Source organism: Balaenoptera acutorostrata, chromosome 4 (genome assembly GCF_949987535.1).
Source record: "Balaenoptera acutorostrata chromosome 4, mBalAcu1.1, whole genome shotgun sequence".
Taxonomy (NCBI): Eukaryota; Metazoa; Chordata; class Mammalia; order Artiodactyla; family Balaenopteridae; genus Balaenoptera; species Balaenoptera acutorostrata.
The window spans coordinates 18,475,128-18,619,306 of NC_080067.1; positions in this window are offsets into that span (position 1 = coordinate 18,475,128).

The window sequence follows — 144,179 nt, forward strand, 5'->3', positions numbered from 1 at the left end:
GGGCCTTAGTTACAGACGGTTTCAGGGCCTGAATTAGGCCTCGCATCAGAGACTTTGTTAGGTACAGTGTAAGGGACTGAGTTAGGAGTAGTGTCAGGGCCTTGCTTAGGGACAGTGTCAGGGTCTGATTTAGGTGTACTGTCTGAGACCTAGTTAGGGACAGTGCTAGGGCCTGAGTTAGGATTAGTGTCAAGGCCTTATTTAGGACCAGTTTCAGGGCCTTAGTTTGGACTAGCATCAGAGCCATTGTTAGGAATCGTATGAGGGCCTGAGTTAGGCATACTATCAGGGCCTTAGTTAAGGACAGTTTTAGGGCCTGAGTTAGGATTAGTGTCAAGGCCTTATTTAGGACCCATTTTAGGGCTTTAGTTTGGACTAGCAACAAAGCCTTTGTTAGGTATCATGTCGGGGCCTCAGTTAGGTGTAGTGTCAGGGCCATTGTTAGGGACAGTATCAGGGCCTGACTTAGGAGAAGTTCAGGGCCTTAGCCAGGGAAAGTGTCAGGGCCTTAGTTAGGGACATTATCAGGGCCTGAATTAGCAGTAGTGTCAAAAGTCCTTAGTGAGGAGAGTAAGGAGTAAGTCAGGACTCAGGCCCTGACACTGTTCTTAAATAAGGCCCTGACATTCCCTGTAACACAGGTCCTGATCTGATTCCTATCATAGGCGCTGATGTTATTTACTTAACTAAGGCCCTGACACTGGTCCTAACTAAAGCTGTGACACTACTCTTAACTCAGGCCCTGACACTGTCCCTAACAAAGCCTCTGACACTACTCCTAAATCAGGCACTGACACTGTCCCTAACTAAGGCCCTGACATACACCTAACTCAGGGCCTGACACTGTCTCTAACTAAGGCCCTGATATGACTCCAAACTCAGCACTGACACTGTCACTAACTAAGGCCCTGACACTATTCATAGCTCACGCCCTAACACAACTCCTAAATCATGCCCTGACAATGTCCCTAACTAAGACCCTGACACTATTCCTAACTCAGGCGCTGACACAATACTTAAGGAAGGCCCTGACATTACTCCTAACTCAGGCCCTGAAAAGGTCCCTAACTAAGGCCGACACAACTCCTAACCCAGGCACTAACACTGTCCCTAAATAAGGCCCTGAAACTAATCCTAACTGAGGCGCTGATACAATACCTAACGAAGGCACTGATGCTACTCCTAACTAAGGCCCTGACACTACTCCTATCTCAAGCAATGACACCGTCCCTAACTTACGCCCTGACTCTACTCCTGAATCAGGCACTGACACTGGCCCTAACTTAGGCCCTGACACTACTCCTAACTAAGCAACTGATACTGTCCCTAACTAAGGCCCGGACACTACTCCTTACTCAGGCACTGACAATGTCACTAACTAAGGCCGTGACACTACTCCCAAAATAGGCACTGAGACTGTCCCGAAATATGCCCTGACAGTACTCCGAACTCAGGCACTGACACTGTCCTTAACTAAGGCCCTGATACTACTTCCACCTCAGGCACTGACACTCTCCCTAAGTAAGCCCTGACATTACTCCCAATTCCGGCATTGACACTTTCGCTAACTAAGGCCCTGAAACTACTCACAACTCAGGCCCTTACACTGTTCCTAACTACCAGTCTCAGACTACTCCTAACTCAGGCCCTGGCACTGTCCGTCACTCAGACACTGACGCTGTCCCTTAACTAAGGGTCTGACACTACTCCCAACTCAGACAGTGACACTCTCCCAAATTAAGGCCTTGACACTACTCTTAACTCAGGCCCTGACACAGTCCATAATAAAGACCCTGAAACTAATCCCAACTCAGGCCCTGGCACTGTCCGTAACTAAGGGCCTGACACTACTCCCATCTCAGCAACTGACACCATCCCTAACTATGGCCCTGACACTACTCCCAACTCAGGCACTGGCGCTGTCTCTAACTAAGGCACTGGCACTACTCCCAACACCAGCACTGACACCCTCCCTAATTAAGGTCCTGACACTACTCCCAACTCAGCCACTGACACTGTTCCTAACTAAGGCCCTGACAATACTCCTAACTCAGCCACTGACACTACCGTAAATAAGGCCCTGACTCCACTCCTAACTCAGGCACTGTCACTGTCACTAAATAAGGCCATTACACTTCTCTTACCTCAACAACTGACACTCTCCGTAACTAAGGCTTTGACACAATACTTAACTCATGCCCTGACACTGTCCTTAACTAAGACCCTGAGAGTACTCCCAACTCAGTCCCTGACACTGTTCCTAACTACGGCCCAGAGACTACTGCCAATTCAGGCCCTGACACTGTCCCTAACTAAGGCACTGATATTACTCCCACCTCAGGCCCTGACACTGTCCCTAACTAAGACCCTGACACTACTCCCAACTCAGCCACTGACACTGTCCCTAAGGCCCTGACACTACCTCCAACTCAGGCACTGACACTATCCCTAACTACAGCCCTGACAGTACTCCCAACTCAGGCACTGACACTGTCCCTAACTAAGGCCCTGACATTACTCTCAACTCAGGCACTAACACTCTCCCTAAATAAGGCCCTGAAACTATTCCTAACTGAGGCGCTGATACAATACCTAACGAAGGCACTGATGCTACTCCTAACTAAGGCCCTGACACTACTCCTATCTCAAGCAATGACACTGTCCCTAACTTAGGCCCTGACTCTACTCCTGACTCAGGCACTGACACTGTCCCTAACTAAGGCCCTGACATTACTCCCAACTTAGGCACTGTCACTGTCCCTAACTAAGGCCTTGACACAACTCCCAAATCAGGCACTGACACTGTCCCTAACTAAGGCCCTGACTCTACTCCCATCTCAGCCACTGACACTGTCCCTAAGACCCTGACACTACCTCCAACTCAGGCACTGACACTATCCCTAACTACAGCCCTGACACTTCTCCTAACTCAGGCACTGACACTGTCCCTTACTAATATCCTGACACAACTCCCAACTCAGGCACTGACATTGTTCCTAACATAGGCCCTGACACTAATCCCAACATAGGCCCTGAGACTGTCCCAGAATACGCCCTGACAGTACTCCCAACTCAGGCAATGACACTGTCCCTAACTAAGGCCCTGACACTACTTCCAAACTAGGCACTGACATTGTCCCTAACTAAGGCCCTGACAATACTCTCAACTCAGGCACTAACACTGTCCCTAACTAAGGACTTGACACTCCTCTTAACTCAGGCCCTGGCACAGTCCCTAACAAAGGCCTGCCACTACCCCCAACTCTGGCACTGAGAGTGTCCCTAACTACGGCCATCACACTACTCCTAACTCAGGCACTGACGCTGTCCCTAAGTAAGGCCCTGACACTACTCCCAACGCAGGCACTGACGCTGTCCCTAACTAAGGCTCTGACACTACTCCCAACACAGGCATTGACACTGTCCCTAACTAAGGCCCTCACACTACTACTTACTTAGGCACTGACACGCTACCTAACTAAGGCCCTGAGACTACTTCTACCTCAGACCCTGACACTGTCCCTAACGAAGGGCCTGATACTACTCCCAACACAGGCACTGACACTCTCCCTAACTAAGGCCTTGACACTACTTTTAACTCATGCCCTGATGCTGTCCCCAAAAAAGACCCTGAGACTATTCCCAACTCAGGCACTGACACTCTCCCTAACTAAGACCCTGACACTACTCCCATCTCAGCCACTGACACTGTCCCTAATGCCCTGACACTACTTCCAACTCAGGCACTGACACTGTCCCTAACTAGGCCCTGACACTACTCCCAACTCAGGCACTGACACTGTCCCTTACTAATATCCTGACACAACTCCCAACTCAGGCACTGACATTGTTCCTAACATAGGCCCTGACACTAATCCCAACATAGGCCCTGAGACTGTCCCAGAATACGCCCTGACAGTACTCCCAACTCAGGCAATGACACTGTCCCTAACTAAGGCCCTGACACTACTTCCAAACTAGGCACTGACATTGTCCCTAACTAAGGCCCTGACAATACTCTCAACTCAGGCACTAACACTGTCCCTAACTAAGGACTTGACACTCCTCTTAACTCAGGCCCTGGCACAGTCCCTAACAAAGGCCTGCCACTACCCCCAACTCTGGCACTGAGAGTGTCCCTAACTACGGCCATCACACTACTCCTAACTCAGGCACTGACGCTGTCCCTAAGTAAGGCCCTGACACTACTCCCAACGCAGGCACTGACGCTGTCCCTAACTAAGGCCCTGACACTACTCCCAACGCAGGCACTGACGCTGTCCCTAACTAAGGCCCTCACACTACTACTTACTTAGGCACTGACACGCTACCTAACTAAGGCCCTGAGACTACTTCTACCTCAGACCCTGACACTGTCCCTAACGAAGGGCCTGATACTACTCCCAACACAGGCACTGACACTCTCCCTAACTAAGGCCTTGACACTACTTTTAACTCATGCCCTGATGCTGTCCCCAAAAAAGACCCTGAGACTATTCCCAACTCAGGCACTGACACTCTCCCTAACTAAGACCCTGACACTACTCCCATCTCAGCCACTGACACTGTCCCTAATGCCCTGACACTACTTCCAACTCAGGCACTGACACTGTCCCTAACTAGGCCCTGACACTACTCCCAACTCAGGCACTGACACTGTCCCTAACTAAGGCCCTGACAGAACTCCCAACTCCGGCACTGACACTTTCTCTAACTAAGGCCCTGAAACTACTCACAACTCAGGCCCTGACACTGTTCCTAACTACCGGTCTCAGACTACTCCTAACTTAGGCCCTGACACTATTCCTAACACAGTCACTGACACTGTCCCTAACTAAGGTCCTGAGACTATTCCTAACTCAGACCCTGACACTGTCCATAACTTAGGCCATGTCACTACTCCCAACTCAGGCACTGACGCTGTTCCTAACTAAGGGTCTGACACTACTCCAAACTGAGACACTGACACGCTTCCAAATTAAGGCCTTGACACTACTCTTAACTCAGGCCCTGACACTGTCCATAATAAAGACCCTGACAAAAATCCCAACTTAGGCACCGACAATGTCCGCAACTAAGGCCCTGACACTATTCCCATCTCAGCCACTGACACTGTCCCTAACTATGGCCCTGACACTACTCCCAATGCAAGCACTGGTGCTGTCCCTAACTAAGGCACTGGCACTACTCCCAACTCGCCCTGGCGCTGTCCCTAACTAAGGCTCTGACACTACTCCCAATTCAGGCAATGACAGTGTCCCTAACTGAGGCAATGATACTACTCCCAACTCAAGCACTAAGGCTCTGGATCATTGTGATGACACGCGCCATTGAGCACTGTGATGAAAAGGGCCATGGAACATTTTGATGACAGTGGTCATATGGCATTTTGAATGACAGGGGCCATGAAGCATTGTGATGACAAGAGTCATGGAGACTTGTGATGACAGGGGGCATGGAGCTTTGTGATTTCACAGGCATGGAGCATTTTAGACAAGGGTCATGGAGACTTGTGATGAAAGGGGTCATGGAGACTTGTGATGATAAGGGCATGGAGCATTGTGATGACAATGGCATGTAGCATTGCGATGACCAAGGTCATGGAGCATTGTGATGACAGGGGTTATGGAGCATTGTGATGACAAGGGCGTAGAGCATTGTGATGACAGTGGTCATGGAACATTGTGACGATAAGGGCATCGAGCCGAGTTAGGGACAGTCTAGCGGCCTTGGGACTAAATTCAGTGCCTGAATTAGGCACAGCATAAGGTCTTTAGTTAGCATAAGAGGTAGGACATTAGCTCGGGACAGGGTTAGGGTAAAGGCTTGGAATCGTGTCAGGAAATGACCTAAGGATAGTGTGAAGACCTTTGTTACCGAGACTCTCAGGGACTTATTCAGAAGCAGTGTTAGGGCTTCAGGTAGGGACAGCATCAGGGCCTGACTTAGGGAGAGCGACAGGGCCTGAGTGAGGCCTAATGTCAGGCCCTTAGCTGGGGACACTGTCAGGGAATGACTTAGGAGCAGCATCAGTGCCTTTGTTGGATCAGCTTTAGGCTCCTAGGTAAAGACACGACCGGAGCCCTAGTTAGTCACAGCGTCAAGGCCTCAGTTAGGGAAAGCTTCAGGGTCTGAGTTACAGACAGCCTCAGGTCTTCACTTAAAGACAGTGACAGGGCTTTCTTCGGGACAGTGTCAGGACCTTGGTTAGAAATGAGTCAGGATATTAGCTCAGGAGAGTGTCAGGATTTTAGGTATTGCTGGCAGCAGGGCCTATATTAAGGACAGATTCTGGGCCTTTGTTAGATTCAGTGTCATGGCCTTAGTTAGGAGTAGTCAGGGCCTTAGTTAGGGAGAGCATTAGGGTTTCAGTTCGCATAAGATGCAGGAGATTATCTCGGGACAGAGTCAGGTTCCAGGCCAGAGATAGTGAAAGGAAATGACCAAGGGATAACGAGAAGACCTTAGTTATTGAGAGCATCAGGGCCTTAGTTAGCAGCAGCGTGAGCGCCTTAATCAGGACCAGTGCCAGGGCTTGATGTATGGACAGCATCAGAGCCTAACTAAGGTACAGCAACAGGGCCTAAGTGAGGCCTATCTTTAGGGCCTGAGTAAGGGACAGTATCCGGGCATGACTTAGGAGCAGCATAAAGGCCTCTGTAGGATCAGCATTAGGGTCTTCGTTAAAGCTATTATCAGGGCCTCCGTTAGGGATAGCCTCAAGGCCTCACTTAGGGACAGCGTCAGGGCTTACTTTGGGAAAGTTTCAGGACCTTGGTAAGACATGGGTCAGGCTATTAGCTCAGGATAATATCAGGTGTTCAGATATTGACGGCAGCAGGGCCTTAGTTAGAGGCAGTGTCAGGGCTTAAGTTAGGACTAGCATCAGAGCCTTTGTTAGGTACAGTGTCAGTGACTGAGTTAGGTGTAGTGTCAGAGCCTTAGTTAGGGACAGTGTCAGGGCCTGCATTAGGACGAGCCTCCAGGCCTCAGTTAGGGACAGGTTCACGGCCTCGGACCTAAATTCAGGGCCTCATTTAGGGACAGAATCAGGGATTTAGCTAACAGAAGGGGATCTACAGCTAAAAGCAACCTGAACACCACCACAAACAGATGCAGAAGTGAACCATGCACGCTCCTATGAAGGAAGATTCCACAGCAGTTGAGTACATTTTGTTTAAAGTTAGTAACACTATAAAAATTATGTTTTGAAGAAAACTCTATTCAGAAGATGAATGAATCTCGTTCTAAAGAATCTCTTTAGCTAATCTCGACATTAGCTAAAGAGCAGGTTAGGTTAAGGTCTAGGGAGAGTGTCAGGAAATGACCTAGGGATAGTGTCAAGACCTTAGTTACTTAGCACATCAGGACCTAATTTAGGAGCAGTGAGTGTCAGGGCTTCGGGTAGGAACAGCGTCAGAGCCTGACTTAGGGAGTGGGACAGGGCCTGAGTGAGGCCTAGCGTCAGGGCCTTAGCTAGAGACAGTGTCAGGGCATGACTTAGGAGCAGCCTAAGAGCCACGGTAGGATCAACCTCAGGGGCTATGTTAAAGATATTCTCAGGGCCTCTGTTAGGGACAGCCTCAAGGCCTCACTTCGAGACAGCATCAGGGCTTCCTTAGGGACAGTTTCAGGACCTTGGTAAGAGATGGGTCAAGAAATTAGCTCAGGATAGTGTCAGGACTTTAGATATTGACGGCCGCAGGGCCTTAGTTAGGGACAGTGTCAGGCCCAGAATTAGGACGAACATCGAGGCCTTAGGTACGGACAGGGTCACAGCCTCGAGAGTAATTTTAGGCCCTTAGTTAAGGACAGCAGCAGGGCTGTAGTTAGCATAAGAGGCACGACATTTGCTAGGGACAGGCTCCGGTTATGGTCTAGGGATAGTGTCAGGAAAGGACCTAAGCATAGTGTCAAAACCTTAGTTACGGAGAGTATCAGATCCTTATTTAGAACCAGTGTCAGGGCTTCAGGTAGGGACAGCATCAGAGCCTGACTTAGGGAGAGCGACAGGGCCTGAGTGAGGCCTAGCGTCAGGCCCTTAGCTGAGGACACTGTCAGGGCATGACTTAGGAACAGAATCAGCGCCTCTGTTGGATCAGCCTTAGCGTCTTTGTTACAGATATGATCAGGGCCTGACTTAGTCACAGCTTCAAGGCCTCACTTAGGGAAAGCTTCAGGGCCTGAGTTAGGGACAGCCTCAGTTCTTAACATAGGGACAGCGACAGGGCTTTCTTAGGGACAGTGTCAGGACCTTGGTTAGAAATATGTCAGGATATCAACTCAGGCTAGTGTCCAGTTTTTAGTTATTGCTGACAGCAGGGCCTATATTAGGGGCAAATTCTGAGCCTTACTTCGAGACAGCGTCAGGGCCTGAGTTACGACTAGCATCAGAGCCCTTGTAAAGTACAGTGTCAGGGACTGAGTTAGGTGTAGTGTCAGGGCTTTAGTTAGGGACAGTGTCAGCGCCTCAGTTAGGATGAGCCTCCAACGTCAGTTAGGTACAGGTTGACGGCCTCGGGACTAATTTCAGGCTCTTAGTTCGAGACAGCATCAGGGATTTAGTTAGCCTAAGAGGCTCGACAATAGCTAAAGACAAGTTTAGGTTAAGATCTAGGGATAGTGTCAGGAAATGACCTAGGGGTAGTGTCAAGACCATAGCTAATTAGAGCATCAGTGCCTAATTTAGGCCCAGTGTCAGGGCTTCAGGTAGGGACAGAGTCTTAGCCTGACTTAGGGAGAGCGACAGGGCCTGAGTGATGCCTAGAGTCAGGGCCTTAGCTACGGACAGCGTCAGGGCATGACATAGGATCAACTTAAGGGTCTCTGTAAGATCAGCATTAGAGTTTAGTTCAAGACATTATCAGGACCTCTGTGAGGGACAGCCTCAGGGCCTCACTTAGGGACAGTGTCAGGGCTAACTTTGGGAGAGTTTCAGGACCTTGGTAAGACATGGGTCAGGATATTAGCTCAGGATAATGTCAGGACTTTAGATATTGATGGCAGCAGCGCCTACGTTAGGAAAAGTTTCAAGGCGTTAGTTAGGAGTAGCGGGCCTCTGATAGGTCCAGTGTCAGATCCTCAGTTAGCAATAGTGTTAGGGCCTTAGTTAGGGACAGTGTCAGGGCCGGATGTAGGGCGAGCATCTAGGCCTTCGTTCGGGACAGTTTCATGGTCTTGGGACTAAATTCAGTGCCTGAGGTAGGCACAGCCTAAGGGCTTCAGTTAGCATAAGAGGCAGGACATTAGCTAGTGACCCTGTCAGTTTAACATCTAGGGATAGTGTCAGGAAATGACCTAAGGAGAGTGTGAAGACCTTTGTTACGGAGACTCTCAGGGCCTTATTCAGAAGCAGTGTTAGGGCTTCAGGTAGGGACAGCATCAGAGCCTGACTTAGGGAGAGCGTTAGGGTCTGAGTGAGGCCTAGCATCAGACACTTAGTGGGGGACACTATCGGGGCATGACTTCGGAGCAGCATCAGGGCCTCTGTTGGATCAGCCTTAGGGTCTTAGTTAAAGACATGATCAGGGTCTGAGTTAGTCACAGCATCAAGGCCTGAGTTAGTTAGGGAAAGCTTCAGGGCCTCACTTAGGGACAGCGTCAGGGCTTACTTTGGGACAGTTTCAGGACCTTGGTAAGACATGGGACAGGTTTATAGCTCCGGATAATGTCAGGACTTTCGATGTTGATGGCAGCAGCCCTTAGTTAGAGACAGTGTCAGGCCCTGAGTTATGACTAGCATCAGAGCCTTTGTTAGATACAATGTACGGGACTGAATTAGGAGTAGAGTCAGGGCCTTAGTTAGTGACAGTGTCAGGGCCTGACTTAGGGAGAGCGACAGGGCCTGAGTGAGGCTTAGCATCAGGCCCTTAGCTGGGCACACTGTCAGGGCATGACTTTGGAGCAGCATCAGCGTCTTTGCTGGATCAGCATTAAGGTCTTCGTTAGGTACATGATCAGGACCTGAATTAGTCACAGCTTCAAGGCTTCAGTTAAGGAAAGCTTCAGGGCCTGAGTTAGGGACAGCCTCAGGTCTTCACTTAGGGACAGCGTCAGGGCTTCCTTTGGGACAGTTTCAGGACCTTGGAAAGACATAGGTCAGGATAGTAGCTCAGGATAATGTCAGGACTTTTGATAGTGATGGCAGCAGGGCCTTAGTTACAGACGGTTTCAGGGCCTGAGTTAGGCCTCGCATCAGAGACTTTGTTAGGTACAGTGTAAGGGACTGAGTTAGGAGTAGTGTCAGGGCCTTGCTTAGGGACAGTGTCAGGGTCTGATTTAGGTGTACTGTCTGAGACCTAGTTAGGGACAGTGCTAGGGCCTGAGTTAGGATTAGTGTCAAGGCCTTATTTAGGACCAGTTTCAGGGCCTTAGTTTGGACTAGCATCAGAGCCATTGTTAGGAATCGTATGAGGGCCTGAGTTAGGCATACTATCAGGGCCTTAGTTAAGGACAGTTTTAGGGCCTGAGTTAGGATTAGTGTCAAGGCCTTATTTAGGACCCATTTTAGGGCTTTAGTTTGGACTAGCAACAAAGCCTTTGTTAGGTATCATGTCGGGGCCTCAGTTAGGTGTAGTGTCAGGGCCATTGTTAGGGACAGTATCAGGGCCTGACTTAGGAGAAGTTCAGGGCCTTAGCCAGGGAAAGTGTCAGGGCCTTAGTTAGGGACATTATCAGGGCCTGAATTAGCAGTAGTGTCAAAAGTCCTTAGTGAGGAGAGTAAGGAGTAAGTCAGGACTCAGGCCCTGACACTGTTCTTAAATAAGGCCCTGACATTCCCTGTAACACAGGTCCTGATCTGATTCCTATCATAGGCGCTGATGTTATTTACTTAACTAAGGCCCTGACACTGGTCCTAACTAAAGCTGTGACACTACTCTTAACTCAGGCCCTGACACTGTCCCTAACAAAGCCTCTGACACTACTCCTAAATCAGGCACTGACACTGTCCCTAACTAAGGCCCTGACATACACCTAACTCAGGGCCTGACACTGTCTCTAACTAAGGCCCTGATATGACTCCAAACTCAGCACTGACACTGTCACTAACTAAGGCCCTGACACTATTCATAGCTCACGCCCTAACACAACTCCTAAATCATGCCCTGACAATGTCCCTAACTAAGACCCTGACACTATTCCTAACTCAGGCGCTGACACAATACTTAAGGAAGGCCCTGACATTACTCCTAACTCAGGCCCTGAAAAGGTCCCTAACTAAGGCCGACACAACTCCTAACCCAGGCACTAACACTGTCCCTAAATAAGGCCCTGAAACTAATCCTAACTGAGGCGCTGATACAATACCTAACGAAGGCACTGATGCTACTCCTAACTAAGGCCCTGACACTACTCCTATCTCAAGCAATGACACCGTCCCTAACTTACGCCCTGACTCTACTCCTGAATCAGGCACTGACACTGGCCCTAACTTAGGCCCTGACACTACTCCTAACTAAGCAACTGACACTGTCCCTAACTAAGGCCCGGACACTACTCCTTACTCAGGCACTGACAATGTCACTAACTAAGGCCGTGACACTACTCCCAAAATAGGCACTGAGACTGTCCCGAAATATGCCCTGACAGTACTCCGAACTCAGGCACTGACACTGTCCTTAACTAAGGCCCTGATACTACTTCCACCTCAGGCACTGACACTCTCCCTAAGTAAGCCCTGACATTACTCCCAATTCCGGCATTGACACTTTCGCTAACTAAGGCCCTGAAACTACTCACAACTCAGGCCCTTACACTGTTCCTAACTACCAGTCTCAGACTACTCCTAACTCAGGCCTTGGCACTGTCCGTAACTCAGACACTGACGCTGTCCCTTAACTAAGGGTCTGACACTACTCCCAACTCAGACAGTGACACTCTCCCAAATTAAGGCCTTGACACTACTCTTAACTCAGGCCCTGACACAGTCCATAATAAAGACCCTGAAACTAATCCCAACTCAGGCCCTGGCACTGTCCGTAACTAAGGGCCTGACACTACTCCCATCTCAGCAACTGACACCATCCCTAACTATGGCCCTGACACTACTCCCAACTCAGGCACTGGCGCTGTCTCTAACTAAGGCACTGGCACTACTCCCAACACCAGCACTGACACTCTCCCTAATTAAGGTCCTGACACTACTCCCAACTCAGCCACTGACACTGTTCCTAACTAAGGCCCTGACAATACTCCTAACTCAGCCACTGACACTACCGTAAATAAGGCCCTGACTCCACTCCTAACTCAGGCACTGTCACTGTCACTAAATAAGGCCATTACACTTCTCTTACCTCAACAACTGACACTCTCCGTAACTAAGGCTTTGACACAATACTTAACTCATGCCCTGACACTGTCCTTAACTAAGACCCTGAGAGTACTCCCAACTCAGTCCCTGACACTGTTCCTAACTACGGCCCAGAGACTACTGCCAATTCAGGCCCTGACACTGTCCCTAACTAAGGCACTGATATTACTCCCACCTCAGGCACTGACACTGTCCCTAACTAAGGCCCTGACACTACTCCCAACTCAGCCACTGACACTGTCCCTAAGGCCCTGACACTACCTCCAACTCAGGCACTGACACTATCCCTAACTACAGCCCTGACAGTACTCCCAACTCAGGCACTGACACTGTCTCTAACTAAGGCCCTGACATTACTCTCAACTCAGGCATTAACACTGTCCCTAAATAAGGCCCTGAAACTATTCCTAACTGAGGCGCTGATACAATACCTAACGAAGGCACTGATGCTACTCCTAACTAAGGCCCTGACACTACTCCTATCTCAAGCAATGACACTGTCCCTAACTTAGGCCCTGACTCTACTCCTGACTCAGGCACTGACACTGGCCCTAACTTAGGCCCTGACACTACTCCTAACTAAGCAACTGACACCGTCCATAACAAAGGCCCGGACACTACTCCTTACTCAGGCCCTGACACTGTCCATAATAAAGACCCTGACAAAAATCCCAACTTAGGCACCGACAATGTCCGCAACTAAGGCCCTGACACTATTCCCATCTCAGCCACTGACACTGTCCCTAACTATGGCCCTGACACTACTCCCAATGCAAGCACTGGTGCTGTCCCTAACTAAGGCACTGGCACTACTCCCAACTCGCCCTGGCGCTGTCCCTAACTAAGGCTCTGACACTACTCCCAATTCAGACAATGACAGTGTCCCTAACTGAGGCAATGATACTACTCCCAACTCAAGCACTAAGGCTCTGGATCATTGTGATGACAAGCGCCATGGAGCACTGTGATGACAAGGGCCATGGAACATTTTGATGACAGTGGTCATATGGCATTTTGAATGACAGGGGCCATGAAGCATTGTGATGACAAGAGTCATGGAGACTTGTGATGACAGGGGGCATGGAGCTTTGTGATTTCACAGGCATGGAGCATTTTAGACAAGGGTCATGGAGACTTGTGATGAAAGGGGTCATGGAGACTTGTGATGATAAGGGCATGGAGCATTGTGATGACAATGGCATGTAGCATTGCGATGACCAAGTCATGGAGCATTGTGATGACAGGGGTTATGGAGCATTGTGATGACAAGGGCGTAGAGCATTGTGATGACAGTGGTCATGGAACATTGTGCCGATAAGGGCATCGAGCCGAGTTAGGGACAGTCTAGCGGCCTTGGGACTAAATTCAGTGCCTGAATTAGGCACAGCATAAGGTCTTTAGTTAGCATAAGAGGTAGGACATTAGCTCGGGACAGGGTTAGGGTAAAGGCTTGGAATCGTGTCAGGAAATGACCTAAGGATAGTGTGAAGACCTTTGTTACCGAGACTCTCAGGGACTTATTCAGAAGCAGTGTTAGGGCTTCAGGTAGGGACAGCATCAGGGCCTGACTTAGGGAGAGCGACAGGGCCTGAGTGAGGCCTAATGTCAGGCCCTTAGCTGGGGACACTGTCAGGGAATGACTTAGGAGCAGCATCAGTGCCTTTGTTGGCTCAGCTTTAGGCTCCTAGGTAAAGACATGACCGGAGCCCTAGTTAGTCACAGCGTCAAGGCCTCAGTTAGGGAAAGCTTCAGGGTCTGAGTTACAGACAGCCTCAGGTCTTCACTTAAAGACAGTGACAGGGCTTTCTTCGGGACAGTGTCAGGACCTTGGTTAGAAATGAGTCAGGATATTAGCTCAGGAGAGTGTCAGGATTTTAGGTATTGCTGGCAGCAGGGCCTATTTTAAGGACAGATTCTGGGCCTTTGTTAGATTCAGTGTCATGGCCTTAGTTAGGAGTAGTCAGGGCCTTAGTTAGGGAGAGCATTAGGGTTTCAGTTCGCATAAGATGCAGGAGATTATCTCGGGACAGAGTCAGGTTCCAGGCCAGAGATAGTGAAAGGAAATGACCAAGGGATAACGAGAAGACCTTAGTTATTGAGAGCATCAGGGCCTTAGTTAGCAGCAGCGTGAGCGCCTTAATCAGGACCAGTGCCAGGGCTTGATGTATGGACAGCATCAGAGCCTAACTAAGGTACAGCAACAGGGCCTAAGTGAGGCCTATCTTTAGGGCCTGAGTAAGGGACAGTATCCGGGCATGACTTAGGAGCAGCATAAAGGCCTCTGTAGGATCAGCATTAGGGTCTTCGTTAAAGCTATTATCAGGGCCTCCGTTAGGGATAGCCTCAAGGCCTCACTTAGGGACAGCGTCAGGGCTTACTTTGGGAAAGTTTCAGGACCTTGGTAAGACATGGGTCAGGCTATTAGCTCAGGATAATATCAGGTGTTCAGATATTGACGGCAGCAGGGCCTTAGTTAGAGGCAGTGTCAGGGCCTAAGTTAGGACTAGCATCAGAGCCTTTGTTAGGTACAGTGTCAGTGACTGAGTTAGGTGTAGTGTCAGAGCCTTAGTTAGGGACAGTGTCAGGGCCTGCATTAGGACGAGCCTCCAGGCTTCAGTTAGGGACAGGTTCACGGCCTCGGACCTAAATTCAGGGCCTCATTTAGGGACAGAATCAGGGATTTAGCTAGCAGAAGGGGATCTACAGCTGAAAGCAACCTGAACACCACCACAAACAGATGCAGAAGTGAACCATGCACGCTCCTATGAAGGAAGATTCCACAGCAGTTGAGTACATTTTGTTTAAAGTTAGTAACACTATAAAAATTATGTTTTGAAGAAAACTATATTCAGAAGATGAATGAATCTCGTTCTAAAGAATCTCTTTAGCTAATCTCGACAGTAGCTAAAGAGCAGGTTAGGTTAAGGTCTAGGGAGAGTGTCAGGAAATGACCTAGGGATAGTGTCAAGACCTTAGTTACTTAGCACATCAGGACCTAATTTAGGAGCAGTGAGTGTCAGGGCTTCGGGTAGGAACAGCGTCAGAGCCTGACTTAGGGAGTGGGACAGGGCCTGAGTGAGGCCTAGCGTCAGGGCCTTAGCTAGAGACAGTGTCAGGGCATGACTTAGGAGCAGCCTAAGAGCCACGGTAGGATCAGCCTCAGGGGCTATGTTAAAGATATTCTCAGGGCCTCTGTTAGGGACAGCCTCAAGGCCTCACTTCGAGACAGCATCAGGGCTTCCTTAGGGACAGTTTCAGGACCTTGGTAAGAGATGGGTCAAGAAATTAGCTCAGGATAGTGTCAGGACTGTAGATATTGACGGCCGCAGGGCCTTAGTTAGGGACAGTGTCAGGCCCAGAATTAGGACGAACATCGAGGCCTTAGGTACGGACAGGGTCACAGCCTCGAGGGTAATTTTAGGCCCTTAGTTAAGGACAGCAGCAGGGCTGTAGTTAGCATAAGAGGCATGACATTTGCTAGGGACAGGCTCCGGTTATGGTCTAGGGATAGTGTCAGGAAAGGACCTAAGCATAGTGTCAAAACCTTAGTTACTGAGAGTATCAGATCCTTATTTAGAACCAGTGTCAGGGCTTCAGGTAGGGACAGCATCAGAGCCTGACTTAGGGAGAGCGACAGGGCCTGAGTGAGGCCTAGCGTCAGGCCCTTAGCTGAGGACACTGTCAGGGCATGACTTAGGAACAGAATCAGCGCCTCTGTTGGATCAGCCTTAGCGTCTTTGTTACAGATATGATCAGGGCCTGACTTAGTCACAGCTTCAAGGCCTCACTTAGGGAAAGCTTCAGGGCCTGAGTTAGGGACAGCCTCAGTTCTTAACATAGGGACAGCGGCAGGGCTTTCTTAGGGACAGTGTCAGGACCTTGGTTAGAAATATGTCAGGATATCAACTCAGGCTAGTGTCCAGTTTTTAGTTATTGCTGACAGCAGGGCCTATATTAGGGGCAAATTCTGAGCCTTACTTCGAGACAGCGTCAGGGCCTGAGTTACGACTAGCATCAGAGCCCTTGTAAAGTACAGTGTCAGGGACTGAGTTAGGTGTAGTGTCAGGGCTTTAGTTAGGGACAGTGTCAGCGCCTCAGTTAGGATGAGCCTCCAACCTCAGTTAGGGACAGGTTGACGGCCTCGGGACTAATTTCAGGCTCTTAGTTCGAGACAGCATCAGGGATTTAGTTAGCCTAAGAGGCTCGACAATAGCTAAAGACAAGTTTAGGTTAAGATCTAGGGATAGTGTCAGGAAATGACCTAGGGGTAGTGTCAAGACCATAGCTAATTAGAGCATCAGTGCCTAATTTAGGCCCAGTGTCAGGGCTTCAGGTAGGGACAGAGTCTTAGCCTGACTTAGGGAGAGCGACAGGGCCTGAGTGATGCCTAGAGTCAGGGCCTTAGCTACGGACAGCGTCAGGGCATGACATAGGATCAACTTAAGGGTCTCTGTAAGATCAGCATTAGAGTTTAGTTCAAGACATTATCAGGACCTCTGTGAGGGACAGCCTCAGGGCCTCACTTAGGGACAGTGTCAGGGCTAACTTTGGGAGAGTTTCAGGACCTTGGTAAGACATGGGTCAGGATATTAGCTCAGGATAATGTCAGGACTTTAGATATTGATGGCAGCAGCGCCTACGTTAGGAAAAGTTTCAAGGCGTTAGTTAGGAGTAGCGGGCCTCTGATAGGTCCAGTGTCAGATCCTCAGTTAGCAATAGTGTTAGGGCCTTAGTTAGGGACAGTGTCAGGGCCGGATGTAGGGCGAGCATCTAGGCCTTCGTTCGGGACAGTTTCATGGTCTTGGGACTAAATTCAGTGCCTGAGGTAGGCACAGCCTAAGGGCTTCAGTTAGCATAAGAGGCAGGACATTAGCTAGTGACCCTGTCAGTTTAACATCTAGGGATAGTGTCAGGAAATGACCTAAGGAGAGTGTGAAGACCTTTTTTACCGAGACTCTCAGGGACTTATTCAGAAGCAGTGTTAGGGCTTCAGGTAGGGACAGCATCAGGGCCTGACTTGGGGAGAGCGACAGGGCCTGAGTGAGGCCTAATGTCAGGCCCTTAGCTGGGGACACTGTCAGGGAATGACTTAGGAGCAGCATCAGTGCCTTTGTTGGATCAGCTTTAGGCTCCTTGGTAAAGACATGACCGGAGCCCTAGTTATCACAGCGTCAAGGCCTCAGTTAGGGAAAGCTTCAGGGTCTGAGTTACAGACAGCTTCAGGTCTTCACTTAAAGACAGTGACAGGGCTTTCTTCGGGACAGTGTCAGGACCTTGGTTAGAAATGAGTCAGGATATTAGCTCAGGAGAGTGTCAGGATTTTAGGTATTGCTGGCAGCAGGGCCTATATTAAGGACAGATTCTGGGCCTTTGTTAGATTCAGTGTCATGGCCTTAGTTAGGAGTAGTCAGGGCCTTAGTTAGGGAGAGCATTAGGGTTTCAGTTCGCATAAGATGCAGGAGATTATCTCGGGACAGAGTCAGGTTCCAGGCCAGAGATAGTGAAAGGAAATGACCAAGGGATAACGAGAAGACCTTAGTTATTGAGAGCATCAGGGCCTTAGTTAGCAGCAGCGTGAGCGCCTTAATCAGGACCAGTGCCAGGGCTTGATGTATGGACAGCATCAGAGCCTAACTAAGGTACAGCAACAGGGCCTAAGTGAGGCCTATCTTTAGGGCCTGAGTAAGGGACAGTATCCGGGCATGACTTAGGAGCAGCATAAAGGCCTCTGTAGGATCAGCATTAGGGTCTTCGTTAAAGCTATTATCAGGGCCTCCGTTAGGGATAGCCTCAAGGCCTCACTTAGGGACAGCGTCAGGGCTTACTTTGGGAAAGTTTCAGGACCTTGGTAAGACATGGGTCAGGCTATTAGCTCAGGATAATATCAGGTGTTCAGATATTGACGGCAGCAGGGCCTTAGTTAGAGGCAGTGTCAGGGCCTAAGTTAGGACTAGCATCAGAGCCTTTGTTAGGTACAGTGTCAGTGACTGAGTTAGGTGTAGTGTCAGAGCCTTAGTTAGGGACAGTGTCAGGGCCTGCATTAGGACGAGCCTCCAGGCTTCAGTTAGGGACAGGTTCACGGCCTCGGACCTAAATTCAGGGCCTCATTTAGGGACAGAATCAGGGATTTAGCTAGCAGAAGGGGATCTACAGCTGAAAGCAACCTGAACACCACCACAAACAGATGCAGAAGTGAACCATGCACGCTCCTATGAAGGAAGATTCCACAGCAGTTGAGTACATTTTGTTTAAAGTTAGTAACACTATAAAAATTATGTTTTGAAGAAAACTATATTCAGAAGATGAATGAATCTCGTTCTAAAGAATCTCTTTAGCTAATCTCGACAGTAGCTAAAGAGCAGGTTAGGTTAAGGTCTAGGGAGAGTGTCAGGAAATGACCTAGGGATAGTGTCAAGACCTTAGTTACTTAGCACATCAGGACCTAATTTAGGAGCAGTGAGTGTCAGGGCTTCGGGTAGGAACAGCGTCAGAGCCTGACTTAGGGAGTGGGACAGGGCCTGAGTGAGGCCTAGCGTCAGGGCCTTAGCTAGAGACAGTGTCAGGGCATGACTTAGGAGCAGCCTAAGAGCCACGGTAGGATCAGCCTCAGGGGCTATGTTAAAGATATTCTCAGGGCCTCTGTTAGGGACAGCCTCAAGGCCTCACTTCGAGACAGCATCAGGGCTTCCTTAGGGACAGTTTCAGGACCTTGGTAAGAGATGGGTCAAGAAATTAGCTCAGGATAGTGTCAGGACTGTAGATATTGACGGCCGCAGGGCCTTAGTTAGGGACAGTGTCAGGCCCAGAATTAGGACGAACATCGAGGCCTTAGGTACGGACAGGGTCACAGCCTCGAGGGTAATTTTAGGCCCTTAGTTAAGGACAGCAGCAGGGCTGTAGTTAGCATAAGAGGCATGACATTTGCTAGGGACAGGCTCCGGTTATGGTCTAGGGATAGTGTCAGGAAAGGACCTAAGCATAGTGTCAAAACCTTAGTTACTGAGAGTATCAGATCCTTATTTAGAACCAGTGTCAGGGCTTCAGGTAGGGACAGCATCAGAGCCTGACTTAGGGAGAGCGACAGGGCCTGAGTGAGGCCTAGCGTCAGGCCCTTAGCTGAGGACACTGTCAGGGCATGACTTAGGAACAGAATCAGCGCCTCTGTTGGATCAGCCTTAGCGTCTTTGTTACAGATATGATCAGGGCCTGACTTAGTCACAGCTTCAAGGCCTCACTTAGGGAAAGCTTCAGGGCCTGAGTTAGGGACAGCCTCAGTTCTTAACATAGGGACAGCGGCAGGGCTTTCTTAGGGACAGTGTCAGGACCTTGGTTAGAAATATGTCAGGATATCAACTCAGGCTAGTGTCCAGTTTTTAGTTATTGCTGACAGCAGGGCCTATATTAGGGGCAAATTCTGAGCCTTACTTCGAGACAGCGTCAGGGCCTGAGTTACGACTAGCATCAGAGCCCTTGTAAAGTACAGTGTCAGGGACTGAGTTAGGTGTAGTGTCAGGGCTTTAGTTAGGGACAGTGTCAGCGCCTCAGTTAGGATGAGCCTCCAACCTCAGTTAGGGACAGGTTGACGGCCTCGGGACTAATTTCAGGCTCTTAGTTCGAGACAGCATCAGGGATTTAGTTAGCCTAAGAGGCTCGACAATAGCTAAAGACAAGTTTAGGTTAAGATCTAGGGATAGTGTCAGGAAATGACCTAGGGGTAGTGTCAAGACCATAGCTAATTAGAGCATCAGTGCCTAATTTAGGCCCAGTGTCAGGGCTTCAGGTAGGGACAGAGTCTTAGCCTGACTTAGGGAGAGCGACAGGGCCTGAGTGATGCCTAGAGTCAGGGCCTTAGCTACGGACAGCGTCAGGGCATGACATAGGATCAACTTAAGGGTCTCTGTAAGATCAGCATTAGAGTTTAGTTCAAGACATTATCAGGACCTCTGTGAGGGACAGCCTCAGGGCCTCACTTAGGGACAGTGTCAGGGCTAACTTTGGGAGAGTTTCAGGACCTTGGTAAGACATGGGTCAGGATATTAGCTCAGGATAATGTCAGGACTTTAGATATTGATGGCAGCAGCGCCTACGTTAGGAAAAGTTTCAAGGCGTTAGTTAGGAGTAGCGGGCCTCTGATAGGTCCAGTGTCAGATCCTCAGTTAGCAATAGTGTTAGGGCCTTAGTTAGGGACAGTGTCAGGGCCGGATGTAGGGCGAGCATCTAGGCCTTCGTTCGGGACAGTTTCATGGTCTTGGGACTAAATTCAGTGCCTGAGGTAGGCACAGCCTAAGGGCTTCAGTTAGCATAAGAGGCAGGACATTAGCTAGTGACCCTGTCAGTTTAACATCTAGGGATAGTGTCAGGAAATGACCTAAGGAGAGTGTGAAGACCTTTTTTACCGAGACTCTCAGGGACTTATTCAGAAGCAGTGTTAGGGCTTCAGGTAGGGACAGCATCAGGGCCTGACTTGGGGAGAGCGACAGGGCCTGAGTGAGGCCTAATGTCAGGCCCTTAGCTGGGGACACTGTCAGGGAATGACTTAGGAGCAGCATCAGTGCCTTTGTTGGATCAGCTTTAGGCTCCTTGGTAAAGACATGACCGGAGCCCTAGTTATCACAGCGTCAAGGCCTCAGTTAGGGAAAGCTTCAGGGTCTGAGTTACAGACAGCTTCAGGTCTTCACTTAAAGACAGTGACAGGGCTTTCTTCGGGACAGTGTCAGGACCTTGGTTAGAAATGAGTCAGGATATTAGCTCAGGAGAGTGTCAGGATTTTAGGTATTGCTGGCAGCAGGGCCTATATTAAGGACAGATTCTGGGCCTTTGTTAGATTCAGTGTCATGGCCTTAGTTAGGAGTAGTCAGGGCCTTAGTTAGGGAGAGCATTAGGGTTTCAGTTCGCATAAGATGCAGGAGATTATCTCGGGACAGAGTCAGGTTCCAGGCCAGAGATAGTGAAAGGAAATGACCAAGGGATAACGAGAAGACCTTAGTTATTGAGAGCATCAGGGCCTTAGTTAGCAGCAGCGTGAGCGCCTTAATCAGGACCAGTGCCAGGGCTTGATGTATGGACAGCATCAGAGCCTAACTAAGGTACAGCAACAGGGCCTAAGTGAGGCCTATCTTTAGGGCCTGAGTAAGGGACAGTATCCGGGCATGACTTAGGAGCAGCATAAAGGCCTCTGTAGGATCAGCATTAGGGTCTTCGTTAAAGCTATTATCAGGGCCTCCGTTAGGGATAGCCTCAAGGCCTCACTTAGGGACAGCGTCAGGGCTTACTTTGGGAAAGTTTCAGGACCTTGGTAAGACATGGGTCAGGCTATTAGCTCAGGATAATATCAGGTGTTCAGATATTGACGGCAGCAGGGCCTTAGTTAGAGGCAGTGTCAGGGCCTAAGTTAGGACTAGCATCAGAGCCTTTGTTAGGTACAGTGTCAGTGACTGAGTTAGGTGTAGTGTCAGAGCCTTAGTTAGGGACAGTGTCAGGGCCTGCATTAGGACGAGCCTCCAGGCTTCAGTTAGGGACAGGTTCACGGCCTCGGACCTAAATTCAGGGCCTCATTTAGGGACAGAATCAGGGATTTAGCTAGCAGAAGGGGATCTACAGCTGAAAGCAACCTGAACACCACCACAAACAGATGCAGAAGTGAACCATGCACGCTCCTATGAAGGAAGATTCCACAGCAGTTGAGTACATTTTGTTTAAAGTTAGTAACACTATAAAAATTATGTTTTGAAGAAAACTATATTCAGAAGATGAATGAATCTCGTTCTAAAGAATCTCTTTAGCTAATCTCGACAGTAGCTAAAGAGCAGGTTAGGTTAAGGTCTAGGGAGAGTGTCAGGAAATGACCTAGGGATAGTGTCAAGACCTTAGTTACTTAGCACATCAGGACCTAATTTAGGAGCAGTGAGTGTCAGGGCTTCGGGTAGGAACAGCGTCAGAGCCTGACTTAGGGAGTGGGACAGGGCCTGAGTGAGGCCTAGCGTCAGGGCCTTAGCTAGAGACAGTGTCAGGGCATGACTTAGGAGCAGCCTAAGAGCCACGGTAGGATCAGCCTCAGGGGCTATGTTAAAGATATTCTCAGGGCCTCTGTTAGGGACAGCCTCAAGGCCTCACTTCGAGACAGCATCAGGGCTTCCTTAGGGACAGTTTCAGGACCTTGGTAAGAGATGGGTCAAGAAATTAGCTCAGGATAGTGTCAGGACTGTAGATATTGACGGCCGCAGGGCCTTAGTTAGGGACAGTGTCAGGCCCTGAATTAGGACGAACATCGAGGCCTTAGGTACGGACAGGGTCACAGCCTCGAGAGTAATTTTAGGCCCTTAGTTAAGGACAGCAGCAGGGCTGTAGTTAGCATAAGAGGCACGACATTTGCTAGGGACAGGCTCCGGTTATGGTCTAGGGATAGTGTCAGGAAAGGACCTAAGCATAGTGTCAAAACCTTAGTTACTGAGAGTATCAGATCCTTATTTAGAACCAGTGTCAGGGCTTCAGGTAGGGACAGCATCAGAGCCTGACTTAGGGAGAGCGACAGGGCCTGAGTGAGGCCTAGCGTCAGGCCCTTAGCTGAGGACACTGTCAGGGCATGACTTAGGAACAGAATCAGCGCCTCTGTTGGATCAGCCTTAGCGTCTTTGTTACAGATATGATCAGGGCCTGACTTAGTCACAGCTTCAAGGCCTCACTTAGGGAAAGCTTCAGGGCCTGAGTTAGGGACAGCCTCAGTTCTTAACATAGGGACAGCGGCAGGGCTTTCTTAGGGACAGTGTCAGGACCTTGGTTAGAAATATGTCAGGATATCAACTCAGGCTAGTGTCCAGTTTTTAGTTATTGCTGACAGCAGGGCCTATATTAGGGGCAAATTCTGAGCCTTACTTCGAGACAGCGTCAGGGCCTGAGTTACGACTAGCATCAGAGCCCTTGTAAAGTACAGTGTCAGGGACTGAGTTAGGTGTAGTGTCAGGGCTTTAGTTAGGGACAGTGTCAGCGCCTCAGTTAGGATGAGCCTCCAACCTCAGTTAGGGACAGGTTGACGGCCTCGGGACTAATTTCAGGCTCTTAGTTCGAGACAGCATCAGGGATTTAGTTAGCCTAAGAGGCTCGACAATAGCTAAAGACAAGTTTAGGTTAAGATCTAGGGATAGTGTCAGGAAATGACCTAGGGGTAGTGTCAAGACCATAGCTAATTAGAGCATCAGTGCCTAATTTAGGCCCAGTGTCAGGGCTTCAGGTAGGGACAGAGTCTTAGCCTGACTTAGGGAGAGCGACAGGGCCTGAGTGATGCCTAGAGTCAGGGCCTTAGCTACGGACAGCGTCAGGGCATGACATAGGATCAACTTAAGGGTCTCTGTAAGATCAGCATTAGAGTTTAGTTCAAGACATTATCAGGACCTCTGTGAGGGACAGCCTCAGGGCCTCACTTAGGGACAGTGTCAGGGCTAACTTTGGGAGAGTTTCAGGACCTTGGTAAGACATGGGTCAGGATATTAGCTCAGGATAATGTCAGGACTTTAGATATTGATGGCAGCAGCGCCTACGTTAGGAAAAGTTTCAAGGCGTTAGTTAGGAGTAGCGGGCCTCTGATAGGTCCAGTGTCAGATCCTCAGTTAGCAATAGTGTTAGGGCCTTAGTTAGGGACAGTGTCAGGGCCGGATGTAGGGCGAGCATCTAGGCCTTCGTTCGGGACAGTTTCATGGTCTTGGGACTAAATTCAGTGCCTGAGGTAGGCACAGCCTAAGGGCTTCAGTTAGCATAAGAGGCAGGACATTAGCTAGTGACCCTGTCAGTTTAACATCTAGGGATAGTGTCAGGAAATGACCTAAGGAGAGTGTGAAGACCTTTGTTACGGAGACTCTCAGGGCCTTATTCAGAAGCAGTGTTAGGGCTTCAGGTAGGGACAGCATCAGAGCCTGACTTAGGGAGAGCGTTAGGGTCTGAGTGAGGCCTAGCATCAGACACTTAGTGGGGGACACTATCGGGGCATGACTTCGGAGCAGCATCAGGGCCTCTGTTGGATCAGCCTTAGGGTCTTAGTTAAAGACATGATCAGGGTCTGAGTTAGTCACAGCATCAAGGCCTGAGTTAGTTAGGGAAAGCTTCAGGGCCTCACTTAGGGACAGCGTCAGGGCTTACTTTGGGACAGTTTCAGGACCTTGGTAAGACATGGGACAGGTTTATAGCTCCGGATAATGTCAGGACTTTCGATGTTGATGGCAGCAGCCCTTAGTTAGAGACAGTGTCAGGCCCTGAGTTATGACTAGCATCAGAGCCTTTGTTAGATACAATGTACGGGACTGAATTAGGAGTAGAGTCAGGGCCTTAGTTAGTGACAGTGTCAGGGCCTGACTTAGGGAGAGCGACAGGGCCTGAGTGAGGCTTAGCATCAGGCCCTTAGCTGGGCACACGGTCAGGGCATGACTTTGGAGCAGCATCAGCGTCTTTGCTGGATCAGCATTAAGGTCTTCGTTAGGTACATGATCAGGACCTGAATTAGTCACAGCTTCAAGGCTTCAGTTAAGGAAAGCTTCAGGGCCTGAGTTAGGGACAGCCTCAGGTCTTCACTTAGGGACAGCATCAGGGCTTACTTTGGGACAGTTTCAGGACCTTGGAAAGACATAGGTCAGGATAGTAGCTCAGGATAATGTCAGGACTTTTGATAGTGATGGCAGCAGGGCCTTAGTTACAGACGGTTTCAGGGCCTGAGTTAGGCCTCGCATCAGAGACTTTGTTAGGTACAGTGTAAGGGACTGAGTTAGGAGTAGTGTCAGGGCCTTGCTTAGGGCCAGTGTCAGGGTCTGATTTAGGTGTACTGTCTGAGACCTAGTTAGGGACAGTGCTAGGGCCTGAGTTAGGATTAGTGTCAAGGCCTTATTTAGGACCAGTTTCAGGGCCTTAGTTTGGACTAGCATCAGAGCCATTGTTAGGAATCGTATGAGGGCCTGAGTTAGGCATACTATCAGGGCCTTAGTTAAGGACAGTTTTAGGGCCTGAGTTAGGATTAGTGTCAAGGCCTTATTTAGGACCCATTTTAGGGCTTTAGTTTGGACTAGCAACAAAGCCTTTGTTAGGTATCATGTCGGGGCCTCAGTTAGGTGTAGTGTCAGGGCCATTGTTAGGGACAGTATCAGGGCCTGACTTAGGAGAAGTTCAGGGCCTTAGCCAGGGAAAGTGTCAGGGCCTTAGTTAGGGACATTATCAGGGCCTGAATTAGCAGTAGTGTCAAAAGTCCTTAGTGAGGAGAGTAAGGAGTAAGTCAGGACTCAGGCCCTGACACTGTTCTTAAATAAGGCCCTGACATTCCCTGTAACACAGGTCCTGATCTGATTCCTATCATAGGCGCTGATGTTATTTACTTAACTAAGGCCCTGACACTGGTCCTAACTAAAGCTGTGACACTACTCTTAACTCAGGCCCTGACACTGTCCCTAACAAAGCCTCTGACACTACTCCTAAATCAGGCACTGACACTGTCCCTAACTAAGGCCCTGACATACACCTAACTCAGGGCCTGACACTGTCTCTAACTAAGGCCCTGATATGACTCCAAACTCAGCACTGACACTGTCACTAACTAAGGCCCTGACACTATTCATAGCTCACGCCCTAACACAACTCCTAAATCATGCCCTGACAATGTCCCTAACTAAGACCCTGACACTATTCCTAACTCAGGCGCTGACACAATACTTAAGGAAGGCCCTGACATTACTCCTAACTCAGGCCCTGAAAAGGTCCCTAACTAAGGCCGACACAACTCCTAACCCAGGCACTAACACTGTCCCTAAATAAGGCCCTGAAACTAATCCTAACTGAGGCGCTGATACAATACCTAACGAAGGCACTGATGCTACTCCTAACTAAGGCCCTGACACTACTCCTATCTCAAGCAATGACACCGTCCCTAACTTACGCCCTGACTCTACTCCTGAATCAGGCACTGACACTGGCCCTAACTTAGGCCCTGACACTACTCCTAACTAAGCAACTGATACTGTCCCTAACTAAGGCCCGGACACTACTCCTTACTCAGGTACTGACAATGTCACTAACTAAGGCCGTGACACTACTCCCAAAATAGGCACTGAGACTGTCCCGAAATATGCCCTGACAGTACTCCGAACTCAGGCACTGACACTGTCCTTAACTAAGGCCCTGATACTACTTCCACCTCAGGCACTGACACTCTCCCTAAGTAAGCCCTGACATTACTCCCAATTCCGGCATTGACACTTTCGCTAACTAAGGCCCTGAAACTACTCACAACTCAGGCCCTTACACTGTTCCTAACTACCAGTCTCAGACTACTCCTAACTCAGGCCCTGGCACTGTCCGTAACTCAGACACTGACGCTGTCCCTTAACTAAGGGTCTGACACTACTCCCAACTCAGACAGTGACACTCTCCCAAATTAAGGCCTTGACACTACTCTTAACTCAGGCCCTGACACAGTCCATAATAAAGACCCTGAAACTAATCCCAACTCAGGCCCTGGCACTGTCCGTAACTAAGGGCCTGACACTACTCCCATCTTAGCAACTGACACCATCCCTAACTATGGCCCTGACACTACTCCCAACTCAGGCACTGGCGCTGTCTCTAACTAAGGCACTGGCACTACTCCCAACACCAGCACTGACACTCTCCCTAATTAAGGTCCTGACACTACTCCCAACTCAGCCACTGACACTGTTCCTAACTAAGGCCCTGACAATACTCCTAACTCAGCCACTGACACTACCGTAAATAAGGCCCTGACTCCACTCCTAACTCAGGCACTGTCACTGTCACTAAATAAGGCCATTACACTTCTCTTACCTCAACAACTGACACTCTCCGTAACTAAGGCTTTGACACAATACTTAACTCATGCCCTGACACTGTCCTTAACTAAGACCCTGAGAGTACTCCCAACTCAGTCCCGGACACTGTTCCTAACTACGGCCCAGAGACTACTGCCAATTCAGGCCCTGACACTGTCCCTAACTAAGGCACTGATATTACTCCCACCTCAGGCACTGACACTGTCCCTAACTAAGGCCCTGACACTACTCCCAACTCAGCCACTGACACTGTCCCTAAGGCCCTGACACTACCTCCAACTCAGGCACTGACACTATCCCTAACTACAGCCCTGACAGTACTCCCAACTCAGGCACTGACACTGTCCCTAACTAAGGCCCTGACATTACTCTCAACTCAGGCACTAACACTGTCCCTAAATAAGGCCCTGAAACTATTCCTAACTGAGGCGCTGATACAATACCTAACGAAGGCACTGATGCTACTCCTAACTAAGGCCCTGACACTACTCCTATCTCAAGCAATGACACTGTCCCTAACTTAGGCCCTGACTCTACTCCTGACTCAGGCACTGACACTGGCCCTAACTTAGGCCCTGACACTACTCCTAACTAAGCAACTGACACCATCCATAACTAAGGCCCGGACACTACTCCTTACTCAGGCACTGACACTGTCCCTAACTAAGGCCCTGACATTACTCCCAACTTAGGCACTGCCACTGTCCCTAACTAAGGCTTTGACACAACTCCCCAATCAGGCACTGACACTGTCCCTAACTAAGGCCCTGACTCTACTCCCATCTCAGCCACTGACACTGTCCCTAAGACCCTGACACTACCTCCAACTCAGGCACTGACACTATCCCTAACTACAGCCCTGACACTTCTCCTAACTCAGGCACTGACACTGTCCCTTACTAATATCCTGACACAACTCCCAACTCAGGCACTGACATTGTTCCTAACATAGGCCCTGACACTAATCCCAACATAGGCACTGAGACTGTCCCAGAATACGCCCTGACAGTACTCCCAACTCAGGCAATGACACTGTCCCTAACTAAGTCCCTGACACTACTTCCAAACTAGGCACTGACATTGTCCCTAACTAAGGCCCTGACAATACTCTCAACTCAGGCACTAACAGTGTCCCTAACTAAGGACTTGACACTCCTCTTAACTCAGGCCCTGGCACAGTCCCTAACAAAGGCCTGCCACTACCCCCAACCATGGCACTGAGAGTGTCCCTAACTACGGCCATCACACTACTCCTAACTCAGGCACTGGCGCTGTCCCTAAGTAAGGCCCTGACACTACTCCCAACGCAGGCACTGACGCTGTCGCTAACTAAGGCCCTCACACTACTACTTACTTAGGCACTGACACGCTACCTAACTAAGGCCCTGAGACTACTTCTACCTCAGACCCTGACACTGTCCCTAACGAAGGGCCTGATACTACTCCCAACACAGGCACTGACACTCTCCCTAACTAAGGCCTTGACACTACTTTTAACTCATGCCCTGATGCTGTCCCCAAAAAAGACCCTGAGACTATTCCCAACTCAGGCACTGACACTCTCCCTAACTAAGACCCTGACACTACTCCCATCTCAGCCACTGACACTGTCCCTAATGCCCTGACACTACTTCCAACTCAGGCACTGACACTGTCCCTAACTAGGCCCTGACACTACTCCCAACTCAGGCACTGACACTGTCCCTAACTAAGGCCCTGACAGAACTCCCAACTCCGGCACTGACACTTTCTCTAACTAAGGCCCTGAAACTACTCACAACTCAGGCCCTGACACTGTTCCTAACTACCGGTCTCAGACTACTCCTAACTTAGGCCCTGACACTATTCCTAACACAGTCACTGACACTGTCCCTAACTAAGGTCCTGAGACTATTCCTAACTCAGACCCTGACACTGTCCATAACTTAGGCCATGTCACTACTCCCAACTCAGGCACTGACGCTGTTCCTAACTAAGGGTCTGACACTACTCCAAACTGAGACACTGACACGCTTCCAAATTAAGGCCTTGACACTACTCTTAACTCAGGCCCTGACACTGTCCATAATAAAGACCCTGACAAAAATCCCAACTTAGGCACTGACAATGTCCGCAACTAAGGCCCTGACACTATTCCCATCTCAGCCACTGACACTGTCCCTAACTATGGCCCTGACACTACTCCCAATGCAAGCACTGGTGCTGTCCCTAACTAAGGCACTGGCACTACTCCCAACTTGCCCTGGCGCTGTCCCTAACTAAGGCTCTGACACTACTCCCAATTCAGGCAATGACAGTGTCCCTAACTGAGGCAATGATACTACTCCCAACTCAAGCACTAAGGCTCTGGATCATTGTGATGACAAGCGCCATGGAGCACTGTGATGACAAGGGCCATGGAACATTTTGATGACAGTGGTCATATGGCATTTTGAATGACAGGGGCCATGAAGCATTGTGATGACAAGAGTCATGGAGACTTGTGATGACAGGGGGCATGGAGCTTTGTGATTTCACAGGCATGGAGCCTTTTAGACAAGGGTCATGGAGACTTGTGATGAAAGGGGTCATGGAGACTTGTGATGATAAGGGCATGGAGCATTGTGATGACAATGGCATGTAGCATTGCGATGACCAAGGTCATGGAGCATTGTGATGACAGGGGTTATGGAGCTTTGCGATGACAAGGGCGTAGAGCATTGTGATGAGAGTGGTCATGGAACATTGTGACGATAAGGGCATCGAGCCGAGTTAGGGACAGTCTAGCGGCCTTGGGACTAAATTCAGTGCCTGAATTAGGCACAGCATAAGGTCTTTAGCTAGCATAAGAGGTAGGACATTAGCTCGGGACAGGGTTAGGGTAAAGGCTTGGAATCGTGTCAGGAAATGACCTAAGGATAGTGTGAAGACCTTTGTTACCGAGACTCTCAGGGACTTATTCAGAAGCAGTGTTAGGGCTTCAGGTAGGGACAGCATCAGGGCCTGACTTAGGGAGAGCGACAGGGCCTGAGTGAGGCCTAATGTCAGGCCCTTAGCTGGGGACACTGTCAGGGAATGACTTAGGAGCAGCATCAGTGCCTTTGTTGGATCAGCTTTAGGCTCCTAGGTAAAGACATGACCGGAGCCCTAGTTAGTCACAGCGTCAAGGCCTCAGTTAGGGAAAGCTTCAGGGTCTGAGTTACAGACAGCCTCAGGTCTTCACTTAAAGACAGTGACAGGGCTTTCTTCGGGACAGTGTCAGGACCTTGGTTAGAAATGAGTCAGGATATTAGCTCAGGAGAGTGTCAGGATTTTAGGTATTGCTGGCAGCAGGGCCTATATTAAGGACAGATTCTGGGCCTTTGTTAGATTCAGTGTCATGGCCTTAGTTAGGAGTAGTCAGGGCCTTAGTTAGGGAGAGCATTAGGGTTTCAGTTCGCATAAGATGCAGGAGATTATCTCGGGACAGAGTCAGGTTCCAGGCCAGAGATAGTGAAAGGAAATGACCAAGGGATAACGAGAAGACCTTAGTTATTGAGAGCATCAGGGCCTTAGTTAGCAGCAGCGTGAGCGCCTTAATCAGGACCAGTGCCAGGGCTTGATGTATGGACAGCATCAGAGCCTAACTAAGGTACAGCAACAGGGCCTAAGTGAGGCCTATCTTTAGGGCCTGAGTAAGGGACAGTATCCGGGCATGACTTAGGAGCAGCATAAAGGCCTCTGTAGGATCAGCATTAGGGTCTTCGTTAAAGCTATTATCAGGGCCTCCGTTAGGGATAGCCTCAAGGCCTCACTTAGGGACAGCGTCAGGGCTTACTTTGGGAAAGTTTCAGGACCTTGGTAAGACATGGGTCAGGCTATTAGCTCAGGATAATATCAGGTGTTCAGATATTGACGGCAGCAGGGCCTTAGTTAGAGGCAGTGTCAGGGCCTAAGTTAGGACTAGCATCAGAGCCTTTGTTAGGTACAGTGTCAGTGACTGAGTTAGGTGTAGTGTCAGAGCCTTAGTTAGGGACAGTGTCAGGGCCTGCATTAGGACGAGCCTCCAGGCCTCAGTTAGGGACAGGTTCACGGCCTCGGACCTAAATTCAGGGCCTCATTTAGGGACAGAATCAGGGATTTAGCTAGCATAAGGGGATCTACAGCTGAAAGCAACCTGAACACCACCACAAGCAGATGCAGAAGTGAACCATGCACGCTCCTATGAAGGAAGATTCCACAGCAGTTGAGTACATTTTGTTTAAAGTTAGTAACACTATAAAAATTATGTTTTGAAGAAAACTATATTCAGAAGATGAATGAATCTCGTTCTAAAGAATCTCTTTAGCTAATCTCGACATTAGCTAAAGAGCAGGTTAGGTTAAGGTCTAGGGAGAGTGTCAGGAAATGACCTAGGGATAGTGTCAAGACCTTAGTTACTTAGCACATCAGGACCTAATTTAGGAGCAGTGAGTGTCAGGGCTTCGGGTAGGAACAGCGTCAGAGCCTGACTTAGGGAGTGGGACAGGGCCTGAGTGAGGCCTAGCGTCAGGGCCTTAGCTAGAGACAGTGTCAGGGCATGACTTAGGAGCAGCCTAAGAGCCACGGTAGGATCAACCTCAGGGGCTATGTTAAAGATATTCTCAGGGCCTCTGTTAGGGACAGCCTCAAGGCCTCACTTCGAGACAGCATCAGGGCTTCCTTAGGGACAGTTTCAGGACCTTGGTAAGAGATGGGTCAAGAAATTAGCTCAGGATAGTGTCAGGACTTTAGATATTGACGGCCGCAGGGCCTTAGTTAGGGACAGTGTCAGGCCCAGAATTAGGACGAACATCGAGGCCTTAGGTACGGACAGGGTCACAGCCTCGAGAGTAATTTTAGGCCCTTCGTTAAGGACAGCAGCAGGGCTGTAGTTAGCATAAGAGGCACGACATTTGCTAGGGACAGGCTCCGGTTATGGTCTAGGGATAGTGTCAGGAAAGGACCTAAGCATAGTGTCAAAACCTTAGTTACTGAGAGTATCAGATCCTTATTTAGAACCAGTGTCAGGGCTTCAGGTAGGGACAGCATCAGAGCCTGACTTAGGGAGAGCGACAGGGCCTGAGTGAGGCCTAGCGTCAGGCCCTTAGCTGAGGACACTGTCAGGGCATGACTTAGGAACAGAATCAGCGCCTCTGTTGGATCAGCCTTAGCGTCTTTGTTACAGATATGATCAGGGCCTGACTTAGTCACAGCTTCAAGGCCTCACTTAGGGAAAGCTTCAGGGCCTGAGTTAGGGACAGCCTCAGTTCTTAACATAGGGACAGCGACAGGGCTTTCTTAGGGACAGTGTCAGGACCTTGGTTAGAAATATGTCAGGATATCAACTCAGGCTAGTGTCCAGTTTTTAGTTATTGCTGACAGCAGGGCCTATATTAGGGGCAAATTCTGAGCCTTACTTCGAGACAGCGTCAGGGCCTGAGTTACGACTAGCATCAGAGCCCTTGTAAAGTACAGTGTCAGGGACTGAGTTAGGTGTAGTGTCAGGGCTTTAGTTAGGGACAGTGTCAGCGCCTCAGTTAGGATGAGCCTCCAACCTCAGTTAGGGACAGGTTGACGGCCTCGGGACTAATTTCAGGCTCTTAGTTCGAGACAGCATCAGGGATTTAGTTAGCCTAAGAGGCTCGACAATAGCTAAAGACAAGTTTAGGTTAAGATCTAGGGATAGTGTCAGGAAATGACCTAGGGGTAGTGTCAAGACCATAGCTAATTAGAGCATCAGTGCCTAATTTAGGCCCAGTGTCAGGGCTTCAGGTAGGGACAGAGTCTTAGCCTGACTTAGGGAGAGCGACAGGGCCTGAGTGATGCCTAGAGTCAGGGCCTTAGCTACGGACAGCGTCAGGGCATGACATAGGATCAACTTAAGGGTCTCTGTAAGATCAGCATTAGAGTTTAGTTCAAGACATTATCAGGACCTCTGTGAGGGACAGCCTCAGGGCCTCACTTAGGGACAGTGTCAGGGCTAACTTTGGGAGAGTTTCAGGACCTTGGTAAGACATGGGTCAGGATATTAGCTCAGGATAATGTCAGGACTTTAGATATTGATGGCAGCAGCGCCTACGTTAGGAAAAGTTTCAAGGCGTTAGTTAGGAGTAGCGGGCCTCTGATAGGTCCAGTGTCAGATCCTCAGTTAGCAATAGTGTTAGGGCCTTAGTTAGGGACAGTGTCAGGGCCGGATGTAGGGCGAGCATCTAGGCCTTCGTTCGGGACAGTTTCATGGTCTTGGGACTAAATTCAGTGCCTGAGGTAGGCACAGCCTAAGGGCTTCCGTTAGCATAAGAGGCAGGACATTAGCTAGTGACCCTGTCAGTTTAACATCTAGGGATAGTGTCAGGAAATGACCTAAGGAGAGTGTGAAGACCTTTGTTACGGAGACTCTCAGGGCCTTATTCAGAAGCAGTGTTAGGGTTTCAGGTAGGGACAGCATCAGAGCCTGACTTAGGGAGAGCGTTAGGGTCTGAGTGAGGCCTAGCATCAGACACTTAGTGGGGGACACTATCGGGGCATGACTTAGGAGCAGCATCAGGGCCTCTGTTGGATCAGCCTTAGGGTCTTAGTTAAAGACATGATCAGGGTCTGAGTTAGTCACAGCATCAAGGCCTGAGTTAGTTAGGGAAAGCTTCAGGGCCTCACTTAGGGACAGCGTCAGGGCTTACTTTGGGACAGTTTCAGGACCTTGGTAAGACATGGGACAGGTTTATAGCTCCGGATAATGTCAGGACTTTCGATGTTGATGGCAGCAGCCCTTAGTTAGAGACAGTGTCAGGCCCTGAGTTATGACTAGCATCAGAGCCTTTGTTAGATACAATGTACGGGACTGAATTAGGAGTAGAGTCAGGGCCTTAGTTAGTGACAGTGTCAGGGCCTGACTTAGGGAGAGCGACAGGGCCTGAGTGAGGCTTAGCATCAGGCCCTTAGCTGGGCACACGGTCAGGGCATGACTTTGGAGCAGCATCAGCGTCTTTGCTGGATCAGCATTAAGGTCTTCGTTAGGTACATGATCAGGACCTGAATTAGTCACAGCTTCAAGGCTTCAGTTAAGGAAAGCTTCAGGGCCTGAGTTAGGGACAGCCTCAGGTCTTCACTTAGGGACAGCATCAGGGCTTACTTTGGGACAGTTTCAGGACCTTGGAAAGACATAGGTCAGGATAGTAGCTCAGGATAATGTCAGGACTTTTGATAGTGATGGCAGCAGGGCCTTAGTTACAGACGGTTTCAGGGCCTGAGTTAGGCCTCGCATCAGAGACTTTGTTAGGTACAGTGTAAGGGACTGAGTTAGGAGTAGTGTCAGGGCCTTGCTTAGGGCCAGTGTCAGGGTCTGATTTAGGTGTACTGTCTGAGACCTAGTTAGGGACAGTGCTAGGGCCTGAGTTAGGATTAGTGTCAAGGCCTTATTTAGGACCAGTTTCAGGGCCTTAGTTTGGACTAGCATCAGAGCCATTGTTAGGAATCGTATGAGGGCCTGAGTTAGGCATACTATCAGGGCCTTAGTTAAGGACAGTTTTAGGGCCTGAGTTAGGATTAGTGTCAAGGCCTTATTTAGGACCCATTTTAGGGCTTTAGTTTGGACTAGCAACAAAGCCTTTGTTAGGTATCATGTCGGGGCCTCAGTTAGGTGTAGTGTCAGGGCCATTGTTAGGGACAGTATCAGGGCCTGACTTAGGAGAAGTTCAGGGCCTTAGCCAGGGAAAGTGTCAGGGCCTTAGTTAGGGACATTATCAGGGCCTGAATTAGCAGTAGTGTCAAAAGTCCTTAGTGAGGAGAGTAAGGAGTAAGTCAGGACTCAGGCCCTGACACTGTTCTTAAATAAGGCCCTGACATTCCCTGTAACACAGGTCCTGATCTGATTCCTATCATAGGCGCTGACGTTGGACTTAAATAAGGCTCTGACACTGGTGCTAACTAAAGCTGTGACACTACTCTTAACTCAGGCCCTGACACTGTCCCTAACAAAGCCTCTGACACTACTCCTAAATCAGGCACTGACACTGTCCCTAACTAAGGCCCTGACATACACCTAACTCAGGGCCTGACACTGTCTCTAACTAAGGCCCTGATACGACTCCAAACTCAGCACTGACACTGTCACTAACTAAGGCCCTGACACTATTCATAGCTCACGCCCTAACACAACTCCTAAATCATGCCCTGACAATGTCCCTAACTAAGACCCTGACACTATTCCTAACTCAGGCGCTGACACAATACTTAAGGAAGGCCCTGACATTACTCCTAACTCAGGCCCTGAAAAGGTCCCTAACTAAGGCCGACACAACTCCTAACCCAGGCACTAACACTGTCCCTAAATAAGGCCCTGAAACTAATCCTAACTGAGGCGCTGATACAATACCTAACGAAGGCACTGATGCTACTCCTAACTAAGGCCCTGACACTACTCCTATCTCAAGCAATGACACCGTCCCTAACTTACGCCCTGACTCTACTCCTGAATCAGGCACTGACACTGGCCCTAACTTAGGCCCTGACACTACTCCTAACTAAGCAACTGATACTGTCCCTAACTAAGGCCCGGACACTACTCCTTACTCAGGTACTGACAATGTCACTAACTAAGGCCGTGACACTACTCCCAAAATAGGCACTGAGACTGTCCCGAAATATGCCCTGACAGTACTCCGAACTCAGGCACTGACACTGTCCTTAACTAAGGCCCTGATACTACTTCCACCTCAGGCACTGACACTCTCCCTAAGTAAGCCCTGACATTACTCCCAATTCCGGCATTGACACTTTCGCTAACTAAGGCCCTGAAACTACTCACAACTCAGGCCCTTACACTGTTCCTAACTACCAGTCTCAGACTACTCCTAACTCAGGCCCTGGCACTGTCCGTCACTCAGACACTGACGCTGTCCCTTAACTAAGGGTCTGACACTACTCCCAACTCAGACAGTGACACTCTCCCAAATTAAGGCCTTGACACTACTCTTAACTCAGGCCCTGACACAGTCCATAATAAAGACCCTGAAACTAATCCCAACTCAGGCCCTGGCACTGTCCGTAACTAAGGGCCTGACACTACTCCCATCTCAGCAACTGACACCATCCCTAACTATGGCCCTGACACTACTCCCAACTCAGGCACTGGCGCTGTCTCTAACTAAGGCACTGGCACTACTCCCAACACCAGCACTGACACTCTCCCTAATTAAGGTCCTGACACTACTCCCAACTCAGCCACTGACACTGTTCCTAACTAAGGCCCTGACAATACTCCTAACTCAGCCACTGACACTACCGTAAATAAGGCCCTGACTCCACTCCTAACTCAGGCACTGTCACTGTCACTAAATAAGGCCATTACACTTCTCTTACCTCAACAACTGACACTCTCCGTAACTAAGGCTTTGACACAATACTTAACTCATGCCCTGACACTGTCCTTAACTAAGACCCTGAGAGTACTCCCAACTCAGTCCCTGACACTGTTCCTAACTACGGCCCAGAGACTACTGCCAATTCAGGCCCTGACACTGTCCCTAACTAAGGCACTGATATTACTCCCACCTCAGGCACTGACACTGTCCCTAACTAAGGCCCTGACACTACTCCCAACTCAGCCACTGACACTGTCCCTAAGGCCCTGACACTACCTCCAACTCAGGCACTGACACTATCCCTAACTACAGCCCTGACAGTACTCCCAACTCAGGCACTGACACTGTCCCTAACTAAGGCCCTGACATTACTCTCAACTCAGGCACTAACACTGTCCCTAAATAAGGCCCTGAAACTATTCCTAACTGAGGTGCTGATACAATACCTAACGAAGGCACTGATGCTACTCCTAACTAAGGCCCTGACACTACTCCTATCTCAAGCAATGACACTGTCCCTAACTTAGGCCCTGACTCTACTCCTGACTCAGGCACTGACACTGGCCCTAACTTAGGCCCTGACACTACTCCTAACTAAGCAACTGACACCATCCATAACTAAGGCCCGGACACTACTCCTTACTCAGGCACTGACACTGTCCCTAACTAAGGCCCTGACATTACTCCCAACTTAGGCACTGCCACTGTCCCTAACTAAGGCTTTGACACAACTCCCCAATCAGGCACTGACACTGTCCCTAACTAAGGCCCTGACTCTACTCCCATCTCAGCCACTGACACTGTCCCTAAGACCCTGACACTACCTCCAACTCAGGCACTGACACTATCCCTAACTACAGCCCTGACACTTCTCCTAACTCAGGCACTGACACTGTCCCTTACTAATATCCTGACACAACTCCCAACTCAGGCACTGACATTGTTCCTAACATAGGCCCTGACACTAATCCCAACATAGGCACTGAGACTGTCCCAGAATACGCCCTGACAGTACTCCCAACTCAGGCAATGACACTGTCCCTAACTAAGTCCCTGACACTACTTCCAAACTAGGCACTGACATTGTCCCTAACTAAGGCCCTGACAATACTCTCAACTCAGGCACTAACAGTGTCCCTAACTAAGGACTTGACACTCCTCTTAACTCAGGCCCTGGCACAGTCCCTAACAAAGGCCTGCCACTACCCCCAACCCTGGCACTGAGAGTGTCCCTAACTACGGCCATCACACTACTCCTAACTCAGGCACTGGCGCTGTCCCTAAGTAAGGCCCTGACACTACTCCCAACGCAGGCACTGACGCTGTCGCTAACTAAGGCCCTCACACTACTACTTACTTAGGCACTGACACGCTACCTAACTAAGGCCCTGAGACTACTTCTACCTCAGACCCTGACACTGTCCCTAACGAAGGGCCTGATACTACTCCCAACACAGGCACTGACACTCTCCCTAACTAAGGCCTTGACACTACTTTTAACTCATGCCCTGATGCTGTCCCCAAAAAAGACCCTGAGACTATTCCCAACTCAGGCACTGACACTCTCCCTAACTAAGACCCTGACACTACTCCCATCTCAGCCACTGACACTGTCCCTAATGCCCTGACACTACTTCCAACTCAGGCACTGACACTGTCCCTAACTAGGCCCTGACACTACTCCCAACTCAGGCACTGACACTGTCCCTAACTAAGGCCCTGACAGAACTCCCAACTCCGGCACTGACACTTTCTCTAACTAAGGCCCTGAAACTACTCACAACTCAGGCCCTGACACTGTTCCTAACTACCGGTCTCAGACTACTCCTAACTTAGGCCCTGACACTATTCCTAACACAGTCACTGACACTGTCCCTAACTAAGGTCCTGAGACTATTCCTAACTCAGACCCTGACACTGTCCATAACTTAGGCCATGTCACTACTCCCAACTCAGGCACTGACGCTGTTCCTAACTAAGGGTCTGACACTACTCCAAACTGAGACACTGACACGCTTCCAAATTAAGGCCTTGACACTACTCTTAACTCAGGCCCTGACACTGTCCATAATAAAGACCCTGACAAAAATCCCAACTTAGGCACTGACAATGTCCGCAACTAAGGCCCTGACACTATTCCCATCTCAGCCACTGACACTGTCCCTAACTATGGCCCTGACACTACTCCCAATGCAAGCACTGGTGCTGTCCCTAACTAATGCACTGGCACTACTCCCAACTTGCCCTGGCACTGTCCCTAACTAAGGCTCTGACACTACTCCCAATTCAGGCAATGACAGTGTCCCTAACTGAGGCAATGATACTACTCCCAACTCAAGCACTAAGGCTCTGGATCATTGTGATGACACGCGCCATGGAGCACTGTGATGAAAAGGGCCATGGAACATTTTGATGACAGTGGTCATATGGCATTTTGAATGACAGGGGCCATGAAGCATTGTGATGACAAGAGTCATGGAGACTTGTGATGACAGGGGGCATGGAGCTTTGTGATTTCACAGGCATGGAGCATTTTAGACAAGGGTCATGGAGCCTTGTGATGAAAGGGGTCATGGAGACTTGTGATGATAAGGGCATGGAGCATTGTGATGACAATGGCATGTAGCATTGCGATGACCAAGGTCATGGAGCATTGTGATGACAGGGGTTATGGAGCATTGTGATGACAAGGGCGTAGAGCATTGTGATGACAGTGGTCATGGAACATTGTGCCGATAAGGGCATCGAGCCGAGTTAGGGACAGTCTAGCGGCCTTGGGACTAAATTCAGTGCCTGAATTAGGCACAGCATAAGGTCTTTAGTTAGCATAAGAGGTAGGACATTAGCTCGGGACAGGGTTAGGGTAAAGGCTTGGAATCGTGTCAGGAAATGACCTAAGGATAGTGTGAAGACCTTTGTTACCGAGACTCTCAGGGACTTATTCAGAAGCAGTGTTAGGGCTTCAGGTAGGGACAGCATCAGGGCCTGACTTAGGGAGAGCGACAGGGCCTGAGTGAGGCCTAATGTCAGGCCCTTAGCTGGGGACACTGTCAGGGAATGACTTAGGAGCAGCATCAGTGCCTTTGTTGGATCAGCTTTAGGCTCCTAGGTAAAGACATGACCGGAGCCCTAGTTAGTCACAGCGTCAAGGCCTCAGTTAGGGAAAGCTTCAGGGTCTGAGTTACAGACAGCCTCAGGTCTTCACTTAAAGACAGTGACAGGGCTTTCTTCGGGACAGTGTCAGGACCTTGGTTAGAAATGAGTCAGGATATTAGCTCAGGAGAGTGTCAGGATTTTAGGTATTGCTGGCAGCAGGGCCTATATTAAGGACAGATTCTGCGCCTTTGTTAGATTCAGTGTCATGGCCTTAGTTAGGAGTAGTCAGGGCCTTAGTTAGGGAGAGCATTAGGGTTTCAGTTCGCATAAGATGCAGGAGATTATCTCGGGACAGAGTCAGGTTCCAGGCCAGAGATAGTGAAAGGAAATGACCAAGGGATAACGAGAAGACCTTAGTTATTGAGAGCATCAGGGCCTTAGTTAGCAGCAGCGTGAGCGCCTTAATCAGGACCAGTGCCAGGGCTTGATGTATGGACAGCATCAGAGCCTAACTAAGGTACAGCAACAGGGCCTAAGTGAGGCCTATCTTTAGGGCCTGAGTAAGGGACAGTATCCGGGCATGACTTAGGAGCAGCATAAAGGCCTCTGTAGGATCAGCATTAGGGTCTTCGTTAAAGCTATTATCAGGGCCTCCGTTAGGGATAGCCTCAAGGCCTCACTTAGGGACAGCGTCAGGGCTTACTTTGGGAAAGTTTCAGGACCTTGGTAAGACATGGGTCAGGCTATTAGCTCAGGATAATATCAGGTGTTCAGATATTGACGGCAGCAGGGCCTTAGTTAGAGGCAGTGTCAGGGCCTAAGTTAGGACTAGCATCAGAGCCTTTGTTAGGTACAGTGTCAGTGACTGAGTTAGGTGTAGTGTCAGAGCCTTAGTTAGGGACAGTGTCAGGGCCTGCATTAGGACGAGCCTCCAGGCCTCAGTTAGGGACAGGTTCACGGCCTCGGACCTAAATTCAGGGCCTCATTTAGGGACAGAATCAGGGATTTAGCTAGCATAAGGGGATCTACAGCTGAAAGCAACCTGAACACCACCACAAGCAGATGCAGAAGTGAACCATGCACGCTCCTATGAAGGAAGATTCCACAGCAGTTGAGTACATTTTGTTTAAAGTTAGTAACACTATAAAAATTATGTTTTGAAGAAAACTATATTCAGAAGATGAATGAATCTCGTTCTAAAGAATCTCTTTAGCTAATCTCGACATTAGCTAAAGAGCAGGTTAGGTTAAGGTCTAGGGAGAGTGTCAGGAAATGACCTAGGGATAGTGTCAAGACCTTAGTTACTTAGCACATCAGGACCTAATTTAGGAGCAGTGAGTGTCAGGGCTTCGGGTAGGAACAGCGTCAGAGCCTGACTTAGGGAGTGGGACAGGGCCTGAGTGAGGCCTAGCGTCAGGGCCTTAGCTAGAGACAGTGTCAGGGCATGACTTAGGAGCAGCCTAAGAGCCACGGTAGGATCAACCTCAGGGGCTATGTTAAAGATATTCTCAGGGCCTCTGTTAGGGACAGCCTCAAGGCCTCACTTCGAGACAGCATCAGGGCTTCCTTAGGGACAGTTTCAGGACCTTGGTAAGAGATGGGTCAAGAAATTAGCTCAGGATAGTGTCAGGACTGTAGATATTGACGGCCGCAGGGCCTTAGTTAGGGACAGTGTCAGGCCCTGAATTAGGACGAACATCGAGGCCTTAGGTACGGACAGGGTCACAGCCTCGAGAGTAATTTTAGGCCCTTCGTTAAGGACAGCAGCAGGGCTGTAGTTAGCATAAGAGGCACGACATTTGCTAGGGACAGGCTCCGGTTATGGTCTAGGGATAGTGTCAGGAAAGGACCTAAGCATAGTGTCAAAACCTTAGTTACTGAGAGTATCAGATCCTTATTTAGAACCAGTGTCAGGGCTTCAGGTAGGGACAGCATCAGAGCCTGACTTAGGGAGAGCGACAGGGCCTGAGTGAGGCCTAGCGTCAGGCCCTTAGCTGAGGACACTGTCAGGGCATGACTTAGGAACAGAATCAGCGCCTCTGTTGGATCAGCCTTAGCGTCTTTGTTACAGATATGATCAGGGCCTGACTTAGTCACAGCTTCAAGGCCTCACTTAGGGAAAGCTTCAGGGCCTGAGTTAGGGACAGCCTCAGTTCTTAACATAGGGACAGCGACAGGGCTTTCTTAGGGACAGTGTCAGGACCTTGGTTAGAAATATGTCAGGATATTAACTCAGGCTAGTGTCCAGTTTTTAGTTATTGCTGACAGCAGGGCCTATATTAGGGGCAAATTCTGAGCCTTACTTCGAGACAGCGTCAGGGCCTGAGTTACGACTAGCATCAGAGCCCTTGTAAAGTACAGTGTCAGGGACTGAGTTAGGTGTAGTGTCAGGGCTTTAGTTAGGGACAGTGTCAGCGCCTCAGTTAGGATGAGCCTCCAACCTCAGTCAGGGACAGGTTGACGGCCTCGGGACTAATTTCAGGCTCTTAGTTCGAGACAGCATCAGGGATTTAGTTAGCCTAAGAGGCTCGACAATAGCTAAAGACAAGTTTAGGTTAAGATCTAGGGATAGTGTCAGGAAATGACCTAGGGGTAGTGTCAAGACCATAGCTAATTAGAGCATCAGTGCCTAATTTAGGCCCAGTGTCAGGGCTTCAGGTAGGGACAGAGTCTTAGCCTGACTTAGGGAGAGCGACAGGGCCTGAGTGATGCCTAGAGTCAGGGCCTTAGCTACGGACAGCGTCAGGGCATGACATAGGATCAACTTAAGGGTCTCTGTAAGATCAGCATTAGAGTTTAGTTCAAGACATTATCAGGACCTCTGTGAGGGACAGCCTCAGGGCCTCACTTAGGGACAGTGTCAGGGCTAACTTTGGGAGAGTTTCAGGACCTTGGTAAGACATGGGTCAGGATATTAGCTCAGGATAATGTCAGGACTTTAGATATTGATGGCAGCAGCGCCTACGTTAGGAAAAGTTTCAAGGCGTTAGTTAGGAGTAGCGGGCCTCTGATAGGTCCAGTGTCAGATCCTCAGTTAGCAATAGTGTTAGGGCCTTAGTTAGGGACAGTGTCAGGGCCGGATGTAGGGCGAGCATCTAGGCCTTCGTTCGGGACAGTTTCATGGTCTTGGGACTAAATTCAGTGCCTGAGGTAGGCACAGCCTAAGGGCTTCAGTTAGCATAAGAGGCAGGACATTAGCTAGTGACCCTGTCAGTTTAACATCTAGGGATAGTGTCAGGAAATGACCTAAGGATAGTGTGAAGACCTTTGTTACGGAGACTCTCAGGGCCTTATTCAGAAGCAGTGTTAGGGCTTCAGGTAGGGACAGCATCAGGGCCTGACTTGGGGAGAGCGACAGGGCCTGAGTGAGGCCTAATGTCAGGCCCTTAGCTGGGGACACTGTCAGGGAATGACTTAGGAGCAGCATCAGTGCCTTTGTTGGATCAGCTTTAGGCTCCTTGGTAAAGACATGACCGGAGCCCTAGTTAGTCACAGCGTCAAGGCCTCAGTTAGGGAAAGCTTCAGGGTCTGAGTTACAGACAGCCTCAGGTCTTCACTTAAAGACAGTGACAGGGCTTTCTTCGGGACAGTGTCAGGACCTTGGTTAGAAATGAGTCAGGATATTAGCTCAGGAGAGTGTCAGGATTTTAGGTATTGCTGGCAGCAGGGCCTATATTAAGGACAGATTCTGGGCCTTTGTTAGATTCAGTGTCATGGCCTTAGTTAGGAGTAGTCAGGGCCTTAGTTAGGGAGAGCATTAGGGTTTCAGTTCGCATAAGATGCAGGAGATTATCTCGGGACAGAGTCAGGTTCCAGGCCAGAGATAGTGAAAGGAAATGACCAAGGGATAACGAGAAGACCTTAGTTATTGAGAGCATCAGGGCCTTAGTTAGCAGCAGCGTGAGCGCCTTAATCAGGACCAGTGCCAGGGCTTGATGTATGGACAGCATCAGAGCCTAACTAAGGTACAGCAACAGGGCCTAAGTGAGGCCTATCTTTAGGGCCTGAGTAAGGGACAGTATCCGGGCATGACTTAGGAGCAGCATAAAGGCCTCTGTAGGATCAGCATTAGGGTCTTCGTTAAAGCTATTATCAGGGCCTCCGTTAGGGATAGCCTCAAGGCCTCACTTAGGGACAGCGTCAGGGCTTACTTTGGGAAAGTTTCAGGACCTTGGTAAGACATGGGTCAGGCTATTAGCTCAGGATAATATCAGGTGTTCAGATATTGACGGCAGCAGGGCCTTAGTTAGAGGCAGTGTCAGGGCCTAAGTTAGGACTAGCATCAGAGCCTTTGTTAGGTACAGTGTCAGTGACTGAGTTAGGTGTAGTGTCAGAGCCTTAGTTAGGGACAGTGTCAGGGCCTGCATTAGGACGAGCCTCCAGGCCTCAGTTAGGGACAGGTTCACGGCCTCGGACCTAAATTCAGGGCCTCATTTAGGGACAGAATCAGGGATTTAGCTAGCATAAGGGGATCTACAGCTGAAAGCAACCTGAACACCACCACAAGCAGATGCAGAAGTGAACCATGCACGCTCCTATGAAGGAAGATTCCACAGCAGTTGAGTACATTTTGTTTAAAGTTAGTAACACTATAAAAATTATGTTTTGAAGAAAACTATATTCAGAAGATGAATGAATCTCGTTCTAAAGAATCTCTTTAGCTAATCTCGACATTAGCTAAAGAGCAGGTTAGGTTAAGGTCTAGGGAGAGTGTCAGGAAATGACCTAGGCATAGTGTCAAGACCTTAGTTACTTAGCACATCAGGACCTAATTTAGGAGCAGTGAGTGTCAGGGCTTCGGGTAGGAACAGCGTCAGAGCCTGACTTAGGGAGTGGGACAGGGCCTGAGTGAGGCCTAGCGTCAGGGCCTTAGCTAGAGACAGTGTCAGGGCATGACTTAGGAGCAGCCTAAGAGCCACGGTAGGATCAACCTCAGGGGCTATGTTAAAGATATTCTCAGGGCCTCTGTTAGGGACAGCCTCAAGGCCTCACTTCGAGACAGCATCAGGGCTTCCTTAGGGACAGTTTCAGGACCTTGGTAAGAGATGGGTCAAGAAATTAGCTCAGGATAGTGTCAGGACTTTAGATATTGACGGCCGCAGGGCCTTAGTTAGGGACAGTGTCAGGCCCAGAATTAGGACGAACATCGAGGCCTTAGGTACGGACAGGGTCACAGCCTCGAGAGTAATTTTAGGCCCTTAGTTAAGGACAGCAGCAGGGCTGTAGTTAGCATAAGAGGCACGACATTTGCTAGGGACAGGCTCCGGTTATGGTCTAGGGATAGTGTCAGGAAAGGACCTAAGCATAGTGTCAAAACCTTAGTTACTGAGAGTATCAGATCCTTATTTAGAACCAGTGTCAGGGCTTCAGGTAGGGACAGCATCAGAGCCTGACTTAGGGAGAGCGACAGGGCCTGAGTGAGGCCTAGCATCAGGCCCTTAGCTGAGGACACTGTCAGGGCATGACTTAGGAACAGAATCAGCGCCTCTGTTGGATCAGCCTTAGCGTCTTTGTTAGAGATATGATCAGGGCCTGACTTAGTCACAGCTTCAAGGCCTCACTTAGGGAAAGCTTCAGGGCCTGAGTTAGGGACAGCCTCAGTTCTTAACATAGGGACAGCGACAGGGCTTTCTTAGGGACAGTGTCAGGACCTTGGTTAGAAATATGTCAGGATATCAACTCAGGCTAGTGTCCAGTTTTTAGTTATTGCTGACAGCAGGGCCTATATTAGGGGCAAATTCTGAGCCTTACTTCGAGACAGCGTCAGGGCCTGAGTTACGACTAGCATCAGAGCCCTTGTAAAGTACAGTGTCAGGGACTGAGTTAGGTGTAGTGTCAGGGCTTTAGTTAGGGACAGTGTCAGCGCCTCAGTTAGGATGAGCCTCCAACCTCAGTTAGGGACAGGTTGACGGCCTCGGGACTAATTTCAGGCTCTTAGTTCGAGACAGCATCAGGGATTTAGTTAGCCTAAGAGGCTCGACAATAGCTAAAGACAAGTTTAGGTTAAGATCTAGGGATAGTGTCAGGAAATGACCTAGGGGTAGTGTCAAGACCATAGCTAATTAGAGCATCAGTGCCTAATTTAGGCCCAGTGTCAGGGCTTCAGGTAGGGACAGAGTCTTAGCCTGACTTAGGGAGAGCGACAGGGCCTGAGTGATGCCTAGAGTCAGGGCCTTAGCTACGGACAGCGTCAGGGCATGACATAGGATCAACTTAAGGGTCTCTGTAAGATCAGCATTAGAGTTTAGTTCAAGACATTATCAGGACCTCTGTGAGGGACAGCCTCAGGGCCTCACTTAGGGACAGTGTCAGGGCTAACTTTGGGAGAGTTTCAGGACCTTGGTAAGACATGGGTCAGGATATTAGCTCAGGATAATGTCAGGACTTTAGATATTGATGGCAGCAGCGCCTACGTTAGGAAAAGTTTCAAGGCGTTAGTTAGGAGTAGCGGGCCTCTGATAGGTCCAGTGTCAGATCCTCAGTTAGCAATAGTGTTAGGGCCTTAGTTAGGGACAGTGTCAGGGCCGGATGTAGGGCGAGCATCTAGGCCTTCGTTCGGGACAGTTTCATGGTCTTGGGACTAAATTCAGTGCCTGAGGTAGGCACAGCCTAAGGGCTTCCGTTAGCATAAGAGGCAGGACATTAGCTAGTGACCCTGTCAGTTTAACATCTAGGGATAGTGTCAGGAAATGACCTAAGGAGAGTGTGAAGACCTTTGTTACGGAGACTCTCAGGGCCTTATTCAGAAGCAGTGTTAGGGTTTCAGGTAGGGACAGCATCAGAGCCTGACTTAGGGAGAGCGTTAGGGTCTGAGTGAGGCCTAGCATCAGACACTTAGTGGGGGACACTATCGGGGCATGACTTAGGAGCAGCATCAGGGCCTCTGTTGGATCAGCCTTAGGGTCTTAGTTAAAGACATGATCAGGGTCTGAGTTAGTCACAGCATCAAGGCCTGAGTTAGTTAGGGAAAGCTTCAGGGCCTCACTTAGGGACAGCGTCAGGGCTTACTTTGGGACAGTTTCAGGACCTTGGTAAGACATGGGACAGGTTTATAGCTCCGGATAATGTCAGGACTTTCGATGTTGATGGCAGCAGCCCTTAGTTAGAGACAGTGTCAGGCCCTGAGTTATGACTAGCATCAGAGCCTTTGTTAGATACAATGTACGGGACTGAATTAGGAGTAGAGTCAGGGCCTTAGTTAGTGACAGTGTCAGGGCCTGACTTAGGGAGAGCGACAGGGCCTGAGTGAGGCTTAGCATCAGGCCCTTAGCTGGGCACACGGTCAGGGCATGACTTTGGAGCAGCATCAGCGTCTTTGCTGGATCAGCATTAAGGTCTTCGTTAGGTACATGATCAGGACCTGAATTAGTCACAGCTTCAAGGCTTCAGTTAAGGAAAGCTTCAGGGCCTGAGTTAGGGACAGCCTCAGGTCTTCACTTAGGGACAGCATCAGGGCTTACTTTGGGACAGTTTCAGGACCTTGGAAAGACATAGGTCAGGATAGTAGCTCAGGATAATGTCAGGACTTTTGATAGTGATGGCAGCAGGGCCTTAGTTACAGACGGTTTCAGGGCCTGAGTTAGGCCTCGCATCAGAGACTTTGTTAGGTACAGTGTAAGGGACTGAGTTAGGAGTAGTGTCAGGGCCTTGCTTAGGGCCAGTGTCAGGGTCTGATTTAGGTGTACTGTCTGAGACCTAGTTAGGGACAGTGCTAGGGCCTGAGTTAGGATTAGTGTCAAGGCCTTATTTAGGACCAGTTTCAGGGCCTTAGTTTGGACTAGCATCAGAGCCATTGTTAGGAATCGTATGAGGGCCTGAGTTAGGCATACTATCAGGGCCTTAGTTAAGGACAGTTTTAGGGCCTGAGTTAGGATTAGTGTCAAGGCCTTATTTAGGACCCATTTTAGGGCTTTAGTTTGGACTAGCAACAAAGCCTTTGTTAGGTATCATGTCGGGGCCTCAGTTAGGTGTAGTGTCAGGGCCATTGTTAGGGACAGTATCAGGGCCTGACTTAGGAGAAGTTCAGGGCCTTAGCCAGGGAAAGTGTCAGGGCCTTAGTTAGGGACATTATCAGGGCCTGAATTAGCAGTAGTGTCAAAAGTCCTTAGTGAGGAGAGTAAGGAGTAAGTCAGGACTCAGGCCCTGACACTGTTCTTAAATAAGGCCCTGACATTCCCTGTAACACAGGTCCTGATCTGATTCCTATCATAGGCGCTGACGTTGGACTTAAATAAGGCTCTGACACTGGTCCTAACTAAAGCTGTGACACTACTCTTAACTCAGGCCCTGACACTGTCCCTAACAAAGCCTCTGACACTACTCCTAAATCAGGCACTGACACTGTCCCTAACTAAGGCCCTGACATACACCTAACTCAGGGCCTGACACTGTCTCTAACTAAGGCCCTGATACGACTCCAAACTCAGCACTGACACTGTCACTAACTAAGGCCCTGACACTATTCATAGCTCACGCCCTAACACAACTCCTAAATCATGCCCTGACAATGTCCCTAACTAAGACCCTGACACTATTCCTAACTCAGGCGCTGACACAATACTTAAGGAAGGCCCTGACATTACTCCTAACTCAGGCCCTGAAAAGGTCCCTAACTAAGGCCGACACAACTCCTAACCCAGGCACTAACACTGTCCCTAAATAAGGCCCTGAAACTAATCCTAACTGAGGCGCTGATACAATACCTAACGAAGGCACTGATGCTACTCCTAACTAAGGCCCTGACACTACTCCTATCTCAAGCAATGACACCGTCCCTAACTTACGCCCTGACTCTACTCCTGAATCAGGCACTGACACTGGCCCTAACTTAGGCCCTGACACTACTCCTAACTAAGCAACTGATACTGTCCCTAACTAAGGCCCGGACACTACTCCTTACTCAGGTACTGACAATGTCACTAACTAAGGCCGTGACACTACTCCCAAAATAGGCACTGAGACTGTCCCGAAATATGCCCTGACAGTACTCCGAACTCAGGCACTGACACTGTCCTTAACTAAGGCCCTGATACTACTTCCACCTCAGGCACTGACACTCTCCCTAAGTAAGCCCTGACATTACTCCCAATTCCGGCATTGACACTTTCGCTAACTAAGGCCCTGAAACTACTCACAACTCAGGCCCTTACACTGTTCCTAACTACCAGTCTCAGACTACTCCTAACTCAGGCCCTGGCACTGTCCGTCACTCAGACACTGACGCTGTCCCTTAACTAAGGGTCTGACACTACTCCCAACTCAGACAGTGACACTCTCCCAAATTAAGGCCTTGACACTACTCTTAACTCAGGCCCTGACACAGTCCATAATAAAGACCCTGAAACTAATCCCAACTCAGGCCCTGGCACTGTCCGTAACTAAGGGCCTGACACTACTCCCATCTCAGCAACTGACACCATCCCTAACTATGGCCCTGACACTACTCCCAACTCAGGCACTGGCGCTGTCTCTAACTAAGGCACTGGCACTACTCCCAACACCAGCACTGACACTCTCCCTAATTAAGGTCCTGACACTACTCCCAACTCAGCCACTGACACTGTTCCTAACTAAGGCCCTGACAATACTCCTAACTCAGCCACTGACACTACCGTAAATAAGGCCCTGACTCCACTCCTAACTCAGGCACTGTCACTGTCACTAAATAAGGCCATTACACTTCTCTTACCTCAACAACTGACACTCTCCGTAACTAAGGCTTTGACACAATACTTAACTCATGCCCTGACACTGTCCTTAACTAAGACCCTGAGAGTACTCCCAACTCAGTCCCTGACACTGTTCCTAACTACGGCCCAGAGACTACTGCCAATTCAGGCCCTGACACTGTCCCTAACTAAGGCACTGATATTACTCCCACCTCAGGCACTGACACTGTCCCTAACTAAGGCCCTGACACTACTCCCAACTCAGCCACTGACACTGTCCCTAAGGCCCTGACACTACCTCCAACTCAGGCACTGACACTATCCCTAACTACAGCCCTGACAGTACTCCCAACTCAGGCACTGACACTGTCCCTAACTAAGGCCCTGACATTACTCTCAACTCAGGCACTAACACTGTCCCTAAATAAGGCCCTGAAACTATTCCTAACTGAGGTGCTGATACAATACCTAACGAAGGCACTGATGCTACTCCTAACTAAGGCCCTGACACTACTCCTATCTCAAGCAATGACACTGTCCCTAACTTAGGCCCTGACTCTACTCCTGACTCAGGCACTGACACTGGCCCTAACTTAGGCCCTGACACTACTCCTAACTAAGCAACTGACACCATCCATAACTAAGGCCCGGACACTACTCCTTACTCAGGCACTGACACTGTCCCTAACTAAGGCCCTGACATTACTCCCAACTTAGGCACTGCCACTGTCCCTAACTAAGGCTTTGACACAACTCCCCAATCAGGCACTGACACTGTCCCTAACTAAGGCCCTGACTCTACTCCCATCTCAGCCACTGACACTGTCCCTAAGACCCTGACACTACCTCCAACTCAGGCACTGACACTATCCCTAACTACAGCCCTGACACTTCTCCTAACTCAGGCACTGACACTGTCCCTTACTAATATCCTGACACAACTCCCAACTCAGGCACTGACATTGTTCCTAACATAGGCCCTGACACTAATCCCAACATAGGCACTGAGACTGTCCCAGAATACGCCCTGACAGTACTCCCAACTCAGGCAATGACACTGTCCCTAACTAAGTCCCTGACACTACTTCCAAACTAGGCACTGACATTGTCCCTAACTAAGGCCCTGACAATACTCTCAACTCAGGCACTAACAGTGTCCCTAACTAAGGACTTGACACTCCTCTTAACTCAGGCCCTGGCACAGTCCCTAACAAAGGCCTGCCACTACCCCCAACCCTGGCACTGAGAGTGTCCCTAACTACGGCCATCACACTACTCCTAACTCAGGCACTGGCGCTGTCCCTAAGTAAGGCCCTGACACTACTCCCAACGCAGGCACTGACGCTGTCGCTAACTAAGGCCCTCACACTACTACTTACTTAGGCACTGACACGCTACCTAACTAAGGCCCTGAGACTACTTCTACCTCAGACCCTGACACTGTCCCTAACGAAGGGCCTGATACTACTCCCAACACAGGCACTGACACTCTCCCTAACTAAGGCCTTGACACTACTTTTAACTCATGCCCTGATGCTGTCCCCAAAAAAGACCCTGAGACTATTCCCAACTCAGGCACTGACACTCTCCCTAACTAAGACCCTGACACTACTCCCATCTCAGCCACTGACACTGTCCCTAATGCCCTGACACTACTTCCAACTCAGGCACTGACACTGTCCCTAACTAGGCCCTGACACTACTCCCAACTCAGGCACTGACACTGTCCCTAACTAAGGCCCTGACAGAACTCCCAACTCCGGCACTGACACTTTCTCTAACTAAGGCCCTGAAACTACTCACAACTCAGGCCCTGACACTGTTCCTAACTACCGGTCTCAGACTACTCCTAACTTAGGCCCTGACACTATTCCTAACACAGTCACTGACACTGTCCCTAACTAAGGTCCTGAGACTATTCCTAACTCAGACCCTGACACTGTCCATAACTTAGGCCATGTCACTACTCCCAACTCAGGCACTGACGCTGTTCCTAACTAAGGGTCTGACACTACTCCAAACTGAGACACTGACACGCTTCCAAATTAAGGCCTTGACACTACTCTTAACTCAGGCCCTGACACTGTCCATAATAAAGACCCTGACAAAAATCCCAACTTAGGCACTGACAATGTCCGCAACTAAGGCCCTGACACTATTCCCATCTCAGCCACTGACACTGTCCCTAACTATGGCCCTGACACTACTCCCAATGCAAGCACTGGTGCTGTCCCTAACTAATGCACTGGCACTACTCCCAACTTGCCCTGGCACTGTCCCTAACTAAGGCTCTGACACTACTCCCAATTCAGGCAATGACAGTGTCCCTAACTGAGGCAATGATACTACTCCCAACTCAAGCACTAAGGCTCTGGATCATTGTGATGACACGCGCCATGGAGCACTGTGATGAAAAGGGCCATGGAACATTTTGATGACAGTGGTCATATGGCATTTTGAATGACAGGGGCCATGAAGCATTGTGATGACAAGAGTCATGGAGACTTGTGATGACAGGGGGCATGGAGCTTTGTGATTTCACAGGCATGGAGCATTTTAGACAAGGGTCATGGAGCCTTGTGATGAAAGGGGTCATGGAGACTTGTGATGATAAGGGCATGGAGCATTGTGATGACAATGGCATGTAGCATTGCGATGACCAAGGTCATGGAGCATTGTGATGACAGGGGTTATGGAGCATTGTGATGACAAGGGCGTAGAGCATTGTGATGACAGTGGTCATGGAACATTGTGACGATAAGGGCATCGAGCCGAGTTAGGGACAGTCTAGCGGCCTTGGGACTAAATTCAGTGCCTGAATTAGGCACAGCATAAGGTCTTTAGTTAGCATAAGAGGTAGGACATTAGCTCGGGACAGGGTTAGGGTAAAGGCTTGGAATCGTGTCAGGAAATGACCTAAGGATAGTGTGAAGACCTTTGTTACCGAGACTCTCAGGGACTTATTCAGAAGCAGTGTTAGGGCTTCAGGTAGGGACAGCATCAGGGCCTGACTTAGGGAGAGCGACAGGGCCTGAGTGAGGCCTAATGTCAGGCCCTTAGCTGGGGACACTGTCAGGGAATGACTTAGGAGCAGCATCAGTGCCTTTGTTGGATCAGCTTTAGGCTCCTAGGTAAAGACATGACCGGAGCCCTAGTTAGTCACAGCGTCAAGGCCTCAGTTAGGGAAAGCTTCAGGGTCTGAGTTACAGACAGCCTCAGGTCTTCACTTAAAGACAGTGACAGGGCTTTCTTCGGGACAGTGTCAGGACCTTGGTTAGAAATGAGTCAGGATATTAGCTCAGGAGAGTGTCAGGATTTTAGGTATTGCTGGCAGCAGGGCCTATATTAAGGACAGATTCTGCGCCTTTGTTAGATTCAGTGTCATGGCCTTAGTTAGGAGTAGTCAGGGCCTTAGTTAGGGAGAGCATTAGGGTTTCAGTTCGCATAAGATGCAGGAGATTATCTCGGGACAGAGTCAGGTTCCAGGCCAGAGATAGTGAAAGGAAATGACCAAGGGATAACGAGAAGACCTTAGTTATTGAGAGCATCAGGGCCTTAGTTAGCAGCAGCGTGAGCGCCTTAATCAGGACCAGTGCCAGGGCTTGATGTATGGACAGCATCAGAGCCTAACTAAGGTACAGCAACAGGGCCTAAGTGAGGCCTATCTTTAGGGCCTGAGTAAGGGACAGTATCCGGGCATGACTTAGGAGCAGCATAAAGGCCTCTGTAGGATCAGCATTAGGGTCTTCGTTAAAGCTATTATCAGGGCCTCCGTTAGGGATAGCCTCAAGGCCTCACTTAGGGACAGCGTCAGGGCTTACTTTGGGAAAGTTTCAGGACCTTGGTAAGACATGGGTCAGGCTATTAGCTCAGGATAATATCAGGTGTTCAGATATTGACGGCAGCAGGGCCTTAGTTAGAGGCAGTGTCAGGGCCTAAGTTAGGACTAGCATCAGAGCCTTTGTTAGGTACAGTGTCAGTGACTGAGTTAGGTGTAGTGTCAGAGCCTTAGTTAGGGACAGTGTCAGGGCCTGCATTAGGACGAGCCTCCAGGCCTCAGTTAGGGACAGGTTCACGGCCTCGGACCTAAATTCAGGGCCTCATTTAGGGACAGAATCAGGGATTTAGCTAGCATAAGGGGATCTACAGCTGAAAGCAACCTGAACACCACCACAAGCAGATGCAGAAGTGAACCATGCACGCTCCTATGAAGGAAGATTCCACAGCAGTTGAGTACATTTTGTTTAAAGTTAGTAACACTATAAAAATTATGTTTTGAAGAAAACTATATTCAGAAGATGAATGAATCTCGTTCTAAAGAATCTCTTTAGCTAATCTCGACATTAGCTAAAGAGCAGGTTAGGTTAAGGTCTAGGGAGAGTGTCAGGAAATGACCTAGGGATAGTGTCAAGACCTTAGTTACTTAGCACATCAGGACCTAATTTAGGAGCAGTGAGTGTCAGGGCTTCGGGTAGGAACAGCGTCAGAGCCTGACTTAGGGAGTGGGACAGGGCCTGAGTGAGGCCTAGCGTCAGGGCCTTAGCTAGAGACAGTGTCAGGGCATGACTTAGGAGCAGCCTAAGAGCCACGGTAGGATCAACCTCAGGGGCTATGTTAAAGATATTCTCAGGGCCTCTGTTAGGGACAGCCTCAAGGCCTCACTTCGAGACAGCATCAGGGCTTCCTTAGGGACAGTTTCAGGACCTTGGTAAGAGATGGGTCAAGAAATTAGCTCAGGATAGTGTCAGGACTGTAGATATTGACGGCCGCAGGGCCTTAGTTAGGGACAGTGTCAGGCCCTGAATTAGGACGAACATCGAGGCCTTAGGTACGGACAGGGTCACAGCCTCGAGAGTAATTTTAGGCCCTTCGTTAAGGACAGCAGCAGGGCTGTAGTTAGCATAAGAGGCACGACATTTGCTAGGGACAGGCTCCGGTTATGGTCTAGGGATAGTGTCAGGAAAGGACCTAAGCATAGTGTCAAAACCTTAGTTACTGAGAGTATCAGATCCTTATTTAGAACCAGTGTCAGGGCTTCAGGTAGGGACAGCATCAGAGCCTGACTTAGGGAGAGCGACAGGGCCTGAGTGAGGCCTAGCGTCAGGCCCTTAGCTGAGGACACTGTCAGGGCATGACTTAGGAACAGAATCAGCGCCTCTGTTGGATCAGCCTTAGCGTCTTTGTTACAGATATGATCAGGGCCTGACTTAGTCACAGCTTCAAGGCCTCACTTAGGGAAAGCTTCAGGGCCTGAGTTAGGGACAGCCTCAGTTCTTAACATAGGGACAGCGACAGGGCTTTCTTAGGGACAGTGTCAGGACCTTGGTTAGAAATATGTCAGGATATTAACTCAGGCTAGTGTCCAGTTTTTAGTTATTGCTGACAGCAGGGCCTATATTAGGGGCAAATTCTGAGCCTTACTTCGAGACAGCGTCAGGGCCTGAGTTACGACTAGCATCAGAGCCCTTGTAAAGTACAGTGTCAGGGACTGAGTTAGGTGTAGTGTCAGGGCTTTAGTTAGGGACAGTGTCAGCGCCTCAGTTAGGATGAGCCTCCAACCTCAGTCAGGGACAGGTTGACGGCCTCGGGACTAATTTCAGGCTCTTAGTTCGAGACAGCATCAGGGATTTAGTTAGCCTAAGAGGCTCGACAATAGCTAAAGACAAGTTTAGGTTAAGATCTAGGGATAGTGTCAGGAAATGACCTAGGGGTAGTGTCAAGACCATAGCTAATTAGAGCATCAGTGCCTAATTTAGGCCCAGTGTCAGGGCTTCAGGTAGGGACAGAGTCTTAGCCTGACTTAGGGAGAGCGACAGGGCCTGAGTGATGCCTAGAGTCAGGGCCTTAGCTACGGACAGCGTCAGGGCATGACATAGGATCAACTTAAGGGTCTCTGTAAGATCAGCATTAGAGTTTAGTTCAAGACATTATCAGGACCTCTGTGAGGGACAGCCTCAGGGCCTCACTTAGGGACAGTGTCAGGGCTAACTTTGGGAGAGTTTCAGGACCTTGGTAAGACATGGGTCAGGATATTAGCTCAGGATAATGTCAGGACTTTAGATATTGATGGCAGCAGCGCCTACGTTAGGAAAAGTTTCAAGGCGTTAGTTAGGAGTAGCGGGCCTCTGATAGGTCCAGTGTCAGATCCTCAGTTAGCAATAGTGTTAGGGCCTTAGTTAGGGACAGTGTCAGGGCCGGATGTAGGGCGAGCATCTAGGCCTTCGTTCGGGACAGTTTCATGGTCTTGGGACTAAATTCAGTGCCTGAGGTAGGCACAGCCTAAGGGCTTCAGTTAGCATAAGAGGCAGGACATTAGCTAGTGACCCTGTCAGTTTAACATCTAGGGATAGTGTCAGGAAATGACCTAAGGATAGTGTGAAGACCTTTGTTACGGAGACTCTCAGGGCCTTATTCAGAAGCAGTGTTAGGGCTTCAGGTAGGGACAGCATCAGGGCCTGACTTGGGGAGAGCGACAGGGCCTGAGTGAGGCCTAATGTCAGGCCCTTAGCTGGGGACACTGTCAGGGAATGACTTAGGAGCAGCATCAGTGCCTTTGTTGGATCAGCTTTAGGCTCCTTGGTAAAGACATGACCGGAGCCCTAGTTAGTCACAGCGTCAAGGCCTCAGTTAGGGAAAGCTTCAGGGTCTGAGTTACAGACAGCCTCAGGTCTTCACTTAAAGACAGTGACAGGGCTTTCTTCGGGACAGTGTCAGGACCTTGGTTAGAAATGAGTCAGGATATTAGCTCAGGAGAGTGTCAGGATTTTAGGTATTGCTGGCAGCAGGGCCTATATTAAGGACAGATTCTGGGCCTTTGTTAGATTCAGTGTCATGGCCTTAGTTAGGAGTAGTCAGGGCCTTAGTTAGGGAGAGCATTAGGGTTTCAGTTCGCATAAGATGCAGGAGATTATCTCGGGACAGAGTCAGGTTCCAGGCCAGAGATAGTGAAAGGAAATGACCAAGGGATAACGAGAAGACCTTAGTTATTGAGAGCATCAGGGCCTTAGTTAGCAGCAGCGTGAGCGCCTTAATCAGGACCAGTGCCAGGGCTTGATGTATGGACAGCATCAGAGCCTAACTAAGGTACAGCAACAGGGCCTAAGTGAGGCCTATCTTTAGGGCCTGAGTAAGGGACAGTATCCGGGCATGACTTAGGAGCAGCATAAAGGCCTCTGTAGGATCAGCATTAGGGTCTTCGTTAAAGCTATTATCAGGGCCTCCGTTAGGGATAGCCTCAAGGCCTCACTTAGGGACAGCGTCAGGGCTTACTTTGGGAAAGTTTCAGGACCTTGGTAAGACATGGGTCAGGCTATTAGCTCAGGATAATATCAGGTGTTCAGATATTGACGGCAGCAGGGCCTTAGTTAGAGGCAGTGTCAGGGCCTAAGTTAGGACTAGCATCAGAGCCTTTGTTAGGTACAGTGTCAGTGACTGAGTTAGGTGTAGTGTCAGAGCCTTAGTTAGGGACAGTGTCAGGGCCTGCATTAGGACGAGCCTCCAGGCCTCAGTTAGGGACAGGTTCACGGCCTCGGACCTAAATTCAGGGCCTCATTTAGGGACAGAATCAGGGATTTAGCTAGCAGAAGGGGATCTACAGCTGAAAGCAACCTGAACACCACCACAAGCAGATGCAGAAGTGAACCATGCACGCTCCTATGAAGGAAGATTCCACAGCAGTTGAGTACATTTTGTTTAAAGTTAGTAACACTATAAAAATTATGTTTTGAAGAAAACTATATTCAGAAGATGAATGAATCTCGTTCTAAAGAATCTCTTTAGCTAATCTCGACATTAGCTAAAGAGCAGGTTAGGTTAAGGTCTAGGGAGAGTGTCAGGAAATGACCTAGGGATAGTGTCAAGACCTTAGTTACTTAGCACATCAGGACCTAATTTAGGAGCAGTGAGTGTCAGGGCTTCGGGTAGGAACAGCGTCAGAGCCTGACTTAGGGAGTGGGACAGGGCCTGAGTGAGGCCTAGCGTCAGGGCCTTAGCTAGAGACAGTGTCAGGGCATGACTTAGGAGCAGCCTAAGAGCCACGGTAGGATCAACCTCAGGGGCTATGTTAAAGATATTCTCAGGGCCTCTGTTAGGGACAGCCTCAAGGCCTCACTTCGAGACAGCATCAGGGCTTCCTTAGGGACAGTTTCAGGACCTTGGTAAGAGATGGGTCAAGAAATTAGCTCAGGATAGTGTCAGGACTTTAGATATTGACGGCCGCAGGGCCTTAGTTAGGGACAGTGTCAGGCCCAGAATTAGGACGAACATCGAGGCCTTAGGTACGGACAGGGTCACAGCCTCGAGAGTAATTTTAGGCCCTTAGTTAAGGACAGCAGCAGGGCTGTAGTTAGCATAAGAGGCACGACATTTGCTAGGGACAGGCTCCGGTTATGGTCTAGGGATAGTGTCAGGAAAGGACCTAAGCATAGTGTCAAAACCTTAGTTACTGAGAGTATCAGATCCTTATTTAGAACCAGTGTCAGGGCTTCAGGTAGGGACAGCATCAGAGCCTGACTTAGGGAGAGCGACAGGGCCTGAGTGAGGCCTAGCATCAGGCCCTTAGCTGAGGACACTGTCAGGGCATGACTTAGGAACAGAATCAGCGCCTCTGTTGGATCAGCCTTAGCGTCTTTGTTAGAGATATGATCAGGGCCTGACTTAGTCACAGCTTCAAGGCCTCACTTAGGGAAAGCTTCAGGGCCTGAGTTAGGGACAGCCTCAGTTCTTAACATAGGGACAGCGACAGGGCTTTCTTAGGGACAGTGTCAGGACCTTGGTTAGAAATATGTCAGGATATCAACTCAGGCTAGTGTCCAGTTTTTAGTTATTGCTGACAGCAGGGCCTATATTAGGGGCAAATTCTGAGCCTTACTTCGAGACAGCGTCAGGGCCTGAGTTACGACTAGCATCAGAGCCCTTGTAAAGTACAGTGTCAGGGACTGAGTTAGGTGTAGTGTCAGGGCTTTAGTTAGGGACAGTGTCAGCGCCTCAGTTAGGATGAGCCTCCAACCTCAGTTAGGGACAGGTTGACGGCCTCGGGACTAATTTCAGGCTCTTAGTTCGAGACAGCATCAGGGATTTAGTTAGCCTAAGAGGCTCGACAATAGCTAAAGACAAGTTTAGGTTAAGATCTAGGGATAGTGTCAGGAAATGACCTAGGGGTAGTGTCAAGACCATAGCTAATTAGAGCATCAGTGCCTAATTTAGGCCCAGTGTCAGGGCTTCAGGTAGGGACAGAGTCTTAGCCTGACTTAGGGAGAGCGACAGGGCCTGAGTGATGCCTAGAGTCAGGGCCTTAGCTACGGACAGCGTCAGGGCATGACATAGGATCAACTTAAGGGTCTCTGTAAGATCAGCATTAGAGTTTAGTTCAAGACATTATCAGGACCTCTGTGAGGGACAGCCTCAGGGCCTCACTTAGGGACAGCGTCAGGGCTAACTTTGGGAGAGTTTCAGGACCTTGGTAAGACATGGGTCAGGATATTAGCTCAGGATAATGTCAGGACTTTAGATATTGATGGCAGCAGCGCCTACGTTAGGAAAAGTTTCAAGGCGTTAGTTAGGAGTAGCGGGCCTCTGATAGGTCCAGTGTCAGATCCTCAGTTAGCAATAGTGTTAGGGCCTTAGTTAGGGACAGTGTCAGGGCCGGATGTAGGGCGAGCATCTAGGCCTTCGTTCGGGACAGTTTCATGGTCTTGGGACTAAATTCAGTGCCTGAGGTAGGCACAGCCTAAGGGCTTCAGTTAGCATAAGAGGCAGGACATTAGCTAGTGACCCTGTCAGTTTAACATCTAGGGATAGTGTCAGGAAATGACCTAAGGAGAGTGTGAAGACCTTTGTTACGGAGACTCTCAGGGCCTTATTCAGAAGCAGTGTTAGGGCTTCAGGTAGGGACAGCATCAGGGCCTGACTTGGGGAGAGCGACAGGGCCTGAGTGAGGCCTAATGTCAGGCCCTTAGCTGGGGACACTGTCAGGGAATGACTTAGGAGCAGCATCAGTGCCTTTGTTGGATCAGCTTTAGGCTCCTTGGTAAAGACATGACCGGAGCCCTAGTTAGTCACAGCGTCAAGGCCTCAGTTAGGGAAAGCTTCAGGGTCTGAGTTACAGACAGCTTCAGGTCTTCACTTAAAGACAGTGACAGGGCTTTCTTCGGGACAGTGTCAGGACCTTGGTTAGAAATGAGTCAGGATATTAGCTCAGGAGAGTGTCAGGATTTTAGGTATTGCTGGCAGCAGGGCCTATATTAAGGACAGATTCTGCGCCTTTGTTAGATTCAGTGTCATGGCCTTAGTTAGGAGTAGTCAGGGCCTTAGTTAGGGAGAGCATTAGGGTTTCAGTTCGCATAAGATGCAGGAGATTATCTCGGGACAGAGTCAGGTTCCAGGCCAGAGATAGTGAAAGGAAATGACCAAGGGATAACGAGAAGACCTTAGTTATTGAGAGCATCAGGGCCTTAGTTAGCAGCAGCGTGAGCGCCTTAATCAGGACCAGTGCCAGGGCTTGATGTATGGACAGCATCAGAGCCTAACTAAGGTACAGCAACAGGGCCTAAGTGAGGCCTATTTTTAGGGCCTGAGTAAGGGACAGTATCCGGGCATGACTTAGGAGCAGCATAAAGGCCTCTGTAGGATCAGCATTAGGGTCTTCGTTAAAGCTATTATCAGGGCCTCCGTTAGGGATAGCCTCAAGGCCTCACTTAGGGACAGCGTCAGGGCTTACTTTGGGAAAGTTTCAGGACCTTGGTAAGACATGGGTCAGGCTATTAGCTCAGGATAATATCAGGTGTTCAGATATTGACGGCAGCAGGGCCTTAGTTAGAGGCAGTGTCAGGGCCTAAGTTAGGACTAGCATCAGAGCCTTTGTTAGGTACAGTGTCAGTGACTGAGTTAGGTGTAGTGTCAGAGCCTTAGTTAGGGACAGTGTCAGGGCCTGCATTAGGACGAGCCTCCAGGCCTCAGTTAGGGACAGGTTCACGGCCTCGGACCTAAATTCAGGGCCTCATTTAGGGACAGAATCAGGGATTTAGCTAGCAGAAGGGGATCTACAGCTGAAAGCAACCTGAACACCACCACAAGCAGATGCAGAAGTGAACCATGCACGCTCCTATGAAGGAAGATTCCACAGCAGTTGAGTACATTTTGTTTAAAGTTAGTAACACTATAAAAATTATGTTTTGAAGAAAACTATATTCAGAAGATGAATGAATCTCGTTCTAAAGAATCTCTTTAGCTAATCTCGACATTAGCTAAAGAGCAGGTTAGGTTAAGGTCTAGGGAGAGTGTCAGGAAATGACCTAGGCATAGTGTCAAGACCTTAGTTACTTAGCACATCAGGACCTAATTTAGGAGCAGTGAGTGTCAGGGCTTCGGGTAGGAACAGCGTCAGAGCCTGACTTAGGGAGTGGGACAGGGCCTGAGTGAGGCCTAGCGTCAGGGCCTTAGCTAGAGACAGTGTCAGGGCATGACTTAGGAGCAGCCTAAGAGCCACGGTAGGATCAACCTCAGGGGCTATGTTAAAGATATTCTCAGGGCCTCTGTTAGGGACAGCCTCAAGGCCTCACTTCGAGACAGCATCAGGGCTTCCTTAGGGACAGTTTCAGGACCTTGGTAAGAGATGGGTCAAGAAATTAGCTCAGGATAGTGTCAGGACTTTAGATATTGACGGCCGCAGGGCCTTAGTTAGGGACAGTGTCAGGCCCAGAATTAGGACGAACATCGAGGCCTTAGGTACGGACAGGGTCACAGCCTCGAGAGTAATTTTAGGCCCTTCGTTAAGGACAGCAGCAGGGCTGTAGTTAGCATAAGAGGCACGACATTTGCTAGGGACAGGCTCCGGTTATGGTCTAGGGATAGTGTCAGGAAAGGACCTAAGCATAGTGTCAAAACCTTAGTTACTGAGAGTATCAGATCCTTATTTAGAACCAGTGTCAGGGCTTCAGGTAGGGACAGCATCAGAGCCTGACTTAGGGAGAGCGACAGGGCCTGAGTGAGGCCTAGCGTCAGGCCCTTAGCTGAGGACACTGTCAGGGCATGACTTAGGAACAGAATCAGCGCCTCTGTTGGATCAGCCTTAGCGTCTTTGTTAGAGATATGATCAGGGCCTGACTTAGTCACAGCTTCAAGGCCTCACTTAGGGAAAGCTTCAGGGCCTGAGTTAGGGACAGCCTCAGTTCTTAACATAGGGACAGCGACAGGGCTTTCTTAGGGACAGTGTCAGGACCTTGGTTAGAAATATGTCAGGATATCAACTCAGGCTAGTGTCCAGTTTTTAGTTATTGCTGACAGCAGGGCCTATATTAGGGGCAAATTCTGAGCCTTACTTCGAGACAGCGTCAGGGCCTGAGTTACGACTAGCATCAGAGCCCTTGTAAAGTACAGTGTCAGGGACTGAGTTAGGTGTAGTGTCAGGGCTTTAGTTAGGGACAGTGTCAGCGCCTCAGTTAGGATGAGCCTCCAACCTCAGTTAGGGACAGGTTGACGGCCTCGGGACTAATTTCAGGCTCTTAGTTCGAGACAGCATCAGGGATTTAGTTAGCCTAAGAGGCTCGACAATAGCTAAAGACAAGTTTAGGTTAAGATCTAGGGATAGTGTCAGGAAATGACCTAGGGGTAGTGTCAAGACCATAGCTAATTAGAGCATCAGTGCCTAATTTAGGCCCAGTGTCAGGGCTTCAGGTAGGGACAGAGTCTTAGCCTGACTTAGGGAGAGCGACAGGGCCTGAGTGATGCCTAGAGTCAGGGCCTTAGCTACGGACAGCGTCAGGGCATGACATAGGATCAACTTAAGGGTCTCTGTAAGATCAGCATTAGAGTTTAGTTCAAGACATTATCAGGACCTCTGTGAGGGACAGCCTCAGGGCCTCACTTAGGGACAGTGTCAGGGCTAACTTTGGGAGAGTTTCAGGACCTTGGTAAGACATGGGTCAGGATATTAGCTCAGGATAATGTCAGGACTTTAGATATTGATGGCAGCAGCGCCTACGTTAGGAAAAGTTTCAAGGCGTTAGTTAGGAGTAGCGGGCCTCTGATAGGTCCAGTGTCAGATCCTCAGTTAGCAATAGTGTTAGGGCCTTAGTTAGGGACAGTGTCAGGGCCGGATGTAGGGCGAGCATCTAGGCCTTCGTTCGGGACAGTTTCATGGTCTTGGGACTAAATTCAGTGCCTGAGGTAGGCACAGCCTAAGGGCTTCAGTTAGCATAAGAGGCAGGACATTAGCTAGTGACCCTGTCAGTTTAACATCTAGGGATAGTGTCAGGAAATGACCTAAGGAGAGTGTGAAGACCTTTGTTACGGAGACTCTCAGGGCCTTATTCAGAAGCAGTGTTAGGGTTTCAGGTAGGGACAGCATCAGAGCCTGACTTAGGGAGAGCGTTAGGGTCTGAGTGAGGCCTAGCATCAGACACTTAGTGGGGGACACTATCGGGGCATGACTTAGGAGCAGCATCAGGGCCTCTGTTGGATCAGCCTTAGGGTCTTAGTTAAAGACATGATCAGGGTCTGAGTTAGTCACAGCATCAAGGCCTGAGTTAGTTAGGGAAAGCTTCAGGGCCTCACTTAGGGACAGCGTCAGGGCTTACTTTGGGACAGTTTCAGGACCTTGGTAAGACATGGGACAGGTTTATAGCTCCGGATAATGTCAGGACTTTCGATGTTGATGGCAGCAGCCCTTAGTTAGAGACAGTGTCAGGCCCTGAGTTATGACTAGCATCAGAGCCTTTGTTAGATACAATGTACGGGACTGAATTAGGAGTAGAGTCAGGGCCTTAGTTAGTGACAGTGTCAGGGCCTGACTTAGGGAGAGCGACAGGGCCTGAGTGAGGCTTAGCATCAGGCCCTTAGCTGGGCACACGGTCAGGGCATGACTTTGGAGCAGCATCAGCGTCTTTGCTGGATCAGCATTAAGGTCTTCGTTAGGTACATGATCAGGACCTGAATTAGTCACAGCTTCAAGGCTTCAGTTAAGGAAAGCTTCAGGGCCTGAGTTAGGGACAGCCTCAGGTCTTCACTTAGGGACAGCATCAGGGCTTACTTTGGGACAGTTTCAGGACCTTGGAAAGACATAGGTCAGGATAGTAGCTCAGGATAATGTCAGGACTTTTGATAGTGATGGCAGCAGGGCCTTAGTTACAGACGGTTTCAGGGCCTGAGTTAGGCCTCGCATCAGAGACTTTGTTAGGTACAGTGTAAGGGACTGAGTTAGGAGTAGTGTCAGGGCCTTGCTTAGGGCCAGTGTCAGGGTCTGATTTAGGTGTACTGTCTGAGACCTAGTTAGGGACAGTGCTAGGGCCTGAGTTAGGATTAGTGTCAAGGCCTTATTTAGGACCAGTTTCAGGGCCTTAGTTTGGACTAGCATCAGAGCCATTGTTAGGAATCGTATGAGGGCCTGAGTTAGGCATACTATCAGGGCCTTAGTTAAGGACAGTTTTAGGGCCTGAGTTAGGATTAGTGTCAAGGCCTTATTTAGGACCCATTTTAGGGCTTTAGTTTGGACTAGCAACAAAGCCTTTGTTAGGTATCATGTCGGGGCCTCAGTTAGGTGTAGTGTCAGGGCCATTGTTAGGGACAGTATCAGGGCCTGACTTAGGAGAAGTTCAGGGCCTTAGCCAGGGAAAGTGTCAGGGCCTTAGTTAGGGACATTATCAGGGCCTGAATTAGCAGTAGTGTCAAAAGTCCTTAGTGAGGAGAGTAAGGAGTAAGTCAGGACTCAGGCCCTGACACTGTTCTTAAATAAGGCCCTGACATTCCCTGTAACACAGGTCCTGATCTGATTCCTATCATAGGCGCTGACGTTGGACTTAAATAAGGCTCTGACACTGGTCCTAACTAAAGCTGTGACACTACTCTTAACTCAGGCCCTGACACTGTCCCTAACAAAGCCTCTGACACTACTCCTAAATCAGGCACTGACACTGTCCCTAACTAAGGCCCTGACATACACCTAACTCAGGGCCTGACACTGTCTCTAACTAAGGCCCTGATACGACTCCAAACTCAGCACTGACACTGTCACTAACTAAGGCCCTGACACTATTCATAGCTCACGCCCTAACACAACTCCTAAATCATGCCCTGACAATGTCCCTAACTAAGACCCTGACACTATTCCTAACTCAGGCGCTGACACAATACTTAAGGAAGGCCCTGACATTACTCCTAACTCAGGCCCTGAAAAGGTCCCTAACTAAGGCCGACACAACTCCTAACCCAGGCACTAACACTGTCCCTAAATAAGGCCCTGAAACTAATCCTAACTGAGGCGCTGATACAATACCTAACGAAGGCACTGATGCTACTCCTAACTAAGGCCCTGACACTACTCCTATCTCAAGCAATGACACCGTCCCTAACTTACGCCCTGACTCTACTCCTGAATCAGGCACTGACACTGGCCCTAACTTAGGCCCTGACACTACTCCTAACTAAGCAACTGATACTGTCCCTAACTAAGGCCCGGACACTACTCCTTACTCAGGTACTGACAATGTCACTAACTAAGGCCGTGACACTACTCCCAAAATAGGCACTGAGACTGTCCCGAAATATGCCCTGACAGTACTCCGAACTCAGGCACTGACACTGTCCTTAACTAAGGCCCTGATACTACTTCCACCTCAGGCACTGACACTCTCCCTAAGTAAGCCCTGACATTACTCCCAATTCCGGCATTGACACTTTCGCTAACTAAGGCCCTGAAACTACTCACAACTCAGGCCCTTACACTGTTCCTAACTACCAGTCTCAGACTACTCCTAACTCAGGCCCTGGCACTGTCCGTCACTCAGACACTGACGCTGTCCCTTAACTAAGGGTCTGACACTACTCCCAACTCAGACAGTGACACTCTCCCAAATTAAGGCCTTGACACTACTCTTAACTCAGGCCCTGACACAGTCCATAATAAAGACCCTGAAACTAATCCCAACTCAGGCCCTGGCACTGTCCGTAACTAAGGGCCTGACACTACTCCCATCTCAGCAACTGACACCATCCCTAACTATGGCCCTGACACTACTCCCAACTCAGGCACTGGCGCTGTCTCTAACTAAGGCACTGGCACTACTCCCAACACCAGCACTGACACTCTCCCTAATTAAGGTCCTGACACTACTCCCAACTCAGCCACTGACACTGTTCCTAACTAAGGCCCTGACAATACTCCTAACTCAGCCACTGACACTACCGTAAATAAGGCCCTGACTCCACTCCTAACTCAGGCACTGTCACTGTCACTAAATAAGGCCATTACACTTCTCTTACCTCAACAACTGACACTCTCCGTAACTAAGGCTTTGACACAATACTTAACTCATGCCCTGACACTGTCCTTAACTAAGACCCTGAGAGTACTCCCAACTCAGTCCCTGACACTGTTCCTAACTACGGCCCAGAGACTACTGCCAATTCAGGCCCTGACACTGTCCCTAACTAAGGCACTGATATTACTCCCACCTCAGGCACTGACACTGTCCCTAACTAAGGCCCTGACACTACTCCCAACTCAGCCACTGACACTGTCCCTAAGGCCCTGACACTACCTCCAACTCAGGCACTGACACTATCCCTAACTACAGCCCTGACAGTACTCCCAACTCAGGCACTGACACTGTCCCTAACTAAGGCCCTGACATTACTCTCAACTCAGGCACTAACACTGTCCCTAAATAAGGCCCTGAAACTATTCCTAACTGAGGCGCTGATACAATACCTAACGAAGGCACTGATGCTACTCGTAACTAAGGCCCTGACACTACTCCTATCTCAAGCAATGACACTGTCCCTAACTTAGGCCCTGACTCTACTCCTGACTCAGGCACTGACACTGGCCCTAACTTAGGCCCTGACACTACTCCTAACTAAGCAACTGACACCATCCATAACTAAGGCCCGGACACTACTCCTTACTCAGGCACTGACACTGTCCCTAACTAAGGCCCTGACATTACTCCCAACTTAGGCACTGCCACTGTCCCTAACTAAGGCTTTGACACAACTCCCCAATCAGGCACTGACACTGTCCCTAACTAAGGCCCTGACTCTACTCCCATCTCAGCCACTGACACTGTCCCTAAGACCCTGACACTACCTCCAACTCAGGCACTGACACTATCCCTAACTACAGCCCTGACACTTCTCCTAACTCAGGCACTGACACTGTCCCTTACTAATATCCTGACACAACTCCCAACTAAGGCACTGACATTGTTCCTAACATAGGCCCTGACACTAATCCCAACATAGGCACTGAGACTGTCCCAGAATACGCCCTGACAGTACTCCCAACTCAGGCAATGACACTGTCCCTAACTAAGTCCCTGACACTACTTCCAAACTAGGCACTGACATTGTCCCTAACTAAGGCCCTGACAATACTCTCAACTCAGGCACTAACAGTGTCCCTAACTAAGGACTTGACACTCCTCTTAACTCAGGCCCTGGCACAGTCCCTAACAAAGGCCTGCCACTACCCCCAACCCTGGCACTGAGAGTGTCCCTAACTACGGCCATCACACTACTCCTAACTCAGGCACTGGCGCTGTCCCTAAGTAAGGCCCTGACACTACTCCCAACGCAGGCACTGACGCTGTCGCTAACTAAGGCCCTCACACTACTACTTACTTAGGCACTGACACGCTACCTAACTAAGGCCCTGAGACTACTTCTACCTCAGACCCTGACACTGTCCCTAACGAAGGGCCTGATACTACTCCCAACACAGGCACTGACACTCTCCCTAACTAAGGCCTTGACACTACTTTTAACTCATGCCCTGATGCTGTCCCCAAAAAAGACCCTGAGACTATTCCCAACTCAGCCACTGACACTCTCCCTAACTAAGACCCTGACACTACTCCCATCTCAGCCACTGACACTGTCCCTAATGCCCTGACACTACTTCCAACTCAGGCACTGACACTGTCCCTAACTAGGCCCTGGCACTACTCCCAACTCAGGCACTGACACTGTCCCTAACTAAGGCCCTGACAAAACTCCCAACTCCGGCACTGACACTTTCTCTAACTAAGGCCCTGAAACTACTCACAACTCAGGCCCTGACACTGTTCCTAACTACCGGTCTCAGACTACTCCTAACTTAGGCCCTGACACTATTCCTAACACAGTCACTGACACTGTCCCTAACTAAGGTCCTGAGACTATTCCTAACTCAGACCCTGACACTGTCCATAACTTAGGCCATGTCACTACTCCCAACTCAGGCACTGACGCTGTTCCTAACTAAGGGTCTGACACTACTCCAAACTGAGACACTGACACGCTTCCAAATTAAGGCCTTGACACTACTCTTAACTCAGGCCCTGACACTGTCCATAATAAAGACCCTGACAAAAATCCCAACTTAGGCACTGACAATGTCCGCAACTAAGGCCCTGACACTATTCCCATCTCAGCCACTGACACTGTCCCTAACTATGGCCCTGACACTACTCCCAATGCAAGCACTGGTGCTGTCCCTAACTAAGGCACTGGCACTACTCCCAACTTGCCCTGGCGCTGTCCCTAACTAAGGCTCTGACACTACTCCCAATTCAGGCAATGACAGTGTCCCTAACTGAGGCAATGATACTACTCCCGACTCAAGCACTAAGGCTCTGGATCATTGTGATGACACGCGCCATGGAGCACTGTGATGAAAAGGGCCATGGAACATTTTGATGACAGTGGTCATATGGCATTTTGAATGACAGGGGCCATGAAGCATTGTGATGACAAGAGTCATGGAGACTTGTGATGACAGGGGGCATGGAGCTTTGTGATTTCACAGGCATGGAGCATTTTAGACAAGGGTCATGGAGACTTGTGATGAAAGGGGTCATGGAGACTTGTGATGATAAGGGCATGGAGCATTGTGATGACAATGGCATGTAGCATTGCGATGACCAAGGTCATGGAGCATTGTGATGACAGGGGTTATGGAGCATTGTGATGACAAGGGCGTAGAGCATTGTGATGACAGTGGTCATGGAACATTGTGACGATAAGAGCATCGAGCCGAGTTAGGGACAGTCTAGCGGCCTTGGGACTAAATTCAGTGCCTGAATTAGGCACAGCATAAGGTCTTTAGTTAGCATAAGAGGTAGGACATTAGCTCGGGACAGGGTTAGGGTAAAGGCTTGGAATCGTGTCAGGAAATGACCTAAGGATAGTGTGAAGACCTTTGTTACCGAGACTCTCAGGGACTTATTCAGAAGCAGTGTTAGGGCTTCAGGTAGGGACAGCATCAGGGCCTGACTTAGGGAGAGCGACAGGGCCTGAGTGAGGCCTAATGTCAGGCCCTTAGCTGGGGACACTGTCAGGGAATGACTTAGGAGCAGCATCAGTGCCTTTGTTGGATCAGCTTTAGTCTCCTAGGTAAAGACATGACCGGAGCCCTAGTTAGTCACAGCGTCAAGGCCTCAGTTAGGGAAAGCTTCAGGGTCTGAGTTACAGACAGCCTCAGGTCTTCACTTAAAGACAGTGACAGGGCTTTCTTCGGGACAGTGTCAGGACCTTGGTTAGAAATGAGTCAGGATATTAGCTCAGGAGAGTGTCAGGATTTTAGGTATTGCTGGCAGCAGGGCCTATATTAAGGACAGATTCTGGGCCTTTGTTAGATTCAGTGTCATGGCCTTAGTTAGGAGTAGTCAGGGCCTTAGTTAGGGAGAGCATTAGGGTTTCAGTTCGCATAAGATGCAGGAGATTATCTCGGGACAGAGTCAGGTTCCAGGCCAGAGATAGTGAAAGGAAATGACCAAGGGATAACGAGAAGACCTTAGTTATTGAGAGCATCAGGGCCTTAGTTAGCAGCAGCGTGAGCGCCTTAATCAGGACCAGTGCCAGGGCTTGATGTATGGACAGCATCAGAGCCTAACTAAGGTACAGCAACAGGGCCTAAGTGAGGCCTATCTTTAGGGCCTGAGTAAGGGACAGTATCCGGGCATGATTTAGGAGCAGCATAAAGGCCTCTGTAGGATCAGCATTAGGGTCTTCGTTAAAGCTATTTTCAGGGCCTCCGTTAGGGATAGCCTCAAGGCCTCACTTAGGGACAGCGTCAGGGCTTACTTTGGGAAAGTTTCAGGACCTTGGTAAGACATGGGTCAGGCTATTAGCTCAGGATAATATCAGGTGTTCAGATATTGACGGCAGCAGGGCCTTAGTTAGAGGCAGTGTCAGGGCCTAAGTTAGGACTAGCATCAGAGCCTTTGTTAGGTACAGTGTCAGTGACTGAGTTAGGTGTAGTGTCAGAGCCTTAGTTAGGGACAGTGTCAGGGCCTGCATTAGGACGAGCCTCCAGGCCTCAGTTAGGGACAGGTTCACGGCCTCGGACCTAAATTCAGGGCCTCATTTAGGGACAGAATCAGGGATTTAGCTAGCATAAGGGGATCTACAGCTGAAAGCAACCTGAACACCACCACAAGCAGATGCAGAAGTGAACCATGCACGCTCCTATGAAGGAAGATTCCACAGCAGTTGAGTACATTTTGTTTAAAGTTAGTAACACTATAAAAATTATGTTTTGAAGAAAACTATATTCAGAAGATGAATGAATCTCGTTCTAAAGAATCTCTTTAGCTAATCTCGACATTAGCTAAAGAGCAGGTTAGGTTAAGGTCTAGGGAGAGTGTCAGGAAATGACCTAGGCATAGTGTCAAGACCTTAGTTACTTAGCACATCAGGACCTAATTTAGGAGCAGTGAGTGTCAGGGCTTCGGGTAGGAACAGCGTCAGAGCCTGACTTAGGGAGTGGGACAGGGCCTGAGTGAGGCCTAGCGTCAGGGCCTTAGCTAGAGACAGTGTCAGGGCATGACTTAGGAGCAGCCTAAGAGCCACGGTAGGATCAACCTCAGGGGCTATGTTAAAGATATTCTCAGGGCCTCTGTTAGGGACAGCCTCAAGGCCTCACTTCGAGACAGCATCAGGGCTTCCTTAGGGACAGTTTCAGGACCTTGGTAAGAGATGGGTCAAGAAATTAGCTCAGGATAGTGTCAGGACTTTAGATATTGACGGCCGCAGGGCCTTAGTTAGGGACAGTGTCAGGCCCAGAATTAGGACGAACATCGAGGCCTTAGGTACGGACAGGGTCACAGCCTCGAGAGTAATTTTAGGCCCTTAGTTAAGGACAGCAGCAGGGCTGTAGTTAGCATAAGAGGCACGACATTTGCTAGGGACAGGCTCCGGTTATGGTCTAGGGATAGTGTCAGGAAAGGACCTAAGCATAGTGTCAAAACCTTAGTTACTGAGAGTATCAGATCCTTATTTAGAACCAGTGTCAGGGCTTCAGGTAGGGACAGCATCAGAGCCTGACTTAGGGAGAGCGACAGGGCCTGAGTGAGGCCTAGCGTCAGGCCCTTAGCTGAGGACACTGTCAGGGCATGACTTAGGAACAGAATCAGCGCCTCTGTTGGATCAGCCTTAGCGTCTTTGTTAGAGATATGATCAGGGCCTGACTTAGTCACAGCTTCAAGGCCTCACTTAGGGAAAGCTTCAGGGCCTGAGTTAGGGACAGCCTCAGTTCTTAACATAGGGACAGCGACAGGGCTTTCTTAGGGACAGTGTCAGGACCTTGGTTAGAAATATGTCAGGATATTAACTCAGGCTAGTGTCCAGTTTTTAGTTATTGCTGACAGCAGGGCCTATATTAGGGGCAAATTCTGAGCCTTACTTCGAGACAGCGTCAGGGCCTGAGTTACAACTAGCATCAGAGCCCTTGTAAAGTACAGTGTCAGGGACTGAGTTAGGTGTAGTGTCAGGGCTTTAGTTAGGGACAGTGTCAGCGCCTCAGTTAGGATGAGCCTCCAACCTCAGTTAGGGACAGGTTGACGGCCTCGGGACTAATTTCAGGCTCTTAGTTCGAGACAGCATCAGGGATTTAGTTAGCCTAAGAGGCTCGACAATAGCTAAAGACAAGTTTAGGTTAAGATCTAGGGATAGTGTCAGGAAATGACCTAGGGGTAGTGTCAAGACCATAGCTAATTAGAGCATCAGTGCCTAATTTAGGCCCAGTGTCAGGGCTTCAGGTAGGGACAGAGTCTTAGCCTGACTTAGGGAGAGCGACAGGGCCTGAGTGATGCCTAGAGTCAGGGCCTTAGCTACGGACAGCGTCAGGGCATGACATAGGATCAACTTAAGGGTCTCTGTAAGATCAGCATTAGAGTTTAGTTCAAGACATTATCAGGACCTCTGTGAGGGACAGCCTCAGGGCCTCACTTAGGGACAGTGTCAGGGCTAACTTTGGGAGAGTTTCAGGACCTTGGTAAGACATGGGTCAGGATATTAGCTCAGGATAATGTCAGGACTTTAGATATTGATGGCAGCAGCGCCTACGTTAGGAAAAGTTTCAAGGCGTTAGTTAGGAGTAGCGGGCCTCTGATAGGTCCAGTGTCAGATCCTCAGTTAGCAATAGTGTTAGGGCCTTAGTTAGGGACAGTGTCAGGGCCGGATGTAGGGCGAGCATCTAGGCCTTCGTTCGGGACAGTTTCATGGTCTTGGGACTAAATTCAGTGCCTGAGGTAGGCACAGCCTAAGGGCTTCAGTTAGCATAAGAGGCAGGACATTAGCTAGTGACCCTGTCAGTTTAACATCTAGGGATAGTGTCAGGAAATGACCTAAGGATAGTGTGAAGACCTTTGTTACCGAGACTCTCAGGGACTTATTCAGAAGCAGTGTTAGGGCTTCAGGTAGGGACAGCATCAGGGCCTGACTTAGGGAGAGCGACAGGGCCTGAGTGAGGCCTAATGTCAGGCCCTTAGCTGGGGACACTGTCAGGGAATGACTTAGGAGCAGCATCAGTGCCTTTGTTGGATCAGCTTTAGGCTCCTAGGTAAAGACATGACTGGAGCCCTAGTTAGTCACAGCGTCAAGGCCTCAGTTAGGGAAAGCTTCAGGGTCTGAGTTACAGACAGCCTCAGGTCTTCACTTAAAGACAGTGACAGGGCTTTCTTCGGGACAGTGTCAGGACCTTGGTTAGAAATGAGTCAGGATATTAGCTCAGGAGAGTGTCAGGATTTTAGGTTTTGCTGGCAGCAGGGCCTATATTAAGGACAGATTCTGGGCCTTTGTTAGATTCAGTGTCATGGCCTTAGTTAGGAGTAGTCAGGGCCTTAGTTAGGGAGAGCATTAGGGTTTCAGTTCGCATAAGATGCAGGAGATTATCTCGGGACAGAGTCAGGTTCCAGGCCAGAGATAGTGAAAGGAAATGACCAAGGGATAACGAGAAGACCTTAGTTATTGAGAGCATCAGGGCCTTAGTTAGCAGCAGCGTGAGCGCCTTAATCAGGACCAGTGCCAGGGCTTGATGTATGGACAGCATCAGAGCCTAACTAAGGTACAGCAACAGGGCCTAAGTGAGGCCTATCTTTAGGGCCTGAGTAAGGGACAGTATCCGGGCATGACTTAGGAGCAGCATAAAGGCCTCTGTAGGATCAGCATTAGGGTCTTCGTTAAAGCTATTATCAGGGCCTCCGTTAGGGATAGCCTCAAGGCCTCACTTAGGGACAGCGTCAGGGCTTACTTTGGGAAAGTTTCAGGACCTTGGTAAGACATGGGTCAGGCTATTAGCTCAGGATAATATCAGGTGTTCAGATATTGACGGCAGCAGGGCCTTAGTTAGAGGCAGTGTCAGGGCCTAAGTTAGGACTAGCATCAGAGCCTTTGTTAGGTACAGTGTCAGTGACTGAGTTAGGTGTAGTGTCAGAGCCTTAGTTAGGGACAGTGTCAGGGCCTGCATTAGGACGAGCCTCCAGGCCTCAGTTAGGGACAGGTTCACGGCCTCGGACCTAAATTCAGGGCCTCATTTAGGGACAGAATCAGGGATTTAGCTAGCATAAGGGGATCTACAGCTGAAAGCAACCTGAACACCACCACAAACAGATGCAGAAGTGAACCATGCACGCTCCTATGAAGGAAGATTCCACAGCAGTTGAGTACATTTTGTTTAAGGTTAGTAACACTATAAAAATTATGTTTTGAAGAAAACTATTCAGAAGATGAATGAATCTCGTTCTAAAGAATCTCTTTAGCTAATCTCGACATTAGCTAAAGAGCAGGTTAGGTTAAGGTCTAGGGAGAGTGTCAGGAAATGACCTAGGGATAGTGTCAAGACCTTAGTTACTTAGCACATCAGGACCTAATTTAGGAGCAGTGAGTGTCAGGGCTTCGGGTAGGAACAGCGTCAGAGCCTGACTTAGGGAGTGGGACAGGGCCTGAGTGAGGCCTAGCGTCAGGGCCTTAGCTAGAGACAGTGTCAGGGCATGACTTAGGAGCAGCCTAAGAGCCACGGTAGGATCAGCCTCAGGGGCTATGTTAACGATATTCTCAGGGCCTCTGTTAGGGACAGCCTCAAGGCCTCACTTCGAGACAGCATCAGGGCTTCCTTAGGGACAGTTTCAGGACCTTGGTAAGAGATGGGTCAAGAAATTAGCTCAGGATAGTGTCAGGACTGTAGATATTGACGGCCGCAGGGCCTTAGTTAGGGACAGTGTCAGGCCCAGAATTAGGACGAACATCGAGGCCTTAGGTACGGACAGGGTCACAGCCTCGAGAGTAATTTTAGGCCCTTAGTTAAGGACAGCAGCAGGGCTGTAGTTAGCATAAGAGGCACGACATTTGCTAGGGACAGGCTCCGGTTATGGTCTAGGGATAGTGTCAGGAAAGGACCTAAGCATAGTGTCAAAACCTTAGTTACTGAGAGTATCAGATCCTTATTTAGAACCAGTGTCAGGGCTTCAGGTAGGGACAGCATCAGAGCCTGACTTAGGGAGAGCGACAGGGCCTGAGTGAGGCCTAGCGTCAGGCCCTTAGCTGAGGACACTGTCAGGGCATGACTTAGGAACAGAATCAGCGCCTCTGTTGGATCAGCCTTAGCGTCTTTGTTAGAGATATGATCAGGGCCTGACTTAGTCACAGCTTCAAGGCCTCACTTAGGGAAAGCTTCAGGGCCTGAGTTAGGGACAGCCTCAGTTCTTAACATAGGGACAGCGACAGGGCTTTCTTAGGGACAGTGTCAGGACCTTGGTTAGAAATATGTCAGGATATCAACTCAGGCTAGTGTCCAGTTTTTAGTTATTGCTGACAGCAGGGCCTATATTAGGGGCAAATTCTGAGCCTTACTTCGAGACAGCGTCAGGGCCTGAGTTACGACTAGCATCAGAGCCCTTGTAAAGTACAGTGTCAGGGACTGAGTTAGGTGTAGTGTCAGGGCTTTAGTTAGGGACAGTGTCAGCGCCTCAGTTAGGATGAGCCTCCAACCTCAGTTAGGGACAGGTTGACGGCCTCGGGACTAATTTCAGGCTCTTAGTTCGAGACAGCATCAGGGATTTAGTTAGCCTAAGAGGCTCGACAATAGCTAAAGACAAGTTTAGGTTAAGATCTAGGGATAGTGTCAGGAAATGACCTAGGGGTAGTGTCAAGACCATAGCTAATTAGAGCATCAGTGCCTAATTTAGGCCCAGTGTCAGGGCTTCAGGTAGGGACAGAGTCTTAGCCTGACTTAGGGAGAGCGACAGGGCCTGAGTGATGCCTAGAGTCAGGGCCTTAGCTACGGACAGCGTCAGGGCATGACATAGGATCAACTTAATGGTCTCTGTAAGATCAGCATTAGAGTTTAGTTCAAGACATTATCAGGACCTCTGTGAGGGACAGCCTCAGGGCCTCACTTAGGGACAGTGTCAGGGCTAACTTTGGGAGAGTTTCAGGACCTTGGTAAGACATGGGTCAGGATATTAGCTCAGGATAATGTCAGGACTTTAGATATTGATGGCAGCAGCGCCTACGTTAGGAAAAGTTTCAAGGCGTTAGTTAGGAGTAGCGGGCCTCTGATAGGTCCAGTGTCAGATCCTCAGTTAGCAATAGTGTTAGGGCCTTAGTTAGGGACAGTGTCAGGGCCGGATGTAGGGCGAGCATCTAGGCCTTCGTTCGGGACAGTTTCATGGTCTTGGGACTAAATTCAGTGCCTGAGGTAGGCACAGCCTAAGGGCTTCAGTTAGCATAAGAGGCAGGACATTAGCTAGTGACCCTGTCAGTTTAACATCTAGGGATAGTGTCAGGAAATGACCTAAGGAGAGTGTGAAGACCTTTGTTACGGAGACTCTCAGGGCCTTATTCAGAAGCAGTGTTAGGGCTTCAGGTAGGGACAGCATCAGAGCCTGACTTAGGGAGAGCATTAGGGTCTGAGTGAGGCCTAGCATCAGACACTTAGTGGGGGACACTATCGGGGCATGACTTCGGAGCAGCATCAGGGCCTCTGTTGCATCAGCCTTAGGGTCTTAGTTAAAGACATGATCAGGGTCTGAGTTAGTCACAGCATCAAGGCCTGAGTTAGTTAGGGAAAGCTTCAGGGCCTCACTTAGGGACAGCGTCAGGGCTTACTTTGGGACAGTTTCAGGACCTTGGTAAGACATGGGACAGGTTTATAGCTCCGGATAATGTCAGGACTTTCGATGTTGATGGCAGCAGCCCTTAGTTAGAGACAGTGTCAGGCCCTGAGTTATGACTAGCATCAGAGCCTTTGTTAGATACAATGTACGGGACTGAATTAGGAGTAGAGTCAGGGCCTTAGTTAGTGACAGTGTCAGGGCCTGACTTAGGGAGAGCGACAGGGCCTGAGTGAGGCTTAGCATCAGGCCCTTAGCTGGGCACACGGTCAGGGCATGACTTTGGAGCAGCATCAGCGTCTTTGCTGGATCAGCATTAAGGTCTTCGTTAGGTACATGATCAGGACCTGAATTAGTCACAGCTTCAAGGCTTCAGTTAAGGAAAGCTTCAGGGCCTGAGTTAGGGACAGCCTCCGGTCTTCACTTAGGGACAGCGTCAGGGCTTCCTTTGGGACAGTTTCAGGACCTTGGAAAGACATAGGTCAGGATAGTAGCTCAGGATAATGTCAGGACTTTTGATAGTGATGGCAGCAGGGCCTTAGTTACAGACGGTTTCAGGGCCTGAGTTAGGCCTCGCATCAGAGACTTTGTTAGGTACAGTGTAAGGGACTGAGTTAGGAGTAGTGTCAGGGCCTTGCTTAGGGACAGTGTCAGGGTCTGATTTAGGTGTACTGTCTGAGACCTAGTTAGGGACAGTGCTAGGGCCTGAGTTAGGATTAGTGTCAAGGCCTTATTTAGGACCAGTTTCAGGGCCTTAGTTTGGACTAGCATCAGAGCCATTGTTAGGAATCGTATGAGGGCCTGAGTTAGGCATACTATCAGGGCCTTAGTTAAGGACAGTTTTAGGGCCTGAGTTAGGATTAGTGTCAAGGCCTTATTTAGGACCCATTTTAGGGCTTTAGTTTGGACTAGCAACAAAGCCTTTGTTAGGTATCATGTCGGGGCCTCAGTTAGGTGTAGTGTCAGGGCCATTGTTAGGGACAGTATCAGGGCCTGACTTAGGAGAAGTTCAGGGCCTTAGCCAGGGAAAGTGTCAGGGCCTTAGTTAGGGACATTCTCAGGGCCTGAATTAGCAGTAGTGTCAAAAGTCCTTAGTGAGGAGAGTAAGGAGTAAGTCAGGACTCAGGCCCTGACACTGTTCTTAAATAAGGCCCTGACATTCCCTGTAACACAGGTCCTGATCTGATTCCTATCATAGGCGCTGATGTTATTTACTTAACTAAGGCCCTGACACTGGTCCTAACTAAAGCTGTGACACTACTCTTAACTCAGGCCCTGACACTGTCCCTAACAAAGCCTCTGACACTACTCCTAAATCAGGCACTGACACTGTCCCTAACTAAGGCCCTGACATACACCTAACTCAGGGCCTGACACTGTCTCTAACTAAGGCCCTGATATGACTCCAAACTCAGCACTGACACTGTCACTAACTAAGGCCCTGACACTATTCATAGCTCACGCCCTAACACAACTCGTAAATCATGCCCTGACAATGTCCCTAACTAAGACCCTGACACTATTCCTAACTCAGGCGCTGACACAATACTTAAGGAAGGCCCTGACATTACTCCTAACTCAGGCCCTGAAAAGGTCCCTAACTAAGGCCGACACAACTCCTAACCCAGGCACTAACACTGTCCCTAAATAAGGCCCTGAAACTAATCCTAACTGAGGCGCTGATACAATACCTAACGAAGGCACTGATGCTACTCCTAACTAAGGCCCTGACACTACTCCTATCTCAAGCAATGACACCTGCCCTAAATTACGCCCTGACTCTACTCCTGAATCAGGCACTGACACTGGCCCTAACTTAGGCCCTGACACTACTCCTAACTAAGCAACTGACACTGTCCCTAACTAAGGCCCGGACACTTCTCCTTACTCAGGCACTGACAATGTCACTAACTAAGGCCGTGACACTACTCCCAAAATAGGCACTGAGACTGTCCTGAAATATGCCCTGACAGTACTCCGAACTCAGGCACTGACACTGTCCTTAACTAAGGCCCTGATACTACTTCCACCTCAGGCACTGACACTCTCCCTAAGTAAGCCCTGACATTACTCCCAATTCCGGCATTGACACTTTCGCTAACTAAGGCCCTGAAACTACTCACAACTCAGGCCCTTACACTGTTCCTAACTACCAGTCTCAGACTACTCCTAACTCAGGCCCTGGCACTGTCCGTCACTCAGACACTGACGCTGTCCCTTAACTAAGGGTCTGACACTACTCCCAACTCAGACAGTGACACTCTCCCAAATTAAGGCCTTGACACTACTCTTAACTCAGGCCCTGACACAGTCCATAATAAAGACCCTGAAACTAATCCCAACTCAGGCCCTGGCACTGTCCGTAACTAAGGGCCTGACACTACTCCCATCTCAGCAACTGACACCATCCCTAACTATGGCCCTGACACTACTCCCAACTCAGGCACTGGCGCTGTCTCTAACTAAGGCACTGGCACTACTCCCAACACCAGCACTGACACTCTCCCTAATTAAGGTCCTGACACTACTCCCAACTCAGCCACTGACACTGTTCCTAACTAAGGCCCTGACAATACTCCTAACTCAGCCACTGACACTACCGTAAATAAGGCCCTGACTCCACTCCTAACTCAGGCACTGTCACTGTCACTAAATAAGGCCATTACACTTCTCTTACCTCAACAACTGACACTCTCCGTAACTAAGGCTTTGACACAATACTTAACTCATGCCCTGACACTGTCCTTAACTAAGACCCTGAGAGTACTCCCAACTCAGTCCCTGACACTGTTCCTAACTACGGCCCAGAGACTACTGCCAATTCAGGCCCTGACACTGTCCCTAACTAAGGCACTGATATTACTCCCACCTCAGGCACTGACACTGTCCCTAACTAAGGCCCTGACACTACTCCCAACTCAGCCACTGACACTGTCCCTAAGGCCCTGACACTACCTCCAACTCAGGCACTGACACTATCCCTAACTACAGCCCTGACAGTACTCCCAACTCAGGCACTGACACTGTCCCTAACTAAGGCCCTGACATTACTCTCAACTCAGGCACTAACACTGTCCCTAAATAAGGCCCTGAAACTCTTCCTAACTGAGGCGCTGATACAATACCTAACGAAGGCACTGATGCTACTCCTAACTAAGGCCCTGACACTACTCCTATCTCAAGCAATGACACTGTCCCTAACTTAGGCCCTGACTCTACTCCTGACTCAGGCACTGACACTGGCCCTAACTTAGGCCCTGACACTACTCCTAACTAAGCAACTGACACCGTCCATAACTAAGGCCCGGACACTACTCCTTACTCAGGCACTGACACTGTCCCTAACTAAGGCCCTGACATTACTCCCAACTTAGGCACTGTCACTGTCCCTAACTAAGGCCTTGACACAACTCCCAAATCAGGCACTGACACTGTCCCTAACTAAGGCCCTGACTCTACTCCCATCTCAGCCACTGACACTGTCCCTAAGACCCTGACACTACCTCCAACTCAGGCACTGACACTATCCCTAACTACAGCCCTGACACTTCTCCTAACTCAGGCACTGACACTGTCCCTTACTAATATCCTGACACAACTCCCAACTCAGGCACTGACATTGTTCCTAACATAGGCCCTGACACTAATCCCAACATAGGCCCTGAGACTGTCCCAGAATACGCCCTGACAGTACTCCCAACTCAGGCAATGACACTGTCCCTAACTAAGGCCCTGACACTACTTCCAAACTAGGCACTGACATTGTCCCTAACTAAGGCCCTGACAATACTCTCAACTCAGGCACTAACACTGTCCCTAACTAAGGACTTGACACTCCTCTTAACTCAGGCCCTGGCACAGTCCCTAACAAAGGCCTGCCACTACCCCCAACTCTGGCACTGAGAGTGTCCCTAACTACGGCCATCACACTACTCCTAACTCAGGCACTGACGCTGTCCCTAAGTAAGGCCCTGACACTACTCCCAACGCAGGCACTGACGCTGTCCCTAACTAAGGCCCTGACACTACTCCCAACGCAGGCACTGACGCTGTCCCTAACTAAGGCCCTCACACTACTACTTACTTAGGCACTGACACGCTACCTAACTAAGGCCCTGAGACTACTTCTACCTCAGACCCTGACACTGTCCCTAACGAAGGGCCTGATACTACTCCCAACACAGGCACTGACACTCTCCCTAACTAAGGCCTTGACACTTCTTTTAACTCATGCCCTGATGCTGTCCCCAAAAAAGACCCTGAGACTATTCCCAACTCAGGCACTGACACTCTCCCTAACTAAGACCCTGACACTACTCCCATCTCAGCCACTGACACTGTCCCTAATGCCCTGACACTACTTCCAACTCAGGCACTGACACTGTCCCTAACTAGGCCCTGACACTACTCCCAACTCAGGCACTGACACTGTCCCTAACTAAGGCCCTGACAGAACTCCCAACTCCGGCACTGACACTTTCTCTAACTAAGGCCCTGAAACTACTCACAACTCAGGCCCTGACACTGTTCCTAACTACCGGTCTCAGACTACTCCTAACTTAGGCCCTGACACTATTCCTAACACAGTCACTGACACTGTCCCTAACTAAGGTCCTGAGACTATTCCTAACTCAGACCCTGACACTGTCCATAACTTAGGCCATGTCACTACTCCCAACTCAGGCACTGACGCTGTTCCTAACTAAGGGTCTGACACTACTCCAAACTGAGACACTGACACGCTTCCAAATTAAGGCCTTGACACTACTCTTAACTCAGGCCCTGACACTGTCCATAATAAAGACGCTGACAAAAATCCCAACTTAGGCACTGACAATGTCCGCAACTAAGGCCCTGACACTATTCCCATCTCAGCCACTGACACTGTCCCTAACTATGGCCCTGACACTACTCCCAATGCAAGCACTGGTGCTGTCCCTAACTAAGGCACTGGCACTACTCCCAACTCTCCCTGGCGCTGTCCCTAACTAAGGCTCTGACACTACTTCCAATTCAGGCAATGACAGTGTCCCTAACTGAGGCAATGATACTACTCCCAACTCAAGCACTAAGGCTCTGGATCATTGTGATGACAAGCGCCATGGAGCACTGTGATGACAAGGGCCATGGAACATTTTGATGACAGTGGTCCTATGGCATTTTGAATGACAGGGGCCATGAAGCATTGTGATGACAAGAGTCATGGAGACTTGTGATGACAGGGGGCATGGAGCTTTGTGATTTCACAGGCATGGAGCATTTTAGACAAGGGTCATGGAGACTTGTGATGAAAGGGGTCATGGAGACTTGTGATGATAAGGGCATGGAGCATTGTGATGACAATGGCATGTAGCATTGCGATGACCAAGGTCATGGAGCATTGTGATGACAGGGGTTATGGAGCATTGTGATGACAAGGGCGTAGAGCATTGTGATGACAGTGGTCATGGAACATTGTGACGATAAGGGCATCGAGCCGAGTTAGGGACAGTCTAGCGGCCTTGGGACTAAATTCAGTGCCTGAATTAGGCACAGCATAAGGTCTTTAGTTAGCATAAGAGGTAGGACATTAGCTCGGGACAGGGTTAGGGTAAAGGCTTGGAATCGTGTCAGGAAATGACCTAAGGATAGTGTGAAGACCTTTGTTACCGAGACTCTCAGGGACTTATTCAGAAGCAGTGTTAGGGCTTCAGGTAGGGACAGCATCAGGGCCTGACTTAGGGAGAGCGACAGGGCCTGAGTGAGGCCTAATGTCAGGCCCTTAGCTGGGGACACTGTCAGGGAATGACTTAGGAGCAGCATCAGTGCCTTTGTTGGATCAGCTTTAGGCTCCTAGGTAAAGACATGACCGGAGCCCTAGTTAGTCACAGCGTCAAGGCCTCAGTTAGGGAAAGCTTCAGGGTCTGAGTTACAGACAGCCTCAGGTCTTCACTTAAAGACAGTGACAGGGCTTTCTTCGGGACAGTGTCAGGACCTTGGTTAGAAATGAGTCAGGATATTAGCTCAGGAGAGTGTCAGGATTTTAGGTATTGCTGGCAGCAGGGCCTATATTAAGGACAGATTCTGGGCCTTTGTTAGATTCAGTGTCATGGCCTTAGTTAGGAGTAGTCAGGGCCTTAGTTAGGGAGAGCATTAGGGTTTCAGTTCGCATAAGATGCAGGAGATTATCTCGGGACAGAGTCAGGTTCCAGGCCAGAGATAGTGAAAGGAAATGACCAAGGGATAACGAGAAGACCTTAGTTATTGAGAGCATCAGGGCCTTAGTTAGCAGCAGCGTGAGCGCCTTAATCAGGACCAGTGCCAGGGCTTGATGTATGGACAGCATCAGAGCCTAACTAAGGTACAGCAACAGGGCCTAAGTGAGGCCTATCTTTAGGGCCTGAGTAAGGGACAGTATCCGGGCATGACTTAGGAGCAGCATAAAGGCCTCTGTAGGATCAGCATTAGGGTCTTCGTTAAAGCTATTTTCAGGGCCTCCGTTAGGGATAGCCTCAAGGCCTCACTTAGGGACAGCGTCAGGGCTTACTTTGGGAAAGTTTCAGGACCTTGGTAAGACATGGGTCAGGCTATTAGCTCAGGATAATATCAGGTGTTCAGATATTGACGGCAGCAGGGCCTTAGTTAGAGGCAGTGTCAGGGCCTAAGTTAGGACTAGCATCAGAGCCTTTGTTAGGTACAGTGTCAGTGACTGAGTTAGGTGTAGTGTCAGAGCCTTAGTTAGGGACAGTGTCAGGGCCTGCATTAGGACGAGCCTCCAGGCCTCAGTTAGGGACAGGTTCACGGCCTCGGACCTAAATTCAGGGCCTCATTTAGGGACAGAATCAGGGATTTAGCTAGCATAAGGGGATCTACAGCTGAAAACAACCTGAACACCACCACAAACAGATGCAGAAGTGAACCATGCACGCTCCTATGAAGGAAGATTCCACAGCAGTTGAGTACATTTTGTTTAAAGTTAGGAACACTATAAAAATTATGTTTTGAAGAAAACTATATTCAGAAGATGAATGAATCTCGTTGTAAAGAATCTCTTTAGCTAATCTCGACAGTAGCTAAAGAGCAGGTTAGGTTAAGGTCTAGGGAGAGTGTCAGGAAATGACCTAGGGATAGTGTCAAGACCTTAGTTACTTAGCACATCAGGACCTAATTTAGGAGCAGTGAGTGTCAGGGCTTCGGGTAGGAACAGCGTCAGAGCCTGACTTAGGGAGTGGGACAGGGCCTGAGTGAGGCCTAGCGTCAGGGCCTTAGCTAGAGACAGTGTCAGGGCATGACTTAGGAGCAGCCTAAGAGCCACGGTAGGATCAGCCTCAGGGGCTATGTTAAAGATATTCTCAGGGCCTCTGTTAGGGACAGCCTCAAGGCCTCACTTCGAGACAGCATCAGGGCTTCCTTAGGGACAGTTTCAGGACCTTGGTAAGAGATGGGTCAAGAAATTAGCTCAGGATAGTGTCAGGACTTTAGATATTGACGGCCGCAGGGCCTTAGTTAGGGACAGTGTCAGGCCCAGAATTAGGACGAACATCGAGGCCTTAGGTACGGACAGGGTCACAGCCTCGAGAGTAATTTTAGGCCCTTAGTTAAGGACAGCAGCAGGGCTGTAGTTAGCATAAGAGGCACGACATTTGCTAGGGACAGGCTCCGGTTATGGTCTAGGGATAGTGTCAGGAAAGGACCTAAGCATAGTGTCAAAACCTTAGTTACTGAGAGTATCAGATCCTTATTTAGAACCAGTGTCAGGGCTTCAGGTAGGGACAGCATCAGAGCCTGACTTAGGGAGAGCGACAGGGCCTGAGTGAGGCCTAGCGTCAGGCCCTTAGCTGAGGACACTGTCAGGGCATGACTTAGGAACAGAATCAGCGCCTCTGTTGTATCAGCCTTAGCGTCTTTGTTAGAGATATGATCAGGGCCTGACTTAGTCACAGCTTCAAGGCCTCACTTAGGGAAAGCTTCAGGGCCTGAGTTAGGGACAGCCTCAGTTCTTAACATAGGGACAGCGGCAGGGCTTTCTTAGGGACAGTGTCAGGACCTTGGTTAGAAATATGTCAGGATATCAACTCAGGCTAGTGTCCAGTTTTTAGTTATTGCTGACAGCAGGGCCTATATTAGGGGCAAATTCTGAGCCTTACTTCGAGACAGCGTCAGGGCCTGAGTTACGACTAGCATCAGAGCCCTTGTAAAGTACAGTGTCAGGGACTGAGTTAGGTGTAGTGTCAGGGCTTTAGTTAGGGACAGTGTCAGCGCCTCAGTTAGGATGAGCCTCCAACCTCAGTTAGGGACAGGTTGACGGCCTCGGGACTAATTTCAGGCTCTTAGTTCGAGACAGCATCAGGGATTTAGTTAGCCTAAGAGGCTCGACAATAGCTAAAGACAAGTTTAGGTTAAGATCTAGGGATAGTGTCAGGAAATGACCTAGGGGTAGTGTCAAGACCATAGCTAATTAGAGCATCAGTGCCTAATTTAGGCCCAGTGTCAGGGCTTCAGGTAGGGACAGAGTCTTAGCCTGACTTAGGGAGAGCGACAGGGCCTGAGTGATGCCTAGAGTCAGGGCCTTAGCTACGGACAGCGTCAGGGCATGACATAGGATCAACTTAAGGGTCTCTGTAAGATCAGCATTAGAGTTTAGTTCAAGACATTATCAGGACCTCTGTGAGGGACAGCCTCAGGGCCTCACTTAGGGACAGCGTCAGGGCTAACTTTGGGAGAGTTTCAGGACCTTGGTAAGACATGGGTCAGGATATTAGCTCAGGATAATGTCAGGGCTTTAGATATTGATGGTAGCAGCGCCTACGTTAGGAAAAGTTTCAAGGCGTTAGTTAGGAGTAGCGGGCCTCTGATAGGTCCAGTGTCAGATCCTCAGTTAGCAATAGTGTTAGGGCCTTAGTTAGGGACAGTGTCAGGGCCGGATGTAGGGCGAGCATCTAGGCCTTCGTTCGGGACAGTTTCATGGTCTTGGGACTAAATTCAGTGCCTGAGGTAGGCACAGCCTAAGGGCTTCAGTTAGCATAAGAGGCAGGACATTAGCTAGTGACCCTGTCAGTTTAACATCTAGGGATAGTGTCAGGAAATGACCTAAGGAGAGTGTGAAGACCTTTGTTACGGAGACTCTCAGGGCCTTATTCAGAAGCAGTGTTAGGGCTTCAGGTAGGGACAGCATCAGAGCCTGACTTAGGGAGAGCGTTAGGGTCTGAGTGAGGCCTAGCATCAGACACTTAGTGGGGGACATTATCGGGGCATGACTTCGGAGCAGCATCAGGGCCTCTGTTGGATCAGCCTTAGGGTCTTAGTTAAAGACATGATCAGGGTCTGAGTTAGTCACAGCATCAAGGCCTGAGTTAGTTAGGGAAAGCTTCAGGGCCTCACTTAGGGACAGCGTCAGGGCTTACTTTGGGACAGTTTCAGGACCTTGGTAAGACATGGGACAGGTTTATAGCTCCGGATAATGTCAGGACTTTCGATGTTGATGGCAGCAGCCCTTAGTTAGAGACAGTGTCAGGCCCTGAGTTATGACTAGCATCAGAGCCTTTGTTAGATACAATGTACGGGACTGAATTAGGAGTAGAGTCAGGGCCTTAGTTAGTGACAGTGTCAGGGCCTGACTTAGGGAGAGCGACAGGGTCTGAGTGAGGCTTAGCATCAGGCCCTTAGCTGGGCACACTGTCAGGGCATGAGTTTGGAGCAGCATCAGCGTCTTTGCTGGATCAGCATTAAGGTCTTCGTTAGGTACATGATCAGGGCCTGAATTAGTCACAGCTTCAAGGCTTCAGTTAAGGAAAGCTTCAGGGCCTGAGTTAGGGACAGCCTCAGGTCTTCACTTAGGGACAGCGTCAGGGCTTCCTTTGGGACAGTTTCAGGACCTTGGAAAGACATAGGTCAGGATAGTAGCTCAGGATAATGTCAGGACTTTTGATAGTGATGGCAGCAGGGCCTTAGTTACAGACGGTTTCAGGGCCTGAGTTAGGCCTCGCATCAGAGACTTTGTTAGGTACAGTGTAAGGGACTGAGTTAGGAGTAGTGTCAGGGCCTTGCTTAGGGCCAGTGTCAGGGTCTGATTTAGGTGTACTGTCTGAGACCTAGTTAGGGACAGTGCTAGGGCCTGAGTTAGGATTAGTGTCAAGGCCTTATTTAGGACCAGTTTCAGGGCCTTAGTTTGGACTAGCATCAGAGCCATTGTTAGGAATCGTATGAGGGCCTGAGTTAGGCATACTATCAGGGCCTTAGTTAAGGACAGTTTTAGGGCCTGAGTTAGGATTAGTGTCAAGGCCTTATTTAGGACCCATTTTAGGGCTTTAGTTTGGACTAGCAACAAAGCCTTTGTTAGGTATCATGTCGGGGCCTCAGTTAGGTGTAGTGTCAGGGCCATTGTTAGGGACAGTATCAGGGCCTGACTTAGGAGAAGTTCAGGGCCTTAGCCAGGGAAAGTGTCAGGGCCTTAGTTAGGGACATTCTCAGGGCCTGAATTAGCAGTAGTGTCAAAAGTCCTTAGTGAGGAGAGTAAGGAGTAAGTCAGGACTCAGGCCCTGACACTGTTCTTAAATAAGGCCCTGACATTCCCTGTAACACAGGTCCTGATCTGATTCCTATCATAGGCGCTGATGTTATTTACTTAACTAAGGCCCTGACACTGGTCCTAACTAAAGCTGTGACACTACTCTTAACTCAGGCCCTGACACTGTCCCTAACAAAGCCTCTGACACTACTCCTAAATCAGGCACTGACACTGTCCCTAACTAAGGCCCTGACATACACCTAACTCAGGGCCTGACACTGTCTCTAACTAAGGCCCTGATATGACTCCAAACTCAGCACTGACACTGTCACTAACTAAGGCCCTGACACTATTCATAGCTCACGCCCTAACACAACTCGTAAATCATGCCCTGACAATGTCCCTAACTAAGACCCTGAAACTATTCCTAACTCAGGCGCTGACACAATACTTAAGGAAGGCCCTGACATTACTCCTAACTCAGGCCCTGAAAAGGTCCCTAACTAAGGCCGACACAACTCCTAACCCAGGCACTAACACTGTCCCTAAATAAGGCCCTGAAACTAATCCTAACTGAGGCGCTGATACAATACCTAACGAAGGCACTGATGCTACTCCTAACTAAGGCCCTGACAATACTCCTATCTCAAGCAATGACACCGTCCCTAACTTACGCCCTGACTCTACTCCTGAATCAGGCACTGACACTGGCCCTAACTTAGGCCCTGACACTACTCCTAACAAAGCAACTGACACTGTCCCTAACTAAGGCCCGGACACTACTCCTTACTCAGGCACTGACAATGTCACTAACTAAGGCCGTGACACTACTCCCAAAATAGGCACTGAGACTGTCCCGAAATATGCCCTCACAGTACTCCGAACTCAGGCACTGACACTGTCCCTAACTAAGGCCCTGACACTACTCCCAACTCAGCCACTGACACTGTCCCTAAGGCCCTGACACTACCTCCAACTCAGGCACTGACACTATCCCTAACTACAGCCCTGACAGTACTCCCAACTCAGGCACTGACACTGTCCCTAACTAAGGCCCTGACATTACTCTCAACTCAGGCACTAACACTGTCCCTAAATAAGGCCCTGAAACTATTCCTAACTGAGGCGCTGATACAATACCTAACGAAGGCACTGATGCTACTCCTAACTAAGGCCCTGACACTACTCCTATCTCAAGCAATGACACTGTCCCTAACTTAGGCCCTGACTCTACTCCTGACTCAGGCACTGACACTGGCCCTAACTTAGGCCCTGACACTACTCCTAACTAAGCAACTGACACCGTCCATAACTAAGGCCCGGACACTACTCCTTACTCAGGCACTGACACTGTCCCTAACTAAGGCCCTGACATTACTCCCAACTTAGGCACTGTCACTGTCCCTAACTAAGGCCTTGACACAACTCCCAAATCAGGCACTGACACTGTCCCTAACTAAGGCCCTGACTCTACTCCCATCTCAGCCACTGACACTGTCCCTAAGACCCTGACACTACCTCCAACTCAGGCACTGACACTATCCCTAACTACAGCCCTGACACTTCTCCTAACTCAGGCACTGACACTGTCCCTTACTAATATCCTGACACAACTCCCAACTCAGGCACTGACATTGTTCCTAACATAGGCCCTGACACTAATCCCAACATAGGCCCTGAGACTGTCCCAGAATACGCCCTGACAGTACTCCCAACTCAGGCAATGACACTGTCCCTAACTAAGGCCCTGACACTACTTCCAAACTAGGCACTGACATTGTCCCTAACTAAGGCCCTGACAATACTCTCAACTCAGGCACTAACACTGTCCCTAACTAAGGACTTGACACTCCTCTTAACTCAGGCCCTGGCACAGTCCCTAACAAAGGCCTGCCACTACCCCCAACTCTGGCACTGAGAGTGTCCCTAACTACGGCCATCACACTACTCCTAACTCAGGCACTGACGCTGTCCCTAAGTAAGGCCCTGACACTACTCCCAACGCAGGCACTGACGCTGTCCCTAACTAAGGCCCTGACACTACTCCCAACGCAGGCACTGACGCTGTCCCTAACTAAGGCCCTCACACTACTACTTACTTAGGCACTGACACGCTACCTAACTAAGGCCCTGAGACTACTTCTACCTCAGACCCTGACACTGTCCCTAACGAAGGGCCTGATACTACTCCCAACACAGGCACTGACACTCTCCCTAACTAAGGCCTTGACACTACTTTTAACTCATGCCCTGATGCTGTCCCCAAAAAAGACCCTGAGACTATTCCCAACTCAGGCACTGACACTCTCCCTAACTAAGACCCTGACACTACTCCCATCTCAGCCACTGACACTGTCCCTAATGCCCTGACACTACTTCCAACTCAGGCACTGACACTGTCCCTAACTAGGCCCTGACACTACTCCCAACTCAGGCACTGACACTGTCCCTAACTAAGGCCCTGACAGAACTCCCAACTCCGGCACTGACACTTTCTCTAACTAAGGCCCTGAAACTACTCACAACTCAGGCCCTGACACTGTTCCTAACTACCGGTCTCAGACTACTCCTAACTTAGGCCCTGACACTATTCCTAACACAGTCACTGACACTGTCCCTAACTAAGGTCCTGAGACTATTCCTAACTCAGACCCTGACACTGTCCATAACTTAGGCCATGTCACTACTCCCAACTCAGGCACTGACGCTGTTCCTAACTAAGGGTCTGACACTACTCCAAACTGAGACACTGACACGCTTCCAAATTAAGGCCTTGACACTACTCTTAACTCAGGCCCTGACACTGTCCATAATAAAGACCCTGACAAAAATCCCAACTTAGGCACTGACAATGTCCGCAACTAAGGCCCTGACACTATTCCCATCTCAGCCACTGACACTGTCCCTAACTATGGCCCTGACACTACTCCCAATGCAAGCACTGGTGCTGTCCCTAACTAAGGCACTGGCACTACTCCCAACTCGCCCTGGCGCTGTCCCTAACTAAGGCTCTGACACTACTCCCAATTCAGGCAATGACAGTGTCCCTAACTGAGGCAATGATACTACTCCCAACTCAAGCACTAAGGCTCTGGATCATTGTGATGACAAGCGCCATGGAGCACTGTGATGACAAGGGCCATGGAACATTTTGATGACAGTGGTCATATGGCATTTTGAATGACAGGGGCCATGAAGCATTGTGATGACAAGAGTCATGGAGACTTGTGATGACAGGGGGCATGGAGCTTTGTGATTTCACAGGCATGGAGCATTTTAGACAAGGGTCATGGAGCCTTGTGATGAAAGGGGTCATGGAGACTTGTGATGATAAGGGCATGGAGCATTGTGATGACAATGGCATGTAGCATTGCGATGACCAAGGTCATGGAGCATTGTGATGACAGGGGTTATGGAGCATTGCGATGACAAGGGCGTAGAGCATTGTGATGACAGTGGTCATGGAACATTGTGACGATAAGGGCATCGAGCCGAGTTAGGGACAGTCTAGCGGCCTTGGGACTAAATTCAGTGCCTGAATTAGGCACAGCATAAGGTCTTTAGTTAGCATAAGAGGTAGGACATTAGCTCGGGACAGGGTTAGTGTAAAGGCTTGGAATCGTGCCAGGAAATGACCTAAGGATAGTGTGAAGACCTTTGTTACCGAGACTCTCAGGGACTTATTCAGAAGCAGTGTTAGGGCTTCAGGTAGGGACAGCATCAGGGCCTGACTTAGGGAGAGCGACAGGGCCTGAGTGAGGCCTAATGTCAGGCCCTTAGCTGGGGACACTGTCAGGGAATGACTTAGGAGCAGCATCAGTGCCTTTGTTGGATCAGCTTTAGGCTCCTAGGTAAAGACATGACCGGAGCCCTAGTTAGTCACAGCGTCAAGGCCTCAGTTAGGGAAAGCTTCAGGGTCTGAGTTACAGACAGCCTCAGGTCTTCACTTAAAGACAGTGACAGGGCTTTCTTCGGGACAGTGTCAGGACCTTGGTTAGAAATGAGTCAGGATATTAGCTCAGGAGAGTGTCAGGATTTTAGGTATTGCTGGCAGCAGGGCCTATATTAAGGACAGATTCTGGGCCTTTGTTAGATTCAGTGTCATGGCCTTAGTTAGGAGTAGTCAGGGCCTTAGTTTGGGAGAGCATTAGGGTTTCAGTTCGCATAAGATGCAGGAGATTATCTCGGGACAGAGTCAGGTTCCAGGCCAGAGATAGTGAAAGGAAATGACCAAGGGATAACGAGAAGACCTTAGTTATTGAGAGCATCAGGGCCTTAGTTAGCAGCAGCGTGAGCGCCTTAATCAGGACCAGTGCCAGGGCTTGATGTATGGACAGCATCAGAGCCTAACTAAGGTACAGCAACAGGGCCTAAGTGAGGCCTATCTTTAGGGCCTGAGTAAGGGACAGTATCCGGGCATGACTTAGGAGCAGCATAAAGGCCTCTGTAGGATCAGCATTAGGGTCTTCGTTAAAGCTATTTTCAGGGCCTCCGTTAGGGATAGCCTCAAGGCCTCACTTAGGGACAGCGTCAGGGCTTACTTTGGGAAAGTTTCAGGACCTTGGTAAGACATGGGTCAGGCTATTAGCTCAGGATAATATCAGGTGTTCAGATATTGACGGCAGCTGGGCCTTAGTTAGAGGCAGTGTCAGGGCCTAAGTTAGGACTAGCATCAGAGCCTTTGTTAGGTACAGTGTCAGTGACTGAGTTAGGTGTAGTGTCAGAGCCTTAGTTAGGGACAGTGTCAGGGCCTGCATTAGGACGAGCCTCCAGGCCTCAGTTAGGGACAGGTTCACGGCCTCGGACCTAAATTCAGGGCCTCATTTAGGGACAGAATCAGGGATTTAGCTAGCATAAGGGGATCTACAGCTGAAAGCAACCTGAACACCACCACAAGCAGATGCAGAAGTGAACCATGCACGCTCCTATGAAGGAAGATTCCACAGCAGTTGAGTACATTTTGTTTAAAGTTAGTAACACTATAAAAACTACGTTTTGAAGAAAACTATATTCAGAAGATGAAAGAATCTCGTTCTAAAGAATCTCTTTAGCTAATCTCGACAGTAGTTAAAGAGAAGGTTAGGTTAAGGTCTAGGGAGAGTGTCAGGAAATGACCTAGGGATAGTGTCAAGACCTTAGTTACTTAGCACATCAGGACCTAATTTAGGAGCAGTGAGTGTCAGGGCTTCGGTAGGAACAGCGTCAGAGCCTGACTTAGGGAGTGGGACAGGGCCTGAGTGAGGCCTAGCGTCAGGGCCTTAGCTAGAGACAGTGTCAGGGCATGACTTAGGAGCAGCCTAAGAGCCACGGTAGGATCAGCCTCAGGGGCTACGTTAAATATATTATCAGGGCCTCTGTTAGGGACAGCCTCAAGGCCTCACTTCGAGACAGCATCAGGGCTTCCTTAGGGACAGTTTCAGGACCTTGGTAAGAGATCGGTCAAGAAATTAGCTCAGGATAGTGTCAGGACTTTAGATATTGACGGCCGCAGGGCCTTAGTTAGGGACAGTGTCAGGCCCAGAATTAGGACGAACATCGAGGCCTTAGGTACAGACAGGGTCACAGCCTCGAGAGTAATTTTAGGCCCTTAGTTAAGGACAGCAGCAGGGCTGTAGTTAGCATAAGAGGCACGACATTTGCTAGGGACAGGCTCAGGTTATGGTCTAGGGAGAGTGTCAGGAAAGGACCTAAGCATAGTGTCAAAACCTTAGTTACTGAGAGTATCAGATCCTTATTTAGAACCAGTGTCAGGGCTTCAGGTAGGGACAGCATCAGAGCCTGACTTAGGGAGAGCGACAGGGCCTGAGTGAGGCCTAGCGTCAGGCCCTTAGCTGAGGACACTGTCAGGGCATGACTTAGGAACAGAATCAGCGCCTCTGTTGGATCAGCCTTAGTGTCTTTGTTACAGATATGATCAGGGCCTGACTTAGTCACAGCTTCAAGGCCTCACTTAGGGAAAGCTTCAGGGCCTGAGTTAGGGACAGCCTCAGTTCTTAACATAGGGACAGCGACAGGGCTTTCTTAGGGACAGTGTCAGGACCTTGGTTAGAAATATGTCAGGATATTAACTCAGGCTAGTGTCCAGTTTTTAGTTATTGCTGACAGCAGGGCCTATATTAGGGGCAAATTCTGAGCCTTACTTAGAGCCAGCGTCAGGGCCTGATTTACGACTAGCATCAGAGCCCTTGTATAGTACAGTGTCAGGGACTGAGTTAGGTGTAATGTCAGGGCTTTAGTTAGGGACAGTGTCAGCGCCTCAGTTAGGATGAGCCTCCAACCTCAGTTAGGGACAGGTTGACGGCCTCGGGACTAATTTCAGGCTCTTAGTTCGAGACAGCATCAGGGATTTAGTTAGCATAAGAGGCTCGACAATAGCTAAAGACAAGTTTAGGTTAAGATCTAGGGATAGTGTCAGAAAATGACCTAGGGGTAGTGTCAAGACCATAGCTAATTAGAGCATCAGTGCCTAATTTAGGCCCAGTGTCAGGGCTTCAGGTAGGGACAGAGTCTTAGCCTGACTTAGGGAGAGCGACAGGGCCTGAGTGATGCCTAGAGTCAGGGCCTTAGCTACGGACAGCGTCAGGGCATGACATAGGATCAACTTAAGGGTCTCTGTAAGATCAGCATTAGAGTTTAGTTCAAGACATTATCAGGACCTCTGTGAGGGACAGCCTCAGGGCCTCACTTAGGGACAGTGTCAGGGCTAACTTTGGGAGAGTTTCAGGACCTTGGTAAGACATGGGTCAGGATATTAGCTCAGGATAATGTCAGGACTTTAGATATTGATGGCAGCAGCGCCTACGTTAGGAAAAGTTTCAAGGCGTTAGTTAGGAGTAGCGGGCGTCTGATAGGTCCAGTGTCAGATCCTCAGTTAGCAATAGTGTTAGGGCCTTAGTTAGGGACAGTGTCAGGGCCGGATGTAGGGCGAGCATCTAGGCCTTCGTTCGGGACAGTTTCATGGTCTTGGGACTAAATTCAGTGCCTGAGGTAGGCACAGCCTAAGGGCTTCAGTTAGCATAAGAGGCAGGACATTAGCTAGTGACCCTGTCAGTTTAACATCTAGGGATAGTGTCAGGAAATGACCTAAGGATAGTGTGAAGACCTTTGTTACGGAGACTCTCAGGGCCTTATTCAGAAGCAGTGTTAGGGCTTCAGGTAGGGACAGCATCAGAGCCTGACTTAGGGAGAGCGTTAGGGTCTGAGTGAGGCCTAGGATCAGACACTTAGTGGGGGACACTATCGGGGCATGACTTAGGAGCAGCATCAGGGCCTCTGTTGGATAAGCCTTAGGGTCTTAGTTAAAGACATGATCAGGGTCTGAGTTAGTCACAGCATCAAGGCCTGAGTTAGTTAGGGAAAGCTTCAGGGCCTCACTTAGGGACAGCGTCAGGGCTTACTTTGGGACAGTTTCAGGACCTTGGTAAGACATGGGACAGGTTTTTAGCTCCGGATAATGTCAGGACTTTCGATGTTGATGGCAGCAGCCCTTAGTTAGAGACAGTGTCAGGCCCTGAGTTAAGACTAGCATCAGAGCCTTGGTAGATACAATGTACGGGACTGAATTAGGAGTAGAGTCAGGGCCTTAGTTAGTGACAGTGTCAGGGCCTGACTTAGGGAGAGCGACAGGGCTCTCCTGTCCCTGAGTGAGGCTTAGCATCAGGCCCTTAGCTGGGCACACTTTCAGGGTATGACTTTGGAGCAGCATCAGAGTCTTTGCTGGATCAGCATTAAGGTCTTCGTTAGGTACATGATCAGGGCCTGAATTAGTCACAGCTTCAAGGCTTCAGTTAAGGAAAGCTTCAGGGCCTGAGTTAGGGACAGCCTCAGGTCTTCACTTAGGGACAGCATCAGGGCTTACTTTGGGACAGTTTCAGGACCTTGGAAAGACATAGGTCAGGATATTAGCTCAGGATGATGCCAGGACTTTTGATAGTGATGGCAGCAGGGCCTTAGTTACAGATAGTTTCAGGGCCTGAGTTAGGCCTCGCATCAGAGACTTTGTTAGGTACAGTGTAAGGGACTGAGTTAGGAGTAGTGTCAGGGCCTTGCTTAGGGACAGTGTCAGGGTCTGACTTAGGTGTACTGTCTGAGACCTAGTTAGGGACAGTGCTAGGGCCTGAGTTAGGATGAGTGTCAAGGCCTTATTTAGGACCAATTTCAGGGCCTTAGTTTGGACTAGCATCAGAGCCATTGTTAGGAATCGTATGAGGGCCTGAGTTAGGCATACTATCAGGGCCTTAGTTAGGGACAGTTTTAGGGCCTGAGTTAAGATTAGTGTCAAGGCCTTATTTAGGACCCATTTTAGGGCTTTAGTTTGGACTAGCAACAAAGCCTTTGTTAGGTATCATGTCGGGGCCTCAGTTAGGTGTAGTGTCAGGGCCATTGTTAGGGACAGTATCAGGACCTGGCTTAGGAAAAGTTCAGGGCCTTAGCCAGGGGAAGTGTCAGGGCCTTAGTTAGGGACATTATCAGGGCCTGAATTAGCAGTAGTGTCAAAAGTCCTTAGTGAGGAGAGTAAGGAGTAAGTCAGGACTCAGGCCCTGACACTGTTCTTAAATAAGGCCCTGACATTCCCTGTAACACAGGTCCTGATCTGATTCCTATCATAGGCGCTGATGTTATTTACTTAACTAAAGCCCTGACACTGGTCCTAACTAAAGCTGTGACACTACTCTTAACTCAGGCCCTGACACTGTCCCTAACAAAGCCTCTGACACTACTCCTAAATCAGGCAGTGACACTGTCCCTAACTAAGGCCCTGACATACACCTAACTCAGGGCCTGACACTGTCTCTAACTAAGGCCCTGATATGACTCCAAACTCAGCACTGACACTGTCACTAACTAAGGCCCTGACACTATTCATAGCTCACGCCCTAACACAACTCCTAAATCATGCCCTGACAATGTCCCTAACTAAGACCCTGAAACTATTCCTAACTCAGGCGCTGACACAATACTTAAGGAAGGCCCTGACATTACTCCTAACTCAGGCCCTGAAAAGGTCCCTAACTAAGGCCGACACAACTCCTAACCCAGGCACTAACACTGTCCCTAAATAAGGCCCTGAAACTAATCCTAACTGAGGCGCTGATACAATACCTAACGAAGGCACTGATGCTACTCCTAACTAAGGCCCTGACAATACTCCTATCTCAAGCAATGACACCGTCCCTAACTTACGCCCTGACTCTACTCCTGAATCAGGCACTGACACTGGCCCTAACTTAGGCCCTGACACTACTCCTAACAAAGCAACTGACACTGTCCCTAACTAAGGCCCGGACACTACTCCTTACTCAGGCACTGACAATGTCACTAACTAAGGCCGTGACACTACTCCCAAAATAGGCACTGAGACTGTCCCGAAATATGCCCTCACAGTACTCCGAACTCAGGCACTGACACTGTCCCTAACTAAGGCCCTGACACTACTCCCAACTCAGCCACTGACACTGTCCCTAAGGCCCTGACACTACCTCCAACTCAGGCACTGACACTATCCCTAACTACAGCCCTGACAGTACTCCCAACTCAGGCACTGACACTGTCCCTAACTAAGGCCCTGACATTACTCTCAACTCAGGCACTAACACTGTCCCTAAATAAGGCCCTGAAACTCTTCCTAACTGAGGCGCTGATACAATACCTAACGAAGGCACTGATGCTACTCCTAACTAAGGCCCTGACACTACTCCTATCTCAAGCAATGACACTGTCCCTAACTTAGGCCCTGACTCTACTCCTGACTCAGGCACTGACACTGGCCCTAACTTAGGCCCTGACACTACTCCTAACTAAGCAACTGACACCGTCCATAACTAAGGCCCGGACACTACTCCTTACTCAGGCACTGACACTGTCCCTAACTAAGGCCCTGACATTACTCCCAACTTAGGCACTGCCACTGTCCCTAACTAAGGCCTTGACACAACTCCCAAATCAGGCACTGACACTGTCCCTAACTAAGGCCCTGACTCTACTCCCATCTCAGCCACTGACACTGTCCCTAAGACCCTGACACTACCTCCAACTCAGGCACTGACACTATCCCTAACTACAGCCCTGACACTTCTCCTAACTCAGGCACTGACACTGTCCCTTACTAATATCCTGACACAACTCCCAACTCAGGCACTGACATTGTTCCTAACATAGGCCCTGACACTAATCCCAACATAGGCCCTGAGACTGTCCCAGAATACGCCCTGACAGTACTCCCAACTCAGGCAATGACACTGTCCCTAACTAAGGCCCTGACACTACTTCCAAACTAGGCACTGACATTGTCCCTAACTAAGGCCCTGACAATACTCTCAACTCAGGCACTAACACTGTCCCTAACTAAGGACTTGACACTCCTCTTAACTCAGGCCCTGGCACAGTCCCTAACAAAGGCCTGCCACTACCCCCAACTCTGGCCCTGAGTGTGTCCCTAACTACGGCCATCACACTACTCCTAACTCAGGCACTGACGCTGTCCCTAAGTAAGGCCCTGACACTACTCCCAACGCAGGCACTGACGCTGTCCCTAACTAAGGCCCTGACACTACTCCCAACGCAGGCACTGACGCTGTCCCTAACTAAGGCCCTCACACTACTACTTACTTAGGCACTGACACGCTACCTAACTAAGGCCCTGAGACTACTTCTACCTCAGACCCTGACACTGTCCCTAACGAAGGGCCTGATACTACTCCCAACACAGGCACTGACACTCTCCCTAACTAAGGCCTTGACACTACTTTTAACTCATGCCCTGATGCTGTCCCCAAAAAAGACCCTGAGACTATTCCCAACTCAGGCACTGACACTCTCCCTAACTAAGACCCTGACACTACTCCCATCTCAGCCACTGACACTGTCCCTAATGCCCTGACACTACTTCCAACTCAGGCACTGACACTGTCCCTAACTAGGCCCTGGCACTACTCCCAACTCAGGCACTGACACTGTCCCTAACTAAGGCCCTGACAGAACTCCCAACTCCGGCACTGACACTTTCTCTAACTAAGGCCCTGAAACTACTCACAACTCAGGCCCTGACACTGTTCCTAACTACCGGTCTCAGACTACTCCTAACTTAGGCCCTGACACTATTCCTAACACATTCACTGACACTGTCCCTAACTAAGGTCCTGAGACTATTCCTAACTCAGACCCTGACACTGTCCATAACTTAGGCCATGTCACTACTCCCAACTCAGGCACTGACGCTGTTCCTAACTAAGGGTCTGACACTACTCCAAACTGAGACACTGACACGCTTCCAAATTAAGGCCTTGACACTACTCTTAACTCAGGCCCTGACACTGTCCATAATAAAGACCCTGACAAAAATCCCAACTTAGGCACCGACAATGTCCGCAACTAAGGCCCTGACACTATTCCCATCTCAGCCACTGACACTGTCCCTAACTATGGCCCTGACACTACTCCCAATGCAAGCACTGGTGCTGTCCCTAACTAAGGCACTGGCACTACTCCCAACTCGCCCTGGCGCTGTCCCTAACTAAGGCTCTGACACTACTCCCAATTCAGGCAATGACAGTGTCCCTAACTGAGGCAATGATACTACTCCCAACTCAAGCACTAAGGCTCTGGATCATTGTGATGACAAGCGCCATGGAGCACTGTGATGACAAGGGCCATGGAACATTTTGATGACAGTGGTCATATGGCATTTTGAATGACAGGGGCCATGAAGCATTGTGATGACAAGAGTCATGGAGACTTGTGATGACAGGGGGCATGGAGCTTTGTGATTTCACAGGCATGGAGCATTTTAGACAAGGGTCATGGAGCCTTGTGATGAAAGGGGTCATGGAGACTTGTGATGATAAGGGCATGGAGCATTGTGATGACAATGGCATGTAGCATTGCGATGACCAAGGTCATGGAGCATTGTGATGACAGGGGTTATGGAGCATTGCGATGACAAGGGCGTAGAGCATTGTGATGACAGTGGTCATGGAACATTGTGACGATAAGGGCATCGAGCCGAGTTAGGGACAGTCTAGCGGCCTTGGGACTAAATTCAGTGCCTGAATTAGGCACAGCATAAGGTCTTTAGTTAGCATAAGAGGTAGGACATTAGCTCGGGACAGGGTTAGGGTAAAGGCTTGGAATCGTGCCAGGAAATGACCTAAGGATAGTGTGAAGACCTTTGTTACCGAGACTCTCAGGGACTTATTCAGAAGCAGTGTTAGGGCTTCAGGTAGGGACAGCATCAGGGCCTGACTTAGGGAGAGCGACAGGGCCTGAGTGAGGCCTAATGTCAGGCCCTTAGCTGGGGACACTGTCAGGGAATGACTTAGGAGCAGCATCAGTGCCTTTGTTGGATCAGCTTTAGGCTCCTAGGTAAAGACATGACCGGAGCCCTAGTTAGTCACAGCGTCAAGGCCTCAGTTAGGGAAAGCTTCAGGGTCTGAGTTACAGACAGCCTCAGGTCTTCACTTAAAGACAGTGACAGGGCTTTCTTCGGGACAGTGTCAGGACCTTGGTTAGAAATGAGTCAGGATATTAGCTCAGGAGAGTGTCAGGATTTTAGGTATTGCTGGCAGCAGGGCCTATATTAAGGACAGATTCTGGGCCTTTGTTAGATTCAGTGTCATGGCCTTAGTTAGGAGTAGTCAGGGCCTTAGTTTGGGAGAGCATTAGGGTTTCAGTTCGCATAAGATGCAGGAGATTATCTCGGGACAGAGTCAGGTTCCAGGCCAGAGATAGTGAAAGGAAATGACCAAGGGATAACGAGAAGACCTTAGTTATTGAGAGCATCAGGGCCTTAGTTAGCAGCAGCGTGAGCGCCTTAATCAGGACCAGTGCCAGGGCTTGATGTATGGACAGCATCAGAGCCTAACTAAGGTACAGCAACAGGGCCTAAGTGAGGCCTATCTTTAGGGCCTGAGTAAGGGACAGTATCCGGGCATGACTTAGGAGCAGCATAAAGGCCTCTGTAGGATCAGCATTAGGGTCTTCGTTAAAGCTATTTTCAGGGCCTCCGTTAGGGATAGCCTCAAGGCCTCACTTAGGGACAGCGTCAGGGCTTACTTTGGGAAAGTTTCAGGACCTTGGTAAGACATGGGTCAGGCTATTAGCTCAGGATAATATCAGGTGTTCAGATATTGACGGCAGCTGGGCCTTAGTTAGAGGCAGTGTCAGGGCCTAAGTTAGGACTAGCATCAGAGCCTTTGTTAGGTACAGTGTCAGTGACTGAGTTAGGTGTAGTGTCAGAGCCTTAGTTAGGGACAGTGTCAGGGCCTGCATTAGGACGAGCCTCCAGGCCTCAGTTAGGGACAGGTTCACGGCCTCGGACCTAAATTCAGGGCCTCATTTAGGGACAGAATCAGGGATTTAGCTAGCATAAGGGGATCTACAGCTGAAAGCAACCTGAACACCACCACAAGCAGATGCAGAAGTGAACCATGCACGCTCCTATGAAGGAAGATTCCACAGCAGTTGAGTACATTTTGTTTAAAGTTAGTAACACTATAAAAACTACGTTTTGAAGAAAACTATATTCAGAAGATGAAAGAATCTCGTTCTAAAGAATCTCTTTAGCTAATCTCGACAGTAGTTAAAGAGAAGGTTAGGTTAAGGTCTAGGGAGAGTGTCAGGAAATGACCTAGGGATAGTGTCAAGACCTTAGTTACTTAGCACATCAGGACCTAATTTAGGAGCAGTGAGTGTCAGGGCTTCGGTAGGAACAGCGTCAGAGCCTGACTTAGGGAGTGGGACAGGGCCTGAGTGAGGCCTAGCGTCAGGGCCTTAGCTAGAGACAGTGTCAGGGCATGACTTAGGAGCAGCCTAAGAGCCACGGTAGGATCAGCCTCAGGGGCTACGTTAAATATATTATCAGGGCCTCTGTTAGGGACAGCCTCAAGGCCTCACTTCGAGACAGCATCAGGGCTTCCTTAGGGACAGTTTCAGGACCTTGGTAAGAGATCGGTCAAGAAATTAGCTCAGGATAGTGTCAGGACTTTAGATATTGACGGCCGCAGGGCCTTAGTTAGGGACAGTGTCAGGCCCAGAATTAGGACGAACATCGAGGCCTTAGGTACAGACAGGGTCACAGCCTCGAGAGTAATTTTAGGCCCTTAGTTAAGGACAGCAGCAGGGCTGTAGTTAGCATAAGAGGCACGACATTTGCTAGGGACAGGCTCAGGTTATGGTCTAGGGAGAGTGTCAGGAAAGGACCTAAGCATAGTGTCAAAACCTTAGTTACTGAGAGTATCAGATCCTTATTTAGAACCAGTGTCAGGGCTTCAGGTAGGGACAGCATCAGAGCCTGACTTAGGGAGAGCGACAGGGCCTGAGTGAGGCCTAGCGTCAGGCCCTTAGCTGAGGACACTGTCAGGGCATGACTTAGGAACAGAATCAGCGCCTCTGTTGGATCAGCCTTAGTGTCTTTGTTACAGATATGATCAGGGCCTGACTTAGTCACAGCTTCAAGGCCTCACTTAGGGAAAGCTTCAGGGCCTGAGTTAGGGACAGCCTCAGTTCTTAACATAGGGACAGCGACAGGGCTTTCTTAGGGACAGTGTCAGGACCTTGGTTAGAAATATGTCAGGATATTAACTCAGGCTAGTGTCCAGTTTTTAGTTATTGCTGACAGCAGGGCCTATATTAGGGGCAAATTCTGAGCCTTACTTAGAGCCAGCGTCAGGGCCTGATTTACGACTAGCATCAGAGCCCTTGTATAGTACAGTGTCAGGGACTGAGTTAGGTGTAATGTCAGGGCTTTAGTTAGGGACAGTGTCAGCGCCTCAGTTAGGATGAGCCTCCAACCTCAGTTAGGGACAGGTTGACGGCCTCGGGACTAATTTCAGGCTCTTAGTTCGAGACAGCATCAGGGATTTAGTTAGCATAAGAGGCTCGACAATAGCTAAAGACAAGTTTAGGTTAAGATCTAGGGATAGTGTCAGAAAATGACCTAGGGGTAGTGTCAAGACCATAGCTAATTAGAGCATCAGTGCCTAATTTAGGCCCAGTGTCAGGGCTTCAGGTAGGGACAGAGTCTTAGCCTGACTTAGGGAGAGCGACAGGGCCTGAGTGATGCCTAGAGTCAGGGCCTTAGCTACGGACAGCGTCAGGGCATGACATAGGATCAACTTAAGGGTCTCTGTAAGATCAGCATTAGAGTTTAGTTCAAGACATTATCAGGACCTCTGTGAGGGACAGCCTCAGGGCCTCACTTAGGGACAGTGTCAGGGCTAACTTTGGGAGAGTTTCAGGACCTTGGTAAGACATGGGTCAGGATATTAGCTCAGGATAATGTCAGGACTTTAGATATTGATGGCAGCAGCGCCTACGTTAGGAAAAGTTTCAAGGCGTTAGTTAGGAGTAGCGGGCGTCTGATAGGTCCAGTGTCAGATCCTCAGTTAGCAATAGTGTTAGGGCCTTAGTTAGGGACAGTGTCAGGGCCGGATGTAGGGCGAGCATCTAGGCCTTCGTTCGGGACAGTTTCATGGTCTTGGGACTAAATTCAGTGCCTGAGGTAGGCACAGCCTAAGGGCTTCAGTTAGCATAAGAGGCAGGACATTAGCTAGTGACCCTGTCAGTTTAACATCTAGGGATAGTGTCAGGAAATGACCTAAGGATAGTGTGAAGACCTTTGTTACGGAGACTCTCAGGGCCTTATTCAGAAGCAGTGTTAGGGCTTCAGGTAGGGACAGCATCAGAGCCTGACTTAGGGAGAGCGTTAGGGTCTGAGTGAGGCCTAGGATCAGACACTTAGTGGGGGACACTATCGGGGCATGACTTAGGAGCAGCATCAGGGCCTCTGTTGGATAAGCCTTAGGGTCTTAGTTAAAGACATGATCAGGGTCTGAGTTAGTCACAGCATCAAGGCCTGAGTTAGTTAGGGAAAGCTTCAGGGCCTCACTTAGGGACAGCGTCAGGGCTTACTTTGGGACAGTTTCAGGACCTTGGTAAGACATGGGACAGGTTTTTAGCTCCGGATAATGTCAGGACTTTCGATGTTGATGGCAGCAGCCCTTAGTTAGAGACAGTGTCAGGCCCTGAGTTAAGACTAGCATCAGAGCCTTGGTAGATACAATGTACGGGACTGAATTAGGAGTAGAGTCAGGGCCTTAGTTAGTGACAGTGTCAGGGCCTGACTTAGGGAGAGCGACAGGGCTCTCCTGTCCCTGAGTGAGGCTTAGCATCAGGCCCTTAGCTGGGCACACTTTCAGGGTATGACTTTGGAGCAGCATCAGAGTCTTTGCTGGATCAGCATTAAGGTCTTCGTTAGGTACATGATCAGGGCCTGAATTAGTCACAGCTTCAAGGCTTCAGTTAAGGAAAGCTTCAGGGCCTGAGTTAGGGACAGCCTCAGGTCTTCACTTAGGGACAGCATCAGGGCTTACTTTGGGACAGTTTCAGGACCTTGGAAAGACATAGGTCAGGATATTAGCTCAGGATGATGCCAGGACTTTTGATAGTGATGGCAGCAGGGCCTTAGTTACAGATAGTTTCAGGGCCTGAGTTAGGCCTCGCATCAGAGACTTTGTTAGGTACAGTGTAAGGGACTGAGTTAGGAGTAGTGTCAGGGCCTTGCTTAGGGACAGTGTCAGGGTCTGACTTAGGTGTACTGTCTGAGACCTAGTTAGGGACAGTGCTAGGGCCTGAGTTAGGATGAGTGTCAAGGCCTTATTTAGGACCAATTTCAGGGCCTTAGTTTGGACTAGCATCAGAGCCATTGTTAGGAATCGTATGAGGGCCTGAGTTAGGCATACTATCAGGGCCTTAGTTAGGGACAGTTTTAGGGCCTGAGTTAAGATTAGTGTCAAGGCCTTATTTAGGACCCATTTTAGGGCTTTAGTTTGGACTAGCAACAAAGCCTTTGTTAGGTATCATGTCGGGGCCTCAGTTAGGTGTAGTGTCAGGGCCATTGTTAGGGACAGTATCAGGACCTGGCTTAGGAAAAGTTCAGGGCCTTAGCCAGGGGAAGTGTCAGGGCCTTAGTTAGGGACATTATCAGGGCCTGAATTAGCAGTAGTGTCAAAAGTCCTTAGTGAGGAGAGTAAGGAGTAAGTCAGGACTCAGGCCCTGACACTGTTCTTAAATAAGGCCCTGACATTCCCTGTAACACAGGTCCTGATCTGATTCCTATCATAGGCGCTGATGTTATTTACTTAACTAAAGCCCTGACACTGGTCCTAACTAAAGCTGTGACACTACTCTTAACTCAGGCCCTGACACTGTCCCTAACAAAGCCTCTGACACTACTCCTAAATCAGGCAGTGACACTGTCCCTAACTAAGGCCCTGACATACACCTAACTCAGGGCCTGACACTGTCTCTAACTAAGGCCCTGATATGACTCCAAACTCAGCACTGACACTGTCACTAACTAAGGCCCTGACACTATTCATAGCTCACGCCCTAACACAACTCCTAAATCATGCCCTGACAATGTCCCTAACTAAGACCCTGAAACTATTCCTAACTCAGGCGCTGACACAATACTTAAGGAAGGCCCTGACATTACTCCTAACTCAGGCCCTGAAAAGGTCCCTAACTAAGGCCGACACAACTCCTAACCCAGGCACTAACACTGTCCCTAAATAAGGCCCTGAAACTAATCCTAACTGAGGCGCTGATACAATACCTAACGAAGGCACTGATGCTACTCCTAACTAAGGCCCTGACAATACTCCTATCTCAAGCAATGACACCGTCCCTAACTTACGCCCTGACTCTACTCCTGAATCAGGCACTGACACTGGCCCTAACTTAGGCCCTGACACTACTCCTAACAAAGCAACTGACACTGTCCCTAACTAAGGCCCGGACACTACTCCTTACTCAGGCACTGACAATGTCACTAACTAAGGCCGTGACACTACTCCCAAAATAGGCACTGAGACTGTCCCGAAATATGCCCTCACAGTACTCCGAACTCAGGCACTGACACTGTCCCTAACTAAGGCCCTGACACTACTCCCAACTCAGCCACTGACACTGTCCCTAAGGCCCTGACACTACCTCCAACTCAGGCACTGACACTATCCCTAACTACAGCCCTGACAGTACTCCCAACTCAGGCACTGACACTGTCCCTAACTAAGGCCCTGACATTACTCTCAACTCAGGCACTAACACTGTCCCTAAATAAGGCCCTGAAACTCTTCCTAACTGAGGCGCTGATACAATACCTAACGAAGGCACTGATGCTACTCCTAACTAAGGCCCTGACACTACTCCTATCTCAAGCAATGACACTGTCCCTAACTTAGGCCCTGACTCTACTCCTGACTCAGGCACTGACACTGGCCCTAACTTAGGCCCTGACACTACTCCTAACTAAGCAACTGACACCGTCCATAACTAAGGCCCGGACACTACTCCTTACTCAGGCACTGACACTGTCCCTAACTAAGGCCCTGACATTACTCCCAACTTAGGCACTGCCACTGTCCCTAACTAAGGCCTTGACACAACTCCCAAATCAGGCACTGACACTGTCCCTAACTAAGGCCCTGACTCTACTCCCATCTCAGCCACTGACACTGTCCCTAAGACCCTGACACTACCTCCAACTCAGGCACTGACACTATCCCTAACTACAGCCCTGACACTTCTCCTAACTCAGGCACTGACACTGTCCCTTACTAATATCCTGACACAACTCCCAACTCAGGCACTGACATTGTTCCTAACATAGGCCCTGACACTAATCCCAACATAGGCCCTGAGACTGTCCCAGAATACGCCCTGACAGTACTCCCAACTCAGGCAATGACACTGTCCCTAACTAAGGCCCTGACACTACTTCCAAACTAGGCACTGACATTGTCCCTAACTAAGGCCCTGACAATACTCTCAACTCAGGCACTAACACTGTCCCTAACTAAGGACTTGACACTCCTCTTAACTCAGGCCCTGGCACAGTCCCTAACAAAGGCCTGCCACTACCCCCAACTCTGGCCCTGAGTGTGTCCCTAACTACGGCCATCACACTACTCCTAACTCAGGCACTGACGCTGTCCCTAAGTAAGGCCCTGACACTACTCCCAACGCAGGCACTGACGCTGTCCCTAACTAAGGCCCTGACACTACTCCCAACGCAGGCACTGACGCTGTCCCTAACTAAGGCCCTCACACTACTACTTACTTAGGCACTGACACGCTACCTAACTAAGGCCCTGAGACTACTTCTACCTCAGACCCTGACACTGTCCCTAACGAAGGGCCTGATACTACTCCCAACACAGGCACTGACACTCTCCCTAACTAAGGCCTTGACACTACTTTTAACTCATGCCCTGATGCTGTCCCCAAAAAAGACCCTGAGACTATTCCCAACTCAGGCACTGACACTCTCCCTAACTAAGACCCTGACACTACTCCCATCTCAGCCACTGACACTGTCCCTAATGCCCTGACACTACTTCCAACTCAGGCACTGACACTGTCCCTAACTAGGCCCTGGCACTACTCCCAACTCAGGCACTGACACTGTCCCTAACTAAGGCCCTGACAGAACTCCCAACTCCGGCACTGACACTTTCTCTAACTAAGGCCCTGAAACTACTCACAACTCAGGCCCTGACACTGTTCCTAACTACCGGTCTCAGACTACTCCTAACTTAGGCCCTGACACTATTCCTAACACATTCACTGACACTGTCCCTAACTAAGGTCCTGAGACTATTCCTAACTCAGACCCTGACACTGTCCATAACTTAGGCCATGTCACTACTCCCAACTCAGGCACTGACGCTGTTCCTAACTAAGGGTCTGACACTACTCCAAACTGAGACACTGACACGCTTCCAAATTAAGGCCTTGACACTACTCTTAACTCAGGCCCTGACACTGTCCATAATAAAGACCCTGACAAAAATCCCAACTTAGGCACCGACAATGTCCGCAACTAAGGCCCTGACACTATTCCCATCTCAGCCACTGACACTGTCCCTAACTATGGCCCTGACACTACTCCCAATGCAAGCACTGGTGCTGTCCCTAACTAAGGCACTGGCACTACTCCCAACTCGCCCTGGCGCTGTCCCTAACTAAGGCTCTGACACTACTCCCAATTCAGGCAATGACAGTGTCCCTAACTGAGGCAATGATACTACTCCCAACTCAAGCACTAAGGCTCTGGATCATTGTGATGACAAGCGCCATGGAGCACTGTGATGACAAGGGCCATGGAACATTTTGATGACAGTGGTCATATGGCATTTTGAATGACAGGGGCCATGAAGCATTGTGATGACAAGAGTCATGGAGACTTGTGATGACAGGGGGCATGGAGCTTTGTGATTTCACAGGCATGGAGCATTTTAGACAAGGGTCATGGAGCCTTGTGATGAAAGGGGTCATGGAGACTTGTGATGATAAGGGCATGGAGCATTGTGATGACAATGGCATGTAGCATTGCGATGACCAAGGTCATGGAGCATTGTGATGACAGGGGTTATGGAGCATTGTGATGACAAGGGCGTAGAGCATTGTGATGACAGTGGTCATGGAACATTGTGCCGATAAGGGCATCGAGCCGAGTTAGGGACAGTCTAGCGGCCTTGGGACTAAATTCAGTGCCTGAATTAGGCACAACATAAGGTCTTTAGTTAGCATAAGAGGTAGGACATTAGCTCGGGACAGGGTTAGGGTAAAGGCTTGGAATCGTGTCAGGAAATGACCTAAGGATAGTGTGAAGACCTTTGTTACCGAGACTCTCAGGGACTTATTCAGAAGCAGTGTTAGGGCTTCAGGTAGGGACAGCATCAGGGCCTGACTTAGGGAGAGCGACAGGGCCTGAGTGAGGCCTAATGTCAGGCCCTTAGCTGGGGACACTGTCAGGGAATGACTTAGGAGCAGCATCAGTGCCTTTGTTGGCTCAGCTTTAGGCTCCTAGGTAAAGACATGACCGGAGCCCTAGTTAGTCACAGCGTCAAGGCCTCAGTTAGGGAAAGCTTCAGGGTCTGAGTTACAGACAGCCTCAGGTCTTCACTTAAAGACAGTGACAGGGCTTTCTTCGGGACAGTGTCAGGACCTTGGTTAGAAATGAGTCAGGATATTAGCTCAGGAGAGTGTCAGGATTTTAGGTATTGCTGGCAGCAGGGCCTATTTTAAGGACAGATTCTGGGCCTTTGTTAGATTCAGTGTCATGGCCTTAGTTAGGAGTAGTCAGGGCCTTAGTTAGGGAGAGCATTAGGGTTTCAGTTCGCATAAGATGCAGGAGATTATCTCGGGACAGAGTCAGGTTCCAGGCCAGAGATAGTGAAAGGAAATGACCAAGGGATAACGAGAAGACCTTAGTTATTGAGAGCATCAGGGCCTTAGTTAGCAGCAGCGTGAGCGCCTTAATCAGGACCAGTGCCAGGGCTTGATGTATGGACAGCATCAGAGCCTAACTAAGGTACAGCAACAGGGCCTAAGTGAGGCCTATCTTTAGGGCCTGAGTAAGGGACAGTATCCGGGCATGACTTAGGAGCAGCATAAAGGCCTCTGTAGGATCAGCATTAGGGTCTTCGTTAAAGCTATTATCAGGGCCTCCGTTAGGGATAGCCTCAAGGCCTCACTTAGGGACAGCGTCAGGGCTTACTTTGGGAAAGTTTCAGGACCTTGGTAAGACATGGGTCAGGCTATTAGCTCAGGATAATATCAGGTGTTCAGATATTGACGGCAGCTGGGCCTTAGTTAGAGGCAGTGTCAGGGCCTAAGTTAGGACTAGCATCAGAGCCTTTGTTAGGTACAGTGTCAGTGACTGAGTTAGGTGTAGTGTCAGAGCCTTAGTTAGGGACAGTGTCAGGGCCTGCATTAGGACGAGCCTCCAGGCCTCAGTTAGGGACAGGTTCACGGCCTCGGACCTAAATTCAGGGCCTCATTTAGGGACAGAATCAGGGATTTAGCTAGCATAAGGGGATCTACAGCTGAAAGCAACCTGAACACCACCACAAGCAGATGCAGAAGTGAACCATGCACGCTCCTATGAAGGAAGATTCCACAGCAGTTGAGTACATTTTGTTTAAAGTTAGTAACACTATAAAAATTATGTTTTGAAGAAAACTATATTCAGAAGATGAATGAATCTCGTTCTAAAGAATCTCTTTAGCTAATCTCGACATTAGCTAAAGAGCAGGTTAGGTTAAGGTCTAGGGAGAGTGTCAGGAAATGACCTAGGGATAGTGTCAAGACCTTAGTTACTTAGCACATCAGGACCTAATTTAGGAGCAGTGAGTGTCAGGGCTTCGGGTAGGAACAGCGTCAGAGCCTGACTTAGGGAGTGGGACAGGGCCTGAGTGAGGCCTAGCGTCAGGGCCTTAGCTAGAGACAGTGTCAGGGCATGACTTAGGAGCAGCCTAAGAGCCACGGTAGGATCAACCTCAGGGGCTATGTTAAAGATATTCTCAGGGCCTCTGTTAGGGACAGCCTCAAGGCCTCACTTCGAGACAGCATCAGGGCTTCCTTAGGGACAGTTTCAGGACCTTGGTAAGAGATGGGTCAAGAAATTAGCTCAGGATAGTGTCAGGACTTTAGATATTGACGGCCGCAGGGCCTTAGTTAGGGACAGTGTCAGGCCCAGAATTAGGACGAACATCGAGGCCTTAGGTACGGACAGGGTCACAGCCTCGAGAGTAATTTTAGGCACTTAGTTAAGGACAGCAGCAGGGCTGTAGTTAGCATAAGAGGCACGACATTTGCTAGGGACAGGCTCCGGTTATGGTCTAGGGATAGTGTCAGGAAAGGACCTAAGCATAGTGTCAAAACCTTAGTTACTGAGAGTATCAGATCCTTATTTAGAACCAGTGTCAGGGCTTCAGGTAGGGACAGCATCAGAGCCTGACTTAGGGAGAGCGACAGGGCCTGAGTGAGGCCTAGCGTCAGGCCCTTAGCTGAGGACACTGTCAGGGCATGACTTAGGAACAGAATCAGCGCCTCTGTTCGATCAGCCTTAGCGTCTTTGTTACAGATATGATCAGGGCCTGACTTAGTCACAGCTTCAAGGCCTCACTTAGGGAAAGCTTCAGGGCCTGAGTTAGGGACAGCCTCAGTTCTTAACATAGGGACAGCGACAGGGCTTTCTTAGGGACAGTGTCAGGACCTTGGTTAGAAATATGTCAGGATATTAACTCAGGCTAGTGTCCAGTTTTTAGTTATTGCTGACAGCAGGGCCTATATTAGGGGCAAATTCTGAGCCTTACTTCGAGACAGCGTCAGGGCCTGAGTTACGACTAGCATCAGAGCCCTTGTAAAGTACAGTGTCAGGGACTGAGTTAGGTGTAATGTCAGGGCTTTAGTTAGGGACAGTGTCAGCGCCTCAGTTAGGATGAGCCTCCAACCTCAGTTAGGGACAGGTTGACGGCCTCGGGACTAATTTCAGGCTCTTAGTTCGAGACAGCATCAGGGATTTAGTTAGCCTAAGAGGCTCGACAATAGCTAAAGACAAGTTTAGGTTAAGATCTAGGGATAGTGTCAGGAAATGACCTAGGGGTAGTGTCAAGACCATAGCTAATTAGAGCATCAGTGCCTAATTTAGGCCCAGTGTCAGGGCTTCAGGTAGGGACAGAGTCTTAGCCTGACTTAGGGAGAGCGACAGGGCCTGAGTGATGCCTAGAGTCAGGGCCTTAGCTACGGACAGCGTCAGGGCATGACATAGGATCAACTTAAGGGTCTCTGTAAGATCAGCATTAGAGTTTAGTTCAAGACATTATCAGGACCTCTGTGAGGGACAGCCTCAGGGCCTCACTTAGGGACAGCGTCAGGGCTAACTTTGGGAGAGTTTCAGGACCTTGGTAAGACATGGGTCAGGATATTAGCTCAGGATAATGTCAGGACTTTAGATATTGATGGCAGCAGCGCCTACGTTAGGAAAAGTTTCAAGGCGTTAGTTAGGAGTAGCGGGCCTCTGATAGGTCCAGTGTCAGATCCTCAGTTAGCAATAGTGTTAGGGACTTAGTTAGGGACAGTGTCAGGGCCGGATGTAGGGCGAGCATCTAGGCCTTCGTTCGGGACAGTTTCATGGTCTTGGGACTAAATTCAGTGCCTGAGGTAGGCACAGCCTAAGGGCTTCAGTTAGCATAAGAGGCAGGACATTAGCTAGTGACCCTGTCAGTTTAACATCTAGGGATAGTGTCAGGAAATGACCTAAGGAGAGTGTGAAGACCTTTGTTACGGAGACTCTCAGGGCCTTATTCAGAAGCAGTGTTAGGGCTTCAGGTAGGGACAGCATCAGAGCCTGACTTAGGGAGAGCGTTAGGGTCTGAGTGAGGCCTAGCATCAGACACTTAGTGGGGGACACTATCGGGGCATGACTTCGGAGCAGCATCAGGGCCTCTGTTGGATCAGCCTTAGGGTCTTAGTTAAAGACATGATCAGGGTCTGAGTTAGTCACAGCATCAAGGCCTGAGTTAGTTAGGGAAAGCTTCAGGGCCTCACTTAGGGACAGCGTCAGGGCTTACTTTGGGACAGTTTCAGGACCTTGGTAAGACATGGGACAGGTTTATAGCTCCGGATAATGTCAGGACTTTCGATGTTGATGGCAGCAGCCCTTAGTTAGAGACAGTGTCAGGCCCTGAGTTACGACTAGCATCAGAGCCTTTGTTAGATACAATGTACGGGACTGAATTAGGAGTAGAGTCAGGGCCTTAGTTAGTGACAGTGTCAGGGCCTGACTTAGGGAGAGCGACAGGGCCTGAGTGAGGCTTAGCATCAGGCCCTTAGCTGGGCACACTGTCAGGGCATGACTTTGGAGCAGCATCAGCGTCTTTGCTGGATCAGCATTAAGGTCTTCGTTAGGTACATGGTCAGGGCCTGAATTAGTCACAGCTTCAAGGCTTCAGTTAAGGAAAGCTTCAGGGCCTGAGTTAGGGACAGCCTCAGGTCTTCACTTAGGGACAGCGTCAGGGCTTTCTTTGGGACAGTTTCAGGACCTTGGAAAGACATAGGTCAGGATAGTAGCTCAGGATAATGTCAGGACTTTTGATAGTGATGGCAGCAGGGCCTTAGTTACAGACGGTTTCAGGGCCTGAGTTAGGCCTCGCATCAGAGACTTTGTTAGGTACAGTGTAAGGGACAGAGTTAGGAGTAGTGTCAGGGCCTTGCTTAGGGACAGTGTCAGGGTCTGATTTAGGTGTACTGTCTGAGACCTAGTTAGGGACAGTGCTAGGGCCTGAGTTAGGATTAGTGTCAAGGCCTTATTTAGGACCAATTTCAGAGCCTTAGTTTGGACTAGCATCAGAGCCATTGTTAGGAATCGTATGAGGGCCTGAGTTAGGCATACTATCAGGGCCTTAGTTAGGGACAGTTTTAGGGCCTGAGTTAGGATTAGTGTCAAGGCCTTATTTAGGACCCATTTTAGGGCTTTAGTTTGGACTAGCAACAAAGCCTTTGTTAGGTATCATGTCGGGGCCTCAGTTAGGTGTAGTGTCAGGGCCATTGTTAGGGACAGTATCAGGGCCTGACTTAGGAGAATTTCAGGGCCTTAGCCAGGGAAAGTGTCAGGGCCTTAGTTGGGGACATTATCAGGGCCTGAATTAGCAGTAGTGTCAAAAGTCCTTAGTGAGGAGAGTAAGGAGTAAGTCAGGACTCAGGCCCTGACACTGTTCTTAAATAAGGCCCTGACATTCCCTGTAACACAGGTCCTGATCTGATTCCTATCATAGGCGCTGATGTTGGACTTAACTAAGGCCCTGACACTGGTCCTAACTAAAGCTGTGACACTACTCTTAACTCAGGCCCTGACACTGTCCCTAACAAAGCCTCTGACACTACTCCTAAATCAGGCACTGACACTGTCCCTAACTAAGGCCCTGACATACACCTAACTCAGGCCCTGACACTGTCTCTAACTAAGGCCCTGATATGACTCCAAACTCAGCACTGACACTGTCACTAACTAAGGCCCTGACACTATTCATAGCTCACGCCCTAACACAACTCCTAAATCATGCCCTGACAATGTCCCTAACTAAGACCCTGACACTATTCCTAACTCAGGCGCTGACACAATACTTAAGGAAGGCCCTGACATTACTCCTAACTCAGGCCCTGAAAAGGTCCCTAACTAAGGCCGACACAACTCCTAACCCAGGCACTAACACTGTCCCTAAATAAGGCCCTGAATCTAATCCTAACTGAGGCGCTGATACAATACCTAACGAAGGCACTGATGCTACTCCTAACTAAGGCCCTGACACTACTCCTATCTCAAGCAATGACACTGTCCCTAACTTAGGCCCTGACTCTACTCCTGAATCAGGCACTGACACTGGCCCTAACTTAGGCCCTGACACTACTCCTAACTAAGCAACTGATACTGTCCCTAACTAAGGCCCGGACACTACTCCTTACTCAGGCACTGACAATGTCACTAATTAAGGCCGTGACACTACTCCCAAAATAGGCACTGAGACTGTCCCGAAATATGCCCTGACAGTACTCCGAACTCAGGCACTGACACTGTCCTTAACTAAGGCCCTGATACTACTTCCACCTCAGGCACTGACACTCTCCCTAAGTAAGCCCTGACATTACTCCCAATTCCGGCATTGACACTTTCGCTAACTAAGGCCCTGAAACTACTCACAACTCAGGCCCTTACACTGTTCCTAACTACCAGTCTCAGACTACTCCTAACTCAGGCCCTGGCACTGTCCGTAACTCAGACACTGACGCTGTCCCTTAACTAAGGGTCTGACACTACTCCAACTCAGACAGTGACACTCTCCCAAATTAAGGCCTTGACACTACTCTTAACTCAGGCCCTGACACAGTCCATAATAAAGACCCTGAAACTAATCCCAACTCAGGCCCTGGCACTGTCCGTAACTAAGGGCCTGACACTACTCCCATCTCAGCAACTGACACCATCCCTAACTATGGCCCTGACACTACTCCCAACTCAGGCACTGGCGCTGTCTCTAACTAAGGCACTGGCACTACTCCCAACACCAGCACTGACACTCTCCCTAATTAAGGTCCTGACACTACTCCCAACTCAGCCACTGACACTGTTCCTAACTAAGGCCCTGACAATACTCCTAACTCAGCCACTGACACTACCGTAAATAAGGCCCTGACTCCACTCCTAACTCAGGCACTGTCACTGTCACTAAATAAGGCCATTACACTTCTCTTACCTCAACAACTGACACTCTCCGTAACTAAGGCTTTGACACAATACTTAACTCATGCCCTGACACTGTCCTTAACTAAGACCCTGAGAGTACACCCAACTCAGTCCGGGACACTGTTCCTAACTACGGCCCAGAGACTACTGCCAATTCAGGCCCTGACACTGTCCCTAACTAAGGCACTGATATTACTCCCACCTCAGGCACTGACACTGTCCCTACCTAAGGCCCTGCCACTATTCCCATCTCAGCCACTGACACTGTCTCTAAGGCCCTGACATTATTCCCAACTTAGGCACTGTCACTGTCCCTAACAAAGGCCTTGACACAACTCCCAAATCAGGCACTGACACTGTCCCTAACTAAGGCCCTGACACTACTCCCAAACTAGGCACTGACATTGTCCCTAACTAAGGCCCTGACATTACTCTCAACTCAGGCACTAACACTGTCCCTAATTAAGGCCCTGAAACTATTCCTAACTGAGGCGCTGATACAATACCTAACGAAGGCACTGATGCTACTCGTAACTAAGGCCCTGACACTACTCCTATCTCAAGCAATGACACTGTCCCTAACTTAGGCCCTGACACTACTCCTTACTCAGGCACTGACACTGGCCCTAACTTAGTCCCTGACACTACTCCTAACTAAGCAACTGACACCGTCCATAACTAAGGCCCGGACACTACTCCTTACTCAGGCACTGACACTGTCCCTAACTAAGGCCTTGACATTACTCCCAACTTAGGCACTGTCACTGTCCCTAACTAAGGCCTTGACACTACTACAATCTCAGCCACTGACACTGTCCCTAAGACCCTGACACTACCTCCAACTCAGGCACTGACACTATCCCTAACTACAGCCCTGACACTTCTCCTAACTCAGGCACTGACACTGTCCCTTACTAATGTCCTGACACAACGCCCAACTCAGGCACTGACATTGTTCCTAACAAAGGCCCTGACACTAATCCCAACATAGGCACTGAGACTTTCCCGAAATACGCCATGACAGTACTCCCAACTCAGGCAATGACACTGTCCCTAACTAAGGCCCTGACACTACTTCCAAACTAGGCACTGACATTGTCCCAAACTAACGCCCTGACATTACTCTCAACTCAGGCACTAACACTGTCCCTAACTAAGGACTTGACACTACTCTTAACTCAGGCCCTGGCACAGTCCCTAACAAAGGCCTGCCACTACCCCCAACTCTGGCACTGAGAGTGTCCCTAACTACGGCCATCACACTACTCCTAACTCAGGCACTGGCGCTGTCCCTAAGTAAGGCCCTGACACTACTCCCAACGCAGGCACTGACGCTGTCCCTAACTAAGGCTCTGACACTACTCCCAACACAGGCATTGACACTGTCCCTAACTAAGGCCCTCACACTACTACTTACTTAGGCACTGACACGCTACCTAACTAAGGCCCTGAGACTACTTCTACCTCAGACCCTGACACTGTCCCTAACGAAGGGCCTGATACTACTCCCAACACAGGCACTGACACTCTCCCTAACTAAGGCCTTGACACTACTTTTAACTCATGCCCTGATGCTGTCCCCAAAAAAGACCCTGAGACTATTCCCAACTCAGGCACTGACACTCTCCCTAACTCAGACCCTGACACTACTCCCATCTCAGCCACTGACACTGTCCCTAATGCCCTGACACTACTTCCAACTCAGGCACTGACACTGTCCCTAACTAGGCCCTGACACTACTCCCAACTCAGGCACTGACACTGTCCCTAACTAAGGCCCTGACAGAACTCCCAACTCCGGCACTGACACTTTCTCTAACTAAGGCCCTGAAACTACTCACAACTCAGGCCCTGACACTGTTCCTAACTACCGGTCTCAGACTACTCCTAACTTAGGCCCTGACACTATTCCTAACACAGTCACTGACGCTGTCCCTAACTAAGGTCCTGAGACTCTTCCTAACTCAGACCCTGACACTGTCCATAACTTAGGCCATGTCACTACTCCCAACTCAGACACTGACGCTGTTCCTAACTAAGGGTCTGACACTACTCCAAACTGAGACACTGACACGCTTCCAAATTAAGGCCTTGACACTACTCTTAACTGAGGCCCTGACACTGTCCATAATAAAGACCCTGACAAAAATCCCAACTTAGGCACTGACAATGTCCGCAACTAAGGCCCTGACACTATTCCCATCTCAGCCACTGACACTGTCCCTAACTATGGCCCTGACACTACTCCCAATGCAAGCACTGGTGCTGTCCCTAACTAAGGCACTGGCACTACTCCCAACTCGCCCTGGCGCTGTCCCTAACTAAGGCTCTGACACTACTCCCAATTCAGGCAATGACAGTGTCCCTAAATGAGGCAATGATACTACTCCCAACTCAAGCACTAAGGCTCTGGATCATTGTGATGACAAGCGCCATGGAGCACTGTGATGACAAGGGCCATGGAACATTTTGATGACAGTGGTCATATGGCATTTTGAATGACAGGGGCCATGAAGCATTGTGATGACAAGAGTCATGGAGACTTGTGATGACAGGGGGCATGGAGCTTTGTGATTTCACAGGCATGGAGTATTTTAGACAAGGGTCATGGAGACTTGTGATGAAAGGGGTCATGGAGACTTGTGATGATAAGGGCATGGAGCATTGTGATGACAATGGCATGTAGCATTGCGATGACCAAGGTCATGGAGCATTGTGATGACAGGGGTTATGGAGCATTGTGATTACCAGGGCGTGGAGCATTGTGATGACAGTGGTCATGGAACATTGTGCCGATAAGGGCATCGAGCCGAGTTAGGGACAGTCTAGCGGCCTTGGGACTAAATTCAGTGCCTGAATTAGGCACAGCATAAGGTCTTTAGTTAGCATAAGAGGTAGGACATTAGCTCGGGACAGGGTTAGGGTAAAGGCTTGGAATCGTGTCAGGAAATGACCTAAGGATAGTGTGAAGACCTTTGTTACCGAGACTCTCAGGGACTTATTCAGAAGCAGTGTTAGGGCTTCAGGTAGGGACAGCATCAGGGCCTGACTTAGGGAGAGCGACAGGGCCTGAGTGAGGCCTAATGTCAGGCCCTTAGCTGGGGACACTGTCAGGGAATGACTTAGGAGCAGCATCAGTGCCTTTGTTGGATCAGCTTTAGGCTCCTAGGTAAAGACATGACCGGAGCCCTAGTTAGTCACAGCGTCAAGGCCTCAGTTAGGGAAAGCTTCAGGGTCTGAGTTACAGACAGCCTCAGGTCTTCACTTAAAGACAGTGACAGGGCTTTCTTCGGGACAGTGTCAGGACCTTGGTTAGAAATGAGTCAGGATATTAGCTCAGGAGAGTGTCAGGATTTTAGGTATTGCTGGCAGCAGGGCCTATATTAAGGACAGATTCTGGGCCTTTGTTAGATTCAGTGTCATGGCCTTAGTTAGGAGTAGTCAGGGCCTTTGTTAGGGAGAGCATTAGGGTTTCAGTTCGCATAAGATGCAGGAGATTATCTCGGGACAGAGTCAGGTTCCAGGCCAGAGATAGTGAAAGGAAATGACCAAGGGATAACGAGAAGACCTTAGTTATTGAGAGCATCAGGGCCTTAGTTAGCAGCAGCGTGAGCGCCTTAATCAGGACCAGTGCCAGGGCTTGATGTATGGACAGCATCAGAGCCTAACTAAGGTACAGCAACAGGGCCTAAGTGAGGCCTATCTTTAGGGCCTGAGTAAGGGACAGTATCCGGGCATGACTTAGGAGCAGCATAAAGGCCTCTGTAGGATCAGCATTAGGGTCTTCGTTAAAGCTATTATCAGGGCCTCCGTTAGGGATAGCCTCAAGGCCTCACTTAGGGACAGCGTCAGGGCTTACTTTGGGAAAGTTTCAGGACCTTGGTAAGACATGGGTCAGGCTATTAGCTCAGGATAATATCAGGTGTTCAGATATTGAAGGCAGCAGGGCCTTAGTTAGAGGCAGTGTCAGGGCCTAAGTTAGGACTAGCATCAGAGCCTTTGTTAGGTACAGTGTCAGTGACTGAGTTAGGTGTAGTGTCAGAGCCTTAGTTAGGGACAGTGTCAGGGCCTGCATTAGGACGAGCCTCCAGGCCTCAGTTAGGGACAGGTTCACGGCCTCGGACCTAAATTCAGGGCCTCATTTAGGGACAGAATCAGGGATTTAGCTAGCATAAGGGGATCTACAGCTGAAAGCAAGCTGAACACCACCACAAACAGATGCAGAAGTGAACCATGCACGCTCCTATGAAGGAAGATTCCACAGCAGTTGAGTACATTTTGTTTAAAGTTAGGAACACTATAAAAATTATGTTTTGAAGAAAACTATATTCAGAAGATGAATGAATCTCGTTCTAAAGAATCTCTTTAGCTAATCTCGACATTAGCTAAAGAGCAGGTTAGGTTAAGGTCTAGGGAGAGTGTCAGGAAATGACCTAGGGATAGTGTCAAGACCTTAGTTACTTAGCACATCAGGACCTAATTTAGGAGCAGTGAGTGTCAGGGCTTCGGGTAGGAACAGCGTCAGAGCCTGACTTAGGGAGTGGGACAGGGCCTGAGTGAGGCCTAGCGTCAGGGCCTTAGCTAGAGACAGTGTCAGGGCATGACTTAGGAGCAGCCTAAGAGCCACGGTAGGATCAACCTCAGGGGCTATGTTAAAGATATTCTCAGGGCCTCTGTTAGGGACAGCCTCAAGGCCTCACTTCGAGACAGCATCAGGGCTTCCTTAGGGACAGTTTCAGGACCTTGGTAAGAGATGGGTCAAGAAATTAGCTCAGGATAGTGTCAGGACTTTAGATATTGACGGCCGCAGGGCCTTAGTTAGGGACAGTGTCAGGCCCAGAATTAGGACGAACATCGAGGCCTTAGGTACGGACAGGGTCACAGCCTCGAGAGTAATTTTAGGCACTTAGTTAAGGACAGCAGCAGGGCTGTAGTTAGCATAAGAGGCACGACATTTGCTAGGGACAGGCTCCGGTTATGGTCTAGGGATAGTGTCAGGAAAGGACCTAAGCATAGTGTCAAAACCTTAGTTACTGAGAGTATCAGATCCTTATTTAGAACCAGTGTCAGGGCTTCAGGTAGGGACAGCATCAGAGCCTGACTTAGGGAGAGCGACAGGGCCTGAGTGAGGCCTAGCGTCAGGCCCTTAGCTGAGGACACTGTCAGGGCATGACTTAGGAACAGAATCAGCGCCTCTGTTGGATCAGCCTTAGCGTCTTTGTTACAGATATGATCAGGGCCTGACTTAGTCACAGCTTCAAGGCCTCACTTAGGGAAAGCTTCAGGGCCTGAGTTAGGGACAGCCTCAGTTCTTAACATAGGGACAGCGACAGGGCTTTCTTAGGGACAGTGTCAGGACCTTGGTTAGAAATATGTCAGGATATTAACTCAGGCTAGTGTCCAGTTTTTAGTTATTGCTGACAGCAGGGCCTATATTAGGGGCAAATTCTGAGCCTTACTTCGAGACAGCGTCAGGGCCTGAGTTACGACTAGCATCAGAGCCCTTGTAAAGTACAGTGTCAGGGACTGAGTTAGGTGTAGTGTCAGGGCTTTAGTTAGGGACAGTGTCAGCGCCTCAGTTAGGATGAGCCTCCAACCTCAGTTAGGGACAGGTTGACGGCCTCGGGACTAATTTCAGGCTCTTAGTTCGAGACAGCATCAGGGATTTAGTTAGCCTAAGAGGCTCGACAATAGCTAAAGACAAGTTTAGGTTAAGATCTAGGGATAGTGTCAGGAAATGACCTAGGGGTAGTGTCAAGACCATAGCTAATTAGAGCATCAGTGCCTAATTTAGGCCCAGTGTCAGGGCTTCAGGTAGGGACAGAGTCTTAGCCTGACTTAGGGAGAGCGACAGGGCCTGAGTGATGCCTAGAGTCAGGACCTTAGCTACGGACAGCGTCAGGGCATGACATAGGATCAACTTAAGGGTCTCTGTAAGATCAGCATTAGAGTTTAGTTCAAGACATTATCAGGACCTCTGTGAGGGACAGCCTCAGGGCCTCACTTAGGGACAGTGTCAGGGCTAACTTTGGGAGAGTTTCAGGACCTTGGTAAGACATGGGTCAGGATATTAGCTCAGGATAATGTCAGGACTTTAGATATTGATGGCAGCAGCGCCTACGTTAGGAAAAGTTTCAAGGCGTTAGTTAGGAGTAGCGGGCGTCTGATAGGTCCAGTGTCAGATCCTCAGTTAGCAATAGTGTTAGGGCCTTAGTTAGGGACAGTGTCAGGGCCGGATGTAGGGTGAGCATCTAGGCCTTCGTTCGGGACAGTTTCATGGTCTTGGGACTAAATTCAGTGCCTGAGGTAGGCACAGCCTAAGGGCTTCAGTTAGCATAAGAGGCAGGACATTAGCTAGTGACCCTGTCAGTTTAACATCTAGGGATAGTGTCAGGAAATGACCTAAGGAGAGTGTGAAGACCTTTGTTACGGAGACTCTCAGGGCCTTATTCAGAAGCAGTGTTAGGGCTTCAGGTAGGGACAGCATCAGAGCCTGACTTAGGGAGAGCGTTAGGGTCTGAGTGAGGCCTAGCATCAGACACTTAGTGGGGGACACTATCGGGGCATGACTTCGGAGCAGCATCAGGGCCTCTGTTGGATCAGCCTTAGGGTCTTAGTTAAAGACATGATCAGGGTCTGAGTTAGTCACAGCATCAAGGCCTGAGTTAGTTAGGGAAAGCTTCAGGGCCTCACTTAGGGACAGCGTCAGGGCTTACTTTGGGACAGTTTCAGGACCTTGGTAAGACATGGGACAGGTTTATAGCTCCGGATAATGTCAGGACTTTCGATGTTGATGGCAGCAGCCCTTAGTTAGAGACAGTGTCAGGCCCTGAGTTATGACTAGCATCAGAGCCTTTGTTAGATACAATGTACGGGACTGAATTAGGAGTAGAGTCAGGGCCTTAGTTAGTGACAGTGTCAGGGCCTGACTTAGGGAGAGCGACAGGGCCTGAGTGAGGCTTAGCATCAGGCCCTTAGCTGGGCACACTGTCAGGGCATGACTTTGGAGCAGCATCAGCGTCTTTGCTGGATCAGCATTAAGGTCTTCGTTAGGTACATGGTCAGGGCCTGAATTAGTCACAGCTTCAAGGCTTCAGTTAAGGAAAGCTTCAGGGCCTGAGTTAGGGATAGCCTCAGGTCTTCACTTAGGGACAGCGTCAGGGCTTACTTTGGGACAGTTTCAGGACCTTGGAAAGACATAGGTCAGGATAGTAGCTCAGGATAATGTCAGGACTTTTGATAGTGATGGCAGCAGGGCCTTAGTTACAGACGGTTTCAGGGCCTGAGTTAGGCCTCGCATCAGAGACTTTGTTAGGTACAGTGTAAGGGACAGAGTTAGGAGTAGTGTCAGGGCCTTGCTTAGGGACAGTGTCAGGGTCTGATTTAGGTGTACTGTCTGAGACCTAGTTAGGGACAGTGCTAGGGCCTGAGTTAGGATTAGTGTCAAGGCCTTATTTAGGACCAATTTCAGGGCCTTAGTTTGGACTAGCATCAGAGCCATTGTTAGGAATCGTATGAGGGCCTGAGTTAGGCATACTATCAGGGCCTTAGTTAGGGACAGTTTTAGGGCCTGAGTTAGGATTAGTGTCAAGGCCTTATTTAGGACCCATTTTAGGGCTTTAGTTTGGACTAGCAACAAAGCCTTTGTTAGGTATCATGTCGGGGCCTCAGTTAGGTGTAGTGTCAGGGCCATTGTTAGGGACAGTATCAGGGCCTGACTTAGGAGAAGTTCAGGGCCTTAGCCAGGGAAAGTGTCAGGGCCTTAGTTAGGGACATTATCAGGGCCTGAATTAGCAGTAGTGTCAAAAGTCCTTAGTGAGGAGAGTAAGGAGTAAGTCAGGACTCAGGCCCTGACACTGTTCTTAAATAAGGCCCTGACATTCCCTGTAACACAGGTCCTGATCTGATTCCTATCATAGGCGCTGATGTTGGACTTAACTAAGGCCCTGACACTGGTCCTAACTAAAGCTGTGACACTACTCTTAACTCAGGCCCTGACACTGTCCCTAACAAAGCCTCTGACACTACTCCTAAATCAGGCACTGACACTGTCCCTAACTAAGGCCCGGACATACACCTAACTCAGGCCCTGACACTGTCTCTAACTAAGGCCCTGATATGACTCCAAACTCAGCACTGACACTGTCACTAACTAAGGCCCTGACACTATTCATAGCTCACGCCCTAACACAACTCTTAAATCATGCCCTGACAATGTCCCTAACTAAGACCCTGACACTATTCCTAACTCAGGCGCTGACACAATACTTAAGGAAGGCCCTGACATTACTCCTAACTCAGGCCCTGAAAAGGTCCCTAACTAAGGCCGACACAACTCCTAACCCAGGCACTAACACTGTCCCTAAATAAGGCCCTGAAACTAATCCTAACTGAGGCGCTGATACAATACCTAACGAAGGCACTGATGCTACTCCTAACTAAGGCCCTGACACTACTCCTATCTCAAGCAATGACACTGTCCCTAACTTAGGCCCTGACTCTACTCCTGAATCAGGCACTGACACTGGCCCTAACTTAGGCCCTGACACTACTCCTAACTAAGCAACTGATACTGTCCCTAACTAAGGCCCGGACACTACTCCTTACTCAGGCACTGACAATGTCACTAATTAAGGCCGTGACACTACTCCCAAAATAGGCACTGAGACTGTCCCGAAATATGCCCTGACAGTACTCCGAACTCAGGCACTGACACTGTCCTTAACTAAGGCCCTGATACTACTTCCACCTCAGGCACTGACACTCTCCCTAAGTAAGCCCTGACATTACTCCCAATTCCGGCATTGACACTTTCGCTAACTAAGGCCCTGAAACTACTCACAACTCAGGCCCTTACACTGTTCCTAACTACCAGTCTCAGACTACTCCTAACTCAGGCCCTGGCACTGTCCGTAACTCAGACACTGACGCTGTCCCTTAACTAAGGGTCTGACACTACTCCAACTCAGACAGTGACACTCTCCCAAATTAAGGCCTTGACACTACTCTTAACTCAGGCCCTGACACAGTCCATAATAAAGACCCTGAAACTAATCCCAACTCAGGCCCTGGCACTGTCCGTAACTAAGGGCCTGACACTACTCCCATCTCAGCAACTGACACCATCCCTAACTATGGCCCTGACACTACTCCCAACTCAGGCACTGGCGCTGTCTCTAACTAAGGCACTGGCACTACTCCCAACACCAGCACTGACACTCTCCCTAATTAAGGTCCTGACACTACTCCCAACTCAGCCACTGACACTGTTCCTAACTAAGGCCCTGACAATACTCCTAACTCAGCCACTGACACTACCGTAAATAAGGCCCTGACTCCACTCCTAACTCAGGCACTGTCACTGTCACTAAATAAGGCCATTACACTTCTCTTACCTCAACAACTGACACTCTCCGTAACTAAGGCTTTGACACAATACTTAACTCATGCCCTGACACTGTCCTTAACTAAGACCCTGAGAGTACACCCAACTCAGTCACTGACACTGTTCCTAACTACGGCACAGAGACTACTGCCAATTCAGGCCCTGACACTGTCCATAACTAAGGCACTGATATTACTCCCACCTCAGGCACTGACACTGTCCCTACCTAAGGCCCTGCCACTATTCCCATCTCAGCCACTGACACTGTCTCTAAGGCCCTGACATTATTCCCAACTTAGGCACTGTCACTGTCCCTAACAAAGGCCTTGACACAACTCCCAAATCAGGCACTGACACTGTCCCTAACTAAGGCCCTGACACTACTCCCAAACTAGGCACTGACATTGTCCCTAACTAAGGCCCTGACATTACTCTCAACTCAGGCACTAACACTGTCCCTAATTAAGGCCCTGAAACTATTCCTAACTGAGGCGCTGATACAATACCTAACGAAGGCACTGATGCTACTCGTAACTAAGGCCCTGACACTACTCCTATCTCAAGCAATGACACTGTCCCTAACTTAGGCCCTGACACTACTCCTTACTCAGGCACTGACACTGTCCCTAACTAAGGCCTTGACATTACTCCCAACTTAGGCACTGTCACTGTCCCTAACTAAGGCCTTGACACTACTACAATCTCAGCCACTGACACTGTCCCTAAGACCCTTACACTACCTCCAACTCAGGCACTGACACTATCCCTAACTACAGCCCTGACACTTCTCCTAACTCAGGCACTGACACTGTCCCTTACTAATGTCCTGACACAACTCCCAACTCAGGCACTGACATTGTTCCTAACAAAGGCCCTGACACTAATCCCAACATAGGCACTGAGACTTTCCCGAAATACGCCATGACAGTACTCCCAACTCAGGCAATGACACTGTCCCTAACTAAGGCCCTGACACTACTTCCAAACTAGGCACTGACATTGTCCCAAACTAACGCCCTGACATTACTCTCAACTCAGGCACTAACACTGTCCCTAACTAAGGACTTGACACTACTCTTAACTCAGGCCCTGGCACAGTCCCTAACAAAGGCCTGCCACTACCCCCAACTCTGGCACTGAGAGTGTCCCTAACTACGGCCATCACACTACTCCTAACTCAGGCACTGGCGCTGTCCCTAAGTAAGGCCCTGACACTACTCCCAACGCAGGCACTGACGCTGTCCCTAACTAAGGCTCTGACACTACTCCCAACACAGGCATTGACACTGTCCCTAACTAAGGCCTTCACACTACTACTTACTTAGGCACTGACACGCTACCTAACTAAGGCCCTGAGACTACTTCTACCTCAGACCCTGACACTGTCCCTAACGAAGGGCCTGATACTACTCCCAACACAGGCACTGACACTCTCCCTAACTAAGGCCTTGACACTACTTTTAACTCATGCCCTGATGCTGTCCCCAAAAAAGACCCTGAGACTATTCCCAACTCAGGCACTGACACTCTCCCTAACTAAGACCCTGACACTACTCCCATCTCAGCCACTGACACTGTCCCTAATGCCCTGACACTACTTCCAACTCAGGCACTGACACTGTCCCTAACTAGGCCCTGACACTACTCCCAACTCAGGCACTGACACTGTCCCTAACTAAGGCCCTGACAGAACTCCCAACTCCGGCACTGACACTTTCTCTAACTAAGGCACTGAAACTACTCACAACTCAGGCCCTGACACTGTTCCTAACTACCGGTCTCAGACTACTCCTAACTTAGGCCCTGACACTATTCCTAACACAGTCACTGACGCTGTCCCTAACTAAGGTCCTGAGACTCTTCCTAACTCAGACCCTGACACTGTCCATAACTTAGGCCATGTCACTACTCCCAACTCAGACACTGACGCTGTTCCTAACTAAGGGTCTGACACTACTCCAAACTGAGACACTGACACGCTTCCAAATTAAGGCCTTGACACTACTCTTAACTGAGGCCCTGACACTGTCCATAATAAAGACCCTGACAAAAATCCCAACTTAGGCACCGACAATGTCCGCAACTAAGGCCCTGACACTATTCCCATCTCAGCCACTGACACTGTCCCTAACTATGGCCCTGACACTACTCCCAATGCAAGCACTGGTGCTGTCCCTAACTAAGGCACTGGCACTACTCCCAACTCGCCCTGGCGCTGTCCCTAACTAAGGCTCTGACACTACTCCCAATTCAGGCAATGACAGTGTCCCTAACTGAGGCAATGATACTACTCCCAACTCAAGCACTAAGGCTCTGGATCATTGTGATGACAAGCGCCATGGAGCACTGTGATGACAAGGGCCATGGAACATTTTGATGACAGTGGTCCTATGGCATTTTGAATGACAGGGGCCATGAAGCATTGTGATGACAAGAGTCATGGAGACTTGTGATGACAGGGGGCATGGAGCTTTGTGATTTCACAGGCATGGAGTATTTTAGACAAGGGTCATGGAGACTTGTGATGAAAGGGGTCATGGAGACTTGTGATGATAAGGGCATGGAGCATTGTGATGACAATGGCATGTAGCATTGCGATGACCAAGGTCATGGAGCATTGTGATGACAGGGGTTATGGAGCATTGTGATTACCAGGGCGTGGAGCATTGTGATGACAGTGGTCATGGAACATTGTGCCGATAAGGGCATCGAGCCGAGTTAGGGACAGTCTAGCGGCCTTGGGACTAAATTCAGTGCCTGAATTAGGCACAGCATAAGGTCTTTAGTTAGCATAAGAGGTAGGATATTAGCTCGGGACAGGGTTAGGGTAAAGGCTTGGAATCGTGTCAGGAAATGACCTAAGGATAGTGTGAAGACCTTTGTTACCGAGACTCTCAGGGACTTATTCAGAAGCAGTGTTAGGGCTTCAGGTAGGGACAGCATCAGGGCCTGACTTAGGGAGAGCGACAGGGCCTGAGTGAGGCCTAATGTCAGGCCCTTAGCTGGGGACACTGTCAGGGAATGACTTAGGAGCAGCATCAGTGCCTTTGTTGGATCAGCTTTAGGCTCCTAGGTAAAGACATGACTGGAGCCCTAGTTAGTCACAGCGTCAAGGCCTCAGTTAGGGAAAGCTTCAGGGTCTGAGTTACAGACAGCCTCAGGTCTTCACTTAAAGACAGTGACAGGGCTTTCTTCGGGACAGTGTCAGGACCTTGGTTAGAAATGAGTCAGGATATTAGCTCAGGAGAGTGTCAGGATTTTAGGTATTGCTGGCAGCAGGGCCTATATTAAGGACAGATTCTGGGCCTTTGTTAGATTCAGTGTCATGGCCTTAGTTAGGAGTAGTCAGGGCCTTAGTTAGGGAGAGCATTAGGGTTTCAGTTCGCATAAGATGCAGGAGATTATCTCGGGACAGAGTCAGGTTCCAGGCCAGAGATAGTGAAAGGAAATGACCAAGGGATAACGAGAAGACCTTAGTTATTGAGAGCATCAGGGCCTTAGTTAGCAGCAGCGTGAGCGCCTTAATCAGGACCAGTGCCAGGGCTTGATGTATGGACAGCATCAGAGCCTAACTAAGGTACAGCAACAGGGCCTAAGTGAGGCCTATCTTTAGGGCCTGAGTAAGGGACAGTATCCGGGCATGACTTAGGAGCAGCATAAAGGCCTCTGTAGGATCAGCATTAGGGTCTTCGTTAAAGCTATTATCAGGGCCTCCGTTAGGGATAGCCTCAAGGCCTCACTTAGGGACAGCGTCAGGGCTTACTTTGGGAAAGTTTCAGGACCTTGGTAAGACATGGGTCAGGCTATTAGCTCAGGATAATATCAGGTGTTCAGATATTGACGGCAGCAGGGCCTTAGTTAGAGGCAGTGTCAGGGCCTAAGTTAGGACTAGCATCAGAGCCTTTGTTAGGTACAGTGTCAGTGACTGAGTTAGGTGTAGTGTCAGAGCCTTAGTTAGGGACAGTGTCAGGGCCTGCATTAGGACGAGCCTCCAGGCCTCAGTTAGGGACAGGTTCACGGCCTCGGACCTAAATTCAGGGCCTCATTTAGGGACAGAATCAGGGATTTAGCTAGCATAAGGGGATCTACAGCTGAAAGCAAGCTGAACACCACCACAAACAGATGCAGAAGTGAACCATGCACGCTCCTATGAAGGAAGATTCCACAGCAGTTGAGTACATTTTGTTTAAAGTTAGGAACACTATAAAAATTATGTTTTGAAGAAAACTATATTCAGAAGATGAATGAATCTCGTTCTAAAGAATCTCTTTAGCTAATCTCGACATTAGCTAAAGAGCAGGTTAGGTTAAGGTCTAGGGAGAGTGTCAGGAAATGACCTAGGGATAGTGTCAAGACCTTAGTTACTTAGCACATCAGGACCTAATTTAGGAGCAGTGAGTGTCAGGGCTTCGGGTAGGAACAGCGTCAGAGCCTGACTTAGGGAGTGGGACAGGGCCTGAGTGAGGCCTAGCGTCAGGGCCTTAGCTAGAGACAGTGTCAGGGCATGACTTAGGAGCAGCCTAAGAGCCACGGTAGGATCAACCTCAGGGGCTATGTTAAAGATATTCTCAGGGCCTCTGTTAGGGACAGCCTCAAGGCCTCACTTCGAGACAGCATCAGGGCTTCCTTAGGGACAGTTTCAGGACCTTGGTAAGAGATGGGTCAAGAAATTAGCTCAGGATAGTGTCAGGACTTTAGATATTGACGGCCGCAGGGCCTTAGTTAGGGACAGTGTCAGGCCCAGAATTAGGACGAACATCGAGGCCTTAGGTACGGACAGGGTCACAGCCTCGAGAGTAATTTTAGGCCCTTAGTTAAGGACAGCAGCAGGGCTGTAGTTAGCATAAGAGGCACGACATTTGCTAGGGACAGGCTCCGGTTATGGTCTAGGGATAGTGTCAGGAAAGGACCTAAGCATAGTGTCAAAACCTTAGTTACTGAGAGTATCAGATCCTTATTTAGAACCAGTGTCAGGGCTTCAGGTAGGGACAGCATCAGAGCCTGACTTAGGGAGAGCGACAGGGCCTGAGTGAGGCCTAGCGTCAGGCCCTTAGCTGAGGACACTGTCAGGGCATGACTTAGGAACAGAATCAGCGCCTCTGTTGGATCAGCCTTAGCGTCTTTGTTACAGATATGATCAGGGCCTGACTTAGTCACAGCTTCAAGGCCTCACTTAGGGAAAGCTTCAGGGCCTGAGTTAGGGACAGCCTCAGTTCTTAACATAGGGACAGCGACAGGGCTTTCTTAGGGACAGTGTCAGGACCTTGGTTAGAAATATGTCAGGATATTAACTCAGGCTAGTGTCCAGTTTTTAGTTATTGCTGACAGCAGGGCCTATATTAGGGGCAAATTCTGAGCCTTACTTCGAGACAGCGTCAGGGCCTGAGTTACGACTAGCATCAGAGCCCTTGTAAAGTACAGTGTCAGGGACTGAGTTAGGTGTAGTGTCAGGGCTTTAGTTAGGGACAGTGTCAGCGCCTCAGTTAGGATGAGCCTCCAACCTCAGTTAGGGACAGGTTGACGGCCTCGGGACTAATTTCAGGCTCTTAGTTCGAGACAGCATCAGGGATTTAGTTAGCCTAAGAGGCTCGACAATAGCTAAAGACAAGTTTAGGTTAAGATCTAGGGATAGTGTCAGGAAATGACCTAGGGGTAGTGTCAAGACCATAGCTAATTAGAGCATCAGTGCCTAATTTAGGCCCAGTGTCAGGGCTTCAGGTAGGGACAGAGTCTTAGCCTGACTTAGGGAGAGCGACAGGGCCTGAGTGATGCCTAGAGTCAGGACCTTAGCTACGGACAGCGTCAGGGCATGACATAGGATCAACTTAAGGGTCTCTGTAAGATCAGCATTAGAGTTTAGTTCAAGACATTATCAGGACCTCTGTGAGGGACAGCCTCAGGGCCTCACTTAGGGACAGTGTCAGGGCTAACTTTGGGAGAGTTTCAGGACCTTGGTAAGACATGGGTCAGGATATTAGCTCAGGATAATGTCAGGACTTTAGATATTGATGGCAGCAGCGCCTACGTTAGGAAATGTTTCAAGGCGTTAGTTAGGAGTAGCGGGCCTCTGATAGGTCCAGTGTCAGATCCTCAGTTAGCAATAGTGTTAGGGCCTTAGTTAGGGACAGTGTCAGGGCCGGATGTAGGGTGAGCATCTAGGCCTTCGTTCGGGACAGTTTCATGGTCTTGGGACTAAATTCAGTGCCTGAGGTAGGCACAGCCTAAGGGCTTCAGTTAGCATAAGAGGCAGGACATTAGCTAGTGACCCTGTCAGTTTAACATCTAGGGATAGTGTCAGGAAATGACCTAAGGAGAGTGTGAAGACCTTTGTTACGGAGACTCTCAGGGCCTTATTCAGAAGCAGTGTTAGGGCTTCAGGTAGGGACAGCATCAGAGCCTGACTTAGGGAGAGCGTTAGGGTCTGAGTGAGGCCTAGCATCAGACACTTAGTGGGGGACACTATCGGGGCATGACTTCGGAGCAGCATCAGGGCCTCTGTTGGATCAGCCTTAGGGTCTTAGTTAAAGACATGATCAGGGTCTGAGTTAGTCACAGCATCAAGGCCTGAGTTAGTTAGGGAAAGCTTCAGGGCCTCACTTAGGGACAGCGTCAGGGCTTACTTTGGGACAGTTTCAGGACCTTGGTAAGACATGGGACAGGTTTATAGCTCCGGATAATGTCAGGACTTTCGATGTTGATGGCAGCAGCCCTTAGTTAGAGACAGTGTCAGGCCCTGAGTTATGACTAGCATCAGAGCCTTTGTTAGATACAATGTACGGGACTGAATTAGGAGTAGAGTCAGGGCCTTAGTTAGTGACAGTGTCAGGGCCTGACTTAGGGAGAGCGACAGGGCCTGAGTGAGGCTTAGCATCAGGCCCTTAGCTGGGCACACTGTCAGGGCATGACTTTGGAGCAGCATCAGCGTCTTTGCTGGATCAGCATTAAGGTCTTCGTTAGGTACATGGTCAGGGCCTGAATTAGTCACAGCTTCAAGGCTTCAGTTAAGGAAAGCTTCAGGGCCTGAGTTAGGGATAGCCTCAGGTCTTCACTTAGGGACAGCGTCAGGGCTTACTTTGGGACAGTTTCAGGACCTTGGAAAGACATAGGTCAGGATAGTAGCTCAGGATAATGTCAGGACTTTTGATAGTGATGGCAGCAGGGCCTTAGTTACAGACGGTTTCAGGGCCTGAGTTAGGCCTCGCATCAGAGACTTTGTTAGGTACAGTGTAAGGGACAGAGTTAGGAGTAGTGTCAGGGCCTTGCTTAGGGACAGTGTCAGGGTCTGATTTAGGTGTACTGTCTGAGACCTAGTTAGGGACAGTGCTAGGGCCTGAGTTAGGATTAGTGTCAAGGCCTTATTTAGGACCAATTTCAGGGCCTTAGTTTGGACTAGCATCAGAGCCATTGTTAGGAATCGTATGAGGGCCTGAGTTAGGCATACTATCAGGGCCTTAGTTAGGGACAGTTTTAGGGCCTGAGTTAGGATTAGTGTCAAGGCCTTATTTAGGACCCATTTTAGGGCTTTAGTTTGGACTAGCAACAAAGCCTTTGTTAGGTATCATGTCGGGGCCTCAGTTAGGTGTAGTGTCAGGGCCATTGTTAGGGACAGTATCAGGGCCTGACTTAGGAGAAGTTCAGGGCCTTAGCCAGGGAAAGTGTCAGGGCCTTAGTTAGGGACATTATCAGGGCCTGAATTAGCAGTAGTGTCAAAAGTCCTTAGTGAGGAGAGTAAGGAGTAAGTCAGGACTCAGGCCCTGACACTGTTCTTAAATAAGGCCCTGACATTCCCTGTAACACAGGTCCTGATCTGATTCCTATCATAGGCGCTGATGTTGGACTTAACTAAGGCCCTGACACTGGTCCTAACTAAAGCTGTGACACTACTCTTAACTCAGGCCCTGACACTGTCCCTAACAAAGCCTCTGACACTACTCCTAAATCAGGCACTGACACTGTCCCTAACTAAGGCCCTGACATACACCTAACTCAGGGCCTGACACTGTCTCTAACTAAGGCCCTGATATGACTCCAAACTCAGCACTGACACTGTCACTAACTAAGGCCCTGACACTATTCATAGCTCACGCCCTAACACAACTCCTAAATCATGCCCTGACAATGTCCCTAAGACCCTGACACTATTCCTAACTCAGGCGCTGACACAATACTTAAGGAAGGCCCTGACATTACTCCTAACTCAGGCCCTGAAAAGGTCCCTAACTAAGGCCGACACAACTCCTAACCCAGGCACTAACACTGTCCCTACATAAGGCCCTGAAACTAATCCTAACTGAGGCGCTGATACAATACCTAACGAAGGCACTGATGCTACTCCTAACTAAGGCCCTGACACTACTCCTATCTCAAGCAATGACACCGTCCCTAACTTACGCCCTGACTCTACTCCTGACTCAGGCACTGACACTGGCCCTAACTTAGGCCCTGACACTACTCCTAACTAAGCAACTGACACTGTCCCTAACTAAGGCCCGGACACTACTCCTTACTCAGGCACTGACAATGTCACTAACTAAGGCCGTGACACTACTCCCAAAATAGGCACTGAGACTGTCCCGAAATATGCCCTGACAGTACTCCGAACTCAGGCACTGACACTGTCCTTAACTAAGGCCCTGATACTACTTCCACCTCAGGCACTGACACTCTCCCTAAGTAAGCCCTGACATTACTCCCAATTCCGGCATTGACACTTTCGCTAACTAAGGCCCTGAAACTACTCACAACTCAGGCCCTTACACTGTTCCTAACTACCAGTCTCAGACTACTCCTAACTCAGGCCCTGGCACTGTCCGTAACTCAGACACTGACGCTGTCCCTTAACTAAGGGTCTGACACTACTCCAACTCAGACAGTGACACTCTCCCAAATTAAGGCCTTGACACTACTCTTAACTCAGGCCCTGACACAGTCCATAATAAAGACCCTGAAACTAATCCCAACTCAGGCCCTGGCACTGTCCGTAACTAAGGGCCTGACACTACTCCCATCTCAGCAACTGACACCATCCCTAACTATGGCCCTGACACTACTCCCAACTCAGGCACTGGCGCTGTCTCTAACTAAGGCACTGGCACTACTCCCAACACCAGCACTGACACTCTCCCTAATTAAGGTCCTGACACTACTCCCAACTCAGCCACTGACACTGTTCCTAACTAAGGCCCTGACAATACTCCTAACTCAGCCACTGACACTACCGTAAATAAGGCCCTGACTCCACTCCTAACTCAGGCACTGTCACTGTCACTAAATAAGGCCATTACACTTCTCTTACCTCAACAACTGACACTCTCCGTAACTAAGGCTTTGACACAATACTTAACTCATGCCCTGACACTGTCCTTAACTAAGACCCTGAGAGTACTCCCAACTCAGTCCGGGACACTGTTCCTAACTACGGCCCAGAGACTACTGCCAATTCAGGCCCTGACACTGTCCCTAACTAAGGCACTGATATTACTCCCACCTCAGGCACTGACACTGTCCCTAACTAAGGCCCTGACACTACTCCCAACTCAGCCACTGACACTGTCCCTAAGGCCTTGACACTACCTCCAACTCAGGCACTGACACTATCCCTAACTACAGCCCTGACAGTACTCCCAACTCAGGCACTGACACTGTCCCTAACTAAGGCCCTGACATTACTCTCAACTCAGGCACTAACACTGTCCCTAAATAAGGCCCTGAAACTATTCCTAACTGAGGCGCTGATACAATACCTAACGAAGGCACTGATGCTACTCCTAACTAAGGCCCTGACACTACTCCTATCTCAAACAATGACACTGTCCCTAACTTAAGCCCTGACTCTACTCCTGACTCAGGCACTGACACTGGCCCTAACTTAGGCCCTGACACTACTCCTAACTAAGCAACTGACACCGTCCATAACTAAGGCCCGGACACTACTCCTTACTCAGGCACTGACACTGTCCCTAACTAAGGCCCTGACATTACTCCCAACTTAGGCACTGTCACTGTCCCTAACTAAGGCCTTGACACAACTCCCAAATCAGGCACTGACACTGTCCCTAACTAAGGCCCTGACTCTACTCCCATCTCAGCCACTGACACTGTCCCTAAGACCCTGACACTACCTCCAACTCAGGCACTGACACTATCCCTAACTACAGCCCTGACACTTCTCCTAACTCAGGCACTGACACTGTCCCTTACTAATATCCTGACACAACTCCCAACTCAGGCACTGACATTGTTCCTAACATAGGCCCTGACACTAATCCCAACATAGGCACTGAGACTGTCCCAGAATACGCCCTGACAGTACTCCCAACTCAGGCAATGACACGGTCCCTAACTAAGGCCCTGACACTACTTCCAAACTAGGCACTGACATTGTCCCTAACTAAGGCCCTGACAATACTCTCAACTCAGGCACTAACACTGTCCCTAACTAAGGACTTGACACTCCTCTTAACTCAGGCCCTGGCACAGTCCCTAACAAAGGCCTGCCACTACCCCCAACTCTGGCACTGAGAGTGTCCCTAACTACGGCCATCACACTACTCCTAACTCAGGCACTGTCGCTGTCCCTAAGTAAGGCCCTGACACTACTCCCAACGCAGGCACTGACGCTGTCCCTAACTAAGGCTCTGACACTACTCCCAACACAGGCATTGACACTGTCCCTAACTAAGGCCCTCACACTACTACTTACTTAGGCACTGACACGCTACCTAACTAAGGCCCTGAGACTACTTCTACCTCAGACCCTGACACTGTCCCTAACGAAGGGCCTGATACTACTCCCAACACAGGCACTGACACTCTCCCTAAATAAGGCCTTGACACTACTTTTAACTCATGCCCTGATGCTGTCCCCAAAAAAGACCCTGAGACTATTCCCAACTCAGCCACTGACACTCTCCCTAACTAAGACCCTGACACTACTCCCATCTCAGCCACTGACACTGTCCCTAATGCCCTGACACTACTTCCAACTCAGGCACTGACACTGTCCCTAACTAGGCCCTGACACTACTCCCAACTCAGGCACTGACACTGTCCCTAACTAAGGCCCTGACAGAACTCCCAACTCCGGCACTGACACTTTCTCTAACTAAGGCCCTGAAACTACTCACAACTCAGGCCCTGACACTGTTCCTAACTACCGGTCTCAGACTACTCCTAACTTAGGCCCTGACACTATTCCTAACACAGTCACTGACACTGTCCCTAACTAAGGTCCTGAGACTATTCCTAACTCAGACCCTGACACTGTCCATAACTTAGGCCATGTCACTACTCCCAACTCAGGCACTGACGCTGTTCCTAACTAAGGGTCTGACACTACTCCAAACTGAGACACTGACACGCTTCCATATTAAGGCCTTGACACTACTCTTAACTCAGGCCCTGACACTGTCCATAATAAAGACCCTGACAAAAATCCCAACTTAGGCACTGACAATGTCCGCAACTAAGGCCCTGACACTATTCTCATCTCAGCCACTGACACTGTCCCTAACTATGGCCCTGACACTACTCCCAATGCAAGCACTGGTGCTGTCCCTAACTAAGGCACTGGCACTACTCCCAACTCGCCCTGGCGCTGTCCCTAACTAAGGCTCTGACACTACTCCCAATTCAGGCAATGACAGTGTCCCTAACTGAGGCAATGATACTACTCCCAACTCAAGCACTAAGGCTCTGGATCATTGTGATGACAAGCGCCATGGAGCACTGTGATGACAAGGGCCATGGAACATTTTGATGACAGTGGTCATATGGCATTTTGAATGACAGGGGCCATGAAGCATTGTGATGACAAGAGTCATGGAGACTTGTGATGACAGGGGGCATGGAGCTTTGTGATTTCACAGGCATGGAGCATTTTAGACAAGGGTCATGGAGACTTGTGATGAAAGGGGTCATGGAGACTTGTGATGATAAGGGCATGGAGCATTGTGATGACAATGGCATGTAGCATTGCGATGACCAAGGTCATGGAGCATTGTGATGACAGGGGTTATGGAACATTGCGATGACAAGGGCGTAGAGCATTGTGATGACAGTGGTCATGGAACATTGTGACGATAAGGGCATCGAGCCGAGTTAGGGACAGTCTAGCGGCCTTGGGACGAAATTCAGTGCCTGAATTAGGCACAGCATAAGGTCTTTAGTTAGCATAAGAGGTAGGACATTAGCTCGGGACAGGGTTAGGGTAAAGGCTTGGAATCGTGTCAGGAAATGACCTAAGGATAGTGTGAAGACCTTTGTTACCGAGACTCTCAGGGACTTATTCAGAAGCAGTGTTAGGGCTTCAGGTAGGGACAGCATCAGGGCCTGACTTAGGGAGAGCGACAGGGCCTGAGTGAGGCCTAATGTCAGGCCCTTAGCTGGGGACACTGTCAGGGAATGACTTAGGAGCAGCATCAGTGCCTTTGTTGGATCAGCTTTAGGCTCCTAGGTAAAGACATGACCGGAGCCCTAGTTAGTCACAGCGTCAAGGCCTCAGTTAGGGAAAGCTTCAGGGTCTGAGTTACAGACAGCCTCAGGTCTTCACTTAAAGACAGTGACAGGGCTTTCTTCGGGACAGTGTCAGGACCTTGGTTAGAAATGAGTCAGGATATTAGCTCAGGAGAGTGTCAGGATTTTAGGTATTGCTGGCAGCAGGGCCTATATTAAGGACAGATTCTGGGCCTTTGTTAGATTCAGTGTCATGGCCTTAGTTAGGAGTAGTCAGGGCCTTAGTTAGGGAGAGCATTAGGGTTTCAGTTCACATAAGATGCAGGAGATTATCTCGGGACAGAGTCAGGTTCCAGGCCAGAGATAGTGAAAGGAAATGACCAAGGGATAACGAGAAGACCTTAGTTATTGAGAGCATCAGGGCCTTAGTTAGCAGCAGCGTGAGCGCCTTAATCAGGACCAGTGCCAGGGCTTGATGTATGGACAGCATCAGAGCCTAACTAAGGTACAGCAACAGGGCCTAAGTGAGGCCTATCTTTAGGGCCTGAGTAAGGGACAGTATCCGGGCATGACTTAGGAGCAGCATAAAGGCCTCTGTACGATCAGCATTAGGGTCTTCGTTAAAGCTATTATCAGGGCCTCCGTTAGGGATAGCCTCAAGGCCTCACTTAGGGACAGCGTCAGGGCTTACTTTGGGAAAGTTTCAGGACCTTGGTAAGACATGGGTCAGGCTATTAGCTCAGGATAATATCAGGTGTTCAGATATTGACGGCAGCAGGGCCTTAGTTAGAGGCAGTGTCAGGGCCTAAGTTAGGACTAGCATCAGAGCCTTTGTTAGGTACAGTGTCAGTGACTGAGTTAGGTGTAGTGTCAGAGCCTTAGTTAGGGACAGTGTCAGGGCCTGCATTAGGACGAGCCTCCAGGCCTCAGTTAGGGACAGGTTCACGGCCTCGGACCTAAATTCAGGGCCTCATTTAGGGACAGAATCAGGGATTTAGCTAGCATAAGGGGATCTACAGCTGAAAGCAACCTGAACACCACCACAAGCAGATGCAGAAGTGAACCATGCACGCTCCTATGAAGGAAGATTCCACAGCAGTTGAGTACATTTTGTTTAAAGTTAGTAACACTATAAAAACTACGTTTTGAAGAAAACTATATTCAGAAGATGAAAGAATCTCGTTCTAAAGAATCTCTTTAGCTAATCTCGACAGTAGCTAAAGAGAAGGTTAGGTTAAGGTCTAGGGAGAGTGTCAGGAAATGACCTAGGGATAGTGTCAAGACCTTAGTTACTTAGCACATCAGGACCTAATTTAGGAGCAGTGAGTGTCAGGGCTTCGGGTAGGAACAGCGTCAGAGCCTGACTTAGGGAGTGGGACAGGGCCTGAGTGAGGCCTAGCGTCAGGGCCTTAGCTAGAGACAGTGTCAGGGCATGACTTAGGAGCAGCCTAAGAGCCACGGTAGGATCAACCTCAGGGGCTATGTTAAAGATATTCTCAGGGCCTCTGTTAGGGACAGCCTCAAGGCCTCACTTCGAGACAGCATCAGGGCTTCCTTAGGGACAGTTTCAGGACCTTGGTAAGAGATGGGTCAAGAAATTAGCTCAGGATAGTGTCAGGACTGTAGATATTGACGGCCGCAGGGCCTTAGTTAGGGACAGTGTCAGGCCCAGAATTAGGACGAACATCGAGGCCTTAGGTACGGACAGGGTCACAGCCTCGAGAGTAATTTTAGGCCCTTAGTTAAGGACAGCAGCAGGGCTGTAGTTAGCATAAGAGGCACGACATTTGCTAGGGACAGGCTCCGGTTATGGTCTAGGGATAGTGTCAGGAAAGGACCTAAGCATAGTGTCAAAACCTTAGTTACTGAGAGTATCAGATCCTTATTTAGAACCAGTGTCAGGGCTTCAGGTAGGGACAGCATCAGAGCCTGACTTAGGGAGAGCGACAGGGCCTGAGTGAGGCCTAGCGTCAGGCCCTTAGCTGAGGACACTGTCAGGGCATGACTTAGGAACAGAATCAGCGCCTCTGTTGGATCAGCCTTAGCGTCTTTGTTACAGATATGATCAGGGCCTGACTTAGTCACAGCTTCAAGGCCTCACTTAGGGAAAGCTTCAGGGCCTGAGTTAGGGACAGCCTCAGTTCTTAACATAGGGACAGCGACAGGGCTTTCTTAGGGACAGTGTCAGGACCTTGGTTAGAAATATGTCAGGATATCAACTCAGGCTAGTGTCCAGTTTTTAGTTATTGCTGACAGCAGGGCCTATATTAGGGGCAAATTCTGAGCCTTACTTCGAGACAGCGTCAGGGCCTGAGTTACGACTAGCATCAGAGCCCTTGTAAAGTACAGTGTCAGGGACTGAGTTAGGTGTAGTGTCAGGGCTTTAGTTAGGGACAGTGTCAGCGCCTCAGTTAGGATGAGCCTCCAACCTCAGTTAGGGACAGGTTGACGGCCTCGGGACTAATTTCAGGCTCTTAGTTCGAGACAGCATCAGGGATTTAGTTAGCCTAAGAGGCTCGACAATAGCTAAAGACAAGTTTAGGTTAAGATCTAGGGATAGTGTCAGGAAATGACCTAGGGGTAGTGTCAAGACCATAGCTAATTAGAGCATCAGTGCCTAATTTAGGCCCAGTGTCAGGGCTTCAGGTAGGGACAGAGTCTTAGCCTGACTTAGGGAGAGCGACAGGGCCTGAGTGATGCCTAGAGTCAGGGCCTTAGCTACGGACAGCGTCAGGGCATGACATAGGATCAACTTAAGGGTCTCTGTAAGATCAGCATTAGAGTTTAGTTCAAGACATTATCAGGACCTCTGTGAGGGACAGCCTCAGGGCCTCACTTAGGGACAGTGTCAGGGCTAACTTTGGGAGAGTTTCAGGACCTTGGTAAGACATGGGTCAGGATATTAGCTCAGGATAATGTCAGGACTTTAGATATTGATGGCAGCAGCGCCTACGTTAGGAAAAGTTTCAAGGCGTTAGTTAGGAGTAGCGGGCCTCTGATAGGTCCAGTGTCAGATCCTCAGTTAGCAATAGTGTTAGGGCCTTAGTTAGGGACAGTGTCAGGGCCGGATGTAGGGCGAGCATCTAGGCCTTCGTTCGGGACAGTTTCATGGTCTTGGGACTAAATTCAGTGCCTGTGGTAGGCACAGCCTAAGGGCTTCAGTTAGCATAAGAGGCAGGACATTAGCTAGTGACCGTGTCAGTTTAACATCTAGGGATAGTGTCAGGAAATGACCTAAGGATAGTGTGAAGACCTTTGTTACGGAGACTCTCAGGGCCTTATTCAGAAGCAGTGTTAGGGCTTCAGGTAGGGACAGCATCAGAGCCTGACTTAGGGAGAGCGTTAGGGTCTGAGTGAGGCCTAGCATCAGACACTTAGTGGGGGACACTATTGGGGCATGACTTCGGAGCAGCATCAGGGCCTCTGTTGGATCAGCCTTAGGGTCTTAGTTAAAGACATGATCAGGGTCTGAGTTAGTCACTGCATCAAGGCCTGAGTTAGTTAGGGAAAGCTTCAGGGCCTCACTTAGGGACAGCGTCAGGGCTTACTTTGGGACAGTTTCAGGACCTTGGTAAGACATGGGACAGGTTTATAGCTCCGGATAATGTCAGGACTTTCGATGTTGATGGCAGCAGCCCTTAGTTAGAGACAGTGTCAGGCCCTGAGTTACGACTAGCATCAGAGCCTTTGTTAGATACAATGTACGGGACTGAATTAGGAGTAGAGTCAGGGCCTTAGTTAGTGACAGTGTCAGGGCCTGACTTAGGGAGAGCGACAGGGCCTGAATGAGGCTTAGCATCAGGCCCTTAGCTGGGCACACTGTCAGGGCATGACTTTGGAGCAGCATCAGCGTCTTTGCTGGATCAGCATTAAGGTCTTCGTTAGGTACAGGATCAGGGCCTGAATTAGTCACAGCTTCAAGGCTTCAGTTAAGGAAAGCTTCAGGGCCTGAGTTAGGGACAGCCTCAGGTCTTCACTTAGGGACAGCGTCAGGGCTTCCTTTGGGACAGTTTCAGGACCTTGGAAAGACATAGGTCAGGATAGTAGCTCAGGATAATGTCAGGACTTTTGATAGTGATGGCAGCAGGGCCTTAGTTACAGACGGTTTCAGGGCCTGAGTTAGGCCTCGCATCAGAGACTTTGTTAGGTACAGTGTAAGGGAATGAGTTAGCAGTAGTGTCAGAGCCTTGCTTAGGGACAGTGTCAGGGTCTGATTTAGGTGTACTGTCTGAGACCTAGTTAGGGACAGTGCTAGGGCCTGAGTTAGGATTAGTGTCAAGGCCTTATTTAGGACCAATTTCAGGGGCTTAGTTTGGACTAGCATCAGAGCCATTGTTAGGAATCGTATGAGGGCCTGAGTTAGGCATACTATCAGGGCCTTAGTTAAGGACAGTTTTAGGGCCTGAGTTAGGATTAGTGTCAAGGCCTTATTTAGGACCCATTTTAGGGCTTTAGTTTGGACTAGCAACAAAGCCTTTGTTCGGTATCATGTTGGGGCCTCAGTTAGGTGTAGTGTCAGGGCCATTGTTAGGGACAGTATCAGGACCTGGCTTAGGAAAAGTTCAGGGCCTTAGCCAGGGGAAGTGTCAGGGCCTTAGTTAGGGACATTATCAGGGCCTGAATTAGCAGTAGTGTCAAAAGTCCTTAGTGAGGAGAGTAAGGAGTAAGTCAGGACTCAGGCCCTGACACTGTTCTTAAATAAGGCCCTGACATTCCCTGTAACACAGGTCCTGATCTGATTCCTATCATAGGCGCTGATGTTATTTACTTAACTAAAGCCCTGACACTGGTCCTAACTAAAGCTGTGACACTACTCTTAACTCAGGCCCTGACACTGTCCCTAACAAAGCCTCTGACACTACTCCTAAATCAGGCACTGACACTGTCCCTAACTAAGGCCCTGACATACACCTAACTCAGGGCCTGACACTGTCTCTAACTAAGGCCCTGATATGACTCCAAACTCAGCACTGACACTGTCACTAACTAAGGCCCTGACACTATTCATAGCTCACGCCCTAACACAACTCCTAAATCATGCCCTGACAATGTCCCTAACTAAGACCCTGAAACTATTCCTAACTCAGGCGCTGACACAATACTTAAGGAAGGCCCTGACATTACTCCTAACTCAGGCCCTGAAAAGGTCCCTAACTAAGGCCGACACAACTCCTAACCCAGGCACTAACACTGTCCCTAAATAAGGCCCTGAAACTAATCCTAACTGAGGCGCTGATACAATACCTAACGAAGGCACTGATGCTACTCCTAACTAAGGCCCTGACACTACTCCTATCTCAAGCAATGACACCGTCCCTAACTTACGCCCTGACTCTACTCCTGACTCAGGCACTGACACTGGCCCTAACTTAGGCCCTGACACTACTCCTAACTAAGCAACTGATACTGTCCCTAACTAAGGCCCGGACACTACTCCTTACTCAGGCACTGACAATGTCACTAACTAAGGCCGTGACACTACTCCTAAAATAGGCACTGAGACTGTCCCGAAATATGCCCTGACAGTACTCCGAACTCAGGCACTGACACTGTCCTTAACTAAGGCCCTGATACTACTTCCACCTCAGGCACTGACACTCTCCCTAAGTAAGCCCTGACATTACTCCCAATTCCGGCATTGACACTTTCGCTAACTAAGGCCCTGAAACTACTCACAACTCAGGCCCTTACACTGTTCCTAACTACCAGTCTCAGACTACTCCTAACTCAGGCCCTGGCACTGTCCGTAACTCAGACACTGACGCTGTCCCTTAACTAAGGGTCTGACACTACTCCCAACTCAGACAGTGACACTCTCCCAAATTAAGGCCTTGACACTACTCTTAACTCAGGCCCTGACACAGTCCATAATAAAGACCCTGAAACTAATCCCAACTCAGGCCCTGGCACTGTCCGTAACTAAGGGCCTGACACTACTCCCCTCTCAGCAACTGACACCATCCCTAACTATGGCCCTGACACTACACCCAACTCAGGCACTGGCGCTGTCTCTAACTAAGGCACTGGCACTACTCCCAACACCAGCACTGACACTCTCCCTAATTAAGGTCCTGACACTACTCCCAACTCAGCCACTGACACTGTTCCTAACTAAGGCCCTGACAATACTCCTAACTCAGCCACTGACACTACCGTAAATAAGGCCCTGACTCCACTCCTAACTCAGGCACTGTCACTGTCACTAAATAAGGCCATTACACTTCTCTTACCTCAACAACTGACACTCTCTGTAACTAAGGCTTTGACACAATACTTAACTCATGCCCTGACACTGTCCTTAACTAAGACCCTGAGAGTACTCCCAACTCAGTCCGGGACACTGTTCCTAACTACGGCCCAGAGACTACTGCCAATTCAGGCCCTGACACTGTCCCTAACTAAGGCACTGATATTACTCCCACCTCAGGCACTGACACTGTCCCTAACTAAGGCCCTGACACTACTCCCAACTCAGCCACTGACACTGTCCCTAAGGCCTTGACACTACCTCCAACTCAGGCACTGACACTATCCCTAACTACAGCCCTGACAGTACTCCCAACTCAGGCACTGACACTGTCCCTAACTAAGGCCCTGACATTACTCTCAACTCAGGCACTAACACTGTCCCTAAATAAGGCCCTGAAACTATTCCTAACTGAGGCGCTGATACAATACCTAACGAAGGCACTGATGCTACTCCTAACTAAGGCCCTGACACTACTCCTATCTCAAACAATGACACTGTCCCTAACTTAAGCCCTGACTCTACTCCTGACTCAGGCACTGACACTGGCCCTAACTTAGGCCCTGACACTACTCCTAACTAAGCAACTGACACCGTCCATAACTAAGGCCCGGACACTACTCCTTACTCAGGCACTGACACTGTCCCTAACTAAGGCCCTGACATTACTCCCAACTTAGGCACTGTCACTGTCCCTAACTAAGGCCTTGACACAACTCCCAAATCAGGCACTGACACTGTCCCTAACTAAGGCCCTGACTCTACTCCCATCTCAGCCACTGACACTGTCCCTAAGACCCTGACACTACCTCCAACTCAGGCACTGACACTATCCCTAACTACAGCCCTGACACTTCTCCTAACTCAGGCACTGACACTGTCCCTTACTAATATCCTGACACAACTCCCAACTCAGGCACTGACATTGTTCCTAACATAGGCCCTGACACTAATCCCAACATAGGCCCTGAGACTGTCCCAGAATACGCCCTGACAGTACTCCCAACTCAGGCAATGACACTGTCCCTAACTAAGGCCCTGACACTACTTCCAAACTAGGCACTGACATTGTCCCTAACTAAGGCCCTGACAATACTCTCAACTCAGGCACTAACACTGTCCCTAACTAAGGACTTGACACTCCTCTTAACTCAGGCCCTGGCACAGTCCCTAACAAAGGCCTGCCACTACCCCCAACTCTGGCACTGAGAGTGTCCCTAACTACGGCCATCACACTACTCCTAACTCAGGCACTGACGCTGTCCCTAAGTAAGGCCCTGACACTACTCCCAACGCAGGCACTGACGCTGTCCCTAACTAAGGCTCTGACACTACTCCCAACACAGGCATTGACACTGTCCCTAACTAAGGCCCTCACACTACTACTTACTTAGGCACTGACACGCTACCTAACTAAGGCCCTGAGACTACTTCTACCTCAGACCCTGACACTGTCCCTAACGAAGGGCCTGATACTACTCCCAACACAGGCACTGACACTCTCCCTAACTAAGGCCTTGACACTACTTTTAACTCATGCCCTGATGCTGTCCTCAAAAAAGACCCTGAGACTATTCCCAACTCAGGCACTGACACTCTCCCTAACTCAGACCCTGACACTACTCCCATCTCAGCCACTGACACTGTCCCTAATGCCCTGACACTACTTCCAACTCAGGCACTGACACTGTCCCTAACTAGGCCCTGACACTACTCCCCACTCAGGCACTGACACTGTCCCTAACTAAGGCCCTGACAGAACTCCCAACTCCGGCACTGACACTTTCTCTAACTAAGGCCCTGAAACTACTCACAACTCAGGCCCTGACACTGTTCCTAACTACCGGTCTCAGACTACTCCTAACTTAGGCCCTGACACTATTCCTAACACAGTCACTGACACTGTCCCTAACTAAGGTCCTGAGACTATTCCTAACTCAGACCCTGACACTGTCCATAACTTAGGCCATGTCACTACTCCCAACTCAGGCACTGACGCTGTTCCTAACTAAGGGTCTGACACTACTCCAAACTGAGACACTGACACGCTTCCAAATTAAGGCCTTGACACTACTCTTAACTCAGGCCCTGACACTGTCCATAATAAAGACCCTGACAAAAATCCCAACTTAGGCACTGACAATGTCCGCAACTAAGGCCCTGACACTATTCTCATCTCAGCCACTGACACTGTCCCTAACTATGGCCCTGACACTACTCCCAATGCAAGCACTGGTGCTGTCCCTAACTAAGGCACTGGCACTACTCCCAACTCGCCCTGGCGCTGTCCCTAACTAAGGCTCTGACACTACTCCCAATTCAGGCAATGACAGTGTCCCTAACTGAGGCAATGATACTACTCCCAACTCAAGCACTAAGGCTCTGGATCATTGTGATGACAAGCGCCATGGAGCACTGTGATGACAAGGGCCATGGAACATTTTGATGACAGTGGTCATATGGCATTTTGAATGACAGGGGCCATGAAGCATTGTGATGACAAGAGTCATGGAGACTTGTGATGACAGGGGGCATGGAGCTTTGTGATTTCACAGGCATGGAGCATTTTAGACAAGGGTCATGGAGACTTGTGATGAAAGGGGTCATGGAGACTTGTGATGATAAGGGCATGGAGCATTGTGATGACAATGGCATGTAGCATTGCGATGACCAAGGTCATGGAGCATTGTGATGACAGGGGTTATGGAGCATTGCGATGACAAGGGCGTAGAGCATTGTGATGACAGTGGTCATGGAACATTGTGACGATAAGGGCATCGAGCCGAGTTAGGGACAGTCTAGCGGCCTTGGGACGAAATTCAGTGCCTGAATTAGGCACAGCATAAGGTCTTTAGTTAGCATAAGAGGTAGGACATTAGCTCGGGACAGGGTTAGGGTAAAGGCTTGGAATCGTGTCAGGAAATGACCTAAGGAT